At 33.2% G+C, this 109,923-nt stretch overlaps 2 protein-coding genes across 4 annotated transcripts; one reads left to right on the forward strand and one right to left on the reverse strand.

Annotated features, from left to right (window-relative positions):
- The first annotated feature begins 20,967 nt into the window (after positions 1-20,967).
- On the forward strand, positions 20,968-69,409 carry Cchl (Cytochrome c heme lyase). 3 transcript variants are annotated; one of them, XR_015041668.1, is made up of 6 exons: positions 20,968-21,224; positions 32,213-32,442; positions 37,294-37,565; positions 49,848-49,931; positions 67,557-67,840; positions 68,876-69,409. XR_015041668.1 is itself a non-coding variant. In XM_035358650.2 (6 exons), exons 3-6 carry the CDS (start codon positions 32,215-32,217, stop codon positions 67,774-67,776), a joined length of 804 nt encoding a protein of 267 aa, XP_035214541.1. In that variant the 5' UTR covers positions 20,969-21,224; positions 29,079-29,242; positions 32,213-32,214; the 3' UTR covers positions 67,777-67,964. The 3 variants fall into 3 exon arrangements, 2 of the variants coding, with proteins under 2 accessions (XP_035214541.1, XP_035214542.1); XM_035358650.2 differs by lacking the exon at positions 68,876-69,409 and adding an exon at positions 29,079-29,242 and having other exon boundaries at positions 20,969-21,224; positions 67,557-67,964; XM_035358651.2 differs by lacking the exon at positions 68,876-69,409 and having other exon boundaries at positions 20,969-21,224; positions 67,557-67,964.
- A 17,986-nt stretch (positions 69,410-87,395) lies between these two features.
- Positions 87,396-88,157, reverse strand: LOC146996784 (uncharacterized). Its single transcript, XM_085817899.1, is given in 1 exon segment — positions 87,396-88,157. A coding segment is annotated over 1 exon segment (762 nt).
- Between the last annotated feature and the right edge of the window lie 21,766 nt (positions 88,158-109,923).

Here is a 109,923-nt window from a genome sequence, read left to right on the forward strand (position 1 = left end):
TGAAAGACCCCGAAAGCTTTGAGCATACAGATATCGATGCGATAAGAAATAGAGCAAAAAACTATGAAATAATAGATAATTTATTATTCTATACGAAAACAACAAACGAAAATCTTGAGTACAAACCAGTCATCCCAGCCTCGCTTCGATTAAGCATTTTGAGGAATTACACGACGCGAAAACAGCGGGCTATTTAGGGGTCAGAAAGACTTTAAAAAGGGTACGCGAGGCGGTATATTTCCCGCAATTATACAAAATAGTAACGTCGTATGTCAGGTCCTGCAATCAATGTCAGTTAATAAATGATATTAATTACAGCCCGGCCGGGTACTTAAATAGCATTCGCGCTACATTTCCGAATGAAATTTTAGGCATAGATCTCCTTGGTCCCTTCCCCCAGAGCGAGTTAAATAAAAATCGTTTTCTTTTAGTAATAGATCATTTTTCAAAATGGATAGAAATTGTTCCACTTAAACGCGCGTCAGCCAAAACAGTCGCAGATGCATTCTTACACAGATACATTTTAAAATACGGTGCACCGATAAAAGTTATTAGCGATAACGGAAAACAATTCATTAGTCAAATATTTGAAAACATATGCAATGGACTTGGCATACGCCATATCAAAATGGTTCCGTATAGACCACAGGCTAACATAGCAGAAAGAGTTAATAAAAACATAGTAAAAATAATTTGCAGTTACGTGAGCACACATCACAAGCGCTGGGATGGCTACATAAATGAATTAACTTATGCTTTAAGAACGGCACATCATGATACTACGGGAAAAACTCCAGCAGAATTATTTTTAGGCAGAAAGTTAATTACGCCTTTAGATAAATTATTCTTTGTGCAACAAAGAGAGCAGGAGTTTAAACAAAAAGATGTGCAAAAGTTGATTGATCAGGCGCTTAAAACCTCGGATACGGCAAGAAATAGGCAGAAACTATATTACGATAGAAAACGCCGGGAAGCAGATTTTAAAGTTGGGGATAAAGTATTGAAGCGGAAATTTTCTTTATCTAGTGCCCCAGACAATTTTATGGCAAAGCTAGCTCCAATGTTTGAAGGCCCCTACGTAATTCAGGAAATCGAAGGAGTAGTCTTATATCTTAAGAACGAGAGAGGGGAAATCTGTAAAGCAAGTCCCGACCAGGTGAAAAAATAATATAATCCAAATGATTTTGAAATCCTTAAAAAGTTCTTGCAGGACTCAAGTCTAAACGAAATAGAAGGGCCAGAGACTACAACAACTATTCCACCACCCAAGAAACAGAGAACTGAAGAGAGACCTAGCACTTCTACAACCCGGACGTCGGTATCAAAAAGAAAAAATGATTTTCAAACTCCAGCGTTTAAGAAAAACAAAAATACAGATGAACCGGGTAAAGAAACCGTGGTAAAGAGAAAAACACCACCTACAAAGGATAGCAGGAGAAATTACACATCAAGGAGAACGCGCACACGGCCACAGAGTCAGGTGCCAGCAAGGCTGCCGTTCCGGAAACTGAAACGCCAACAGGAGGCACAAAAATACGAGGAACAGAAGAAATTCAAGAAGGACTCCAGACCGGAGGACGTCAAGACCAGCCGTCCCAGGCAGAAACGGAAAGGCCAACAACCAGACGATTACTCCGTCAAGAGGCCAGCATGTAGAGGACGCAAAAGAAAAAGCAACGTGGACGACACTCGGAGATCAATAAGGAGAAGATTGACATCCATGAAACCTCTAACTTGGGATCAATTTTGCCAAAAACGGATGACGGAGTTTCAAGCATCGAAAACTCAAAGATAAGTTAAAACCTTCTATAAATTTTTTTTTCTCTCTTTTGTTCCGAAATGTTATGCATAAGTACGAAGTTCTATGTTTTGACGAAAGTCAATATGTCTCGGTTGAGACTTAGTTTTGTTTTACTTTATTTAGCTAAGGCAAAAGTATTATTTTCTTTAAGTGTAAAAGCTAAAAACAAGCATTTTCTGTTGGTCGAAAGACTAATTCTGTTATGTTAAAGCCAAAATTTGGCCGGAGATAAAAATAACTTCGTATTCTTGTATTAATAAGAATTTTACTTTCAATGCCGCCAGCTTGGCGAAGAATGAGTAAAGTAAAAATTTATTTTCTCTTATTCATTTTATGGTAAATTGTAAAAAGCATATGTATTAAAAATTTGTAAATGTATGTAAATACTTGAAGGTTATGTAAAAGTAGAATTTAGTCTAGAAGCATAAAATTGTAGATGCTAAAAGTGAATGCTTAAAAGCAATGAAGTCAAAATTTAAGTATTAAACTGTAAAGTCATGCTTTAGAGCGAAAGCCTGCATGTTTAAAGATGAATGAGGGGGAAGTTAGAATGAATGTGTTTTGTAGGGTTCTCCACCTACATTTGAATTTTTAAGAATATTAAAGTAGCTCATTGAGTTGTAGAATGTCGAGTAAGGTGTGTCTATTTGGTTGTTGAATTCTAACAAATCATGGTGGTTAGGGGAAGTGTTGTAAGACTAAAACACGAATATTCCCGTTTGACACCACACACGGTGGAGAGCCAGGGTAAAGTTAAATTAATGCTTGAAAAATTGAATGAATGTGAAGTAAGCAATAACTAAGAAAAACGAATCGTTTAAAAACAAAAATTTATTGTGTCAAGAAAGTGTAAATTATAATGTATGTAGAAAGATACTGATACTTATTCCTTCCAGATGCTGGAAGGAAAGACCAAGATTGATTGATGAAGTTCAGGAAAAGTTGCTGTAAGAAGAAAGCTTTGTAACGATCAACAGAATTTTAGTATACAAATGGTTACATAAGATATTTTTTTTTGTGTGTAAACGAGGTTCTCGCCAATTAGTTCAGAATTAGAGAAACTTACAACAGGTCGTGTAGGACCTGCTTCCAAGTTTTCCAAATTCTGGCAGCGGCAAATGTAGGGTTTATATTTATTTTAACTAACATTTATTTTAAGTTTAAACTATCTTTCCTGTCAAGCCTTACTTTCCCCTGGAACTGCCAATGCCAGAATATGTAAATTTTAGTAGAACGCGCAAGGATTCAAATTATCAGCGGAAGTATTCTGATTTAAATAGAAGGAAACGAGTTCGGTGTGTGATATTCTTACATGCACGAGCGCGGAGGTAGTTAGCGAGAATTGAAGAACCCCGCGTTGCGGCCTATGTGCTTGGCGAGAAGTAGTGGTAATCGTTCCAGTGAGCTTCAAGTCTGCTGAATTAGCAGCGGTATTGTAAAACGCGGTGAGTTAGTTATTTTAGAGAGCCTCGTAGTTAGAATCTTGTCTTTACTTTCTTTTCAGGTTATTATTTTTATTTGACTGCCAAGTTGGCACAGTCTGTGAGCGTCAAGAGCACGCAATTGTAATTTATTACGTTGAATAAAAAGGGACTTAAACCCTTCACAAGGCTCTATCTTTTATACAAGTTTTCACAGTCACCTCTTGGTTGCGTGCAAGTTGGAGGCGCGCAACGTTATAAGCCAATTAGCATCACTGCAGTAGAGACTTGCTGAATAGCTTTTAAAGTATATGCCAATCACTTCTTTGTCACTGTGATGCATGTATTGCAGTTAGTAACAGTTCATCTGAACAATTCTGATAAATATCAAGCATTATTTCTTGTAAATATCTATGAAATGGCATTTTATTCTCTATGTTCTTTGCACTTAATATGTTTCTGTATTCATGTTTCACATTCCACAATACATTGTACATTGTGAAAATTATTACTCAAGCCATGCTATATTATACCTTAGAGGGTTGACTATAGAGGCAAATAAAAATTAAATTTTATGTATATTAGGAATAGTATTTATATGATAGTTGAATATTAGAGTTCATATCATAAGTCATATACATAACTACCTATCAAAATGTTTTGCAATAAAATTTATTATTCCCCTTTTTACCAAACAAAAACAAAATGAGGCATTTAACACCTGTAAGCTATGTAAATAAGAAGGCATAGAAAATCTGCAAGACATGTAAATAATGAAACATGTAAAATCTGTTACTCATGTAAGAGCAATACAGTTATTCAACTAATATGTTTAACAATAATATTGATTCTAGATTAGCTAATTGCCCCCTTCTTGAAAAAAACATATAATGCATAGGACATTTTACAGAATTACAGCTAAACTCAAATTACATACTTTTTAATTTACTTATTTAGTAATAGTTAGACTTATTTTATTGTGATTTTCATTTTTATTTTAATTTGAGTGAGTGAGTGAGTGAGAGATTATGGTGCAAAAACCAAAGATGATTATAGCGCGCCAAACACGAGATGGGATGATTACAATTGATGACTTAAAATTCAATAAATAAACAAGTAGACAAATGTACCAAATCCAGAGGATGATGTCATATAAAAACAAATTAAAAGCACATATTAAAATTCAAGACACAGTCTTCAAAACAAATTACATTTGGTAAAAAAAGCCAGTCTCTTTCAAATAATAAAACAAACCACAATTGACCTCTCTTCCGATTAAACGGTCGAGAGGCAAGTCACAGCTATTAAAATATTTCTGGCGAAGCCTATTAAAACATGGACACTCAATTAAAATATGACGAACAGATAAACAAACATTACAGTTAAAACAAACAGGCTCATTTTCAGCTTTTAAAAGGTAGCTATGTGTCACTCTAGTGTGACCAATTCTGAGGCGAGTCAAAAGAACTTCCTCCTTACGATTTTTGGTTAATTCCCAGTGCTCAATTCTAGGTTTTACATGTCTTAATTTATTTTGAAGCTGAACATCCCAAAGTTGCTGCCATTTTTTTCGGATCTTCTGTTTCACAACACAACAGATGTCTGCAAAAGGGATGAGACGACTGGACAGTTCAACAGCACATTTTGCTGTGATATCTGCCAGCTCATTCCCTTTTATTCCCACATGCCCGGGAACCCAGCAGTACAGGATTTCATATCCACGATTCATTAAGTTTGTATGTATTTTGAGAATATCCACTATTACTGGATTTTGACTATTAGGAAAAGCTTCTAATGATTTAAGAGCACTATACGAATCTGTATAAAGTATAAACTTTTTTTTAGCAGAGCCTTGAGATGTACAAAAGACTATAATATATCGCAGTTAGTTCGGATATTAAGACAGAGAAAGCATGGTGCAAGCGTCTGCCCTCCATGTGATCTTCAATTACAAATGCCATCCCGACATGATCTTTTGACTTGGATCCATCTTTATAAACTGGAAGATAACTGCTATATTTGTCCCTGTGCTCAGCGAAGAGTTGTCTGTAAATAATCTCGTTAGTGCTTGCCTTCACATGATACTTAAAAACATCAAGAAGCTGAATCCGTGCATTTTTCCAAGGTGGGATTTCAAAATTCTGTACTGCTTGGGGGTGCATATCAGAGAGGGAAAGTTCCTCAATGACAGGGCGAACTCTTAAAAGAAATGTAGGAACACAGGATGGACGTGTTTCAAATAACGCGTTACACACATCATCAAGTAAGCACAGCTTATTGGGATGTTCAGGTTGAGATAAAATATTAAAATATTGCGAAAGGGACAATTGCTCACGTCTCAGATAAAGTGATGGTTCGTTAGAGTCAACATATAGGCTCTGGACAGGAGAAGTCCTGAAAGCTCCTGAACAAATCCGCAGAGCTTGATGGTGAACAGAATCCAGTTTTAACAAAACAGATGAGCGAGCGAATCCATAAACAACTGAGCCATAATCCAGTCTAGAGCGGATAAGAGCTCTATAAATGCGAAGCATGGAGCAACGCTCTGCACCCCAGGAGGTGTTCGCCAACACTTTTAAAATATTTAGTGTTTTTAGACACTTCTTTCTCAGGTTCAAAACATGAGAAAGGAAAGTCAATTTTCGGTCGAACGTCACTCCTAAAAATTTTACTTCAGGCGCAACTGGAATAATTGTACCATTCAGATATAACTCAGGTTCAGGATGGAGACCACGCTTCCTACAAAAGTGCACGCACACAGTTTTCTGTTTTGAAAAAGTAAATCCCTGTTTATTTGACCATTCTTGGATCTTATTCAGAGCCATCTGCAATTGCCTCTCTATGTATCTCATGTCTGCCCCTCGACATCTGTAAATCATCTACATATAGAGATCCCAAGTTGGTGGGAGGAAGTTCTTTTAATACAGAGTTTATTTTTACACTGAACAGCGTTACACTAAGCACACAGCCCTGAGGCACACCCTCTTCCTGTTCAAAAACATTCGATAAAGCAGAGTCAATTCTTACTTGAAAAGTTCTAGCGTTCAAGAAATTCTGAATGAAAATTGGTAGGTTGCCGCGCAAGCCACTCTCGTGGAGATCGCGAAGTATACCGTATTTCCATGCCTTATCATAAGCTTTCTCAATGTCAAAGAATATTGTGACAAGGTGACTTCTTTTGAGAAAAGCTTTTCGAATAGATGTCTCTAAAAGAAGCATATTATCTACGGTCGTTCTTCCCTTTCGGAAACCGCTTTGATAAGGCGATATAATATTATTATTTTCCAAGAAGTAGACTAGGCGGCTGTTTACCATCTTTTCATACAGTTTGCATAGGCAACTCGTAAGGGCTATTGGCCGATAGGAGGGATTCCTTGGATCTTTCCCTGGCTTAGCAATAGGAATGACAACAGCTCTCCTCCATGCACTGGGAAAGGTAAGCTCCTTCCACACTCTATTGTAAAGCATGAGATGGGCATTCAGTGACTTATAGGACAGATGCTTTAGCATTTTGTAATTCACGCCATCAAGACCCGGAGCCGACCTATGTGTCTGCAATAAAGCACTCCTTAATTCAAGCACAGTAAAGTCTCTATTGTAAGGCTCAGATTTGAAAGAGTTGAATGCGATGGGATTTATTTCAGAGTTCTGCTTCATAGAGAGAAATGCAGGTGAATAGTTTCTGCTGGAAGAAACGGCAGCAAATGCCTCACCAATAGTATTCGCAATTTCTTCTATGGAGCTAATCACTCGGCCATCTTTTTCCAAAAAGGAAAGTGAGTGGTCTTTATATATGCCGCATGCTTTTCGAACTCTTTCCCAAACCCGCTTACTAGGCGTGGAGGATGTTATTGACGACACATATGAAATCCAGAAATCCCTCTGGCTCTGCCTTCTTACTTTTCCTGCATTTGCTTTCGCTCTTTTAAAGGCTATGAGGTTTCGCAGAGTAGGATATCTACGAAAAATACCTCATGCTTTTTTCTGTTTTTTCAGTGCTTCATGACAGTCGCGATTCCACCATGGTTTTGAATATTTTAGTAGTTTTCCTGATGTTCTAGGAATGAAGAGCATAGCTGCCTGAATAATAATATCAGTAACAGCTTCAACAGCGTCATCGATATGCCCATCTTCTACCATTTGATCTGTGAGCTCTGCAGTGGAAGAGAAGAGTTCCCAGTCTGCCCTGTCCAGTATAAACCGAGGGAGTCTCGACATGGGATTTGCTCCTCTTCGTGCAAGAGACACAAAAATGGGATAATGATCACTGTTGTAAAGATCTTTTCCCACATTAAAAGTGCAAAAAGGCAACAGAGATGGTGAACAGATGGCAAGGTCGAGAGCATGGAATGTCTTTGAAGGCTCATGGAAGTAAGTACAGTAAGACCCCGCTTAACGCGGGGTAAACGTTCCATCAAAGTAGAGCGTAATGCGAAACAGCGCTAAACGAGGCTATCTTTACATGTAAATATTGGAGTTAGGGGAAGATGGCTAGGAAATTGGTTAGGTATTAAATTTAAAAAGTATGTTTTTTTAATAAAAATAAAACCAAACATTTCTTAAAGCCCAAATTAATACCACATTATTATTTCTTGCAAAAATAAAAACAAAATATAAATAACAAAACGAATATTCTTAAAAAAAACAAATAAAATTCTAAGTCAGTCATATTTAGTTAGCCTTCCGCGTTTTCAGTGTTCTGCCTTTTTGTGACAAAAGCATCTAATGTTTAAATCTATTAAACCATCCTCGACTAGCAATGAAAGTTTCACTTTTGTCAATTGTCTCAGCCTGAATGTAATTAAAAATTCTTCTAGCTTTTTCCATTATGATAGATTGGCTTAATGGCATATTGCGGTCAATTTCGTCGTCAATCCATATAGACAGTCGTTTTTCCATTTCCTCTATGATATTATTTCTAGAACGGGTAATTCTAGTTGCAGAGCTTGACGTAGTTGCAGTTGCCGATGACAGTATTTTTTCTTTATTCCTTATTGTTGAAGTTGGCAAATTCAATGAAGCACTAATTAGAGTTTGACGTTCACCAGAATCTAATCTTCTAATCACTTCCATTTTAGTTTTGAGTGAAATGCTTTTTCTGGTTGCTTTCTTTTCTTTTTCATTATCACCCATAGTAAAAAACTAAAGATCAAAATATTTGACACTGTAATATAGAATTAAGTATGTAAATTAATACCTACTTACAATAATGTCAACAAATGTTTCCAATAATAAAAATATGTCTGTATAATACCGCACCAAACAAGAAATACAAGTACACTCTTTCGGATATGTATTTGAAACCTATCGGTGCATAATATTTCGGGGAATCCCCGTATGCTGCGAGCGATTTCGTGGAATCCCCGGGTTGAAATAAAAGAGCGCTAAACCGAAACAGCGTTAAGCGGGGTCTTACTGTATCCTGCCCATTATTCAGGAGACAAAGGCTATGATCTTCGATCATCTGCTCAATTTGTCTTCCTCGGCAATTTGTATCTTTACTACCCCAGAGCGGACTATGGCCGTTAAAATCTACTATTATGATGAAAGGCTCAGGCAGCTGCTCTAAAAGACCATTTAAATCTTGCTGATCAATATGCTCATTTGGAGGCAAATACAGAGAAATGACTGTAACAACAATATCAAAATTTGTTTGAGTAGCGACAACTTGGAGGGATGTAGTCAAAGAAAGCACATTTGAGGGAGAATCCAGTGAGGTGAGGAGACCTACACCTCCACTGGCACGCTCACCTGCAAGGTTGTCTTTCCTGACGAAGGAAAACCTCCGAAGTTTTGCCTGTTGTTCTGGTTTTAGATTTGCTTCCTGTATTGCGAAGCATACAGGATGATAAGCATTAATTATGGCTTTGATGTCGAGCAAATTTCGGTGGAAACCGCGACAGTTCCATGAGACGAGGGTGGCCATTATGACTGGTTTTTGTTCTTTCTGTGCTCTTGTTTGGTTTTTCGTGGAAGTAGATGCCTGGGAACTTCTAGACCCTCCTCTACTTCCATAGTGTCTGAATCCGCAGATTCAGAAATCACTTCATCAAAAGAGCTATTGCTGAAACTTCTATTTTTATTTGATACTTTTTTAGTGGCAGTTTTGGGTTTACTTTGAATGACTGTTTCTTTATTTTGTATTAAATGAGTTGAATTTTCCGTTTTCTTGTTGGATGTGGTCGGTTGGGTTTTATTTGGTGCAGTCTGCGTGCCTATTGATGTTTGGGTGGCAATGCTACGTGTTGTTTTAACGGCACTGGCATATGATTTGTTTTGTTGGAACTGTGTGCTTTGAACTAGTTTTCTGGCTTCAGCATACGAGATGTTCCTGGTAACTTTTACAGTCTGCACTTCTTTTTCGGTTTTCCATGTTGGGCACAGGCGTGAAAATGCTGGGTGCTGACCCTTGCAATTTATACACAAAGGCGCAGCGGTACAATTTTCAGAATCGTGGCCAATCTGTGAGCATCGGGCGCATGTGAGGCTGCCACGACAAGACATCTTAAAATGGCCGAAATGCTGGCATTGGAAACATCGCATAGGGTTAGGAATATAAGGTCTTACAGGACAATTTAAGTATCCGGCCTTAATATTCTTAGGCAGAACAGGCGTGTTGAAGGTAAGGATCACGTGTTTCGTGACAATCAACTTACCTTCCTTTCGCATCTTGATCCGCCTAGCACCCCAGACATTTTGGTCAGCTAACTCGGAGACGAACTCTTCTTCTGAAACACACAGAAGGTCGATCTCCGAGATCACACCTCTACAAGAATTAAGTGTTTTGTGTGCTGACACAGTTATAGATATTTCTCAAGTTTGGTTTGTCGAGAAAGAGAAGCAGACTGGGTGGCCGATTTGGTATCAATAAGCAGGTCTCCAGAACGGAGACGCTTTATGCTCTTTGGCTCACCTATGCATGATTGAATGTATTTGCTTACGAGAAAAGGAGACATCTTTTGCATTTCACCAGATGGACTAGAGACAACAAGGAAGCGCGGACAAACAGTAGATTCTTTGGCATTTGCATCGGTACGGATCTTCTTGTTAATGGATTTGTCGACAATTTCGATTTCTTGGTTGGTTTCATTAGACTCGGGTTTTTTAAGGATAAAAGATTCGGGTCCGACGGCCCCGCCCACCACGGAGCCCAACAAGGGAACACAGATTCCTGTGTTAGGGCTAGCCGGACCTATACGCAAACTGAAGCCCCACAGTCGGCTTTCCCGAAAGCAGGTACTCCCGAGAGCTTGACCCCAAGCCACTGACACAAGGACTAGTGACCAGCCGATTGACACCCTTGAGGACGACTAAGGTGCCTCCCGTTTAGCTGAAGCAGAGGCCAAAGTACTGTGTTGGGGACAGTACCTCGCCCCTCAACTACTAGGACCCTCATTTCCAGCGATACGGGTCTCCACGTACGGCAAACACGTGGGCAGTTTTCTCGCCACTCGAAAACTAGAGACAAGGTCTGTTCCAGTCTCTCGTAACGAGCCCCAAACTCCGTAGAGAGAAACCACAAGGGAGAATGGAAGGGGAAAAGTTCCAGCCAAGAGGAGAGGAGACGGAAAAGAGCACTGGGGCTCCAGGATCGTGACACCCGTCTCACCAAGAAGATGATCCCCTGAAGGGCTAGGGTACCTCGGGATTGCCACACCCGTACTCACAAAAGTGAGCCCCCTGAGGGATATTTTAATTTGATTTGGCTTGGTCTGCATGATTTGTTTATATAAAAGTATGTGAGAGCTATTTGCATAAGCAGAAGCATGCTTTCATAGAGGACTTTCTAAAAGACACTCACTCGTATCCTCATTGCACATGCAAGCCACTCTGTTTACCTAGAATTGCAGTCATGTCAAACTACCAGCTTTGAGCAGCTTTAGTGCTCAGCACTAAAGCTGCTCAAAGCTGGTAATTTTTGGTGGGCACATTTTTGTTATGATGGAATAAATTTTTGCATTGTATTTTTACATTTTTCTTTGAAACAGTTATGGACTTATTTTCTGTTTTTAAGCTGTGATATTGAGACTATTGTGGTGTCATTTTGCAAATGACTTGTATTCATATATGTGGCCCCAATAATACTTGTGTAATTGAAAACTTTATCAATGCTTATTATGCAAAGTATTCAATTTAAAAGTGTACCCTTCATAAAAATCATAATTGTACACATTCATAAGACATACCTTGTGTATATCATACATTCAGGTTTCAGCCTTAGAAGGCCAGCGAGTAATGTTGTTCCATTTGTAAAGATTGATTGGAATGAGCCTGTGCGTGAATACTTCATAACAAGATAGATACTTCATTTACTGAAGAATATAGATATTGAAACTATCAAAGTGGTAGTACAAGAATTGGATCAGAGTATGGAATCATTAATCAAGGGATACTATGTATGGCTCAACAAATCTACTCCATAGATTGATCTTTGCATAAATTAACCTTTGAAAACTGCCAAAAATATTTAACAAAAAAAAAAAAAAAAAAAAAAAAAAAGGGGGCGGAGAACTCTTAATGTTATGCGATAAAAGAAATGGGGTTTTATTTCTATAGCAGGTTACACTTCCTGACAATAGATAAATTAAGTACACAAAGTAATGAAATCTTAAAAGGAAACCAGATACTTTTTCTGGTAGTAATGAAGAAAATCTAAAGGTTTTCTAAAATTGCCAGAAGAAAACTTCCAAAAAATGCTACTAAATATGTAACTAGTAAAAAAAGGTTGTCATCTTGATTCATCTAAACCCCAAGATAACAGTCAGCCTTCTACAAGTAACTCAGATAATCCTAATAGTCAAACAGAATTTGTCACCTCAACCTAGTTCAGTTTCATGTATCAAATCTCAGAGAAGGCGTGAATGTCATACTCTTTCTGGCATGTAGGCATTTGAATTCTGCTGAAGCAAAAGTTTCCGAGAGCAGCCAATGATAGAAAAAATAAATACAAGACCATTGGCTAATGAGTTGCACTTTATTTTGCATACACAATCTTATGCTTTCAAATATAGTTTCATTTCAGAGCACGTTTGCCAAAATGGGACCATCATTTATTACTAAATTATCATTCATTATTTTAAAAAATTGTATTTATACAGAATTTCAAAATTTTAGTGATCAGTTTATTAATTAAACTTACTTGATTTTTTACAAAAGTAATTATTGAGATATCTCAGGCTATTATAAATCTCAGTATATCATAAATTTTAAGGTATGTATATATCTGAAACTGTTAATAAGAAATTAGGCACATTCACATTATGTAAGTAAATTCGTTTCATAAACTTGGTATATTTTTAATATATTATAGGTATTTTGAACTGTGAGTCATAATTGGTTTGGATTAGTTGATTATTGCAAAGCAAACTAGGGTTCTTTTTCTAAGGGTAGGATGCTTTCGTGGAGGACTTTCTCGGGAAAACTAGCTCATATACATGGTACAGGTAGGGAAAACCATGAAAACACCCATGCAGCCAACCCAATTCTTCTGAAATCGAATAGGAACTGCCCGTATTCAGTGATTTTTTTATGATCACTGGTTACCTGTGAGTTATAAGACGTGCTGTCATTTACACTGAGTAAAATAAATTCTGCTTTATCATAATTGATGACACTTTTGTATGTCTTGCATTAAACTCTCATTTAAAATTCTTTTACCCTAAATGCAAAATTCAAGGAGGGGAAAAAACTATCTCTTTCAAAAACATTGAGATTAATAGTTTTAGAAATTTTTATAATACCAAGGGTAATTTCTTGTAAATAATTATTCAGAATACCAAGAGTAGTAAATTACAAATTACAATGTTATATAGAGAAGGGAATGAAATTCTAAAATAAAATGCGTTATAGATAGAACCATTGTATAGTATAGATTATCTTGTATAAATAAAGCAACAAGAAGAAGAAAGTTCACAAGGCTTTCAACTTTACATTGTCAGTCTTGAAAAACATTCTACAAAAGGATGAAAAGTTTTACACTGAATTTTGACCATCTGGTTTAATGTTTTATTAATCATAAGCATATGCATTTCAAGTGCTATCTGACTAGAACAAGATGCTTTTTAGCACCAAAACCATGGCAGCAGTTCTATTGAAAGCATCCTTAAATCTTCCATAGATTTAAACATGAAATTATATAACTTTTTCTAAAATTACTTACATGCACAGTATGTAAAATTTCAAACAATTTAATGCCTTACTTTCAGCTTTATAGGCATCTTTATCAAGAACTGCAAAAGAGGTTAATTTGATTGTCCTATCAATGCAAAACTGAAGTGTTATAGCAAATAAGAAAAATATTGTAAATAATCTTTATTACAAAAAGAAGATAGAATTTATATAGCTAAAGTATTTTTCATAAACAGCTGAAGGACACTGAAAAAAGATCTGTCTTAATATGGGAGAAATTGCACTTGTGTCCCTGGTATTTAATGAATAATAAGAGGAAAGTTAAGCTTAGGTAGTGAAGGAATTGTTTAATGTAGGAAAAACCAATTCATTAAGCATAATTCTAACATTATTTTGATAACATTTATGAAATCAGCCTGTGAAAATGCTCTATTCTAGCTATAAGATTTATAGCAGTCTATGTAAGATTTTATTAGAAAGACACACAAATAAAGGCCATTATTGGTTTTCGTGGTTTCCCCATGCGTAACGTAAATGTGAGCCAGTTTATCTTAATAAGTCCTCCACGAAAGCATCGTTCCTTGTAAGATACCCCTTGTAAACATCGCCATATTCAATTAATTTAACCTGCAATTTCAGTTGCATTTCTGTAACATATAAAACGACACACCAAAAAGAAGTTATCTGAATGAGATGAAAATCTGTAGATGGATTGAAAATGAAACTAGTATGATAGGAATTTAATTTTTTATTTAGGAAATACAGCTATAAAAGCAAAATAAATAATGCCATGGCCCAACTTTAGCCCTAATGCAAGCTCTAATCCGGTTAGGCATGGACTCGTAGAGTTGGCGGATATGCTCTTGGAGGATTCCTTGGCATATACTTTCAAACCGGCAAGTTAGATCGGCGCTATCCAGGGAGGGTCGGACATGGCTCCACAGAGCCCAAACGTGCTCAGTTGGGGAGAGATCTGGCGATCGTGCCGGCCAGAGAAGTGTTGGAGACGCACGAAAACAATTAGTAGAAAGGCATGCCGTGTGCGTCCGAGCATTACCCTGCTGAAATGACTTTCTAGAGGAAACTGGTTTGTATTTATGTTTCATATGAAAAGCAATCCAAACACTCATGCAGTCAGCCTGCTCATTGGGATTTGAACACGAGTCAAACTAACAATATTCAGCTTTCTTATTCACTTGGTCGCTGGTGGGCTACTTAGAAAAACTACAAGAAGTAGGTATGAAATGTCAAAATTTGTATTTCAGCTTTTTATCAAAATTTGTATTTTTTTCTCGTACTCTTGCAGGGCAGTGATATTTTTGAATAAAGACTAATCAAAACTATATCAATGTCCCTTTTTCAACTGACCATTTCTGTTAAAATATTTTACTTACTTACGCATTTTTTTAAATTTTAATTGATGACTATTTAATTATAGAGATATAAAATATAAAAAGAACTGCCATCTTATTCATTTAAACTTTTATATAATAAATTATGAAAAGCAAAATAACATGATTTCTTAAACAATTCAAAATTAATTTTTAAGATGGTTTAATATATAAATACCAAAGGAAGATTCATTAGACAAAATTATTTCTTTCACAGTTGAAAAAAAAGTTTTTAATTTTATATTTTATTCATAGACTTCATTGTTGAATTGATAAACAATTTAATTGCATCAAACTGTCACATATCTGTAACTTTATAAAAGTTTAGCACAAATTCAGTATGTATTTTAAAGTACTTCACATTTCCTGTTTCTTTCAGATTTAAAAAAAAAAAAAAAAAAAAAAAAAAACCTGTGTTAAAAATGTGTAAGTTTATATTTAATACAGTAGATAATAAACTGAAACCATAAAAACAAAACATTCAAAAAGTGACATATTTTTTTTTAAATAACAACAAATTAAAATTGTTAAATAATAGTATATGTTAAGTACTACAGTCAAAAGTCGTTAATTCGGACACCCATAATCCGGAATGATCTATAATCCGGACCTCAAAGCTACAAACTTTCTGCGCATGCGTCACGTTGACGCATGCACGTAAGACCTTTACGGCTGCGAATATGCGTGCATGCGCAAAATATGTTCACGAATGCGCGTTTAATGTATAACGGACGGTATACGCTAAGCTAAAATTATCTAATTCAGTTAATGTTGCAGATTGCATTGTTCCTTAATCTTCGAATTGGATCCAGCTTATTATTTTTTGCAGACTGTTAGAGCAATTTTATAAAAGTAAGCTTGAACTTTCGATTATATCAAATAGAATTTCTGATATATATTTACTAATATGTAAAGGATCTATAAAGCGAAAGTATGTTTCGAAGTCCATTAAACAAAAAGTGGAATTGCTGCAAAAAATGGATAAAGGATAATGGATTTGTTTATCTAACCATTCCGAAATCTGTTTATCAATTTCACGCTGTTCTGCGTGTGTGTGTATGGGGGGGGGAACATCGCGACACGCAAGGAACTGGAAGTTGATCTGTCAGCACTATCCTTATCTTCAGGGCAGATGTTTTTATTTTATTTGGCTTATAATTCCTTACTAAATGTAGTATTTCATCTCGATGTACTCCGTCTTTGATATAATTTGAATCAAATTCCTCGTCATTATAATTCGCTTCCGATAGGTGTCACTTTCTTCGAAAACAAAAGAATTTCGACTGACAAATTAGTCGGTATTCTCGACACAGCAATTATAGGACTTGAACAGCGGAACTTTGTAACTAAACAAGAAATTATGTCTGTTTATAGAATTAAAGAGAAAGTATTATCACATAAAAAATGAAGCAACTTAAACAACTTACATTGAAAGAAATATTTAATAAAAAAAAAAACAAATATTAAGCTTTTTTTTTTTTTTTTTGTAAATTTTGATACCCTTTAGATCATAATTGTTCTTTATTTCATAAATTACGGTTTCATATTTTTAATTTCAGCATGCCATCTTACCAGATTTAAACTGATTATCTATAATCCGGAATCCCCGAAGTCCCAACGAGTCCGGATTAACGACTTTTGACTGTATTTAGTTTTAGTTGATGAATATCAAAATCTACTTTTGTTCAAGTTTTGGCACTTATCAACATTTTCTACACTTTTGTTGTTTAATTTATAAAACAAGTTGAAACACAGTCTGAATCTATTGGGTTGTTCGGAAAGTAATTTTGTTTTTTCCCGTCAGAGGACTTAATTACATTTTTTCGAAACCAACTTCACACTTAAGCCGCATAACCATTATATGTCTTGAGAGCTGATATTACAAGGCTTGTGTGTGAAAAAGTTCTATTAATTCTACGCAGTAGTTTTTGGTTGGTGCCCTTTTAAATATGGAGAGCAATAAGCAGCATTTTCGTCATATTTTACTTTTTTACTTCAGAAAAGGTAAAAATGCTGTCCAAGCGAGGAAAAAATTGACGGATGTGTATGGAGAAGGCGTGTTAACAGTACACCAGTGCCAGAACTGGTTTGCAAAGTTTCGATCCGGCAATTTTGATGTCAAAGATGCACCACGGTCTGGAAGGCCGGTCGAAGCTGACAAAGATGCGATAAAGGCATTAGTTGATGCAAATCGGCGAATAACTACACGAGAGATCGGTGAGAGGTTAAATTTGTCGAATTAGACTGTTTATGGCCACTTGAAAGGCCTGGGCTTAACCTCAAAGCTCGATGTGTGGGTGCCCCATGTTCTTACGGAGCGAAATTTGTGTCGTTGCGTTGACGTGTGTGATTCGCTCCTCAAACGTCAGGAAAATGATCCATTTTTGAAGCGGATTATTACTGGGGACGAAAAATAGGTCGTATACAACAATGTGAAATGCAAGAGGTCATGGAGCAGAAAAGATGAAAAACATTCACCAAAAAAAGGGTGATGCTGTCCGTTTGGTGGGATTTCAAAGGAATCTTTTTTTTTTTTTTTTAGCTTTTACCGGACAATACAATTATTAATTCGGAAGTCTATTGTCATCAGCTGGACAAATTGAATGATGCACTTAAACAGAAGAGGCCAGAATTAACCAACAGGAAGAGTGTAGTGTTCCACCAGGATAATGCGAGACCTCATACAAGTTTGATCACTCGTAAAAAGCTTTTACAGCTTGAATGGGACATACTGCAACACCCACCATATTCTCCAGATCTGGCGCCTTCCGATTATTATTTGTTCCGGTCCCTGCAAAATTTTTTAGATGGTAAAACCTTTACCTCAAATGAAAATGTCAAAAACCACCTGAATCAGTTTTCAAAACTTTTATGAGCGGGGAATCATGTTACTGCCAGAAAGATGGCAAAAGGTGTTGGACCAGAATGGCCAATATATAATTTAATAAAATATTTATTCATTATACGAAAATTGTCTTTCATGTTCCCCAAAAAAAACAAAATTACTTTCCGAACAACCCAATAAATAAATGTATATGCATTTTTCAAGAGTTGGAGAGGGGGAAGGATTTTCTAGGAATGGTGAAAGAGATGCATGGGGCAGAATAGGTTGTTTTATTATTTTTAATACATCTATGTCATAGTATTTATTATAATTAAAGCCATGCCTTTCAGATACTTTTATAATTGATGAATCAAAGTAATATCCTTTTAATCTTCATTCAAAAACACATTACCATCATAAATATTCATCTAAAAATGTGTATGTAGGAAGTATTTTTGTGTTTTTTGTGAAAGGGAAGGCCATAAAGTACTGTACTTCCTTTGTATTTTCAAATTAGTCATGCCAGTGTAACATTTATGTTCTCAAAACCTGTGCACTGTATTATCATTTTCCAGGTTATAACTTTAGTTTGACTAAAAAGAAAAATAAATTCACAAATGTTTTATTGTGCAGAACTTATAAGTTCACAAAATGTTGAGTAGATACTAAAATTTAAGAAGAGTTGAAAACAGTAAAAATCATATTATGCAACCAACTCCAGAAACCACCTGTTGGTTCATAAAGACTGGGCAAGTTTCACAAAGATTTAAGAATATTTGCATAGGCAGTTATATTCCTGTATTAGCTAATTCTGTTTCAAAGTCATCAGACATCATGTCAGTAAAAACTGCATGTTATAATTCAGAAATATTTAAGAAACACAATTAGGTGTTTATCATGTTTCAAAATTAGCAAAGCTTTTCAATAAAAAAGAAATATTTTAAGTAAACTGCCAAGGGTTTCTTATTTCAACAATAATACTTACTTACATGAATAAAGAAATAGCGGTACTGTTCTGTTATCGGGATCGAGTTCAGAAATGTATGTATGCGTTTATGTATGCATGTATGTGTTCATTGTATGCATAAGTACAAATAAATATATGTGTGCATACAAATACACATATAAGCACATACATACATTTCTGAATCCAGTCCTTTGATAATAGAACAGTACCAAAATAACTGTTACTGCTTTTGCTCAGTATCCGAGGGAGCATATTCCTTATATGTACGAATTGTAAACTTTTCTATACTTTACTTTTTATAGCTAATAAATAAAGCTTTTCCTTCAGATTTTCAATTTTTCTTTTTCAGTTATAATTAAAAACAGATTTTAATAGCAGTAAACTGAAAATAAGAGAAGCGACGTACTGCTGTTTACAATAATGTAAAAATAAAGCAATAATTTGAAAATACACAACTATGGATTTTTACTTAACTCTTAATCTATAGAACTGAAAATAAGAGAAGCGACGTACTGCTGTTTACAATAATGTAAAAATAAAGCAGTAATTTGAAAATACACAACTATGGATTTTTACTTGACTCTTAATCTATACAATCTCCTCATGGTAATGGTAAAAAGCATGGAAAAAAACGAAATGAATGAGACCGTAAGCTGTCAAACTATTGGGGTTATAGAAAAGTATAGTTAGTTTTTTGTTATTGTGTGGGCCTTCAGCCCACTTCAGGATCAATATAGGGATCAAACCTCACTACTGCATCACATAACAACTAATTCATTGGAAATTTGGATCATTAGATATGTTTTGTATTTCCTAATGCAAATCACAGTACAGATATTTATAGGGCATTCAGTACGATTTCAGGTACATTATGAATGCAGGTGTTACCAGGATAAAAAACATTTATCTTTTCTGCTACGCTGATGATCACTACACATTTCAAGAGTGATATCAACATGGTAGTTACAGATATGGCACTGTTTGACTTTTGTTTTTACTTATCAGAGGTCAGCAAATAAGGCATAGTTTGAAATTATTATACACACAATGCAATTTCAAAAAATTAAATTAGTAATTATCAAAAAAACACACAAATTCTGTTTCAAATGACAATTATGTTTCAAAAGCAAAACAACATGAGTTGCTTATTACGCGAGTAAATTACAACGTGAGTAAATTGTGAATTCTGATTCTCAGTTTGGCCATGCTTGATCTGTACATAAAGTATATGGCATATAATTATAAAAAAATAACTTCTAAGAAACAGTATATTCTTAATTTGTTATAAGAATATGTTCTGAAAATTACTCAGATTTTTGAAGTTTTCAAAAAACAACACTTTTTTTTTTTCACTTTCATACAATATATAAATTGCTATTTCAGTGTCGATGAAGTATCAGACTTTCAATACTCAGCTACATAAATTTCTATCCATAAAAATTGTTTTCTTACTTTTTCATCAGCAACTAATAACAGATTTTATTTTAGATATAAAAAATGCACTCAGATATATATGTTCTGCTTTACCACTCAGGAATAATACTTAAGTGAATTTTATGGCATGGGCTATACTTTAACATCATTTTGAGTTTATTAACTTTCTTAAGAATATGGTCACTTTTATCTGGTTGCATGTGTAGTCTCCCTTTTATTTTTTGTTTATTATCTCTGTCTTTAAAATATATTGAACTCGCATTCTCTACATTGATTATATATTCTTTATGAAAATGAATATTTAGACAAAATAATGCATAAGACAATTAACATTATATAACATTACAGAACTAATTCTAGAATGGCTACTATGTGGAAGGCTATCAAATACTGCATTTTTAAAGTAAATAATAGAAGCATATTTCTATCGTAGTTATATGAGAACTGAATAATATGAGATTATAGTATAGTTATACGAGAATATCTAAAATAATATTTTCACAAGCCTACACATAATGTTTCAATACTTGGGTTTTTCAAAGCAGAAAAAGTTGTAAAATAATACACATCCAGAAATAAGTGTCAACAGTAGCTAGTTATCTGATACATATGTAGATCATATGAGCAGGAATGTGATATATTAATACATATATAAAATCGGATCGAAAAGTAATTGCCCTGCGTTTTCGCAATAGACGCACATTACTCGACTTTCAATGCAACATAACAGAACAAAATTAGGAATGAGATACCAAACAAATATAAACACATCTTAATCCCGTTTTTCCCCATATATTTTCTTTTTCTCTATTTCCCACATGATATTTACTTCCGTTGGCATAATGAAATGTCGCCCATATGCTTATAGGAGCCAAATTGGCGCAACCAAGGCTGTTCTCCGAACCTTATCCGAATTTATGTATTCGCGCGTTTTGAAAATGTACTTTGCGCACCAAATCCTTCAGTGTTTTTACCTTTTTTCACTGTGGAAGGCAGCTTACCTTTTGCTGTTTTGTCAATTCGACACTAAATTTTACCTCTTTGTCGAACCCTCGTTTTGATAATAATTATTTAATCTTTGATGATGTGAGGATAAAGGCTAGATAATAAAGACACTGCTATTTGCATTTTCTTCGGACTTCAGCTTGATTTTTCTCCCTGTGCGCAAAAAGACTAGAGCGGACGCAAATCTACTTTGTCTATCTTCAGTAATCTTCAGCACATGCCTTATTATGTAAACAGTACTGTATAGTGTGAGGTAAGAATAGAGAATTAATTTCCTTTTATGTCAGTATTTTGGTTACCATAGTGATTAATTAAATATTTATTGCATTAAATTCTGCTTTTGCATTTAAATCCATTTTCGTATTAAGTATGGAGACGCCTCAGAATCGTACTTCCATTTCATATCTCGTGATGATATATTTAATGTCAGAATTAATTAAATTTACGTATTGATGTAATAGTTAGTAAAACTGGATACAGAATCCAGAAATCCGCAAAGCTTGGGACCAGCGGTTGTGCGGATTTCCGGACAGAAAAGATAAATCATAATATTCAGACTCAAAGTGCAAAATAAATAAGGCGTATTAGATACATTTAATTAAATTATTATATACATTATTGCTACAACTTATTACATGCGTTAAATTATTACTACATATATAAATTGATTATATTATTCATTGTATTATATATACACAGCATGGAGGTTTGCCGATTTCGCCTCATGCAAAGATTTGCGGTTTCGGATTCCGGTGTTAGAATCACTGTTGCTGTAAAATTTCAACAGCTTTTCTTTATTTTTCCGTATATCATACACAATCGTATCGCAATTCCATACGATTCTGCTATAAAATGCACCTATCTCCATCTTTTGCAGAATTTGCACTTTTTGCATTACCGTTAATGCAACGTGCTAACGTTTTTCAATGTTGCAAGCAGTAAAATCATGAGTGCGTTTGTAATTGTATTAAAAAGGGATGAAGCACTAAATAATTTCGTGAAATAACAAAGCTTAGAAAATACAACAACATGAATCGTGAACTTGAAGGAAGAGTTGAGTGAATCGTCTGCTTTCTTACCTCGATGCAAAGGTTAGAGGAGAAAAAACGGCTAATCTTTGGAATATGGTAACAGGTAGTTTGGCGACATTTTGGTAGGGCGATAAAGGTTACTAGCTAGGACTTTAGCAGTTTACATGGATTAAGTCAAGAGTGTGCGCAATGCCATTTTTGTGCAATTCTGGGATGTTTTTTTAAGTGAAAATAGGTCGACGTGTACATGGATATCGTGCATGTGAAATTCTTAAAAACGCGGCAAGCAATTTGCGATTCTGCACTTTGTCCCAATTTCGCACCTAATCTTCGTCATGATTAAACACTTTTGTTCCATAAAAGTTCTAGCATAAGCGTAATTCGGCTAGCAGATTGTTGGGAAAAAAAATGCTGAGTTAAAAAAAAAAAAAAGCCTTTACTTTGTGAAAATAAAATGGCGTCCAAACAAAAACTAGCAGTTGCTGTAGCAGGGTTGGATGCCAAAAAATCGCCAAGTTACCATAATCCAAAGATTAACTGAAAAAATTTTTATCATGATGTCAATAATTGGGTATTTTCGTTAAGACTCATTATTATTCGGTAATTATGACGTCATTATTCGGTAAGTATTTTTTCTTTGATATTTCGTACGCAATGTTGCAGTTTCTGGAACCTATAAACTGAATGTTTATATTTTGAGGCAATGTGAATTTCAGGTCGGCAGATTTTTGGTATTTGACTGTATTACGATCTAGTTTGGCGTATTTTTAAACAATCAGTTATTTTCGCGCGTTTTAGAAAATCGCTAACTCATCCTATTGCCATATTAGATGGTTGCAAATTTGAATTAATTCTGTAAACATGCAAAACTATCTAAAACAGAACTTGAAGTAAAAGAACGAAAAAGGGGGAAGTGCAAAATCCCCCATTGCTTGGCACGTTTTTAAGAATTGCACATACTCGGTATTTGTGTACACACCGAACTATTTTCACTTAAAAAAAAAATATCCCAGAGTTGCACAAAAATGGCAATGTTCACTCCCTTGATTTTGTTCATGTACACATCGACTTATTTTCACTTAAAAAGTTAAAGAAAATTGACAAAAATCCAACTGCCCAAAAAGTGCCAAACAAATAAGCGGGCGATTCTGCACTGTAATCACAGTATTTGAAAGTTAATAACTATGTATTTTATAGGATCAACAATATTAAAAGTTTTCATAATATCATACCAATTTTAAGGCAGTAGCTAAATGAAATAAAGCGTTTTGTCACGAAATTTAAGAAATTGTAATAAGCAGTAAATGAGCAATAAAGGATCGGAAAGCATTGATTCCTATTTAAGTTAAGAGGTTACTGGATTTGGGCCATATTACCTAATATTTAATAATTTCTTTCTTGCTTTGTATTTTAGCGTGTAATATATTGAATCTTTTAGATTGTGGTATCCACTATTTGACTTGTGAAAGTAGTAAATAATAGGATTTATATCTAAAGAAGAAATCACACTGCACTGTTAAAATTTTATGCTTAATGTTTGTTTTGGAAAGAACTTACGCAGAGAACATGGTGAACGTAAACACCGCCAACAGTGATGATAACACTTCAAGTATAGTAACCTTTGCATGTTCCAAGGTAGTAACTATTTGTGGTACATTGTGTCAAAGAATAAGACGTTCTTTGTATATGTTTGGTTCCTTACATTGCTGTTCGTAATTTTCCACGTTGTAACATTCTCATTTTCTATTTGCATTTTCCATTTTCTATCCAACATTTTCCATGTTGTAGTATTCATTATTCACTTTCCACGTGTAATGTATTCTTCACTTATTGACTATAGTACAAGTCTCTAATCCGGACGTCCATTATCTGGAATGATCTATAATCCGAATCTCAAAGCCACAAACTTTTTTTTTTTTGTATGCTTTACACTTGCGCGTTTAATGTATAATGGATGGTATAAGCTAGGCTAAAATTATCTTTACTGATTCTAAGGCATTTCAGTTAATGTTGCAGATTGCACTGTTCCTTAATCTTCTAATTGGATCCGGCTTATTATTTTTTGCAGACTGATTGAGCAATTTTATAAAAATTAAGCTTGAACTCTTGATTATGTCAAAAAGAGTTTCCAATTATGGAGCTGTCAAACAATCTACAAAGCAAAAGCACATTTCGATGTCCATCAAACAAAAAGTGGAATTGCTGCAAAAAATGGATAAAGGCATATCTGTCTCAAAATTATGCGAGGAGTACTACATTGGAAAGTCAACTGTATATGACAGTTGCAAGCAAAAAGAAAAAGGAGCTTTTTGAATTTTTTGTGAATTCCGACACCCCACTTGCAATGAATACCAGAAAAAGGGTTCTGTTATGCTAAAAGTGACGATCATGACAAATTGATGATTGAATGAGTCAGAGATCGCTGCAGCGAGGGCGTGCCATTTATGGGTCCAATGCTAATGGCTCAGGCCAAAATATTTCATAAAAAAATGAACTTAAACACTGAATGCACATTTTCGACAGGTTGGTTAACCAAATTTAAAAATTGCCATGGTGTAAGACAATTAAAAATATCAAGTGAAAAAGCTTCAGCTGATACTGAAGCTGCTGAACAATTTGCTGATGAATTCATTGAACTCATTACTAGTGAACAATTATCTCCAGAACAAATTAAAAACGCTGATGAAACTGTTTTCTTCTGGCAATATGTACCGCAAAATACGTAGCGTATTCGGAAACTAAGTACTGTTTCATTCTAGCGCCATCGCAGCACTGTGGTAGGCGTCCCGCGCATGTGCACTAGTTTTTCTTGTTTACTGACTTTCAATTGTCGCCATTTTGGTTGCTCTATGTTGTGTTTTCAGTTTGCTGTGCACATTCAAAATGTTTAAGACAATTAGTTCTCCCGCTGAGTGTGAGATTCGTGCCATGATTAAATTTTTGAACGCGAGGAATGTTAAACCGGTCGAAATTTATCGTCAAGTGACAGAAGTTTACGGTGAATACGCGGTAAGTGATGGAATGGTGAGAAAGTGGGTAAGAATGTTTAATGCAGGTCGAACAAATGTCCACGCCGAGGCTCGGATTGGTCGGCCTTCTGTTGTCACCGATGATTTGGTAAGGAAAGTTGATGAAGCAATTCATGAGAACAGACGCTTCACAATGACAACTCTTTCAGAGGCATTTCCACAAATTTCACGTACTTTCACGTTCGCACATGAAGCGCGAGCTTGGTGGCAAGCGCTTTGGATCTGACGATGACACGAAAAATGATGTGGAGTCGTGGTTATCGAAACTGGCGGGAAGTTTCTTTGACGATGGTATACAAAAACTGGTCACCCGCTATGACAAGTGTTTGATCATTGGCGGAAACTATGTTGAAAAATAGTTTAAGACATGTATTTTCATGTAAAAATAAAATTGGATTCGAAAAAATTGTTTTACTATTTTTTTTTTTCAAAATGGTACTTAGTTTCCGAATACGCCTCGTACCTTGGCAACCTCTACAGAAAAGGCTCCAACTGGTGTCACAGATTCCAAAGCGAGACTAACAATTTTAGCGTGCACAATTGCTGCAGGAACGCACAAGTGCAAACCTTTCATAATCAGAAAACATGCATGACCTCGAGCATTTAAAGGAGTAACGATTTTGGTTGATCTTTACATTATGGTAAATTTGCGTTTTTTTGCCGAAAATTTGGCGACCAACTCTCCTACAGCCACCCTCTATTTTTTTTCCCCGCTGCCATTTTGTCTTCACGAAGTAAAGACATGTTTCTTTTCTTTTTATCTACTGAACACTTCTTCCAACAATCTACTAGCCGAATTACACTTATGCTAGAAATTTTATCTAACAAAACTGCTTAATCATGACAAATATTCACTGCAAAATTGGGAAAAAGTGCACAATACCATACTCCTTACGCGTTTTTCAAAATAACACATACACATAAACCATGTACACGCTGACTTATTTTTACTTAAAAAAACATCCCAGAATTGCACAAAAATGGCATTGCGCACACTCTTCACTATATCCATGTACACTGCTTTTTTCTCATAAATTAGAAAAATTTCACGAAAATACATGACAATTTTCTCAATCTTTAAACCCGGTAAAAAGAACATATATGAAATTACCTGATCGTGAAAAAGTATTTACCCTTTCCAAATATGAACATTTCCACATATAAAATAAATAAAATATCCAAAAGCTTTTACCTCTAAATCACCTATTACATTATACACGTCACCAACGAATTCATACCGCAAGCATTACAAATACTTAGTATCAAATATTTAAATTATTTCCATGCACGTTTACTTCAACTTAAACGTGTACCAAATTCCTACGAACATAAAATTCACAAAATAACTATCATTTAATTAAAATATCACTAAACCATGTACACATCAACTTATTTTTACTTAAAAAAACATCCCAGAATTGCACAAAAATGGCATTGCGCACACACTTCACTATATCCATGTACACTGCTTTTTTCTCATAAATTAGAAAAATTTCACGAAAATACATGACAATTTTCTCAATCTTTAAACCCGGTAAAAAGAACATATATGAAATTACCTGATCGCGAAAAAGTATTTACCTTTTCCAAATATGAACATTTCCACATATAAAATAAATAAAACATCCAAAAACTTTTACCTCTAAATCATCTATTACATTATACACGTCACCAACGAATTCATACCGCAAGCATTACAAATACTTAGTATCAAATATTTAAATTATTTCCATGCACGTTTACTTCAACTTAAACATATACCAAATTCCTACAAACATAAAATTCACAAAATAACTATCATTTAATTAAAATATCACTAAACCATGTACACGCCGACTTATTTTTACTTAAAAAAACATCCCAGAATTGCACAAAAATGGCATTGTGCACACTCTTCACTATATCCATGTACACTGCTTTTTTCTCATAAATTAGAAAAATTTCACGAAAATACATGACAATTTTCTCAATCTTTAAACCCGGTAAAAAGAACTTGTATGAAATTACCTTATCGCGAAAAGTAATGAACATTTCAACATATAAAATAAATAAAATATCCAAAAACTTTTACCTCTAAATCATCTATTACATTATACACGTCACCAACGAATTCATACCGCAACCATTACAAATACTTAGTGTCAGATATTTAAATTATTTCCATGCACGTTTACTTCAACTAAAACGTATACCAAATTCCTACAAACATAAAATTCACAAAATAACTATCATTTAATTAAAATATAATTAAATTCAAAAACACTACTTAAAATATAAATGAACACATACATTAAATTAATACATACATAAATACCCATTTCGAATTCACTTTAGTTACGGCCATGGGATCCAAAAATTCACGAACACTGTTTCACACAACACAGAATAAAGCCAAATACAAAATTTCCAGATTTTTTCCCGATTTCCCCCCTTTTCAGATTAAAGAACCGTAATTCATCCATTAATATCACATGACATATCCCATGATCTCTCATTTCCCTCACACAAAATAATGCGTAATCGGAACTGAGTACTGCTCACATTATTACCAAAGTCCCAGGTAGTAACCTTTATCGCCTCCAAAATGTCGCCAAACTACCAGTTACCATATTGTGAAGATCAACCACGATTTTCCCCTTTATATATCGCACAAATAAAAGAGCATGGATGACACAAGCGTTGATGAATAATTGGTTTGAAAATCATTTTATACCCGAGGCTCAACGACATTTGAATTTGGTTGGTTTACCTGATGACTCAAAAATAGTCCTGATTGTTGACAACTGTTTGGCGCATACTTCACTTAAAGTTTTAGTGAAATATGTTGGAAAATATGACTTATTGTAACCCTTTTTCTGCATCATCTCTCCTCCTTGAAATGTTTATCTAGTTTAGTTCTTAATTTAAAGGGATATAGTAGTTACTTCTACTTTTTTTTTCACTGCCACTGTTTGTGTTGAGAACGGACTGTTTCAGCTTAATTGAGATGCAAAAACGAAACGTGATGTTATGTCATCTGGAAAGCCGAGTCGTGCCGATAGCTGATTGGTTGCCGTGAGGTGACGTCATGCCTACTTCTGGTATAAGTATCTCGCGTCGCTCTGGCTCATTCCTTCTAGTTCCTGCTTTCTTGGCTCTTGGGTGTGCGGTTTCCAGCCCCTATTGAAAGACGTTTTGCAATGCGTGCAGTCCGGGCATAAGTTCCGAGGTTCCAGTCTACAAGATGGTTTTTCCCGGATAAGTTCCGAGGTTCCAGTCTACAAGATGGTTTTTCCCAAATAAGTTCCTTGGTTCCAGTCTACAAGTTGACTTTTCCGGAATAAGTTCCTTAGTTCCTGTCTACAAGATGAGTGACTGCCATAGGCGACATCCATGTTCTTCATGAAGGCGGCATTTAACATAAGTTAGTGGCGATGTTTTACTGGGCTATGATTCCTCGTGTTCAACTACAGTAAGCGAAGTTAGGCCGGATTTAAGTGCCCTTTTCAGGTGCTTTTTGATCATTAAACGTGGATCTATTGACAGTGTAACTAATTTCATTTAAAACCGTATAATTTCTGTTTAGGATACGTTTTTCACGTATTGAATGCCAGTATTTTGGAGACCAGGTAAAATACTATTTAATATATGAAATTTTGATAATGATGGTTATATTATAATTTTCTAAGTTACTGATATTGTTTAAATTTATTCATTGTGTTTTTTTTTTTTTTTTTTTTTTATATATATATATATATATATTGTTAATAAATTGGTTAAGTTTGAAACCTTTTATTGTCTTCAATGTCTGCACAACATATAATCTTAGGGAGCTTCTATTGCTACTGCTGCTAAGTGTTTAATTTTATAAACTTTAAACTTTGCTTTTCCATCAAAATATAATGTATCCATATTATTCTTCCCTCCAAATTGTATGTTTATCATTCAGCCTATGGATATGGGAATAGTGCACACGCTGAAATGGAAATATAAAGTAGCGTTTTTAAAATGTATGTTAAATTTCTTGAACAATGGCAAGACTATTCAAAATTTTTTGAAATTTTTTAGCATAAAATCTGCTTTGTGGAGCATCGTAATATCGTGGGAGGATGTGTCTCCAGATGCAATAAAAAAATACTTGGCATAATTTAGGCCAGCTACCATATTTCATGATGAGGATGATAAAGATGATACCCGCGAATTTGAAGGTTTTTGGACATCACAAACTAAAGGTGAAATTTTCCAGTTTATGGATTTTCTAAAGAACTTTGGTTAAGTGGTAATAAATAAAAATGATATAACAGATGTTTTCCATTGCAACGACAATGCCCCCAATCATCAATCAATTAACGGATGGCAAAATCTGTAGTATGGTTCTAGATCCAGAAAATACCGCTTCCGATAGTAAAGAAAGTGACAGAGAGGTTATTGAAAACGAAAATATTTCTATTGATAAGTTAGTATTCTTGGCACAGCAGTTACAGGACTTGAACAGTGGAACTTTGTAACTGAACAAGAAATTATGTCTGTTTATAGAATTAAAGAGAAAATAAAAACAAAGTAACTTAAACAACTTACATTGAAAGAAATGTTTAATAAAGTAAACAAATAAATATTAATATTTTTAGGTAAATTTTGATACCTTTCACATCATAATTGTTCTTTATTTCATAAATTACGATTTCATATTTTTCATTGTATAATTTCTGCATGCCATCTTACCAGATTTAAATTGATGATCTATAATCCGGAAAAACATCTAATCCAGAATCGCCAAAGTCCTAACGTGTCCGGATTACAGACTTTGTACTGTATTACTTTTTCTGAATTTTTTTAACTATGAATAGATGGAATTATTTTCGTTTAGTTAAGAAAGTTGTACAAGACAGGTGTTTGGCTGCAGTGGTGCATATAAGAAGGATTATTCCCTTCCTGAAAAGTATGTGCACTGCAGACAACAAATCAGCAGAGATTCTGATGCCACTTATTAAGCAGCATGAGGCAGATGTAAAGGCAATCACTATTGTGGCTGATGAATGGTGGATACTTTCATTCTTATGCAGATATGTGTATTATATGCATCAGATTGTTGATCATTCCACAAATTTCATTAATCTGGCAACTGGTAGACATACCTAATATAAAGAATGAAACAGGCAGCCTGTAAAGGTAACACTAAGAAGAAAAAAAAAAAAAGTGATAAAGAAAATCTGACTGATCACATACTCAATTACCTATTTCATTGTGAAGTTAAAATGTAGCGGCATAAACCATTCATGGAAAATTTAAATGCAATTAAAGATTATATCCTTTCAGTGTAATACACCACGAGTAATATGTTTTTAAAGGCAAAGGTTTTTAAAAAAGGAGGGGGACCGTTTTCAGGGCCATAAAAATCTAAAAAAAGAAATGAAGTACAGTCAAAAGTCATTAATTTGGACACCCATAATCTGGAACAATCTATAATCCAGACTTTGAACCTACAAACTTTCTGCGCATGCATCAATGCGCGTTAGACCTTACAGGTGCGAATATGCATGTGCGCATGCGCAAAATATGTTAACGAATGCGCGTTTAATGTATAATGACGGTATAAGCTAAGCTAAAATTATCTAATTCAGTTAATGTTGCAGATTGCGTTGTTCCTTAATCTTCGAATTGAATCCGGCTTATTATTTTTTGCAGACTGTTAGAGCAATTTTATAAAAGTAAGCTTGAACTTTCGATTATGTCAAATAAAATTTCCGATATATATTTACCAATACGTAAAGGATCTAAAAAGCGAAAGTATATTTCAAAGTCCATTAAACAGAAAGTGGAATTGCTGCAAAAAATGGATATAGGCATATTCTTTGATTATCTAATCATTCTGAAATATGTTTATCAATTTCACGCTGCTCTGAGGTGGGAGGGAAACGACGCTGCGTGCAATGAATTGGAAGTTCATCTGTCAGCACTATTCTTATCTTCAGGGCAGATGTTTTTATTTTATTTGGCTTGTAATTCCTTACTAAATGTAGTATTTCATCTCGATGTACTCCGTCTTTGATATGATTTAAATCAAGTTCCTCGTCATTATAATTCGCTTCCGATAGTGAAGAAAGTGACGCAGAGGTTATTGAAAATGAAAACATTTTGATTGACTAATTAGTCAGTATTCTCGACTCGGCAATTATAGGACTTGAACAGCAGAACTTTGTAATTAACAAGAAATTATGTCTGTTTAATAAAATTAAAGAGAAAGAATTATCACATGAAACGAAGCAACTTAAACAACTTACATTGAAAGAAATGTTTAATAAAGTAAACAAATAAATATTAAGTCTTTTTCTTTTTGTAAATTTTGATACCCTTTAGGTCATAATTGTTCTTTATTTCATTAATTACGGTTTCACATTTTTAATTTTATAATTTCTGCATGCCATCTTACCAGATTTAAACTGATGATTTATAATCCGGAAAAATCGATAATCCGGAATAGCCGAAGTTGGGGTCCAGGGTTGGTGTTAGACATTTAGTCCAATGCTATCTCTAAATTCTGCTGCCTTCCTAAACTCTGAATTCTTGCTTTCCTAAACTCTGAAAATTTAATTGCCCCTCAATTTTGAATTTCAGTGCGATCCCTAGTTTCTAAAGATTTTGCCATTTCTTAATTTTGTTGATATAATTTACTTTTTTTTTTTCCCATATAGAAATTTCTATTAAATTTCTCCTCATCAACATGCTCAATACTTTGCAATGGTGTTAGCTGAAGTCTATAAGCATCACCAAGCCTAATGTCAACAGGTTGCCATCCTCTTTGGAATTAAATTACTTAAAAAAAAAAAAAAAAAAAGTGTTTCGACATTGCTATACGAGTTATTTCTCAAGCTGTAGTGTGTTGATGTTGTGATAATGAAAGCAAAAAATAAAAAATAATGGTTCCCCAGGTAAACTAAGAATTGCAATTCTGTACTATTATGAAAAAATATGAAATGCCCCAACCTAAAGCATAAACAGAATTTTTTAGTTTTCTGCCAGTTAGGAAATCCAGATATTGAACATCTGGATTTCAGACTTTGTACTCTATTTGCAAAAATGGATTTATAAAATTTTTTATATGTATGTGCTTACTTCTGTTTTAATTTAATAGCTTGTGTTATATGAAAATTTTTCATAAGCAACATTATCGTCTTTCCTTATTTTTTTACTTACTTTAAAAGCAATGGGTAATATATCCTCATCTGTGAATGCAACAACTACAGTGCCTCCACTAACACAAACTTTAAATAAAGATATGGAAAGTAAAGGTCACATACCAGAAAACATAGGAGGTGCTGCTGATAAATTAGGTTCCTGTCCTTATAAACATAATGAGAAGGAAATGCCACAAGCAAAGAGTGAATGTCCTGTTACTGGAACTTCTGATGATGATGTCAACCCCTACAATATGGTAAATATTATAAGTATTGTTTATTAATTGTGAGTGAAAAAAGTTTTAAAATTATTTTAATGTTTCCTATTAAATTTGTAATATGCTTTATGATTATAATATTCTTAACAATTATTCTGATAGTTTGCCTTTTACATACTTACAGTTAATTACAGAAATTGAATAATTTAAAGGAGTAAAAAGTGTTCTGTTATTGATATGCGAATGTCTGTAAAAATGTTTTGTGTATAATAAAAATATTGCATGTATTTAACAAAATTTTATTAGCAAGCCATTCATTTGCTGATTGAAAGTAGTTCACTATTGAATTCAGATTTACTGTTGGGTGACAATTTAGCACTAGAAAAAAGAAACTGGAAACAAGTTAATATTAAATGTTTAACTTAACATATTGATTTTAAGCAAAATAGAAAAAGGGAGGGAAAAAAGGAGAAGAAAAAGGAAGTAAAAGTTTATGTATACAACAGGTGCATACATTGGAATAAAGGTCAAATCAACAAGCTGTCTCTGTATTGTTCTTTGTTGGCCTATTCATAAAATACCTTTTTGAAGCCCAAAGCTGTCCTATATACTTAAATATTAAAAAAATATATATTAAGTAATTTATCACTTATTTTTTAATTTTTGCATTGAAAAAATTTGGATACTTTCTGACTATCTGCAGCCTCATTGAAATGTTGCAAACTTTTTGTCAGCTTTGGAGAGCATTTGTAAACTTGCTGGTGATTAATATTTTGCCAAGCTAATTCACAAAGGGGAACAGCCATTTTTAAAATTCCAACCCCCTAAGCATTCCATACAAGAGCAATCAATCACTAAAATTTTTTAAAAAGTTAGGAACATCGGTAATAAAACACTTATCTTTTTCGAGAAATCCTGTTTTCGTATCAAAAAGTCAGAGAATTGCACAGATTCAACATTCATACAACTTCATTATTGTGCGCCAGCCAAAATAGGCGTGCTACGCATACTAGGATTGCTGCTTAAATACTTTTTGGTTGTTGTTGTGGTTTGCCACAAAGCTATTTTGGCAACATGTTACTTTGGCTCGCAGACCTTTTTTCATGACTTTTTAATGAGGATGTGAATAACCAGACTGTACAAAATTTAATTTTATTTTAAAATATGACATTTAAGCCATTTAATTATCTTTTTTTATTATATACTTTTAACATAGTTCTTAATTTGTATATGCCATCTTACTAACCAGTGGTGTGATATCAGTGGGTTAGAGGAACTAAGCTAGTCTTTTAACTTTTTATGCATTTCATATGAAAGTTTACTTTTCTCCTGATTCTTGTAAGCGAAATTAATTTAATTCTTAGCTCTTTATTTTAGTTTGCTTCCATGAAAGCAACTCTCATGGTATGTGGAAGAATTCAAAGTAAAATACAAGTTGTGCCCATGAAGTAACTGAACAATTTCTTATAAATGAGAAAAAAAAGTGCTACTCTTTAAATAAATTTATCACCTTCAAAATAATTAACAGAGGAGTCTATACAATTTTTCAATGTTTCTTCAGGTCATTGAAATGCTGTTTATAGGCACCGGAACTAACTGTTTGCAAAATGCAAGACTTGAAATGCACCCTATCTTTACTTCCTCTCCAGTGCTTTTGTGCCTCATTTAAAGAGGTTGTATGACTCATGCACTTGTGTTCTTGGTAATGATGCATCACCTTATACTGTTCGAATCACCTGTAACACTTCAGTAGTAGGTTTAACTAATTTGTAACAAAATTTAATGTTAAACGTTATTCTATCTCAAAGCAAGTTTTTTTGTAGTATGCCTTATCAGTAAATGAAAACAACTCAAGCATTCTGATATGAAAATGACTAATTTAAACTGCCTTTTGTTAGAGTTGAAATGTCACTGTATCTAAACATATATTCTTTCACTTTTTATGTTATCATTTGGTCTTTTAATTTGTCGAGTTACTTTATGAATGCGTCTCATATATTGATGCAGTAATTTCAAGTTTAAACTAAGGAGAGAGAAGCAGTATGTAGAGCTATTCCTGAGGTAAGATATCATCGCCGAGCATGCACAATCAACCTTCAAAGCTGTTTTATTACAATAAGCTCATCAGCTGCCAGTGTTGCAATGGTCTTAATCACTTATCTATCATATACTTTGAGATAATATATTTTCAAAAGACACATAAATAATGATAATTGGTAGATCTATAAGGTATTTCTCCCGCCTTGTTAGCATGCCTTTGTTGTGTAGTGGTCAGCATGCTCGGCGCGTATTCCAGAGGTCCATGGTTCGAGTCCCGGCAAGGGCATTGCTCATTTTACATCCCTTCTGCTTCAAAATAATGACTCTACAGATCTACTCCACAGGTTCTCATTATTTGTGCAAGCATGAAATATTATCATTATTTGTGCAAGCATGAAATAATATTAAAGTATAATATATAATTTCAAAATGATTAATAGCAAAACAAAGAAATCTATCTTGGTGACCTTTTGCTCATTTTGAGAAATAATATTTTGAACTAATCATGACATCCATTAAATTAAAAACATATTTATTATGGCTTCCCCTCTCTATCCGATTTTTATAAATTTTTCAGAGGGTATTAACTACTATTGAACTTAATAGTCTTCAAATTATGTGAGTAGTCTTCATATTCAAAATATGGTAATACCCTGTTGTGATGACCATCTGATCACTTCTGAATGTCACCAGTGTTTGCAAGACTTTAAATAATACTGAAATCAACCTTTTTGAAATGACAATCACCACCATCCATATGTAGTTTGTTAAAGAGAATCATAATTTTTCTTCATTCGTAGTCTCCTTTAATAAAAACCATTGCATGCCACTGTTTCTAACCTTTGTGTGTGTGAGTGTTTGTTTTATTTTGTAAAATATTGTAAAAGGATAGAGTCATCTTACATGCATCATCATCTTTTAGTTGTACAAATATGGTAATAATCAGAGTTTAAAATTATTTATTGAGTTAGAACTGTTTTATATTTCTTCAGAGTAACTTTTTCTTTCTAGAATAAGAAAGAAACAACTGTTACCCCATGTAATGAAGACTATATTTGTAAAAATTCACTTTACATTTGAAGGGGAGGATTGGAATTTAAAAGTAATTAAAAGTGCATTATAGGAATATGAAACTAATTTAATTTCAAATTGATCAAAAATGCTATATGCCAGAGGTTCCTGAATTTCTGAACTTCAATACGCTGTATACTTGTAGTTTTGTTATTTTTTCACTGCACCCATGTTGCAATATTTCTACTACAGTGTTAATCAGGCACAGAAATGAAGAGACATTTTAGTGAAAAACTATAATTTTAATTGATAAGAAAACATACAAATTAAATACAAATAAAAGAAATCTCCAGTGACAGATTAATAAGTCAATTTGATAGGTGAGCTTGTTGATCCCCACACCATTTTTCAAATTTCAGAAGTAGGCTTGATACCGCTATTCTCAATTCTTGCTCCACAATGATTTTCGAGTGGTATTTGGTCCTTAATACAGCGTCAAATTAAAATCCAGCCTCGCATAGATAGGATATGGCAAAGGAAATGAGGATCCTTAGAGCTTTAGAATTTAAAGTTGAATACTCAATTTTGATTGAGATTCAAAACTCCATTAAATCTCAGCAAGCAAATTTTGTTTTCAGAATGTTATCACAAAAGAGTTCATTAAAACTCTATTTGCCTAATGAATCTAATCTTATATCAACATAAATTTCTCTATGTTATCTTCCGCACAATATTTTGCAAATCAGTGAGTGAGCTTTGAGAGGTATTTCATGAAAAGGTGCAGAAATTTCTGTAGAACAGTGCCTTTTTTAGAACCTGTGTATTGGTACAATGTAGAAAAACAGCTTTGAGCAGCCCAGTCAGTCAGTTTTCTTATGCACAAATGCAGCTTTTTCTAAACTCTGAAATCTTTTCTACAAGTTTTAAAATGTGCATACATTGCCCTTTAGAGACAAATTCAAGACATTTAGTTTCTCAAAAATGTTGTACTAATATGCTAGTTTTAGCAAAATGTCTGGTTCAGCAAAATACTTAGCGATTGAAGAGCTTCCTCTTGCAGAAAAGTGTGAATTTCTTGACGCAGCTCAAATGCTTTGCCATGCAAATGCCATTTTGAACTGCAATTGTACAGCAAGGCTGTGTGTTCATGTCCTAACACAGCTTTTTTTTTTAATTCTTGCTTTCAGCAGGCTAGTTTTTATGTAGTTTACAATGTATGTGGTACGTTGCCAAATTCAAGTGAGGAATGAGCAATTTCAATGCAAGTGCTTCTCTGTAGTCCACACAGCACATGGTGTTTTGATGTAAATAAGTGCCTGCAGTCCTTCTTGCCACATAAACAGTATAAAACAGCATAGTAAGTTTTATGTACAAATGTAAACATAGGTTTGAGAATGAGTTTACTACTTTGGTGGCTGATGTAAAAAAATAAGGATCATAAGTCATTCAGATATATAAGGCCAATCAGTGCAGCTAAAGTTCCATGCAATATCATCTAAAATAACCTTTCTGTGCTTGCACTGAGGTTTAGCATTTAGAGGGTTCCCTCCTTTCCCCATCCTTTGCATAAATGAAAAATTTTATCAAGCAAACTTGTAGTTCTGTGAATGGTCAATAATAAAATTCTGTCTTGCAGTCTGTAGTAAAGCTTTGCTGCTATCTTGAGAGAGGGAACAAAAATTCATTTTCCCCCATTTAATATAATTTAATGTAATTTGAACTCGGAATATGTTTAAAAATTGCATATAAGTCAGTTATTTATACTCTTTTTCTATTTGCTGATGTAAGTATTTGTATTCAATTACTTAATTGTTTCATTTATAGATCATTTACTTTTAGATGCCGCCTATGAATCAGAATCCAGCTCCTGATCAACCATTTCCTTTATCCAAAGATCGTGAAGCATCAACTATTCCTAAAGCTGGATCTGAAAATGAGGTTTGGGTGTATCCATCTCAGCAGATGTTTTGGAATGCAATGCTTCGAAAAGGCTGGAGGTGGAAGGAATCTGATATTTTCCCTAATGATATGGCTCACATTATCCGAATTCATAATGTAAATAATGAAGCCGCATGGCAAGAAGTTCTTAAATGGGAAGCATTACATGCTAAGTAAGAATATAAAAATATTTTGCATCATATTTTGGGTATTGCAGTTAGGTTTTATACATGCCATGCTCTATCTGTATATGTATATAAGCATCTTCTTGGAGATTTAAATTAAAAGTTCTTTTACTGATTATTTACTGTTCTTTTACTGAAAACTGTTACTGATTGTTAACTTCCTTTTGTAGTTAAATTAATCACTCATAAAATGGTTGTAAAAGACAAACAAACATTTATTTAAAGATAAATCTTAATAACCTACATGTAACGTTTTCATAAACGTACATAACATAACAAACGTACTTACTGCATCGTACCGTTAAACATTTTTTTAAGCATACATCATCTGAAATTCTTTTTTTTAAATTATAAATAGAACGACATCCAGAAATTAGCTGTTGCCATTTTTTCAATAGATATTTTGTCTAATAACAATTAAATAATTTACAATCGTGCTTACATGATTTTTTTTCTGTATAAATTTTTTAAGATCTTCAATGGCATTAAGAATTGCCACATTATGAATTCCAGTGCAAAATGTTGAATGAATTGAAATATGCAATCCTTGAGGTAACATATTGTCTTATTCAATGATATGCAACTTTTTATTAAATATCACACTGCTAGGTAATTAGTTTATTACGCTCTTGTGAAAAATGTGAATAAAAAGTAAGATTGAAAATTATAATTAAATGTATAATTTAGATGGGCTTTCATTTTATATTTTGCAGCATTTATAATATTGTAAGGAATGAAATGAACACTAGTTTCCCAGGGGTTCTTTTGTGAGGGCAATCTTTTGCACAAAACACATTTTCATGAATGAAACATACATTAATATTAATAGATATACATAGTTATATGAGATGTTAAGAACATCTGAGTGAAATTTTTAAATAACCAAGCACAATTTAGTATGTGAATCTCTATGCTCTTTCTGTGATCTCAAGCCATCTGCCCCATGAACGTTTTCAACAAATGTTTTCTCTTTACAAAGAGTCTGAATGCAAACAAGAATTTTTATGTTGACAAGTCTGCCATCAGCTCTAAATTCTCTAAATTCACTGCTTTAGTTACAGCACAAGTAAGTAGAATATTACGTCTTATGTAATTCTCTTCCAATGGTACAGTGGGCTGGTGTAGTCTGTCTGTTTTCGGATGGGATTGCTTCTTGGCATCTGTCTTCTGGGAAGGGTGCCATATCTTGCAGGATCAGTTTTTTTTAACACATTTTACAAATATTTTATAGACATTACAGTAGTACATAACAGTTTTAATCCTCTTATAAGCATTCAGTAACCAAAATTAGTCTCTTTGATTTTGAGTGTTTTATTTTCCTCCTCTCAGTACAATCTGGTAGTTGTGCAGAATAATTCGATCACTCAAATGATCTTTATCAGGCAACATGATGAATGCTTTCGTTTGTAGTCCAAATTTTAATTTTATAACCATCTACCCATATGGATTAACCATCTTTGTCTACAAAAGGATAGAGGAACTTCAGTTTTGATTCTGAACTTGATTGTTGTCCTTTAATGCACATATTTCATCTAGCAAATTTCACTCTTAAATACATTTGATGGAATAAGTTTTTGCCATTTCAATTTCGGTAGCCATCAAACATCCAAATAACTTTGAGGTAATGAACCTTAAGCCCCATGCAATAATTTTGTAAATTTGATATAAATTGCTGTAATTTTAAGTAATAAGTTTTCAGAAGTTTCTGCAACACATGAATTTACAGATACTTGTTTTTGTGTTTTCCTCAGTTCCTTGTTGGAATCTTCAGTGTTCTTCATGAAGCAACCATTCAGTTTTGGCCAATCTTCCATTTCTTCTCTTAAGCATGTTGGCCCTTTCCATCATACACTATTCTGTTTCAGATTTTTGACATTTTTGCCTCTAATTAGCAAGTTAGCTGGATTATCTTTACCGGAGAATATACCTCCAGTTCAGTACATCTCATTCTTCTGTATTTCTATCACTCTATTTTGTACAAATGGCTCCCATTTTTTAACATTGCTTCAAATCCAGTCTAATGTTCTATTAGCATCAATCCATAAACATACAATTTAGTCAGTGTCCTGAAGTTTCCTTGGAATGTATTTTGACAAGCAGGAGCCTATCAAAGCACCCATCAGTTCTAATCTGGGAAGTGATAATTCTTTCAAAGGTGATTTTGATGTAATGAAGCTTGTGTGGATGATTTAATTCTTTGAATAATGAAAACACAGAGCAGCTCCATACACCTTTTCATAGCTTCTTTATTTTCTGTTATAGCAGCTTGATATGGCATAAAATACGCTTTTGGTGTTATTTCAGTGTTAGTCTCTTTGGCAATTCCTTCTTTTAAATGTTTATCAATTACTTTATTAACTCTTAGATCTAATTTTAGCAATCTCAAAATTATCTCCTAGTTCTTTTAAATTATGATTCCAGGGAAAGGGAACAGTATAACAATTGTTTTCATATTTCACAAATCTTTCAAAATTCTCATATTAAATTATTTTCTAAATCAAATTCCTTATTAGAATCATAATTTACCCTCCATGGATTTGAGCTCCTAGAGATTCTTAAGTAAATTAGATGGTGATTTGTTCTATGTCTCTTCATTATCATGAACCATTACTTTCATAGCATTCACACTAGTTGGTGAAATTCCATGAGTTCTTTTTGTCCCACAAACTGCCCAGCCTAATTTTGTTGTGAGTGCTACTAAGGAACAGTTTGTGAACCTTGCTCGTAACTATTTTAGAATAAAAATCTGTTCCTAATAGCAAAAAAATTTTTTATGCTTTTTTTCATTATCCCATTCATCAGAAAATTGTATTCCTGGATTTTTAATAAAGTTAGCTATTTTGTTTTTGGGGGAATGAATATATAATCCGTTAATAAGAGAGGTAATTAATGCTTTTATTTTAATTTCATCGATTCTTTGAAAGGAGACTGGTTCTTTTTCACTTCAATTTTCTTATTCTCATTTGGATGCATGATGCCTGAAGCACAGGCATCATGCATCCAAATGAGAATATTTTTACTTTTTCCTCTTCTGTAATTGACGTCCAAGGTTTGAATCCTGTGAATGGGCCAGCCGTATATGCATTTTCATGTTTTTCCCCATGTGTAACATGTATGTGAGCCAGTTTCTCTTAGAGAGTCCTCCACAAAGGTATCTCTCCCTTTAGGCAGATATTCCTCGAGTGCTTTGCCATAATCAAATAGATGAAACTGGCAGTTTTAATTTCCTACAGATGTCCTGTGATTCTAAATCTAACAGTATATGAATGCAATGCAGGCACAGATTGTCTGTGTTTATAATTTGAACTCTAAGTGAACTAAAACAGAGTTATTAAATGTTCACTGTGATCTTAAATCTAATTGTATATCAGAGCTATGACAGCAGTGATTGTCTGTGTTATAATTTAATCTCAAAGTGTCTGAAGTGAAATAGAGTTATTTTCTGATGCACAATTTGAAACAGAAGCCATGACCAACCCTTGACTGGACCTCTTGATTGACACTTTTGCTTCTTCATTGTATGTCAGTGTATGATGCCAAATTTGACAGCTTAGTTTCAATTTGCAGTCTTAAGATAAATGATACTTTTTAAGACATATGAAACAATTTCTGCTTCATTTTAACACCTTTTTTTTTTTTTTTTCTGGTCCATTTCTTTAAGGTGATTCAGAATACGATTTTCAAATCAGAATAAATAGCGATTAGAAAGAGAAGTGTTCAATTTGGCTGCTGAAGGAATTCTTCTACCCTCATAATAATCCTGATTTCTTTCATTGTCTTGAAAGTGTTCTCAAAACTGTCACTTGTTTTCAAAATGTGATTTTCTTTCTTAGAATCTGCTGGCTTGATAAAAATCTTGTGCCCTCTGTACTTACTTTTTCCTTTCTTAGGAAATTTAGAAAATTAGTAATTTTAGTCTGGTTTTCATTTGTATATTTTCTATTAAATTCTAAGGCTAAATCATTAAGGATCACATTTATTAGTATTGGATAAAATAAGGTACTGTATGAATCTGCAAAATGTTTCGGAAATTAGAATTGACTTTAAATTTATCTTGTGCTTGTAGACTTTTGTTTTGCCCCCCACCCTTTTTTTTTTTTTTTTTTTTTTTGTCTTTTATTGAAAAAGTTCTCAAGGCCAGTTTTTGGGAGTTAATTTTGTTTTGCAATTCAGTAACAATTTCGCATGAAGTAGAATCACTATGTGGCTTAGCATCTAAATCATGTGCATTATTTCCAAACAATATTTTTTTCTTTAAACTCTTCTCTAGAAATTATTTCTTCTTTTTAACTTTTTTTATCAATTAAATTTTCAATACCTTTGTCAGCTCAGTTCTTCTTGACTAGTTAACTGCACAAACATTTCTTATCACAGTTTACAACTTTTTATCTTTCTTTTAACTTTTTGTCATCCTCATTAGCAATTTCTGTGTCTAGCTTATTTGTCAGTTTTGTAAGTAATGCTGTTAATGCAGCTTGTTACTTTTTCTAAATCCATTTTTGCTTGTTGCTTTTTTAAATCTCAGTTCAAATTCAACCTAGTGGGCTCACATTATGATGCCACTTAAAATTGTGGTACTTAAAATTAAATCAAGAGTGAAATATAAAACAAATGCCTACCTAGTTTTCTGTGGGTTCTTTTATAAGGGCGACTAGGTGATCTTCCTTTTTAATGTAATCTTACGTCTTTTGCATCAAACACTCTTTAATGAATGAAACATATATTATTATTAACAAACAAACATAGATAATTATGTAAGGTGTTAAGAAAAATCTTTTTAAATACTCAAACATGATGCACTGTGCGCATCTCCTTCCGCAGTCTCAAGCCATTTGCCCCATGAGTTCATGGTTCATGTATTACTCTGTCATAATGAGGTCACAGATGAGGCGTCTTGAATCGCAACAGAATTCACCCCTCATATACATACTTCCCTCATACTGTCATGTATTCCTCATGTATACACACTGTCCAACATTTTTATCTAACTATTGCAAGATTCGTTTCATGGCAAAGGTACTGTATATTGTTCAAGATTGCTACTGTAAAATAAAACGAAGTATTTATTGTGCAGTGCTGTTTGAACTAAAATGTAGCTGATGATAATTTGTCATCTGAGTTTGCCCAAATGGGACTTTTCTGTGTGGGAGGATGTAAGGAGCTAAAGGCATTCTTCCTCACACTGTTATTATGTTGCAGTCATCACATCCAACTAGCAGCTAGAAAGTTTGAGGTTCAAATCCTGGCAAAAGCACCTCAAACTCAAAGACTTAAAACCATAATTTTTAGATTTATGCTGAGACTCAACATATTCTACTATTTGTAATTTAGTTAGTTTCTATGTTTATTAAAAGAAATTAAAGTACTTTTCTGTTTGCATTGCACCATGTGCCAGAAATGAGGGTTGATGTAAAAAAACTAACTAGATGATGTCGATCCTAATGAAACGTAAAGCTTCATAAAAAAAAAAAAAAAAAAAAAAAAAATCAACTCGTTGTAATAGTAATGTATCATATGATGTAATATATATATATAGTTTAATGTGCACAATGCCAAAGCTGTACATCAAATACAGTATGTAAAACACTGCATGGTTATTCATGACACAATGTAAGCTGGCCACAACATTGTCAAGAACTACTGTCACCTTATTAAGAGGGGGGGGGGAATTAAGGTCTAGATACTTTTTCCCGCCTACCAATTAAGGTTTCTTCCTGTAAGCAGCAAGTCAGAAGTAACTTCTAGTAAGACCTATCAGTCACCAACTAGTCTAACTTTTTCTTTGTTCTTACTAGAACAAAGGAAAAGTTTTTTCTAGTAAGATATTATAAAACATAAACAAAATTGACAAAAAAATTTAAGAGACATATAAAATATGACACAAAGGGATACATAGCATTAGACTGACTGTCATATGAATTTTTCTTTAAACAAAAGGTTTTCTGAAAATGTATAATTAAAAATTCTAAAAATAAGTACAGAAATACTACTATTAACATTTTAACAAACTTTTTTATTTGTAGATAAAGTTGTTTCCTTTAATTAAATAATCCATATGAAATTTTATTTTATTACAAAAATGTTCACGAAAAAACTTGAGGTTATGCGAATTTTAAATTTAAAAATTTTGATAAATTTTGTACCTGCATTTTTGTAATTTTATCAGGCTTTACAGCATCACACCAGTTTTTGATCAACAAAAAATCTGCGAGAAGTATCAGGATGTTGCTTAAATATTGATAAGCTGTACTGTGACCTTCGAGAGGGAGAAGGCCATGACACTTAATAAACATGGCGGAGCTTTCCGTCCGATGTTATCGTCGGAAAATCATCTGGATTTTTAAATTTTCATCGAAAATAAAACTTTATCATGTTGCTTAGTTAATTAAAATAACTGAAAGAAAGGAGGCTTTATTTACATACACACTTTTTAAGCTTTTTACAAATATTTTAATTAACTTTGGGCATAAATATAAGAGAAAGAACCAAAAAACAAACGAACATTTAAAAAAAATTTAAACACTGATTGAAAATTGCCACTGTCATAATAAATTCTGGAGGGGTTCTTAAGATAATAATTAATATTTTACCTAAGCTCATGTATTAATTTATTTGCGTTTCAGAGCAAAATATATAACCATCAACTTCTATATCTCCAGCGTATGTAAATGAAATGCTATACAGTCAAAAGTCGTTAATCTGGACTCGTCGGGACTTCGGCGATTCTGGATTATAGATCATCAGTTTAAATCTCATAAGATGGCATGCAGAAATTCTAAAATTAAAAATATGAAACCGTAATTTATGAAATAAAGAACAATTATGATCTAAAGGGTATCAAAATTTACAAAAAAAAAAAAAAAAAAAAAAAGCTTAATATTTATTTGTTTACTTTATTAAACATTTCTCTCAATGTAAGTTGTTTAAGTTGCTTCATTTTATGTGATAATACTTTCTCTTTAATTCTATAAAAAGACATAATTTCTTGTTCAGCTACAAAGTTCCGCTGTTCAAGTCCCGTTAATTGCTGTGCCGAGAATACCAACTAACTTTTCAATCGAAATTTTTTCGTTTTCACTAACCTCTCTGTCACATTCTTCATGTCTTTATCCATTTTTTGCAGCAATTCCACTTTTTGTTTGTTGGACATTGAAACATACTTTCGTTTTGTAGATCCTTTGGAAGTTCCAGCATCGGAAATTCTATTTGACATAATCGAAAGTTCAAGTTTACTTTTATAAAATTGCTCTTACAGTCTGCAAAAAATAATAAGCGGGATCCAATTCAAAGATTAAGGAACAACGCAATCATTAACATTAACTGAAATAGATAATTAGATAATTTTAGCTTACACCGTCCATTATACATTAAACGCGCAGGCGAAAACGTATTCTGCACTTGCGCACACGCATATGCGCAGTAGTCAAGGTCTTACGCGCACGCGTAAAACGGCTGTGCGCATGTGCCGACGCGGCGCATGCGCAGAAAGTTTTTAGCTTTGAGGTCCGGATTATGGGTGTCCGAATTAACGACTTTTGACTGTATAACTTGGCTAATAAATGTGATAAAAAATATTACATACCTAAATCTTATAGAAAAAAAGCCTTCCAACATTCATATTTGAAATGAGATAACCTAACAAACAACACACACTATCTTAAAATATTTTAAAATAGTGTATGTTGACATATTTAGTGTATGTGGCAATATTTTAAAAAACACATAAACTATGCAGTGTTTGAAAGTTACCAGAAAAAAGTAACAGAACTGCTATTTCCAATTAATAAAAAATCATTTAATGTTTTTTAAATAGCAAGCTGTTAAAAGTACAATAAGTAGTAGCAATGCTGATGATTTTTAACATCATTTCTTTCGATCATATGTAAATATATTTATATACATTTATTTTAGACAATGGCAGGTTCTCACGGCTAGTTTATTCATTTTTTCAAATCAATAACATTCCTTTGGGTACTTTCCCTTGGCTACTGCACAGAAATGATTTGAATAATATACACAATAGTAAGAACTGCACATTTAAATCTGCTATTCATTAAATAGCTCACAATAAAAAGTTTTTCCCCATTTTTCTTGAATTTTATTGCTATCACAAGCATGTACAAAAATTAGCAATGAAAATGGAATGTATTCAAATGTAATAATTAAAAAACATAACTTGCAACGTTCGTATTCATACAAGAGATATACTACAAATTCCAAGAGAAAAATAACAGAACTGCAATTTGCACTTAATGTAAAATTTAATATTTTTTAAATATATGATTTAAAAATGCAATAATTATGGATTAGAATATTTAGTAGTAATGCTGATGTTTCTTGGCATATGATGTTTTCTTTCAATCATATGCAGGTGTATATACATATTTTTAGTTTCTAAATTTTAGGATAATGGGAATTACGATTATCATTTATATGCTTATTATTATTTTTATAGCCAGTTGTGCATGTTGTTTGTTAGGTTATTTCATTTCAAATATGAATGTTGGAAGGCCTTTTTTGTTATAAGATTTAGGTATGTTTCTTGTAGGAAATATTTTTTGTCACATTTATTAGCTAATTTATATAGTATTTCATTTACATAGGCTGGAGATATAGAAGATGATGGTTATATATTTTGCTCTGAAATGCAAATAAATTAATACTTGAGCCTAGGTAAAATATTATCTTAAGAAACCCTTCCCAATTTATCATGACAATGGCAATTTTCAATCAGCGTTTAAATTTTTGTAAAGTGTTCGTTTGTTTTTCAGTTCTTTCAATTATATTTATGCACAAAGTTAATTAAAATATTAATTAAAAAATTAATTAACAATAATAATTTAATATAATAAAGCTTAGAAAGTGTTTATGTATATAAAGCCTCCTTTCTTTCAACTATTTTAATTAACTAAGCAACATGATAAAGTTATATTTCCGACGAAAATTTAAAAATCCAGATGAATTTCCGACGATAACATCGAATGGAAAGCTCCGCCATGTTTATTAAGTGTCATGGCCTTCTCCCTCTCAAAGATCACGGCTGTACTTAGGATTTCAGTGACCTTAGCATTTCTAATTTTTACATAGTCCATTTAGGTTTCTTCTTTATCCTCAACAAAACTCGTTACATCATTAAATTTTTTATTTTTCTCAGGATCTAGAGTGTGAATGATTTCTTCATTAGATAAAACTTGATTTGTTGTTTTCTGTGTTAATTATTTTGAAATGTCTTTTTAAGCAATATCATAGCAGCCTTTTATCTCCTTTGAAATAAGTGTATGACTACATTGTCGGTGTCTGACTGCTAATGATGCTTTTTCCTTTTCCATTTCTTTCTAAACTTTTAGCAAAAAAATGGCAGATTGCCTAGTCTTCTGTATTTAGTCTGAGGCTTTAGCGCATGCATAAAAATTATTTTATATCATATATGTTTCAGTGCTTTGCTAATAACATGTTGGTTTTTAAATATGAGAAATTAATCCCACCTCCTGTGATAGCTTTGTGGCTTCAATGACACTTTCTTCTATCGATTTTATGACAGAGGGGGCATTAGTAGATATATAAATCCCTTTTTCTTATCCTGACAACAATATTTCTACATTCGAATGACACAAGGTGCTTTTATGATTAATGTGACTTTTTGCAACTGATTTAATTTATTTGAATATTGTTTTATATGTGGAACTCATGTTGAGTAACCACATTATAAAATCTTTTCACTTATCCTTGCGGATGTCTTATTTGTGTAGTGGATTGGCAAAAAAATGCCAGTAATATTCTGGAATGTGCTGGGCTTAACATATTTCCTGATTAAAAGCAATATCAGTGTTTCACTGCCACCAGCATCACTGCAAAACAATTTTGAGGCCTGAGCCTTTTTTTTTTTTTTTTTACTTTTCTTATATTCTTTGCCCATTTTTGTATCCTTATAAGCATGCATAGCACAATAGGAAGACCATTTAAAGACCCATCTGGTGACCAAACAACCAATCACTTATGGCAAAACTCAATGGTATGCATTTTCAATACATCCTTTCTTAAACCGTGTTATATTTTTCCAATGATTTCTTCAACCTGTTTGTCAGCGTAATTAACAGAAACCTCAACTGATAGAAGGCCTAAATGAAAGAGGTTCTACTGTATTATTAATAGCAAATTTTAAATTATAAAATGATACTGTATTTTTTGATGCATGAAAAATTTAACTAACTTGAATTATTTTTTAAATATAATAAATAATATGATAAATTTAAAAATACACTGATTAATAAAAATTTAATTTTGTTTATCAGTTTTATTGAGAAAACGTACAAAGTAATAGTAATAAAGAATATTTTGAACTATTGTATTTTAGGGTATCATAAAATATTTATTAATGCACACATATATAAACATAAGATATATATATATAAGATTAAAAATATGTAAATCAAAATTATGATTTAAACTAATGGTAACCCTTTAATTCTCCCTCTCTGTTCTTAAAAAACATAATAATTTCTCTGTGTCATTTCTAGGTTATTCCATTTTGCATGGCCTGTGCAGTGCTGGTGACATAATAATTGAGAACTGAAACTTAAACCAAAACCTTACTCTTCGTGTGCTTCCATATTCCATATTGCACTTTAGCTTGAACTTTAGCTGTGGTGCTTCATCACTGTTTCACTGTGTTCGCTTCGTGTCTCTAAAGTATCAAAAATGTAAATATTCTGTGATTAGGCATGACTAGAGTGCCAAATGATTGTGGCCACAACTGTCAACTGGAAATAAAAATGGAATTAAACTGCCTCAACTGCCAAGTTTCTTTGATATTACTAAGTTAACATATTAGCATACAACACAATCAGAATTCTTCCTCTTCAGTGGGGATCGACGATCTATCCTATCTGGGTATTACGCATCAAAAGCTCTCTGTCTTTTTCTTGCTATTATTACATATATGTATATGAATCTTTAAAAGGTTAGGATTAAAATACCTAGAAAAGTAAAAAACCTAGGTAAAAAACCACACACACATATACGTGTTTGGGTGCCTATTTGAAATTGAATCAAATAGGATGACTAGTATTTAAATAGCTGTGCCATGTGGTAGTATATCATATGCAGGCAGCTGAATGAGCCGATTGCATGAGGTTTTCATGATTTTTCTCATGTACACATGAGTGAAGGTTTTTTTTTTTTAAAACGAAAATCTTTCACAAATGCCTCCTTCAAAAAATCTTTTTAGTATGAATTGTCAAGTGTAATCAAAATAAAAATCATCCAAAAATTAAATTCTGCTTTCTATATAAAATATTTTCATTATTATTAGTTAGTATACTATTTGTTTTGGGAATTTGTGATACACTGAAAAACCTAAAACTGGCCTTTTCTCATTAACTTGCATCATGTATACATCATGACTAATTAGTGTATAAAATTATTCATAGTTGAATTTCACTCTGTTATGTATTTATTAAATTAATTTCTAATAGCATTCCTTTTTCAAAATGAAACAAGACCTAGCTACATTTATTCATATATTTTCTCTCTTGTTTTTACTTATTCTGCCCTTTAAAAATCAATAGGGAAAAATTATGCAGTGTGTTTCATTTGTGAAGGGAAAAATTAAAAGGGCAACTTGTAAGATGAAAAACTGTTGTATTCTGTATTCTGTGTATCATAGAAGTCAGTGACAATTAATATTTTCAATTCTGCTGTTTGTATATACAATGCACTGTCTAGGCCTTCTACTTTGCTGTTATAAAACAGAAGTTTCAAAATTATATACTGTGAAAGTTTAGATGAAATATGTGAGCAAACATTACTTAATGACTCGAAAGATAGTTTGCAGTTTGTCAATTTGATTTTTTTTAAATCTACTGAATATCTTTTTTAGTATTGAGTTGCTGTTACAATTTCATATCTGAATAGAATTAAAATTAACATAATTGTATAATGAAGATTATTACAAATATTGTGTTTTTTATTTAATTCATACATTATACCTATTCCTCAATTTACAGGTAAGATAGTTTCCACACAAAACCGTATAAATTGAAATCTTGGATTTTGCTATGTAAAACCATGTAAAATGAAAAGCACACTAAATGTGCATAATTTAGTTATTTATTTACATGAAACAAAAGTAAGACATCTTAAAATAAATATATTTCAAGTTTTTTAAATCCATTAATTTTTAAATCGTGTAAAATGATTACTGTGTAAATCGAGGGGTAGGTGTATTCCTAGTTTGTATTGTATTAAAAGTTCTTTTTCTTTTTAATTTAGAGAGTGCTGTAATCCTAAATTAAAAAAGTTTGGTGGAAAAGCTAAAGATTATTCACCTAGAGCTAGAATACGAAGTTTTCTTGGGTAAATGAGTTTATCTTATTATATTATGTGTTATGCAATATTTATGGTATATTTATAATAATCTGTTTTAAAAGGTATTAATTTGTGGAAATAAAGCAACAAATAGTTAAAACTTATTGTAAAAAATTTACATGGCGATAAATTTTACATATTAAGGATATACTTCATTTTGAGAATATTTTACTCACAATTATTTTGTTTCTTTTTTAAAAAATTATGATTTAATAGTCCATTCTCTCGTCATTTTAGCAATTCAGAACTTAATTTATTGTATTTAGTTATAGAAAGTAATTTTTATTATCTTTTTGTGTTTTTATTTCTGAAAGTCGCTACTAAAACAATAAAAGTGTTCTGTAAGAGTTTTTCCCTCAATCATGCAGATGTCAAATAAATTGATATTTATCAAACAAAAGTCAGAATTTTGCATTGTAAAATAATCAATAAGATTGATGCATTAGCCCTCAAGCATTCATGTTTAATTTTGTACAGTCAAAAGTCGTTAATCCGGACTCGTAGGGACTTCGGCGATTCCGGATTATAGATCATCAGTTTAAATCTAGTAAGATGGCATGCAGAAATTACAAAATTAAAAATATGAAACCATAATTTATGAAATAAAGAACAATTATGATCTAAAGGGCATCAAAATTTACAAAAAGAAAAAGCTTAATATTTATTGCTTTGTTTCATGTGATAATACTTTCTCTTTAATTCTATTAAACAGACATAATTTCTTGTTTAGTTACAAAGTTCCGCTGTTTAAGTCCTATAATTGTTGTGTCGAGAATACCAACTAATTTGTCAATCGAAATGTTTTTGTTTTCAATAACCTTTCTGTCACTTTCTTCACTATCGGAAGCGAATTATAATGACGAGGAACTTGATTTAAATCATATCAAAGACGGAGTACATCGAGATGAAATACTACATTTAGTAAGGAATTATAAGCCAAATAAAATAAAAAAACATCTGCCCTGAAGATAAGGATAGTGCTGACAGATTAACTTCCAATTCATTGCGCACCGCGGCTTCTCTCCCCCCCCCCCTGCCGCAGAGCAGCATGAAATTGATAAACAGAATTCGGATTTCAAAACATACTTTCGCTTTGTAGATCCTTTACATATTAGTAAATATATATCGGAAATTCTATTTGACATAGTCGAAAGTTCAAGCTTACTTTTATAAAATTGCTCTAACAGTCTGCAAAAAATAATAAGCCGGATCCAATTCGAAGATTAAGGAACAACACAATCTGCAACATTAACTGAATTAGATAATTTTAGCTTAGCTTATACCGTCCATTATACATTAAACATGCATGCGTAAACGTATTATGCGCTTGCGCACACGCATATTCGCAGCCGTAAAGGTCTTACGCGCACGCGTAAATGCCTATGCGCATGTGTCAAAGCGACGCATGCGCAGAAAGTTTGTAGCTTTGAGGTCTGGATTATGGGTGTCTGAATTAACGACTTTTGACTGTACATATTTCTTATCCCCCCCCAAGAAAAATCTGGAAGCTTTCAGATTTTATATTACGCCCAAAGGGGCATTTTGTAAATGTTTTGTGTGTTACCTTTATTTATTAAGTATCATGTTCTTCACACTTAAACCACACAAAATTCACTTCAACAGTAATATCACAAAATATTTAAAAACAGAATTAGAATTTCTGATAGACAGTCTCGCACGGAGGATAAAAATGTTTCTTTCCCATACAGTGTTGTTACCAATTGCTCTATTTGAAATCAATGAGTTTGTTAATAAAAATTCTTTAAAGTTTTATAAAATATGAAATAGACAATAAAACAAATTTGAAATAAAAGATTCGGCCTTCCAGGTGCGCATGTTCAGGTGGAGGATTATGATATTCAAAATTTGATGGCTGTACATATCGTTGTTTTTCCACAGTGTGAGAAACATGCGCACAATCATGGAGTTTCTTCATTATTTGATTTCTTTAAATATATTACAGGGCAATAATATTTGGTGGCAACAATATGAAAACTGATACGCCATTTATAGGGAACCGACGCAAATGCGATTTCGAGACTAATAGCCCTTATGAGCTAATGCTCCTTTGGGTTAAAAACTAAAAATGAAGCTACAGTGAACTTTTGGTTATTTGTGCCCAGATTATCTGTGCATCATCCACTTCCCCCGAACATGTAAAAATAAATAAAATATTAAATTATCCTAAGTTACATTACTTTTTCTCTTCTTTCTGCTTAACTAGGAATCTCCAGGACAGTTTTACATAAAGATATTACTGTTGGAGTTTATTATGCAGTAAGAAGTCTGATGGAATGTTTTGAATTTTGTTGGTTGAGGATTAAATCCTACATTTAATCTGAGAGTGATTGATTCTTCATTTAGAGCTTGATGAGAGCTCTTAATGACTGTTGCATTTTAAAATTTGCTTCATATAGAAATCTATCAATTTTATTTTATTAAACTCTCTTTTACACAGTATGTTATGTTCCATACAATAAATTAAGTTCTGAATTGCTAAAATGACAAAAGAATAGACTGTTAAATCATAACTTTTTTAAGTAGAAACTGAAAATAATTGTAAGTAAAAAAAATCTTACGCATATGCTTAATATGCAAGATTCATCACCATGGAAATTTATTTAGTTCTTCACTCTTGAAAAGTACCTCACAGTTGCCATTCTATATACTGCACAAATTAAGTAGCACCTGAATTGTTGAGAGGTGACCTTAAAAATAATTTTGCTTAGTGTTATGCTGTTAAATTTTTAATTGCTAATTAAATTGAATTTGAGGGAAAATATAAAACAAAATCTTAGTATATCTGATAAATTAATTAGCATTAGCTGTTTAAAATTACTAGTCCTAATTTAAATTTTTACAAAACTTTTGACATAATTTGAGATGTAGAATAGAATCATGTTCTAAGGAAAAATCGGTATTTGATTTTAGAAAAGATCCAATTTTGTATCAAAATTCAAATGTTAGAACAGTGCCATGTATAAATTTAATATATATTTTTTAAGTCATGCTTTCAAGGGATGAAAAATTACAAGTTGAATTTTTTGGGTCAGCCAGCTAGATCGGGAAATTGAGAACTGCAGGTGTGCTTTCTTTTTGTTTTTTAACTTGTCAAACGTGCTTCTTCATGGTCCAATTTCAATAAACTTTTGAAAATTGGAGCCTAATCATTTATTGCCATTCAATCAGCATTAAAACATGGACTGGATGTTAATTGCCATGATCTGCTTTCAGCATAAGATTGTAAATAATCATTTTTCCTAGTTTAATAGATGGGACCTTGCTAAAATCTGATTGCCGTTCTATAAGGTAACTGCTCAGTTCCTTGTAACAGAGCATAAAAATCTCTTACAACCTTGATAATTAATGGCATACTATATGGCTACATTACACAGTCTAAAGAGAAAGGCTGGCAGTAGTTTTAGGTGCTTCCCACACTAAAAAAAAAAAAAAAAAAAAAAAAAAATGTCCTCCAATATCATTTTTTTTTTTTTTTCATTTTCTGTTAATAATAGAAGAGAATATAGAAGATATAAAGCATCAAACCCACATTTTAAACATTTAAATTGTATTTTAATCAAAAATGCACAACTTAAAAATTAATTAAGCATGTATGTATAAAAATATAGTTAATATTGTATTTTAATCAGAAATACATAACTTAAAAATTAATTAAACATGTATGTATAAAAATATAGTTAATTTTTTTTTTTACATCTAAATTTGTATTTTTGTATACTTAAGTTCCCCCCCTCCCAGTTCGACATACTTATAATTTTCAACTGCTATTAATGTAAGTCTCAAAAATCTTTCTTGCCATGTACTGCTACATAAATAAGGTTTAATTAATTTTTGCTTGGAAAATAATCTTTTATCCATTTCAGCACCAAAAGGCAAAGTCAATAGTATTCATAATGAAATGGACAAATTAGGAAAAATAAATCTTTAAAAGAAGTCAACTACAAAATCTGAAATGGATTTTGAGTTCTATATTTTTAAATATCTTTAAATTTATTCCCAAAATTGTTAATCTCCTCTTTATTGATTTGAATAAATTGTATTGGAAATTAATTCAGTTGACTAATTAATAGATTTTAATAAATTATATTGGAAACTAAAATTACCATTGTGTGATTTTAATAGATTAAATAAATTATCATGTAAGGAATCCCCTTGCAATATTAAAACTGTATAAAATAAATAATTCTAAATTTGTGTTCAGGCTTTTGCAGTAAGATATTTATGTACTGAAACTGACGTGTGTTTTGCTTTCATTAAAGTTTAGCTGCAGATTTAAGTTCAAATTCCTGATATATGTCTTCACTAAGTTTTTTGGCAATTTTAAGCCTATTGCTGTGATTAGAATTTGATATACAAGTATATTGTAAGAAAAATGTTTGTTTCCTCAGTGAATTCTAAAGCAAGTTTAATAGTTATGGTTTTATTTTGAAGTCGTTTCCCGATAAGATTTATTCGCTTAAGAATTTGTACCAAATTATCAGAGAGGAAATAAATTTTTGACCCTCAAATTTTGTGCTTCATGTCATAATTAAATGTTAAAATGTGGCACTCATTACTTCATAAAATAAAGATTAAAGTTTCTTGTAGATGATATCTTTGAATTTGTATCCCAACCAAATATCTGATAACTTCTTTGGCATTAAATTGAATTCAAAGAATTACTTAACTGTTTGCTGATGAAGTCAAAAATAAATATTTGGTTGAAGATATAAATGAAATATTCTTAAACTGAAAACAGCAGAGTGAAATAAAATTACAATTTTTAAATTTGAGATGGGGGAAAAAAAAAAACAGCACATGTAGATATAAGTGAAATTAGAGTCCTTTTTTTTTTTTTTTTTTTTTTTTTTAGAGTGAATGGACAGAATATTAGTTTATTTAATGGTAGTTTTAATTTTACGAGTCAGAAGCTGAAGAATCTTTTAGGGTACGAACCTTCTATTGCAAATTTTCCAGTTCTGTCATTGCAAGCATTTTTGCTCATAACAACTTAACCAATATCAACTGTGGGGATAATAACAGTATTTTGATCACAGTAAAGGCCATTTTCGATTTTACATTGACATAAAGTTAGCTTTAGTAACATTAATAGTATTGCCATCCGGGTGGTTTTTTTTTTTTTTTTTTTTAACTGGATAATGCAATTTTTCAAATATTCTGCCAACTGCTGTTTTGATAAAGTGTTTATCCAGTTTTTCAAAAACTCCTGTGAGAAATTTAATTCCATAACTTAAGATAAAATTAACTATCAGATTTTTATATTATTTTGTATATTATTCATAAATAAATATCTTCATAAATAATTTGAATCTTAACAACATTTTATATTTAGGTAGTTACTCATATATCAAGAATTGCAATAAAATGCCACTTAGTCGAAATCCAGTCCATCCTAGCAGGAATAGTAGGGGAAAATAAGATTGACAGTTGTGTCCAACATTTTTTTTTTTTTTTAACTTTCTCAAAACCTTTGCTGGATATGTGTACATTGAACTGTAGAGGCATTAAGTAATTTGGAAGCAGGAAAGATGAAAAATGAGCAAACGTTTTCGACGAGAATCGAACCACAGACCTCTGAAATACCGACTTAGTGTGCTGACTACTACACCCCGAAGGCACGCTAGGAAAGCTGGAGAAATACCGTATAAAACTATGAAGTAAATCTTTTCAGGAGATACTTTTAAGTGTCTTTGATAGATTGTCTCTTCGAATGTACCTTGTATTAAATAATCTAGAACAGTGATTCTCAACCCTTTCACTACTGCATACCATCTAACATTGACTACTGCATACCAAAAAAAAAAAAATTGAAAAACCTTACTACCACCGTTACATTTTACAATGGTCATTTTTCAGTTTCTCAATAGAAATATTTTTAAAAAAGTATATTTTGCCATTTTCACAACATATTGGCTATTTGTGTTAAATATGTACCCATAAAAATATTAGATTAAAAATTGATTACCATTTTAATTATCAAAATTTAAGTTATAATACTTTAATTCTAAAATTTAGTGTGAAATTTACACCTGTTTAAAAGAGATCAATTTCTCTATCTCTGGTCTTATTTCACTTAGTTTTAACCATAAATTAGGATCCACTTTTAATTTTGTGCTGTATTTATTTTTCAAATATAACATGGAAGAAAGTCCTTGCTCACATAAATTGGTTGTACAAAAAGACAATAAAAATTTAATAGCTTTATTGCAAATGCAGGGGAGGGGGTTTCTGCTAAAAGTTAACAAGTGTGTTATTTTTTAAATCTCCAGTTAGAGTTTGATCACAGAAAATTTCTATCAATTGTTCTTTTTCTTCAACAGGTAAAATTTCAGGCATATATGAACAAAATGGATTTCTGATCCAATTTTCTTTTTCATATCCTCGGGAAAATACGTTGAATTATTTATCAATGAAAAACAGTTATTTTTAATGTTGAATGTTAATTCTTTTATTTTTCAAATTATTTTCGATTAGAAAACTTTTTAAAAGTGGTAAAAAGTTTAAAATAGTATTATTCAGTTCTCTGAGTATTAACTCGAGTTTATCATTGCATTTATTTTATCTCTAAAGGTAAACAAATTAACACTTTGTCCTTGTAATCCTAAATTTAATTCATTTAATTTCTTAAAAATATCAGCTAAATATACTAAATGCATCAACCATAATTCACTAAATAAACAATTTAGCAATTCAAATTTTGAATCAAGGACAAGGTTTGTATGGTTCTAAGAGTTCTTAGGTTTTTTGGAATTGATTTTTGTTGAATGTTTGATTGATTAATTTAAAGTCCTTAATTTCGACCAAATCCAGCAAGAGATCCTTAATTTTAATCGTTTGAAATTTCTGTCTCTTTTTACAACTACCATTTTGAATGTAAATTATCATTTTGGACAAATACTTTTGGCAATTCATTGACAAATATAATTATTTTTTGAATGTGTTACAATTTGTTCCTATTTCTAATATAAACGGTGTTGTACTCCAAGTTTCTGTGCAAGAAGTAAAACATAAGCATTTCGAAATTATTTCATTTTTTCTAATGACGAGATTTTAAACAGCTTTTTGTTTTTCGGAATATGAAGTCTTTATTAAATGGTTCCAAATTTGGCGATTTTAAGATCAGTTTCTACAAAAAAAACTTTTTATTTGGAAATCTTGGAATTTTTCAACGATATTTTTAAAACGTTATCACATTGATACATTTCATTAAAATAATGCTAACATGTTGAAATTGTATTCAAGAAATAACATTGAAACATTTTTATTTTTCTCTTTCATGTTATAAAGTGACATGACTTTCCATTTTGGCGAGTTATTATACCTAAACTCTTTATAAAAAAATTCTTAGCAAAGACTTAAGACTTAAAAACTCTTTATATTACAAACTTAAAGAGTATTTGCTAGCAAAAAAATTCGGCACAGGTTTTTTACATAATTAAATGCTACTTCATCTTCTGAAGAATCCAATAATATACGTTTGTTTAATATGTAACGTTTGTTTGTGAAGTCAGTTCCTAACTGCAACAGAATTTGGAAAGCCTGGAATTAGCATTTAAGCTTTAGCAGAATAGCTGAATTCTAGAAATCAGAAAGTAAGTATGAGTACTTTTCCACTTTGTGCAGTTCTTGAAGGATATCACTATTACGGAGCAATTAACACCGTTGGGGGTGTTCTGCATTCTTTGTTGTGAAGGGATGTTTCCCTTGTAGGGGGATACAAAGAACGGAAATCTGCCACGTTAACAAAAGAGAAATCTTCTTGGGGCATCGGCTACAGATAAAGTGCTTAGAGGTGTCACATTCTGAGCAGAGCTCGGTTTCTCAAAAGCAAAGCAAAGTTGCGCCGCAGTTTTATGAACATTGATAATGATGGAAACAAAGATTTAAGATTTTCAACTTCATTTGTTATTCATAGTATAAAATAAAGTAATAAAACTGCTGAGTTACTGAATGTGTTTAATTTAAAAATTAAATCTTTTAAATTTAAAGTTTGAACATATATTTAATCTGTTATCTAATTTTTAGTTTTCATAACAACATTTAACTTTGTGCTATTTACCTTGGAGAAACGTGTTTAATGCATTTTCTGGATGTTACAAATAAATTAATAAAATTGTAATTATTGTTAAATTATGAGGGGTCATGTAGCATAAGATTGAATTTAGAGTAAATCGCCTATTTGTAGATCTCTGGGTGGTCCATTGTCGCTGCTCAGAATAGCGGCTGCTTACACATTGTTTCCCTCTTCTTATCAGCTTGGCTACATTTTGCCAAAAACTGCAGGTTTCATCTCGTGCCAATATACTTGAAAATCAAATAGAAGCCATCTCTTTCTCAAACGTTAGAGCACTGTCTCATAATTTCAGTGATAACTTTTGCTTTGATTACAACGTCAGCGATTTTGCATGCTGTTTAAGCTTACCAGATTTAATACTTCTTAATCATAGCAAATAAGGTTAGATTAATATTTTAGATTTAATGCCCTTCTAGAAAATAAGTAAAACCGCTTTTATCGTTTAGTTCCTTTTTATACTTATGAATAATAAGATGTTATTTTGACCCCTTTTTTTGGTGTGCATAAAACCCTTAAGAACTGTTAACTCTTTCAAAGTGCTTCTATTATGTAGGTAATTTTGTCTGATTTATCAGGAGATAAATAAAAAACAATTGCATGCATAATAGTTTTTGTGATTTTCATTCATTCAATAATTGATTTCATTCAATGATTGATTTCAGTGATTTCCATTCCTTGTAAATTAAATAAAACCAAATAATCTTTACACCTCTTTTAGGATGACATCTGCCAAAAAGTATTTAAATATCATTAAAGCTTACGTAACTTCTAAATTGAATCAAAACACCAGTTACTTTGCATAAAGTTTCGGCCAGTTTTATTTGCTGAAATTCTTATATTCATGAAGAGATAAAGGGAATTCAGACAAGTTAATAAAAAATTTATCTTTAAAAAAGGAATGTTATTTTGTCTGTAATAAGGTATATGTCAACTTACTATTAAATATATGAGAATTAGGATTAGATTACGGAAAAGCACACGAATGCTATCTGGGATGGATGCTTTCATGTAAAACTTTTTAAGAGAAAATTGCTCGCAATTACATTCCTGATGGAAAACTCCACATGTAATTAACCCGTTCTTTGGGTTTGATTGGATTAATTTTGTCCGCTTACTTTACTTCGAAGCGCACAACAATTACCTGTATAAGGGGAGGCATGCCTTCGTGAAGGACTTTCTAAGGGAAGCTGGCTTGTATTTACGTTACGTAAAAACCATGAATCCAACCCTTTAGCCGGGATTCAAACCCGAGCGAGCTACAAGTGTTCAGCACCTTTATGGCTCTACTGAAAGCCCCGTAAAAAAATTGTTCTTTCAAAGAGAAAATTTCACACTTTAAATAAAAAAATACACAAGAAGATACTTTATGCAAAATTTGTCGTAAACAGTTTTCTTAATTTTTCTTTGAAAATATTCCAGGGTAATCATTTTCATTACTGGAAGAAATATGAAAAACAGATTTACTACATTGTAAGTGTCAACACCCAGTATGCCCTTATTCTTTTGAAAACGTGAAAGATTACTCTTTCTAAAATAAATTAGAAAATATATTATGTGCAAATAGAATATTTGTTGAAAATGAAATAGACTTCAACCTTAGGATATAACGATGGTTTTAGAAAAAATTTCTGCCTATGAAAGGAAATTGACGTATAATTCTTCATAAACATTTAAAACTGTTTTGAAAAATACATTTGATGATTGCATGTATAGGTCACAGATCTTTTTTCTCTGCTAACATAAACAAAAGCTAATTTTACAAAGAAAAATTCTTGTTAAAGATATACCTCCTTTGCCTGGTAGTCCAATGTAATATTTGTTAAAGTTAAATGATGAAACGCAACCAATGTATCTCTGATTTTCTTTTTTTTTATACATATTATTAATGAATTTATTATTATTATTTCTTTAAATTAGTCATTGCCATTATTTTGTTAATGAAAATATGTTATTAAAAATCGCATTCCAACCTGCAGACTTACAAAGGTAGTTCGTATTTATTATATTTTGTAAAATTTTTTCCTTGTTTTTTAATTTCTAATACGAAAATATGTGAATATAAATGAAATGTGAAAACAAAGTTATAAAATTCACAAATTATTGTCAAGACTGATCAGAAATAGTAAATGAAATATAAACATTGCATACATTTTCTTCTAAGTAAATAGTGCACTAGATGCATTTCCAGCGCACTATTTATTTAGAACTTCATTTAAATGAAGGCAAAATAATCATCGAAAAAATCGCAAATCTAGCAACCCATCTACTATGGAACAGTGTCCAACTTTACTGCATCCATGGAGGGGACTAACGACAGTGGCGTAGCGAGGGGAAGCAAGTGGGTGTATGATGTTCCAGGCGCCGCTCGCAGAGGGGCACCAAAAGGTGGTCTCCAAACAAGATTTTCATCATATCACTGTGTTTTTTTTTGGGGGGGGGGCGCAGAAAAGGTATTTTGCTCCGGGCGCCAGTTATGCTCGCTACCCCAGTGACTAACGACTCTTCTCATTAGGAAAATGTCAAAGAGGGGGCAAAAGTGTGTTGGATCATGCCGGTCTGAAGGCTATATTATGAGAATTTTGGCCAGGTTTTAGAAGGTAAAGGAACTCTCTGAGGTAGCAAAGGGAGATTTGAGAAAAGTAAGAACTTAATATTACTTCTTCCCATTCTTAAACCTCATTTTTCTATTACAGAGAGGTAAAAAACAAGTTATTTCTTACCTCAGTCGCTTTGAAAGACTAATTCTCATTAGAACTTACCAGAAAATGAACGAAGAAACTTCAATGAATTTTTTAGGCAATAAAATTATTCTTCTATTTATAAATTCAAATTAAAGTAAGTTAAACCTCGTACAGACTAGTTTTTAACTGCATTTGTAAACTAAATTTTCGTGGGTTAAATAAAATTCTTGATACTTATTACTGCACAGCAATAAACATCATTCATTACTAATATAATAGTGTAAGAGATCAAAATGTATTTTTTTCTTTTGCAGTTTCAAAGTATAGTTATTTCTATGTTAAGAACTAGCTAATGGAACTATTTTTGGATCTAAATCCTTTCAGTAATAAGTTTTGCTCTAAAATCTTTGATGAAAGAGTACTTTTAAAACTTGATCAGTAAGTGCATGATTCACCATGCCTTAATATCCTGCATTGCGCCGTATTCCCAAGCAACTTAATGCTACATTATTTCTTTATTAGTGCTGCAGAGACAGGAAAGTAGTTAATGAATGATTGCCGTACTGAAGGGCCCAAGTTCAAATGCTGGAGAAGGCATGGATATAAATTGTCTGTTCCCTCATGGGAGGCAACGATGGCCCATCTGTTATCCTCATAATAAAGTGAACACTGCTTCCTGTGCCGTACTGAAGGGCCCAAGTTCAAATGCTGGAGAAGGCATGGATATAAATTGTCTATTCCCTCATAGGAGGCAACGATGGCCCATCTGTTATCCTCATAATAAAGTGAACACCGCTTCCTGTTTTAGTAGTGGCCTTTGCCTCTAACAGCTAGTGCCAGCCATTGGAAATTTAAAAAAAAAATCGATTAGCCTGATTTAAGGATCTGTGGCAAAGCACTCGAGGGCAGTCTAACAAAGGAAAGGAATGTCTTTACTAGCGACTTTGCCTTTTTAAGAGAGATTGGCTCGTTTATATGCTGTACATAAAAAATGGGAAAAACATGAAAAATCTCATGCAGCCTGTTCGTTCCCCAGGGTCTGAATCCTGTCCAACTACCAGAGTTTAGCGGTTTAATTCTCTGCAGCCTGAAGGATTATTTACTTTAAAGCATAGTACATCATGCCCATCTGTTCATGGGATAAATGTCTTTGTGGAAGATTTTCTGAGCGAACCTGTAACATAAATAATATTTGGGTTCAAAAATATTAGCAAAATATCTAAAATAATATTTACAAAATATATTATGTAGCAATTAGAATTGAATCTTAAACACACTTTCAATATGAAAACCTATAATTTGTAAGAAAGTGCTCTTATCACTAGGTGAAACAACAACAAAAATTTGCAAATATTTTGAGTTTTACTTACAGCCAACATATACAAGACAAAAATAAATGTAAGTATAACAATTAAATTTTTATATGCAGAATATCTATAGAGCAAGATTTCGATTCTTATAAACTGACTTGTATGTGATACAAAGTTACTTTACTTTAATATTTTCAGATATCAGCTTCCATAAAAAGTAAGTGCTGAAGATATCTGAGAAACAACATCCCCAGGAGATCTTCATATATCCCGGGACATTATGATTTGAACAGGACATCCTTAAGATGTTGATTTATGAAGTCCTCAGGATATGTGAAAATCAACATCCTGAGGAAATCTTCATATATCCCGGGGCATTGAGACTTGAATAGGATATCCTCAGGATGTTGACTTGAGAAGTCCTCAGGATATCAGAGAATCAACATCCTCAGGATATCCTGTTTCCTGGGACATTGCCACTTAAATAGGATATCCTGAGGATGTCTTGTGTTATGGGGGACAGTTATTATGTACAGTTATTACAATTATTATGTAAATTAAGCAGTTGTTTATAATTTCAGCCTTTGCTATAATTTTCCCTCTCCGTTTTCTCACCAGAATGAAAATCACTCAGATAGTTTTTTAATTAAGGTTTTGGTGTTATAAGATAGACTTTGTCTACTTGCATATTGCATTAGTTTGTACCAGCTCTGGTAATTTGTGATTATTTGTCTTTGCATTGTTGCTGCGGATATTTGAATTTGTTATGCAATAACTATGTTTCAACGAGTTACAAGTTTGTTGGAACGTGTTACTGACCAAGCTTAGATTAAAATTAAATTTTTTAGTCTTTGACTACATTTTTAGCCCACATATTTAATTTGAATTTGACTTTTCCTGTTAAATTAGATCTCTATAAGCTGTAGTTGATTTTGCGAGCATAAGAACGTACTTTTATATTCTAAGGTTTTTTTTTTTAAAAATAGGTTTATTTAAACCTTTATGTGACTTTGTAGCTACTTTCAGGCATAGTGATGATTTGCTTCACATCTGTCAGGGTTTTGGACTATTTAACTTTTATCAGATCAGGTAAAACCTCATACATACATAGTCAAAAGATTGACAAGTTAGGAGATAAAACATGCGGAAACTAGTAGAAACATTGGTTTGCATATTGAAACGAATTTTTGATTGTTAGAAAATATGCTTAAGGAGAAGGAAATTGATATAAATAAGCCAGAATGTCTGGAAAGGCTTCAAATTTAAAAGATGCACAAGTATTTTGTTGAGTATCGTTGCTACAAAACGTAATTGTTTTGTTGCTTTTAATGGGTAGTTATCTTTGTATTGTTTCAAAATCGATTTCATAAATTACATGTATTTTAAACTGTGACATGTTAATAGATTGTGATCTTAATAATTCTTTTTAATACATATTTTTTTTAAATAAATTTACTAGTAGGCCATGTAAATCTATGATGACTAAGGGTATCTAAATAGCTAATTTAATTATTTGTAACTAACTAATAACCCTTTAAAGTTACCTTTGCATATTAAAGTGGGTTATTGTCTTTCATTAATCTTTACTATTGTCACAAGATATAGCACAAAAATGTAAAACTTAATTCTTTGTATCTAGTGGCACTTGAAATAATACAACTTATCACCTCTGGTGCTTTAGTGGCTTATTGGAACCTTAAAATATATTAACTGGGTTACAACCAGACAGGCAAAGCACAATGAACTTTCAAAACTTGCCATTCGTGCCTACATCAGGCTTTTAGGTTTGTTCTAATCAGCAGGCCTCTCTCTAGGCAAGCAGCAGCAATGAAACAGCCAGTCTTCTGTAAAGAATCCTGCTGATTATGATTTTATTTCTCGTTTTAACCTATGCCGTTTGACATAAAATCTACCTGCTATTTACTAAACCTCTAAACTGAGCAAGTACATGACAATATGAAAATAAAATAAAAAGACGAATGAAATGACAAATAAAAGAAAAAATCAACAATTTTTTTTATTAATGGTCCTTTAAAGTCCTTATATGTGCTTAATTCCTATGTGCAGGAATGTGTACGAACCCTGCACAGAGGAAAATTTGAATTTCTGATCAAAGTTCAAGAAAACAATTTTAAACTTTGCTCCTGGATAACCCACTTTACTGCAGAAAATAACAAAAGTGTTTCTTATTCAATGCCCATCTCTTGGCATAAATTGTCTTGAATTTAAAGCTCGGTTTTAATAAAATTGACAATTTTCCCAGCTTGATTCAAAAAGATTTTCAGGTTTTCGCAGATTGTTTTGGCTACTAAAGCTTCATGATGAATGGGAGCAGTGAGTAAATTTAGTTTAAGGTGCGACTTTTATTTGAGAAATAAAACCAAAATGTTTTCCTGTTAAAGCCTGAGTTCTATCGCTCCATATGGCAATGCACTACCAAGGAACATCATTCTCGGACATAAAATTATCAACTACTTTAAAAATTTCATTTGCAGTTGCTCTATCATGAAGAAATTCACAAAATAAATACTCTTCCACAGTTTGTTTATCCTCTTTGAAACATAAACTATTAATTGAATAAAGTTTGTTTTATTTGTACTTTCATCCATTTCCAATGCGGAATACTAATTGTGTTTTATTTATTTATTTTGAATGTCCCTTTTGTGGAATTTGCCATTTTATGAATCTGTTGATGTCCTGTATCATTTGATAATGGAATGTTATTAAGTTTGTTAGTCTCTTTCTCATTGAATAACATTAAAACGATAGCTTAGCTGCTGGTAATATAAGGTTTTCCAGTAGTGTGAGCCTACTCAGTCTTGGTAATTCTTAGGCTTACTAGGTAACAAGCTTCCAAAGCTTTTTCACTCGAAGTAACAAAATATTGTAATTACTTGCTTCCTATTTGTTAACTCCAATAATTTCCTCTTAAAATATTCTTCAGATTTATCCTTTAAACTGGCATGCTTAGATTCAAGATGTCTTAAGAAACAATAGTTTCATAATTTGATTGGATAAGAGTTCACCACAAACAACACAGTTCAGGGTCCATTTCATCTTCGTTCCAGGTACACCAAAATGATAAATAACTTTCATTATATTTTCAATAAACAATTTTTCTTTTCAATATTCTTAGTGCTAGTAGATTGTACTGGATCTATCACCTGTGAATCACCACTTTTCCACGTAGTGAATCCTAGCCATTTTTCCATTTTGAAAATCTAGGTTTGTTTTATTATTTTTTCACAAATATTTAAATGCACAACATATTAGGAGTCCTTCAAAAACAAATAACCTGATTCTCAAATTGAGTAGAAAAGTAAGGAATACAAAGCAACCAGAAGGCAAAATTCCTGCTGTTAGAGACAGCAAATTTGCATTAAAAAAAAATTGATTAAGTGAAAATAGAGCATGGAAAAGGTAGCCACATAAAGTGTAGACATGCTAATAAATTGATCAACTTGGAAAAAATTTATGAGATACTATTATCTTTTTATAGGAACTTATTTTTATTTTGTATTAAATGCAACATCCATTTCTATTGCTCCTTTTAAAAACATTATTTATGACAAAAAAATTATGTTTTTATTTTATTTTGTTCATTTTATTTGTTCACAGAAGAGTATTTGTGAAAATAAAAACAGATTATTATTATTAAAAATGGATTATTAAGTCTATGAGCAGATATTAACCTTAAACAAAGCGAAGATCGCATAAATTTATGAGTGTTAGAGAAAAAAACTTAAACGGAATGTTAGGGTATTTAATTTTTTAATTTAATAGTTGAAAATACTCTATTTTATTTAATACCACCTATTTTTCTCTTGCGTACCACTGGTGGTAGAAGTTACTAAGTTTCTAAATCAGAAACAAAGGCTCTGTATGTTAAATAGATTTTGGTATTCCATATGAAAATTTACTGTGTTGAGTAACTGAATATAATGAACTTCCAATGAATTATTACATATATGAATTACCTCTGTTGTGGTCTATCTATGCTTTGTTGCATTGAAATTTCTTTAGCTTGTCCATGGGGTTGGAACACATTTGACGTTTTGCAAGAAACTTGCACCTGCTCTGTTAATCTCACTGCTAAGCTTGGAATGAATTGAATTTAATGTTAATGTATAGCTATTTGCTATCATAAAATAGGAATGGACTTCCGACATTGAATGAAAAATATCAAGCCTCTGAAATTACTTCTGGTGTTCAAAAGTTTGAAAACATGAATGAAGGAAACAGAAGTGAGATGGGGGAAGGAGGAATACAAAGGATAAGGATTATAGGATTTTATAAGGCTAAAATTGTTTAGTAGTAGTCAGTGGAAGCCCAGTGAAGATGTAAATATAAAATAACAGGTAACCATGATGATGCACTAAAATTTATATAGGAGTTCTTAGACTACGTGGATGAATAAACTGAGCTTAAATTTAATTCTTTGATGGAGCTGTTATATTGATTCATATGACAGACATTTTCACAAAGAAGTATTGAAAATATAAGTAGGTTAGGTCCAGCTTTGTGCTTTCTGCCATCCAGGATCTATAAAATTCTCCCACTTCTTAATTTTGCCACCCAGTACCATTGCAACAATCTGGTGCCATGCCAACCCTAAGTATATGCAAGTGTTATGGTTTAATTTCATTCTAAAGTTATTTCGAAGTTACATATTTGTATTAAATGAAGTTTCTGTCGTTACATAGTCTTATATTTTAATTATTTTCTGAATATTCATTTATAAACACATAATTATTAATAAAAATTGTGATTGATTATTGTCAGAGAAGTTTCTTTTGGCACCCACCTGCAGTGCAGGTCCTGTTTCTGCTGGTCCTGAGGCATGTATGATAGTGTAATTTAAAAAATAATTTAATTCAGCATTTGCATAGAAGGGAAATTGTCTTTTGTAGTAGTTACAATCTATTTACCATTAAAAACTTGCACATTTTGCTCTTTATCCTTCATTATATTGATAGGGCTATTTTCCTTATACGTGGAAGTTTATTACATTTATTGCAATATCATTTTCAGATGTGTGATATGATATTGCTAATTTGCTTATTACCATCAAAATGTAAGTAATTTTGATGGTAATGAGAATATATTCTTTATTTGTGGGTAAAAAATATTTTTATTCTATGTAAATAGTTCTGAAAGCATTATTAGTTACGGCAAACTATTGAAAGATGCTAGTAATCACTGTTAAATAATTAAATGACATATATCGGTAATAAACAATGGGATTATGATGAATAAATAACAGCTGTTTTCAAATGTACATGATGTTAGAATTAGCTAGGCTTTTCTGTCTGAAAGGGTTCCGGTATTAAAATAATGTATCTAAGATGAAAATATGGTTCTAATAAGCAAAGCAATTGATTTGAATACCATCAGTTATCTTTTTTCAATTAACAATTGAAAATGGTAATTTTTTATTGTTTTTGCAAGTTGATATATATTGTCATTCTTTTATCATTTAATTTATATTAAAACAATTATACTTCAAATGCTCGTTTTTATTTTTCAGGTATGAATTACCATTTGATCGTCATGACTGGATTGTAGACAGATGTGGCAAAGAAGTCCGTTATGTTATTGACTATTATGATAGTGGTGAAGTAAATGTACAAAATGGAAGGTTTGCGATACTGGATGTTCGACCTGCTTTAGATTCATTTGGTGCTGTATGGGATCGTATGAAAGTGGCATGGTGGCGCTGGACAGCTACAGAATCTGCAGAGTCTTAGGATATTTATAATTGAAATAGGAGCAAATTTAGTCATTTGTAAATGATTCAAATTTTAGTTTTAGGTAAATTATTGAAAGACATGAAGTTTTCTGTTTAAAAATATAGAAAATTCTAGAAATATATAGAAATATATTTAAATATTTGATAAAATTTTAAACTTAAGTTTTTTTTTTTTTTTTTTTTTTTTTTTTTTTTTTTTTTTAAATAAAGCAAAAGGAATGTAGATAAAAATTAATCCGTTTTCATCTGGAAGAAAGTTTTGGTAATAAAAGTAGTGGGAGGCTCATATATCAGCTGTTGTATTTTTTTATGAATGAAATTTATTTTCATGTTTTACAGGCAGTCTGAGAACATGCATTTTAATACATCCTTTCAATAGTATGTATGAGTATTTATCCTGCATATGAATCTGTTACATAAGTTAAAATTTTGTGGCACATTACTTTTTTTTTCCATTTAGTTTTAGTTATGAATTTTTTCTGTGTGTTTGTTTTTATAACAAATAAATTCTAGATGTATGATAATAGTAGTATGTAAATTAAAAATTTCTTGTCATCCATTAAATCCATTGTCAGAAACAATTTATTTGTTGAAATTCTGATTTATTGTAGCTTCTTAATGAATGGATATTATTTTAATTTCCACATTGATCATAAATGCATGTTGTATTAAACTTCAGTCTGTCTTATATGGTATTCACAATTAAATATCAAATTTTAATTTATGCTGTACAATTTATCTCTTGTTCTTAAGCAATTAAGAAAAATCAATGGCTAAGCTTTTGCTTACGGATATATAAGATATTTTTTAATTAATTTGTTATATTTATTTATTTTCTGAATAGTTTTTAAAAAAATATGTGCAAGTTACTTAGAAATGAAATTTTGTAATTATCTTTAAAAAGGGGGGGAATAAGATTTTAAAATTGAGACAGTTTTAGTTATGCTTAAGAACTCATAGTTTTTAATATACATTGTTTTTGAAATAAAAGGCTGTCTTTATAAAATATAGTAGTATTTTATAGTAGTATTTGTTATGAATTATTATTGCTGTAATGAAGTATAAATTTTCTAGGATAACTATTTCTTTTTTTATAGATGAACTTTGTGTAGTCAACCTCCTTTCACTGTTGAATCATTGTACATGTATGGTTTGTATTTTTTAGCAGTGAATGAAACAAGCAAAGTGGTTCAGTTCTTAGTTTATTTGCATAGAATTCTTAAATAAATGTTTTATAATATCATATAATTGGAAACACTGGGTATAATTTCTTAATATCTACACAATAACTGAAATCTGTTAAAATAACATGCCAAATAATAATTATGAGAGGTGTTAAGGCAACAAGAATCAACATAATATCCATAAATTTTGCAGCACTAGTTGCAAAGGTAATCTAGAACTTTCTTTTTCAGCTGCAGAAGTGCAAGTGATGAAAGATATAACATTCTATATTTAAAGCTAGTCCTATAAATTTATGAATACGATGCTGATTCTTGATGTCATAACGCTTCCAATAATAGTTAACATACTAAAAAAAAGTTTAAAATTTTGCTTGTAATACATATTAAAATGTAAATTTTGTAATACAATTTAAAAAAAAGTTAATAAAATTAGTCATTACTATATAAGTGTACTTTGTGACAGTGATTGAAACATACAAAGTAACACATTTACTTTTTTTCAACAAAATTCTTCTTAGGAAAACATTTAGTATAAGTTTATAATTTTATTAATAAGCAATCTTTATGCGAAATTGAAACGTACAAAGTAATGAATGCAATTTTATTATTCTTCAGCAAAATTATTCCTAAGAAAGCACTTCTGTGAAAGTAATTTATTTTATTATAGTTAACAGTAACAAATAATTATTATAATTAGTTATAGTAACTTAATAAAATGCACTATTCATAAAAGTAATTTTAAGATAATGAATCTGTAGGTATTATGATCAGAACTATTATCACAATGATAATCAAATAGTCATACCCTACCATAAAGTCCATGTTAAGGAGTTAAAATGGTGATTCACAAACTTTTATTGAAATATTATACTATAAAAAATTCACTGCGATTTTTGTTTTAACAAACCTACTACTAACAAAATTCCTACTGTTTATTTTGCAAAATATATTACTTCTTTGTAAGAACTACTACTGCAAAATATATATACTTTGTAAGAAGACAAAAATTGCCTAATTTGCAAATTTCCAATGGTAAAATTACTTTGAATATAATAGTATAAATTCAGAAAGCTCTGATTTGGAAGATTAGGTTCTTGGCAACAGAATTTTTTTGTAATGTCATATGTTGTTTCATCATTGCACTTACACATGTTTTTGTTTGCAGAAAATAATTTTGTTGTGAGGAAAATTATATGTGTAGCAATACAAATTTTAAAAAAGTGAGAACAGATCTTTTACATTTTTATTTGAAAAAAAGAAAGATTTTATTTACAGAAGTGAATTTGGAACAGCTTCTTTTTGGTGGATTGTTGATTAGATATATAGGGTACTGCTTTGTGTAGAATTAACTCAAAGTTTTCCTAACCTTATTAGGCTAACAAGCAAGTTATTCCTTCATCTGAAATATTATTGCAGAGTCCTGAGATAGTTGTAAATAACTCTTTTAAATGAACGAAAAGCACTTGTACATACAAATAAAATCTCTCACTTCCGGGTATCTAAAAATAACAAAAATGTTGAAATTAAAAGTAACATAGTTGGAGACCACACCTGTTGGCTTATTTAAGCTGGCTCAGTATTTTAATAGCACACTTTGAACATCGGCTGGCAGAATGGCTAAAGGCAGGATATTCACTGATAGAGCTGAGTGATGGAATGTAAATTTGCAGACGATACTGCCAAAAGCTCTCTATCTAAAATATTCAAACTTAAATGCTCTACCAATTAATTTGCATCCTGCTGAGAACTACTGAAAAGGACAAGTTATAGTAAATGTGTAATCATAAAAACTGGTTAATTAGCATACTGCATTTGTAGAGTATCTTAATTAACCAATTATTATTATTTAAACTTTACTATAATTTCTGTTTTCCATATACCTCACCAGAATGCAAATTAGTTGTGTGTGTATTTAAGGACTGAATGGTGTTTGCATGAAATTTGTATAAGGAAAAATCCAACTTTTGTAACAACAGAGCTCTAGTTTTATACATGTAATTTTATAATTGTAAAAATGTTTAGTCCTTACTAAAACTTCTCCTTTCCATATTTCTCACCGCATGTGTTCAGTGCATATAAACTTTAAGATTTTGCACCAGAAAAGCCACTACTATCATATTTGTCACCAGAGTGTATATTACTTATGTGTATACTGAAGTTGAGGTTTTTGGATCTTGAGGTTAGATTCTTTCAGATCTATGTGGTTAGATTCTTTCAGCTCTAGTTATATGTAATTATTTAGCTTTAGATCTAAATAATTACATTTCTCACCACCAGTTCTTTAATCTGTCATGTTGGTAAATTATTGAGCCAGCTTCTAGCCTAGTATTTAATTGTGTGGTCTTTGACTACTGATCAAATTTAATTTGAATCGACTGTTTTTATAAATTTGCTTTTCCAAAAGTTGTGGCAATTTGTGGTACAAAGTTGTGCCCTTATGTTCAAATTTCTGTTTAAACAAAAAGGTGAGTTTATAATCTATGTCATTTTACCGTAGACATGGTTATAACTCGTTTCACTTATGTTTGGGTTATAAGAAGAGGTTTTATTCGATCTAGTAGCACTAGATCGAGTAAAACCGTACAAGAAGTGGCCTAATAAATTACGGATCATGATGTGAAACATTCTGCCTGCCCGCCACCTCCAGGATTGCAAGTTCCAGCGATACCAGGAAGTCTGATGGAAGGCTTTCGGTTCACATTAGACAATATGCGAGCATTGATGAAACCAGTCATTACTTTTGATGATAGAAAGCTCAGTAATGATCTTTTTTGGAACATTTAGAGATGCACTTTTTACATTACTCTGTTGCAGATTTACAGATCACCACCCCATATAGCACACTTGATGCTTGTTGCTGTGATGTTACAGTGACATACCAATATTATATTTTAGTCACATTGCATTTGTGATGATGGTGCAACATCACAGAAATGTCACATTGTGATCTGATTGTGGCATGGATGTCACATAAAATGTCACAGCATTTAATGTGACCACAAGAAATTTATAAGTCCCCCTTTCCTGACCTTTTTTGATCTTGCTCATGTAATTCTTCTTTAATGGGAAGTACTCTTGCAGGCTGACCTTACCTCCCTGATTTATTGTTAAATGTTTCAATAAACGTTTTGAAATAAATTGTTTTTTATGTAATAGCTTGAGAGTTTAGTTATTTCTTTTTTATTAAAAATGCTGATAGTTTAAAATGAGTTTTTGCTTTGTGTGACATCAAGAAATTGTGGAACTACATTCTGTGATGATTGAAGACACATTGTACCATATCTAGTGTTATCAAGAGAGGCTGACCAAAGAGTTAATGTAATTTATTTTTATTTAATTTTATTTTTTATTTTATTTTTATTTATTATTATTATTATTATTATTATTATTATTATTTGTGTGTGTGTGTGTTTATTTAAATGCTATGAACAATTAATGGACAATTGTTTAACTTTTGTTTGTATTACCAAGCGTGTGGAAGTAAGGGCATTATAAAAAATTTATTAAAATCTCTCAGTGCTTAGAAATTTTAATTTAGGGAGTCAGTTTTATTTGGTAACTATAATTTATTTTTTCTTGTTTTTAATATTAAATGATAATGTGAAAAACAAATTTATTTTATGCATTTTCTTTAAGTGCTTTCATTGTGCTCTGCTATTTTTCAAAATTATTTTCACAAAATAATTACTTCTTTGCATGGTGCTTAGCCACACATTATAAATGATGCCATATTCCATAACCAGGTTCTAGTTATATATAATAAGTTTTTTAATTATTATAATTTTACAAACAGCATATTGCTTTATAATGCTGAAATAGCATTTCCTTTATGAAAATTTTTGAGATCTTTTTAAAATTTATTACATTAGATCTTTTTTTCCCATAAATTATGTCGTGCGTTTACATATTTAAGTTGTGTTGTTAAAGTAACTCAGTTTCCTTATTAAGAGATTTAGTTAGAGAAAAATATTTCTTAGCCTAGGTTAGGTTATTTGAATATGGCAAAACACATAAGTGTTGTCTACCTAAGAGGAGGGATTAAGTAAAACTGTGTGACATTCACTTAACATATTAAGAAAAATGTGAAAACCACCTATGCGAAAATATTTCTTACTTGTGTCAGTACCTACATATGAACGAAGTTAAAATCTCACTGTGACAAAAGAGTGTAAGTTGATATTAATTTGTTTCCAAAAGTACAAGTGACTTCATTTTATAAAGAAACTGAATTTTAAATTGTATTTTAAAAAAAATTAACCTATTGTAAAAAATTTTGTAAATCTGCTGAAAATTACTATAAATCGAAATGTATATTTAAGCCACACCGATCCAAAGTAATTTTTTTTTAAATTTAATATATTTCACTTCTGAAAACAAGGTACTTTATCTTATTATTAGCAGCTTCGCTGCCAGCCTTCGTCTGGCTTTTAAATGTACCAAACTTTAAATTTAAAAACTGCATAGAATTTTACTCTGCAGAACAACTTCATCAAAAAAAAGTTATTACGTATAACAAAATTACAATGAAATAAGCAATATCCCTTAATACAAATATTAATTATCCTAATAAATAAATTAACCAACTTCCCTTTGCAAAATCTTAAGAATTCAAATGGTATAAAGGAGGTTAAAAACTTTGTTTCCTAAAAAAGTCACTCAAAACTTTTCAATATCTTAAAAAGAGTGAAATGAGCTATAAAATGACAACAAAGTATCGGTTACCATAAATAACTTATCCAGCAATGGGTTTACCATAAGTTGTATTACTCGCCAAAAGAAAAATTGCCAAAATCCGTGCAACCGTCTACCAAAGTAGCACCAAAAATTACAATAAAATAAGCTATATCCCTTAATATAAATATTAATTAGGTAAAAGCGCAGAATAGGCTGTATCAACAAAGTTCAGTAGGAGAAGCTGTGTGACGTCCATAAATGGGTGGGACTTAGCTTATGACGTCACAATGTAGTCTCGCATTTACACTACGTGAACTTTCTATTTTCTCTTAAAAATAACAATAATAAATTGTTTATTATTGTAAATTAATATCAAATTCTTTACTTTTAATTTACATTTATAACATTTAAGCTTAGACATTACTGATAATAAGTATAATAAATTGTTTATATTTAAAATTACCATGATACAGTGAGCAAATTCTACCAATTATTAAAACGATAAACAACGTTGCAGTCTCTAATACTTGTTGAGCTTCAATATTTTCAAAGATTTTTATTAAATTATTATTATTATTTTTTTATTAATTTTTTTTTATTTATACAAATAAAATAATATTTTTTTTAAATTTAAATTCATATTGTATAACATTTCAATTTTATCATTTTTACAAATTACCTTCTTGCTACGTAACGACATAATTCCTTGCATACCAATAATTAGACAATTTTCATTATTTTTAAAAATTTTAAACTTTAAATTAATAAAAAAAGGAATATTTTTTATTGCATATGAACATCATTACACAGCTTTCATATCAGTTTCTAAAATTCCTAAATCACGCCATATTCTGTGTAGTCATGCTAGAATTCTACGCATTAATAAATAAAAAAATCTAATTTCTGAGAACGAAAGAAAATAATATAATAAAATAAATACTACGAACTTGGAACACTAAGCAATGCTTCACATACACACACACATATTATCAAGTGCAATTAGGATACCAAATACTACGTATTAAAATATGAGGTAAACGTTACTTCAAGAGTTAAAGTTAACAATTTTGCTACTGTTGAGTAGATCGTCGGGCTATCAATATATGTCGTAAGTCGGAAAGCGTTATAAACATATCACAGACAAAAAATTAAAAATATAATTTAAATGAAAAATGACGTCTTAAATATAATTCACAATTAAAACAACAATACAAATTTTAAGTACACTAATGATATGTTAAACATTGCACATAAATAAAGTTACATTACTGCTCGGCATAACACACAACCTCATTTTCTCTTCTACACAGCGATCAGTATTCGCTCGAAAAACATCAAAGAACTCCACAAACTCGGTGTCCATGTGCTCATCCATCTATTTTCACTTAAAGAAAAATCAGAGAATTCCTCAAACTCGGCATTGCGCACAACGTTGACTTTGACCATGTGCACATCGATCTATTTTCACTTAAAAAAACATCCCAGAATTGCACAAACCCTGCATCGCGCACAACCTCTGCATTGCGCACCACATTGGCTTGCCCATATGCGCATAGATCTATTTTCACTTAAAAAAACATCCCAGAATTGCACAAAGTCGGCATTGCGCACCACATTTACTGATTTTTGGTTTTTTTCTTTCTTGTTGTGTCGTTAATCCAGCCATTTAAAAAATAATAATAAATATAAAAATATATAGTTGTATGGCAACCTTACTGGATGCTGTTTTCTTTAGTTCATTATACTAACATTTTTAGTTACTCGGAATACCGGGCTTGGAGCTTTGAATTTTGAGTTAAATGCTAAGGTTGCTTCGTGTATAATATCTTTTTTACTGATCTGGCGTTTTGACTTTTGTTGAGGGACTCTCCGGGTCTCTGGCCTTCACTTGTGGTGTGAATGGGACACCCCTTTTTGGACCATAAGATCACTTTGTGATCAGGCGGGTTGGGGCGTTCTAGCAAAAACAAAACAAAACCACATTGGCTTTGCCCATCTACACATCGAACTATTTTCACTTAAAAAATCCCAGAATTGCACAAACTCGGCATTGTGCACCACACTGGCTTTGCCCATGTGCACTTCGATCTATTTTCACTTAAAAAACATCCCATAATTGCGCAAACTCGGCATCGCGCACGGCATTGGCTTTGCCCATGTGCACATCGATCAATTTTCACTTAAAAAACATCCCAGAATTGCACAAACTCAGCATCGCGCACAACCTCGGCATTGCGCACCACATTGGCTTGCCCATGTGCACATCGATCTATTTTCACTTCAAAAAACATCCCACAATTGCACAAACTCGGCATAGCGCACCACATTGGCTTTGCCCATGTGCACATCGATCTATTTTCACTTAAAACAACATCCCAGAATAGCACAAACTCGGCATTGCGCACCACATTGGCTTTGCCCATGTGCACATCGATCTATTTTCACTTAAAAAAATCCCAGAATTGCACAAACTCGGCATCACGCACAACCTCGGCATTGCGCACCACATTGGGTTAAAATGTGGTTTAGCCCACTGCTTGGCGATTGTTTTTGAATGGGCAATAAACGCGCCAACATGGCTAACCCGATGTTTTTAAATGTGTTGTTATTCTGTTGCCACTAAATGTTATCGCCCTGCGTTATATTTAAAGAAATTAAATATTGAAAAATCTGCATAAATGTTTCTCGCATTGTGATAAAACAACGGTACCTAGAGCCATCAAATTTTGAATAACATATGTTTCCAACCTAATATGGGTATCTGGAAGCCCAAACTTGGAATTTTTTTTATTATCTGATTGATATTTTGTAAAACTTAAACGAAATTTTGATTAGCAAACTCAAAGATTTCAAAGCGAGCAACGGCAACACAGTACGGGGAAAAAAAAAAAAAAAAAAATACGTGCAGAGTGCAAAACTGTGTATCGGAAATTCTAAAGATATGCTCATTTTAAAATTATAGTGGGATATTGCTGTTGAACTGAATTTTATGGTTTAAGTGTAAAGAACATTATATTTGATAAAGAAAGGTAACACACAAAACGTTAAAAAAAAAAAAAAAAAAAAAAAGCCCTTTTGGGCGTAATGTAAAATCTAAAAGCTTTCATTTTTTTAAATTTATTTATTTTTATTTTTTACTTGTTAATTCTGTTGCGGTTTGAATATTCTTATGCGGTGGTTCTTTTTTTAATCGAGTGTTTTCCCCGTCTGTGGGTTTTAGCCTTTTTTCTGCATATATTACGGAAACGGCGTATAAAACGTTAGTAAATTTATTTAAAGATGAGGCGGGATCTAAAAGGGTTTCTCCCTGAGATAAATTCATATATAAAACCCCTCAAGTGTGTGAAAATAGATCGATGTGCACATGGGCAAAGCCAATGTGGTGCGCAATGCCGAGGTTGTGCGCGATGCCGAGTTTGTGCAATTCTGAGATTTTTCGTTAAGTGAAAATAGATCGATGTGCACATGGGCAAAGCCAATGTAGTGCGCAATGCCGAGGTTGTGCGCGATGCCGAGTTTGTGCAATTCTGGGATTTTTTTTAAGTGAAAATAGATCGACGTGCACTTGGGCAAAGCCAATGTGGTGTGCGATGCGGAGTTTGTGCAATTCTGGGATGTTTTTTTAAGTGAAAATAGATCGATGTGCACATGGGCAAAGCCAATCTGGTCCGTGATGCCGAGTTTGTGCAATTCTGGGATGTTTTTTTAAGTGAAAATAGATCGATGTGCACATGGGCAAGGCCAGTGTGGTGCGCGATGCCGAGTTTGTGCAATTCTGGGATGTTTTTTTAAGTGAAAATAGATCGATGTACACATGGGCAAAGCCAATGTAGTGCGCGATGCCGAGTTTGTGCAATTCTGGGATGTTTTTTTAAGTGAAAATAGATCGATGTGTACATGGGAAAAGCCAATGTAGCGCGCAATGCCGAGTTTGTGAAATTCTCTAATGTTTTCTAAGTAAAAATAGATCGACTTGCACATGGACAAAGCCAAGGCAGTGCGCAATGCCAAGTTTGTGTAATTATCTGAATTTTTTAACCTTATTTAATTGACTTCAATTTGTATAGCAGGCTTTTCTATACACTGTTTCTGGTATGCATAGTGACTGATATTTCTTTAAGAAAATATGTATGCAGCAAATAAATTTTAACAAATGAATCCTTCGCATGAATCATGCATTTTGCGAGAAATAAACTTCCATGTTTGAATGAAAATGTTGTAAATTTCTACGAGGTTTAAACCTCTCGCATTTGTTGTGAATTACGCGTAGCGTTTAAGCGAAACTAATGGTATTTTGTGTTTTAAACTTAAATTTCAGATTTTATTTTGTTTTTTAATTTCATTATATTTGTTGTCTTTTTTTAATTTCCTATCGTTGACAATATTACTTATCGTAGCTTTAGATATCGAAAAGCCATGGCTTTCACAGCGTTTTTTAATAACTAGATACGAATAAATTTCTTCGGAGAGAGCACAAATGTCCGAAGACAAATTGTCAAGTAGCAGACGATAATTTATGATTTCAAAAATATATACTTGCAGTTAAAAAGAATTTCCAAGCAGACAATTTCTTTTGGAATTTTTACTTCGTAATTTGAGCAGTTAATTCAGTTGTCGTTTGAATGTTCTTATTTGGTAGTTATCAATCGAGTGGTTTTATCTGTGTGTTTTTGCCATTTTTCTGCATATATTTCGTTAAATAACAGTCGCTATGGATTTATTTGTGATGCTGAGAGAGGTGAGTGATTTTACATGTAAATTTATTACTTTGTTGGAAGTGCAAGGGAAACGTGCCGTCATTGAATAGTGTATAAAAGTTGGTTTGATTGCTAGTTTTTTTTTTTTTTTTTTTTTTGTTCGAAATGTGATGAAAATATGCGTTTTTGTGAGAGAAAGGGAAGTATAGATGGATTTGAATGGCGATGTAGAAAGCAAGGAAAAGTGAATGCGCGTGATGTTTGTAGAAGTATAAGGAAAGGTTCATGGTTTATTCATAGCCATTTGAGTATATGTGATATTTTGAGAATTACGAGGTGAAGGTTTTTGAAAATGGGAAATGAATCTGTGATTCAAGAAGTGAAAGTGCATGAACATGCTGTTGTTGATTGGTTTATGTTTTGCCGAGAAGTGTGTATGACGACTGTGATAAATGATAGTGTTTCAATTGGTGGCGAAGGAGTAATAGTTGAAGTGGATGAGAGCAAATTGGGGAAAATGAAGTATGGAAGAGGAAAGCCTGTGGACGGTCATTGGGTAATTGGTGGTATAGAGAGAGGAACCAACAAATGTTTTTTTAGAGAGGTTGAGAATAGATCAAAGGAGAGTTTTGAGAGAGTGATAGTTGAATGGGTGTTGCCGGGATCAACTGTGGTTTCAGACTGCTGGAAGGCATATGGTGGACTAAAAAATTTAGGTTATGGCCATCTGACTGTCAACCACAGTCTGTACTTCCGTGATCCCGAGTCGGGTGCGCACACTAATTCCATAGAAGGTACCTGGTCTGGAATCAAACGTCATTTACGTCGAAATACAAACCATGTAGATGGCGAATTTGATTCATATTTAGCGGAATATATGTGGCGAAAATGGCACAACCACTCACTAAGTGATGAACATTATCGTGCCTTTTTAGCGGCCATCATAAAGATTTATCCGCCGGAAACGGCCGATAAAACTGAGTAAATTTTCTTAAAGACGGGGTTTAGGGAGGTATTCCCCCCGACATAAATAAAAAAAAAATAAAAAAAAAAAAAAAAACCCTCAAAAAGACTTTTTATTTTCCTGAAAAGGGTAAGTGAAAATATTTTTTCTTTTTAAAATTGCTTATTTTTAATATTTTCTTATTTTCTTTCACTGTGAGAAATTAGATTTTTTAAATTTATTAATGTGTAGAATTCTAATACGAGAGTATAGAACGTGGTTTAGGAATTTAAGAAACAGGGAAATGAAAGCTGTGTATGATGTTGATATTCAATCATAAATATTTTTCTTTTTTTATTAATGTAAAGCTTAAAAATTTTTAGAAAATAATGAAGCTTGTTTACTTACTAGTATGTAAGAGATGGTGTCGTTACGTTGCAATAAGGTAATTTTGTAAAGATGATAAGTTAAAATGTTCCGCAATATGAAATCAAAATTTAAAAAAAATCTGTTTTTATTTGTATAAATACTAAAGCTTAAAAATATTCACCCTGTATGAGAGACTGCGACGTTGTTTACAGTTTTAATAATTGTTACAATTTTATTACCGTATTATAGTAGTTTGAAATACAAAAAATTTAGTATACTTATTTCTACATCTGCAGAGAATACATTGTGACGTCACAATCTTAGTCCCACCCATTTATGAACGTCACATAGCTCCGCCTTCGCAACTTTGTTTATGCAACGTATTCTGCTATTTTACTGGCGATTTTCATAAAATCGCTGCTGCTGAAAATCGCCAAGCAGGGGCCTAAAGCACATTTTCACCCCACATTGGCTTTGTACATCCCATGTACACATCGATCTATTTTCACTTAAAAAAATCCCAGAATTGCACAAACTCGGCATTGCGCACTACATTGGTTTTGCCCATGTGCACATCGATCTATTTTCACTTAAAAAAAACATCTCAGAATTGCACAAACTCGGCATCGCGCACAGCATTGGCTTTGCCCATGTGCACATCGATCAATTTTCACTCACTCTCTACTAGTTTCATATTTGTTCCACAAATTGGGCACTTACTATACGATATTGCAATCAAACTTTTCTCCATACACCACTCAATAACGCTCTTTTTGCCTCTTCGCTCCAACTGATTAAAAAAATCCAGATTCAGATACTCATCCATTCTGCAGTAAGCACCGATTTTGACACACTCATCAATAATCAAAACATTCTTTAAGCAAAAGAATTCTTTTCTGTATTTTGAGAAGATAAGTTATAATTTTTAACTCATGCATTCAATATTTTCAATCGTTTGGTAATGATCGTTTTCAATCGTTTGGTATCTTAATAATACATTTGTCAGAGAATCGTTTGATATCTTATTAATACATTTGTCAGAGATAATTCGTTGAGTTAAATGCTAACATTACCACACACCACACAAAAGTAGATTTATAATTAAAAAAATCTCGCGCAGAACATTATAAACCTACCATTTCAACTCAGTTAAAACTTCATTTAAGTTTTCTTTAAATACGCAGCTATAGCATACTTATAACTTGTTTTTAAGGAGAGGCGTAACCAATATTACGTCATAAAAAGGCGTGTCCAAGCATAAGAGAAGTAAACACAGCATCGACTGATGCAGCCTATTCTGCGATTTAGCCATTAATTATCCTAATAAAAAAAATTACCAACTTTCCGTTGAAGAAAAAATAAATCATACAAAACTTTTCAATGTCTTACAAACAGTGAAATAAGCAAAAAAATAACATGAAAGAAACTCAAAAAACAAAAAAATTGAGCGCACAATTTTACTTTGCAGAACAACTTTATAAAAAACATCAATAAAAATGTATTATATATATAAAAAATCTGATGTGTACACCACATGACTTTCTTGTACGGAATATTAAATTATACGCATTTTTTCTTGCATTTCATTTAAACTTATTGGATTGAATTAAATCTACTTCGCCGACAGCGCATAAACCACAACAGAATAAAAGCATTCTTTTAAAATTCACTTTGTTTACCATAGCGACACTCTGGCGCTAGGTTCACTCAACAGTATTATATTTCGTTCATATTATAACTCAGAACGCACAAAATTTATATCATTTAAAGAATTATCTAATCGTTGCCACATGTTCTATTCAAATACTAGAATGATGTATAAAAGAAATTAAGCAAACAAAACAAAAAAGAAACAGTTTTTCACAGACGATTGAGTATTTCTCATTCAATTAATTCAGTTTTCACTTCGCGACAAGGCAAAAATACATAAACTCAAAATATCTGCATTAAAAATTACGAAGTAAATCTTAAACACTTATTTCCTCGAAAAAATTCCAGAAAGGATTAAGCATGATTTAATTGGCAATAATAAATGAAGGCGTTATCTTTGTTGTTGCCAAGCTAAGTTTCTCTAGATTGGCAACAAATCCACTATCCTGCTGTTTCAAATGTAAACAAATAATGGCCGCCATTAAGAGAAGTATTAGGCTTAGCGGCACTTAAACAACTTTAAAATTGTTGATAATTCTAAAAATATTGCATAGAGATTTACTAAAGGCATAAAAACCTTAACCGGTAGATAAGAACAACATAATTCAATCATTTTTAAAGCAAAAAATGTGCAATTTACAAACATATAAGCGTAAAGAAACTGAGATCACTGAGCCGGGTAACAGAGTGGATATTTATATAAATATATTTATATACGTTTGGTGCGGCCGATTGCAACCAAAATAAGAGGTGCACATCTGCATGTTATAGCGGTCCTATATACAAAATTTCAACGTTCTGAGGCTACTCGTTTTTGAGTTATGCGAGATACGTACGTTCGTACAAACGCCACGAAAAATTCTCTTCAGAATTCATTTTAAAGCAGTTTTATAATTTTTTTGAAGGAAAAGAGTATTTTATTCTGTCCTTACGTACAGATATCGCGAAAAAACATCGTTAACTTGCATTCGATTGTAGTCAAAATTGATATTTTCGTTGAAATATGCTGCCTGAAACTTTTCGCGATTACAGTACTTCCTTTTTACTTCGTACAAGGAAGTAAAAAATGGCAATGAAATATGCCAATCTCTTAAAAACAGTGACATAAGAAACACAATGAAAAATTGTTGCCAAACCCATATTTCTAAAAGAATGAAACTATTCAAAATGATGCGATTTCATCAAAAATCTATCAACGACAATAAGAAAGGAAAATTGTTGCCAAAATCACATTTGAAAGGGTTCTGCGCATGCTCGCGCCATTGCTGTGTGTGTTTTCTTGAGCTCTGATTTTCAGCTTTATTTTGCGGTAATTAATGTGAGTAAACTATTTATTGTGTATAATTTTATTTGTGTAAGTGCTCTGCTTTATATTTGTGCAATTTATTTCAAGTTGAAAGAAGTATTGTTAATATTATGGCTCTTGCAAGATTTCGGCATAGTTAAGCCTAGCTTGACGATTTGTTTACTTCTTTGAGTAGTGCTACGAAGTAAAGGAATGCCAGGATGGACGAAGAAGACGATGATGCGTTTTATAGTGCGCTTAAATGTTGCTATGATAAACTTGAAACGGCTATTGAGTCAAAGTGTAATATGAACCAGAATATTCATGAAGAGGCAAGGCATGCAATGTGTGAGTTAAAGTGTTTGATTACTAAGAATTTTGAACGTATTAAGTCGTTGGGTTACCGTGAAGCTTGTAGGGAAAGTCTTAAAGATATTTTCGTAAAACCAACATATGCTAGTGCTGTGCTGCCACCTCCTGTGAACAATGTGAAACAAAGACCTAGTTATGCTAGTGTGATGGCGCCATCTGATGTTACAAGGATTAATGAAAAGTCCTTGATTTCTTCGGATTGTTGTTTAATTGTAGACTCTGAAAACTGCTCTTCTGACGATGTTAAGAAAGTTATTAAACTAAAAATTAATCCATTAGAAGCTAAGTTAGGTGTATATACTTTAAAAAATATTGGAAAAGATAAAGTCGTGGTTAAGTGTTTGACAGAAAATGATCGGAATCGACTTCAAGCCGAGATTAATGAAAAGTCTCCGGAACTGAACACGTCCTTGTCAAAAAAGAGGAATCCTGTTTTACTTGTAAAAAATGTGCCAAATGAAATACCTAATGAAGATCTTCTGAAAGTGATTTTTGAACAAAATCCCGAAGTTGTTGAATCTGATGAAAACAGAAGTATATGTAGTGTTCGTTTTACTTTAAAAACCTTCCAGTTCACGAGGCACGTTGTGATTGAAACGCACCCCATGGTTCGTAAACGTATTTTGAATCAAGCCAGGTTGAAAATTAATTGGAGTATATGTGAAATTGACGATTTTATTATCATCAATAGATGTTTTAAGTGTCTTGGGTACAACCATCGTGCTGATGAATGTCGTGAGCGAACAGCCTGTTTTAACTGTTCTGGAGAACACAAGGCAAAGGATTGTTCGAATAGGAATGCTGTAGCTTGTATAAATTGCATCCGCTTCAATCATAAAACAAATGAAAGCTATAAAAAAGTGAATGTTAATCACAAGCCCTTTTCAGAATGCTGTCCTAGTCATGAATTTATGAGAAAGAACTGTAGGAGTTCCATGGTGAGGCAAGACACAAGTATAAAATATATAATCTTTATTTTACACATCAATAATAACATTCCGATGAGAAGGGAAATTCCCGCTCCATACACACCGCTCTCTCCTTACCATCTGCCGCTCATCCGAGGCGGGCATGCGCAGAACTCACAAAACTTCGTACGGTGTTTCCATGGCAACACCACAGAATATCCCCCAGTGAAGGAGACCGAACGATACACACACAAAAAAAAAAATGATACAGCATTTATATTATACAATGATAATGTTGAAGGTAAAAGGTACAACATAAAACACATAATAAATTAAACTACATAATAAAATACTGATTATATATAGTAGGTGGTAGACAGATGTTGAGAGAAATTGACATGTCGTCCAGATTTTGTGACAGTTTTAGGAACATGTGACATGGTAGGTTTCAGTGTGTCTGTCTTATTGGAAGGTTTAGTGTTAAGGACAAAGGTTTTATCACTAATGAAAAATGCAGGTTTGAGTCGATCAATTGAAACAGTTTGATTTTTACCGTGCACGGAGATGATAAAGGTTTTATCACATCGCTCAATGACTGGATGAGGACCTGAGTATGGTTGTTGAAGAGGAGGCTTGACTGAGTCAATTTTCAAATAAACATGAGAGCACGATTTTAAAGATGGATGAATGTGAATAGGCTCTGAACAGTGTTTTGATGTTGCGATGGGAATCAGAGATTGCATGATAGATCGTAAACGATTTACATATGTTGATGTCGGGGATGGCGGAGAAAGCTAATCTGAGCACAAAATGTCCGAAGGCAGTCTTAAGGTAGTACCATAGACTAACTCAGAACAAGTTGCTTGGATGTCGTCTTTGACGGAAGATCTAATACCCAAAAGTATAAGAGGTAACGATTCTGTCCAGCGAGGATTCTCTTGCGATTTTATGCTGTTTTTCAGTTGGCGATGAAAACGTTCAATGATTCCATTTGATTGAGGTCTATAGGCAGTGGTACGAATACGATGAGTGCCCAGCAGGTTCGTGAACTCCCTGAAAAGATGCGATTTAAAGTTCCGACACTGGTCAGTAGTGATAGTGGAAGGGCATCCAAAACGAGCTATCCATCCACTAATGAGAGCTTTACAAGTTGTTTCAGCCGACATATCAGATGTAGGAAGTTCTTCCGGCCATCGCGTGAAACGATCGATTATGGTCAAGCAATACTGTTACGATCGATTACGATGAAACGATCGATTATGGTCAAGCAATACTGTTAACCTTCAGAAATTGGTAATGGGCCAATAAAATCTATGTGAATATGAGAAAATCTGGCATCAGGAAGTAAAAATGTCGAAATGGGTGATTTTGTATGCTTGTTTATCTTGGAACGTTGACATTTCTCACAAGCGTTCACAGAATTTTTGATAAAAGTGTGCATGTTAGGCCAAATGTAACGTCTGCGGATCAATTTTGAAGTGACAGATATACCTGGATGCGAAAGGTTGTGAATACTTTGGAAGATGCTAGGTCTAAATGAAAAGGGAATGAAAGGACGAGGGACATTGGTTGTGAAGTCACAATAGAGATAAATATCTTCAAGCGGAAATTACTGTTTGGAGAGCTTCAAAGAAGAAGATTTAGAAGTTAGTAATTGTTGTAGTCCATGGTCTGTAAGTTGTGCTGAGGCTAACTGTTTGAAATCCAGAATAGGTGAGCGAGAAACAGAATCTACTTCTATTCGGGAGAATGTGTCAGCAATAACATTTTCCCTACCTTTAACATATTGTATATATGTAGAAAACTGAGAGATATAGTCAAGGTGTCTCAATTGTCGAGGAGAGCACTTTTCTGCTTTTTGTCTGAAAGCGAATGTTAGTGGTTTTGGGTCGGTAAATATGATGAAGTTGCGACCTTCCAACATGTGCCGAAATTTCCTGATAGAATTATATATTGCCAGAAGTTCGCGGTCATATGTAGACCATTTCCGTTGACTGTTATTCAGTTTTAAAGAAAGGAATGCTATTGGCTCCCATTAACCATTTTGGAGTTGCATGAGAGAACTGCCAATAGCAACATCAGATGCATCGGTCCAAAGACTGAGTTGAGCACCAGGAATTGGATGTCTTAAGAGGGTAGCTTGTGTAAGAGCTTCTTTAGCTGCTAAAAATGCCTTTTCGGCGTCCTCAGACCACGGAAGAGGATTTTCAGTCTTCTTAGTTAGACGGAATGATTTCTTTTTGTTAGAAAGACCTTCGAGAAGCTTAATTAAAGGGGACAAAATGTGCGCTGCATGTGGCACAAATCTGCGATAAAAACTGAATAGGCCAAGAAATCTGCGAAGCTGTGTTAAGCTTGTTGGTTTAGGAAATTTAGAAATGGCATCAACTCGATCTGGAATGGGAGAAATACCTTCTTTAGAGACTTTATATCCTAAGAAATCTAAGGTAGGAACTCCAAATGTACACTTTGAGGGTTTGATTGCTAAACCATAATGATCTAACCTTTGAAAGAGAGCTCGTAGATTGTTAATATGCTCTTTGTGGCTTTTAGAGGCAATCAAAATATCATCAATAAATGCATATACACCGGTTAAACCTCTCGTCACTTCATCGATAAACCTTTGAAAAGTACTTGATGCATTGCACAAACCAAATTGCATCTGAGTACTCTCGAAAAGTCCAAATGGTGTGCAGATAGCAGTTTTATGGACATTCTCGGGAGCAATCGGAATTTGATGAAATGCTTTGACTAAATCTACATGGGAGAATATGTTGCACCCATGGAGTTCACTTGTGAAATCAATAATACTAGGGATTGGATATTTCTCCTTTTTAGTCTGAGCATTAAGGGTCCTAAAATCACCGACAGGACGCCAATCATTCATATCTTTTTTAGGAACCATATGCAAGGGCGAAGCATAATTGCTGTTGGATGGGCGAATGTGGCCTAAATCTAACAGATGTTGAAATTCCATTTTTGCAATTTTCAAACGATCGGGTGCAAGTCGACATAGTTTGGCAAAAACGGGAGGGCCAAAAATGCCTTTCAATATGATGCTGAACTGAATGTTTGACAATTTGGTTTGCACAGGGAGCTTGAACAATACGAGGAAATTCATTTAACAACTTAGCATAATGATCACTACAAATTACAGATTTCACTGAATATATACTAGCAACATATAAAGTATTGGTGCAAGTATCGTTTAAGCGACGATTTCTAAGATCTGGTTGTAGGTTAAAATAATGTAAGAAATCTGCACCAATTATAGCAGTTTGAACATTGCATACATAAAAAGGATAAACAAACCGTTTTCTTAAACCTAAATCTAAAGATAATAACTTTTGTTTATATACATTTATCTGAGTACCATTTGCAGTCAGAAAAGTTTGAATAGGAGTAGTCAGTTTATCAGATCTTGAGGCTGGAATTAAGGAGCAATCACTACCGGTATCAATTAAAAAATTAATATTGGTTTTGCGATCACGAACAAATAGGCGACGAGAACTAGAAGGCGAGGCGTATGTCACCGCTACTCCTTGCCCTGGAAATTTCCCTGAAAATTGCAGGGTGGGGTACACTTTTTTGCTCTAGAAGCAAATTTTTGGTGTACCAACATAGATCACTTTTTTCAGATTTCTCACGATTTGATTGCATGCCGAAAATTACGATTACGAGACTGACTTCTTGAACGTCGTAGAAATGCAACTTCCTTGCGAAGCGATTTTATCTCTTTAAGGAGTTCAGAGTTCGGTGTAACACTAGATGATGCACAAGAATCAGAAACTACGCTTACCTGAGCAGATGACACTTCCATTATTTTATCTGCTATTTCAGCAGCCTTTTGTGTGGTTAGAGGGGTGATCGATGCTAAAATAGATTGCACATGTGTAGGTAGTTGCTGCAGAAATAATTCCAAAACAAAAGTATCCGTCACGTTATGATTTTCTGCACGCCGCTGCATAACGCGTAAGAGTTCAGACGGCTTTCGATCCCCTAGTTGCTCACCGGCAGGTAAGCGACGTATTTCCTGCGATTTGCTTTCACCACAGCGAGAAATGACTTCATTTTTCAGTTTCCCATATGGATCCGTGTTGTCAGGAGAAATGATGATATCCCTCACGGTCATAGCGATGTCAGGAGGTAAATGCGCCACACAGTGGTTATACTTGGTTCTGGATTCTGTTATAGCCTTTGGAACCGCTAATTCAAAAGTAGATTCCACCATCGTGAACCAAAGAGATGGATCAGAAGGAATGAAAGGAGGTATTTTCACTGCAGATATTTCATCCATTGTTTATGATGTTTGGATAGTTTCGTTTTCGTATTTTGTCCAGATTTCAAGAAACGATCAACACGTGCGTTGTCCAACGTCAGTCACCAATGTAGGAGTTCCATGGTGAGGCAAGACACAAGTATAAAATATATAATCTTTATTTTACACATCAATAATAACATTCCGATGAGAAGGGAAATTCCCGCTCCATACACACCGCTCTCTCCTTACCATCTGCCGCTCATCCGAGGCGGGCATGCGCAGAACTCACAAAACTTCGTACGGTGTTTCCATGGCAACACCACAGAACATTCAATCTCGAATTGATTATGGCTAGATTGGCTAGACGTGTTCTAAAGTGTGTGCAGTTAAATCTTCATAAATCCAAATCTGCGACACAACAGCTAATTTTAAATATGGAAGCTGATGATATTGACTGTGCTTTGGTTCAGGAACCTCATTATTACAAGAATGTTTTTCCAGGATATCCTGGCACTTATAGACTTTATTGTGATCCTAATTATGACAATGTAAAGGCGGCAATCATCATTCGATCACGTGATTTATCAACATTTCTTGATTATAAAAATACGGATTATAATATGGTCACCTTGGATATTACTGTTGGCTCAACTGTGCTCACTCTTTTTTCATACTATTTTGAACCCTGAAGAAACATTGACTTAGATCTTCATAAAATTAGTCAAGTCTTTTTGTCCAGAAATCTTAATCGACTGATTTGGTGTATGGACTCTAACGGCAAATCTGAATTATGGTTTAGTCCCTATTCAGACTCTCGTGGAGATAAACTGAGTGAATTTACTTCTGCCAACAACCTATTTGTTATTAATGAAGATTATGGACCTACGTTTCAGGCAACTCAAGGTTCTAGTTATATTGATGTTACTGTTATTGGTTCAGATCTTCTCCAGGATGTTTCGAGTTGGCGGCTGTCTGAAAAAGAATCCTTTTCTGATCACATGATGATTGAATTTGAATTTTGTCTCTCTACGTTCTTACGAAACACCTCAAATGTTCCTTTTAAAATCTTCAATACAGGGAAAGCAAATTGGGATCGTTTTCGAAAATTTTGTTCTTCTCGCATCACCCGTTTCATTGATATTCTTAACGACTGTACTGACGGTTCTCGCCTAAATACTCTTGTTGAGAATTTTAGTTTTGTTCTTCTACAGGCATCTCAAATTTCCATACCTGTTAGGAATTATGGTAAGCACAATGTTCCTTGGTGGTCTGCCGAAATTTTTTGTATGAGAAAGAGGCTTAATGCCTCTAGGAGTAGATTTCAGCGCTGTAATAATCCGCCTCTTAGAGAACTTTATAAAAGTATATATCTTGAATATAGAAAAGTTTACAATCTAAAGCTTGCCGATGCTAAATCTCAGTCTTGGAAAACATTTCTTTCGACCATTGATGTTCACAGTGTATGGAAAAAGATTTACACGTATGGAGTTAAAAGAGATTTCATGAAAAAAATTGAAATAATTGGTATTTGTCTTTCCACTGGAGAGACAACCAACTCTTTAGAAGAGACAATTACTGCTGTGCTTCAGAAATCTTTCCGCTCGGATCTAGAGGAAAATGATGATGATTTGCATAAGGAATACCGTCAAGCTGCGCGTACTGCTTATTTTTCTTTTGTAGATCCTATGTTTTCTTGTGATGAAGTTAATACAGTTATTTCTATGCTGGAACCAAATAAATCACCTGGTCCTGACTCTATTTCGAATGAGATTATTAAACAGTTTCATTTAATGTTTCCTAAATTTCTCCATAAACTTTTTAACGTTTGCCTAAATGTTGGCATTTTCCCACGTATTTGGAAACATGCTCAAGTAATTCTTATTCCTAAAGGAAATGAGTCTAGGATTCCTCACCTAGATAACCTTATATGTATAAGCTTACTTCCTGTTTTAAGGTAAGTGCTTGGAAAAACTTTTTATTAACAGAATTTGCTGGTATCTCCGCCATGGAGATCTTCTTTCTGGTAATCAGTATGGTTTTACACCTCAAAAAAGTTCTGAAGACGCTCTTTTACGCTTAAATGAAATTGTTCAGAGAGGAAAAAAGAAAAACTTGCACACTATTTTGGTCTTTTTGGATATTAAGGGCGCCTTCGACTATGCGTGGTGGCCTTGTATTCTCAATCTTCTCAAAAAAGTGGAACTTCCAATGAATATTTTTTCACTTGCTGCTGATTTTTTAAATGATCGGGCGGCTAAACTGCAACTGGGCTCGGCTTCTGCAATCCGTCACCTTGAAAGGGGTTGCCCTCAGGGCTCTGTTTCAGGACCTACGTTTTGGAATATTATTATTAATGATCTCCTATTAAAACTGGAAAATCTTGCTTGTTGTGATACTATAGCCTTTGCGGATGATGTTTTGTTTTGCTTCCAGAGTAGGGACTTTCTGGTACTTTTTTACAGGCACAAGAGACTTTAAATTTCGCCTCAAATTGGTCAAAAGGTTTTAAATTAGATTTTAATCCTGATAAAACCAGGGTTATGATTATTGAAAAGCGAAACATCTGTTATGATGCATTTCAGTTATCTCTCGATGGCACCTCTTTGACTGTGGTAAAGCAAATGAAATATCTTGGGGTTTTTCTTGACTGTAAATTTTCTTGGAAACAACACTTAACTTATGTATCAGAGAAATGTGATAAATTACAGCGTGTATTAAGTCGTATTGCACGCAACACATACGGTATTAATTACAGCGTTCATTCGCTCATTTACAAACAAGGAATTCTACCCTTCATTATGTATGGCTCTAGAGTCTGGGGTATATCGCTCAAGAAGAAGATAAATTATAGATATTTACGACGTGTTCAAAGACGGATACTTCTGCGGGTCATATGTGGATATCGTACCGTAAGCTATGAGTCTGTTTATGCAATTTCTGGCTTTCCTCCAATTGACATTGCCATTCTTCATTCTATTGCTTATAAGGAAAATATTTCTGCTTCTACTGTCTCTCAGTATGATTGTATTTTACCTCTATCTGATCTCCCTCATCCTTCAGAAAGAAATGCTGTTAATTTTATTCAGTTTAGCAATAAAATCGTAGATGATTCGCCTGTAACTTGCTATACTGATGGCAGCAAAATTGATGGCAAGGTTGGTATCGCATTTGTTGTCTTCAAAAATGGTCTTGAATTTGGGAACTTTCAATTTAGAATCAGAGATGAATGTACCGTTTTCATAGCTGAACTTTTGTGCTTAAACTTCGCCGTCAAATGGATCTCTAAACAAAACAGTGCAGTTTCAGACTATCTCATTTGTACAGATTCCCTTTCATCCTTGGAGATCTTAAAATGCATTTCTTCTTCTAATAATACCATTATCGAGATTCAAAAAGAACTGAAAAATCTAAAGGATAAAAATATTTCGGTTTCATTTTCATTTGTTCGTGGTCATACAGGTGTTGTTGGAAACGAACGAGCCGATTTCCTTGCTAAGACTGCGACTAAGCGGGAAATTGACACTTTTGTCAATATCCCTAATTCCTTTTATAAGAAGGTCATGTATGAAAGCATTGTGGAGTCGTGGAATCACGAATTCATTAATTCAAATAAAGGGAGTCTAACTAGGAGATTTTTCCCTTCTATTAAAATGAGATTGTCATGTCATCATTTCTTCACAAATTACAAATTAACCCAGTTTCTTACTGGACATGGGAATTTTAAAAGTTATTTGAACAGATTTAAATTGAGTCCTGAGTCTGTATGTGAGTGTGGCCTCGGCGGCGAGGAGAATGTGCTTCTTCTGTGTCCTAAATATGAGAGTGAAAGAAAAGTCTTGAAACTGGGACTGGAAAATTTTAATATTAACTCTCCTCCAGAGTTTTACCAATTTATTTCCGAGAGAGGTGCTTATGACACTTTTTGTCAATTCATTGTAAAACTTTGTAATCATCCTTAATTTTATTTCAGTTTTCTCTTCTGTTTATTTTGTATTGTGTTTCATACTTACTTCTCTAATCCCCATGTGATACTATGTGGTACATGGGGAACTTGTTGTGTTTTTTTAATAAAAATAAATAAATAAATAAATAATAAAAAAAATCGCATTTGTAAAGATGTAAGATGTGAGAAGTGTACTCGGAAGCTTCATTTAAAAAATCTCTTAAAAATGCAAAATATTATCATTTTTCCAAAATTCTTTTTGTACAAGCAGTCGCAAGGATGAAAGTTTAACGTGCCCGAAAATCAAAGAAAAATAAAATGTACATTTTTAAACATAAACTTTTTTAGAAAAAATCCCATTGAAAAGGTGTTAAGCTCACTTTGTTAAATAAATTCGTATTTAATCGATTTATTGAAACACAAAATTTATTTTAAGTTCGTAAAAGAGCTAAGTGCCTACGTTTCATGACGATGTGAAAATGGAGTGCGTAGACTAAAATCTCGCTTTCCTATAGCCCATTATGTCTGAAAATGACGCGATTTTGTCACAAAACATAAAATAAAAAAAAATTCGAATTCGAATTTTGAAAAAATCGCTTCGAGGTGCACTGGCTCTTGTCTAGATGCACCTATGTACCAAATTTCGTAGCCGTGGGTCTATTAGCTTACGCGCAGCGCGAACGAAAGACACACACACACACGCACACACACAGACAGACACTTTATTTTATTATATGTAGAGATTAGAAATTTCAAAATTACATCTAAACCTCTAATTGTGTCTAGTTTAATTATCTAACTTAATCATATCTAATTTCTCTTTAATGTATCACTTGCAGAAATAGTCAATGAAAAGACATTAATTTCTGCAATCGCATTTAAAAAGCTTAAAAAAAATTAAGAAGGGAATTTAAAAATTTCACTGATAATTTGGAAATTTTCATATCATAAAACATTGATTCATGTAAGTGAAATCTTTGCTAACATTCCGGGGAAGAAAAACTGATTTTAAGAGAAAATGTAATTTCATGGAATTCTTTTCATTGGGACAGACCTCATGTTCTTTGCCGCGTTTAAATAAACAAATAAATTTCTATTGGAAATTTGCCGATTCTTGGAGCAATAATGTGGGTTGGCATCGTTCATTATAATCGGATGACGCGACAAGCTGTGAGAGTAAATCTTTTACTTTTTTGATGACGAAGGCAGACGATTCTGCCATTAGGACGATGACGCGATTCAAAGATGTTTGCTTGTAAAATGCGATTCCTTCTCTTCGTGTGTAAATAATCTCATCTATTTCCTTCTACGTATGTAATTACTTTGTAGTTTGTAGCAACTATTCATGTTTCATTAAATATTCAAGTTATTTGTAAATTGGACTAGTTTATTAGCCCCTAGACAGCCACATCGGAAGTAAGTTTACGAACATCATATTCCTAGACAGTAAGTACCGATTCTACAGATTTGGCCGCTCAGGCCGGTATGAGCCTAGGAAGAAGCATTATGAATATTACAAAATAAGAGAAGTAAGTTTTGTTTCGATTATTTCTACATTGTTACTTCTAAGAATAGTGTTCTATGATACTGTGAATTAAGATGACTACCTTAAATTCTATTCCTAGAATTTCAAATTCTTTAAAGACTGGGCCTACTAAGTCAATTAAACTTTTACATCAAATTGTGTTTGGAACTTTGGGTGATCGAAAAAATAGAGCTAGATTGCGTAACTTTTGCGGTTTTCCATCTGATTTTAATATTGATGAAACAAAACAAAAATTACTTAAAACTTTTACTGCAAATGATTTTATTTCTGTGTGTAATTTGTTACATCTTAATTATGACTCAAATCTTGATAAAAACTGTGATTTAATATTGAATAGTCTTTGTGATTTTAAGCTTTTAAAATCCGAAAGTGATGACGATGATGAGTTATCTGAAAACGAAAGTGTTTATGATTCTGATAAAAATGATGATATTAATTCTGTTCGGTCAGAATCACCTCCCATAAATAACTCAGTGAATGAAAACATTATAATGCCTAGCAATATTTCCCTACATTTTCGTGATATCTTAGAAACTGTTTCTGAATTTAATGGCACTGATACATATTCAGTTGAATCCTTCATTGGTGATTTAGAAGAATCTTTTAAATTATTTAAGTTATCGGAATTACAGAAAATTGTGTTTGCTAAAAAATTGTTTACTGGTTCTGCTAAAGTATTTATTAGGTCTTTGAAAGGTATAATATCATGGAAAAAATTAAAAGAAAATCTTTTATCTGAATTTGGTTCTAAAATAAACAGTGCACAATATCACATCTAAACTCCGAACTATCAGCGCCTCCACATCTAAACTCCGAACTATCAGCACTATTACATCTAAACTCGAGAATAATCCTACGTAAGAATGTAGTTAGAACTCTGAACCTGAACTTGAATGACTGTTAGATGGAGAGCGCGTAATTTCATGTAACCTAATAATTGTATATAAAATGTATAAATGTATCTACATATAATATCTTTATTTATACAGAAGTGTCAGTCTTTATGCAAAAGCTTGGAATTATTTAGATATTTCATCGTCTGAAGAGATTTTAAATAAATTAAAAAAGAAGCGCGCAGCTCTCCGAACATCAGTAACGAAATCGCTTAAAGATTTGGAATCGCAGCTTTCGGAAATTGATCCGAAAATTCATGATTTGGAAGAAAATTTAGAAATATTAAAGAATAATTTCGAATCGCTTAAAAGTGTCGATACATAATTAGAACCTCTTCTCAAGTCGAAGAATTTGATGCTGAATTCCAAAAATCTGAAGAATATCGCCAAAAGGTCGTTAAATGCAGTTTCCGTACCTCCAAAAGAATTGACGAATTAAAACGCAAATCTACTGAAACGGTAGTAAATAACCAGTTTAGTACTGCCAGTCAAAGCGAACCAAAACATAACGAGTCTGTTCGAATTAAATTATCTAAGTCAACTTTAACGAAATTCTACGGAGATATAAACAACTGGCTAACCTTTTGGAACAGTTTCGAGTCTGTCATTCATAAAAATGATTCATTAGATAAAACAGACAAATTTAATTATTTGAAAGCTCATTTAGGTGGTTCTGCTTTAAATACAGTCGAAGGATTACCGATTACTGCTGCTAATTACGATTCCGCAATTGATCTTCTAAAAGAAAGATTTGCGAAAACAGATGTGCTCATTTACACTCACATAAATAACATTTTGAACACTAAACCGTTGAAAATCTCGAATGATGTTCGCGCCTTTAGAAAATTTTATGATAATATTTCTATCGAATTAAGATGTTTAGAAAATTTGGGTCAGTCTCTCGAGAATTTATCAAGTGTGTTATGTCCAATAATTCTGAAATCACTTCCCCAAGATATTTTGCTTGAGATTAACAGAATGAGTAATGGAAGTGCGTATTGTAATATTAAAAGCCTCTGCTTGATTATAGCTCAATGTTTAGATTCACGCGAAAGGGCGGAAGTCATAAATAAGAATTCAGAGCATTCGACAGCGAATAGTGGGCGCCGTCAGTCTGCGTATGCAGTCCAGAAAATAAACACTCGTCATTTCAGCGATGGAAAGAGCAATAAATTAGAAATGAAAGCTTCTGATTTAGTGTCCACGGGTATTAAAGAAAAATTGATTAAGGCATGCGTTTTTTGCGGAGATTTTTCCCATTCAAGCCATAAATGTCCTATTGCCCAGAAACTAACGAATGACGAAAAGGTTGAAATACTACGCAAAAATGGCACTTGTTTTAGGTGTTTACAAAATAAGGGTCACATCAGCAAATTTTGTGATTCTAACATTTTTTGCTCCCATTGTCACTCTAAGCATTCTACGATTATGTGTAATAGAATTAATTCCGAGAGTAAAAAGGGAACGATCAAAACTGTCCAGGAAGTTGAAAATAAAGTACTTTCGAATCAAAGCAACCGTTCTGAAGTTTATTTACAAACTTTGGTCGTAGGGGTAGCTGGGAAAACCTTAAAGGGTTATTTAAGATTGCTAATAGACACCGGAAGTCAGAACACGTACATAAGTCAATATGCTGCTAAAACGTTGAAATTAGAAAAGATAGGAACTGAAAGAATTAAACATGGGTTATTTGGGGGTGTAGAAGTCTCGGAAGATCATAATCGTTATCAAATAGATTTAACTAGTTTAGATGGAAAATAAGGTGTAAAATCGAAGCACTAGACCAGAGGAAAATTTGTTCGTCACTACCTAAGATCAAAGACGAAAAGTTAATTAAAGTAATGGAAAAAGGGGAATCCTTATCAACGACAATCATGCGAATGGAAATCTCTGTCTGTTTCAAGAAAATCCGGAAGAGATTCATATGCTGTTAGGAGCGAACACCGCAGCACAATTGTTCACTGAAAGAATTGAACATTTTGCGGGGGATTACGTAGCCTTTGAGACCAAGTTTGGCTGGACTTTATTGGGCAAGATTAAAGAGAATGCGAATACGTCGAGTTCCCTGTCCGTTCTTTCTTTATCCTTACATGTTTCCGATGCAAATTTGTCCAATCTTTGGCGTTTAGACACCTTGGGGATTTCAAGCGAGGAAAACAAAACGAAAAGTGTCTTGGAAGAAGAAACTCGAAAACATTTCTTAAAAAGTGTAAAACGGGATAGCTCAGGGAGATATGGAGTAACCTTACCCTTTATTTTAGATAAATCCATCTTATCCAGTAACCGTACTGTGGCAGAAAGACACCTCGTCAAAACCGAAAGTAAACTAATTAACACACGCAGAAGAAAAGATTACGAAGAAATATTTGATGAGTGGGAAGCGAAGGACATTATTGAGGTAGTAACTGAGGAAAAGGAGGAAGGAGTGCACTACTTGTCACACAGACCTGTAATAAAGGAGTCTAGTGAAACTACAAAGATACTGCCTGTTTTCAATGCATCTGCACGTTCTAAGAATTCACCCTCTCTCAATGATTGTTTGAGTAAAGGACCAAATTTATTAGAAATTATTCCAAGTATATTGAATCGTTTTCGAAAATATCGCATAGGAGTGTCATCGGATATCGAAAAGGCCTTTTGTCAAATCAAAATAGCAGAAAAGGATAGAGATTTTTTAAGGTTTCTATGGTTCGATAATCAACATAAGTTTAAAATTTACAGACATAACCGAGTTGTTTTTGGACTCACATCAAGTCCGTTTCTGCTAGCCGCTACACTTAGTCACCTTTTGACTACAGTCCCATAAAAGTTAGTAGAAACTTCTAATATTATGAAGAATTATATACTATATTATGTGACTGTGAACAAGTGATTAATTCGCGACCTATCACATACGTATCAGAGGATAATCAAGATCCATCACCACTGACCCCTATGATGTTTCTGCAAGAATTGCCGTCATCTGAAGTTCCTGATATGGACTGCGTAGATTCCAAAGAACTAAACCGTCGAGCCAAATACCGACAAAGAATAAGACATGATCTACGAAACAGATTTCGTAATGAGTATCTTGGTCAGTTGAGACAACAGGCAATAAAGAAGGGAAAATTTCAACAGTTGCAAGTAGGCGATGTCGTTCTGTTGGAAGACAGCCAGAAACAACGCATACATTGGCCTTAAGCCAAGATAGTCGAGCTTTTCCCCAGTAAAGACGGAATAGTTAGACTAGCGAGGGTCAAGACAAGAAATGGAATTCTGCTTCGTCCAGTGCCCCGGCTTTTCCCGTTGGAGATCTCTACTTCTGAATCCGTTGGCCCTCCGTTCCTCGACAGAGCACCTCAAGATAGAAACGACCATGCAACTGGTCAGGCTGATCAGGCTGCTAGTATTCCAGAACCAGGCTGCTAGTATTCCAGAACCAGGCTGCTAGTATTCCAGAACCCTGAAGTCCTCGAGTGATGACCAGAGCTGGACGAGTTGTTCGGCCTCCTCATCGACTGGACCTGTGTGTATTGAGTTCCTCCGTATCGTCGGATCTCAATGGTGGGAGGTGATGTTACATCTAAACTCCGAACTATCAGCGCCTCCACATCTAAACTCCGAACTATCAGCACCATTACATCTAAACTCGAGAATAATCCTACGTAAGAACGTAGTTAGAACTCTGAACCTGAACTTGAATGACTGTTAGATGGAGAGCGCGTAATTTCATGTAACCTAATAATTGTATATAAAATGTATAAATGTATCTAAATATAATATCTTTATTTATACAGAAGTGTCAGTCTTTATGCAAAAGCTTGGAATTATTTAGATATTTCATCGAATAAGAATTGGAATGGATAAAGCTCGGCTCCCGGCTGACAAAAAAGGTAAGAGATCTCTTTTTACCTTTTTAGAATTCTATTGAGAGATACAAAAACACACAACTTCATAATTTGTTACAGAAACGACACTTAAAACCTGGTGAATCACTTTCCGAATATTTAATTGCCATGCGTGAAATAGCCAGTCGCTGTTCTGCTGATGATTCATCAATTCTTGATTATGTAATCAATGGGATATACCAGATCAGAGTAGTAACAAAATTGTTTTGTACGGGTGTAAAACTATTTCTGAATTCAAAGAGAAATAAAAATTTATGAGAAGATTCGCTTTCCAGATACGAAAAATAAGGATTATTCAAGTACTAACACACAAAATAAAGCACGCGCTATACTTAATAAGAGTAAAGAACCAAGGTGTTATAATTGTGGAAATTTAGGCCATAAATCGAATTTCTGTAACAATAAGGGTAAAGGATTTGAGTGTTTTAAATGAGATTTGTTTGGACTCAAAGCCGTAGATTGTTCCAAAACATCTTCTAAAAATATCCAAGTTGCCAAAACGGTAACACCAATAACTCAGATTTGTCAGAAAGAAATGCATAAAACTGTTAATTTGGGTAATTTGCAAATTGATGCTTTAATAGATACTGGTAGTCAAGTAACGCTAATCCGAGAAGATATACATAAGAAGATAGGTTCTCCTGAACTTAAGTCGGCAGATCTACAGTTAACGGAATTTGGCAACAAACCTATAGAGAGATTTGAAGGTGAATTCCAAATTGATGGTTCTTCATTTAGATCAAATATTTGTTTTATCGCAGAAAACAAGAAATCTGAGAATGATTCTAAAGAGCAAAAAAATGCTTATTGCAATGGAAATGGTTCTGGAGAAGGATTTGAAAAAGTTGTTAATTATGTTTTTTTGCTTCCAAAACCAGAAACTGATCCTGTTAGTATAGTTCCTGTTACAGCACAGAATGTGGTCAAACTGGATACTTCATCTACAGTTAAAGCAAGTGACATTGATTCCTTGATTGTGAATTCTGATGATGTCCCGAGTGATGCAGATTCTGTTGTAAATGAAAATGATGCTATTAAAGATGAATTAGTGCAAAAGAGGAACTCAAGCGCAATAGAATTAGCTCTGAAGCCAACAAGGAGAAACGTCACTGCAGAAGGAGATTCTGAAGAGAAGCATTTTTCCGAAGAAGAGTCAGTTGCTAAATATAATGAATCAAATGTGAATTCCGCTAGAACAATTTCAATAAAATACCTTGCAATAGAGAAGCAAAAGAAGCCACTGGAGTCGAAGAAACTACAGAGACCACCGAAGAAAAAGAGAAGATTGAAAAGCAGAAGTCAGGCAGAAAACCTGATTACAACGACGCTGATATGGAAAGCAGAAACGAAACAAAAGAAATTAAAGAAGGTGAGAAAAAAGAAGCGAAAAAGCAGATTCAGAAGATCCAGGAAGAAAACTGAAAATCTTTGATAATGAAATAACGATTTTGATGATTCCTGATTTAGACGTTTTTCCCGACTAGACAAGTTTCTGCCGATTTGACTAATGGACTATTATTTTAAAGACGTGAACTAATTTAAGAGGACTGAAGATGATGTCTAAGGATGAAATGTATGAAGGAAGACGGCTTAAAGAAGATGATTTTGAGAAGATGCATTCGAATGACGGATCTTGAAGATATCTAAGACGCATTCAGAAGACGTATCCAGACGGTATCTAAAAAGACGCATTCAGAAGACGTATTCAGATGATGTTTAAGAAGACGTAAATACGAAGATGAATTGTTCCAGACAACATCAAAAGAAGACGTGTTTGTAAAATACATGTATTCAGATAGACTGTTAAAGATGAACGAACACTGAAAGAGCATTTAAGAAGAGCTAACGCCGTTATTTCTGAGGATGTTAAGATGATGAGAAAAGATGGCTGAAATAAACCATTTATTTCCATCAATAGTAACTAAAAATCTCTCTTTTTTTGTTTTTTAATTTTATTTTTCAGATCCCTAGATGTAGAGAGTGGTGCTGCGAGAATGCGAGGCCGCATTACATCAGGATGGACGAGCAGTTGTGGGTTGGCATCGTTCATTATAATCGGATGACGCGACAAGCTGTGAGAGTAAATCTTTTACTTTTTTGATGACGAAGGCAGACGATTCCGCCATTAGGACGATGACGCGATTCAAAGATGTTTGCTTGTAAAATGCGATTCCTTCTCTTCGTGTGTAAATAATCTCATCTATTTCCTTCTACGTATGTAATTACTTTTTAGTTTGTAGCAACTATTCATGTTTCATTAAATATTCAAGTTATTTGTAAATTGGACTAGTTTATTAGCCCCTAGACAGCCACATCGGAAGTAAGTTTACGAACATCATATTCCTAGACAGTAAGTACCGATTCTACAGTAATAATTATATTAAGAGAATTATAGTTGAAAGTCATTTCCTGGAGAGTCAATCGAAGGATATGAAAACTTCGGATAATTCAGCTGCTTCTACTGTTGAACAAACAAATATTCTTTTAATATAATACGAGGAGTTTTATATTTTCGTTATTTTTTAATTTTAACAAAAGTTATAAATTTTTCTATTTGAAAACTGCTTCCCCCGTAACACAATATAAAATGCGCCTTTTTATTCCGACAAAATTAAGTAGTGGAATTACTTTTATTTTCATAAATACAGCCAATTTCCATTTGAACTAAAATAAATAAATGAAAATCAGTTTTAATTACGTAGATTCTAAAATAAAAGGCATAAACGCATTTTTATATTTACTGTGCTAAAAGTAAATAAAATATTTTTTATATTAATGAAATCGTATATTTCTCTTCAATTAAAAGCATATTAAGGAAATTTTCTTGAATTAAAAAAAATAATAATAATGAATACTAAAATACGTACTTGATGCCTTTTTGACCCTTTTGTGATAGTGATAAGGAAGTCTCCTTGTGCCCCCCGCGTGTCTGCCGATAATACGATAACTCTAGGTAGAAGCGCAGAGGGAGAAGAGAGACCGACTTTTCGAGTAGGAATATGCATATTTTGAAGTCTTGAAATAAAGATAAATTTTTACTGTGTAATATATCTGCTGAAGGTTCTTGATGAATACAGTGAGAACATATAACGTAATATGGACAACTAGAATCTTGTAGGATCCACAACCATTCCACTTTGGAGACCCGGACGTGATCCTTATACAAACCTCAGAACTGAGTTAATGATCGAGAGAATCATCTCAGCAAGACATTAGAAAAAATTATGCATGTTTATGGCCAAAAACACTTTCTTTTGGATTGCAAATTAAGACGACAGTTTTCTTGGACTTTTCTTATTGCAAATGTTTGTACACCCATTCTTGGAACAGATTTCCTCCATTTCTTTGAATTGGTGCCTGACCTTAGAAATAAATGTCTCACAGATTTAAAAACAAAGTTTCAGACTGTAGGCTGCGTGAAAAATGCAGATATTTATTCAGTAAAAACTGTCTTCAATGATACACCTTATCACAAAATTGTAAAAATTTCCTTCCATTACTAAATTGCCAGATCCTAATCAAACTGTTAAACACGACACTCATTACGTCATAATTAAAGGTCCACCTGTGGTTTCAGAACCTCGTCCATTAGCACAAAATCGCCTAAAACTAGTAAGACCAGAATTTCAAACTATAATGCGACTAGGGCATTTAAGGCAGTCGAGAAGCAATTATGCATCCCAATTCACATGGTTCCAAAAAAGGGAACTTTAGAATGGAGACCTGTTGCAGATTATTGTGCGTTGAACGCACAAACAATAAAGATAAATACCCTATTCCATGCTTAATGTTTTTTTTGCCGCACTGCAGGGTACTAAAATTTTTAGTCATGTTGACTTGATCAAGGCATATCATCAGATACCAATCAACCCCATCGACATTCACAAAACCACCATATGTACACCGTTTCAGTTTATTCGAAAATACCCGTATACAGTTCGGTTTATGCAACGTATCCGCAACGTTTCATAGACGAAGTCACGCGAGATGTAGAATGTGTTTATGCTTTCGTAGACGACTTGCTCATAGCCCCTAAAGATTCTGAGGAATAATGCAGGCATTTGAAAGCTTTATTTTCAAAACTTCAGGAATATGGCATAAAAGTTTCAAAATACACCTTTGGTCAAACATATATTTATTTCTTAGGTTTTTCACCTTAGTGAAAACGAAATTGAACCACTTCCTGACAAAATCAAATGCATTTTAGATTTTCTTCAATGTACGACCCACACTCAACTTCGCCGATTTTTAGGCATGTTCAATTTTTACAGATGTTTCATACTTAAAGCAGCACATATTCTTTCTCCTTTAATAAAATTGTTAGAAGGAGATATCAATAAAAAGAAATCTCATTCTTTTTATTGATATCTCCTTTCATGTTCAGGATTCATCCTCACCGTTAAATTGGAACGAAAATGCTGAATGAGCCTTGATTGCTGCGAAAAATGTGATTGCTCAGGTTACCCTTTTGACACATCCTATTCCCGGATCCCAGTTAAGCATTTGGGTAGATGCTTCAGACGTCGGAATAGGCGGTATTCTTATGCAGTTGGTGTCAACGAACATGGGAACCTATAGCATTTTTCTCTATAAAACTGAACAAAAGACTGCGGAACTGGTCCGCGTACGATAAGGAATATTTTCAATTTATTCTGCGATTAAGAAGTTCCGACTCATTTTAGAGGGCAGAAATTTTCAAATTTATACGGATCAGAAACCGTTAATATACGCTTTTAAGCAGAATCCTTGGCAATTACGCCATTTGGATTTTATTTCTCGGTATTCTACTGATAGGCATGTGCAAGGTTCTAGAAACGTGGTTGCTGACGCTCTTTCGAGAATCGAAATTGATTGCATAACAAAATCTTCATTTTTGGATTTTAAAACATTTTCCGCTTTGGTGGTGGAATTCAAGCCGTGCTAATAGTCTGATGGTAACATTCTGTGTGACATCTCTGCTGACGTTCCTCGTCAATTTGTTCCAAACTCCTTTTGCAGACCCATCTTTAATCATCTGCACAATATATCACATCCAGGAATTGCAGCTACTACGAAACTCAGTTATTCTCTTTATGTATGTCCCGTTATGAAACGTCAATTAAAAATTGGGTGAAATTCTGTGATTCTTCACAGCGATCGAAAATAACCAGACATTACTAAAGCACCATTGGATACATTCTCTCTTACTGGTTGTAAGGATCGTTAATTGCAAATAAAAGAAAGTTGTGCTTTTCTGGAATGGTAACATCAGAAGAAAGGATCGTCAATTATAAATTAAAGAAAGTTGTGCTTTTCCGGAATGGCAACATCAGTAGAAAAGGACCATTTAAAAAAATAATGGAGAGACGGCGTAGTATCAAGGAACGGAAGTAGAAATGAACGCTGCTTACCGTATCTTCTTCGCTCAATCTCCTTCTATCATTTTTAATTCTTTGTAAATAGTAATAAATTATATTATTATGCTAAAGGCGTTTGCTCAAAGCCAAATGACTGGATTTATAAGAGCAGGTGATAGAATCCTTCCATAAGCGGTACTTTGCGAAGAAGAAAGTTCTACTCTGATGCATATTTTCCACAAATCCACATGGATATTGTAGGTCCGCTACCCGCTATCAGAAGGCAACATGCACCTTTTGACCCTAATAGTTAGATTTTACAGATGGCCTGAAGCCATATCTATCCCCGATATGAAAACGGAAACTATTTGCCGAGCTATTTTCAACTCATGGATATCTCGCTTTGGCTGCCCGTCGATTATAACAACTGACCAAGATTCTCAAACGAGATCAGCAATATTTGCAGAGTTTACCCGCATTTTGGGAACAAACAGAATCACAACGACAGCCTATCATCCAATGTCAAATAACATTTTTGAATGATTTCCCCCGCATTTAAAATCCTCTCTCAAGGCTCGTGACAAGGAAGTTAGAAATCTGTTCTAACCTCTTTAGTTCATGAGACTAATAACTGAACTGAACACTCCCAGTTCTTCTGCTTGGTATCCAGACAGCCATTAAGGAGGATCTGCAAACATCTTCTGCAGAACTGGTGTACGGCACAACTCTCAGGCTGCCTAGTGATATGATAACGACATCTAAGATATCTCTATGTGACACTCAACCAATCTCCGGCATAGAATGCAACAATTAAACCCAATAGCGATATCTGCACATTGTCAAGATAAGTATTACGTAAGTTCTAACCTGAAATCGTATACACATTTATACTTACGTATCGATCCAGTAAAGCCACCGCTGTGCCAGCCATACTCAGATCCCCACAAAGTCCTTACCAGAAAAGACAAAACTTTCACAATTGAAATGAACAGCCTTAAATCTATTGTGTCTATAAACCGCATAAAACCGCCCTATTTGCTTTCAAACTCTGATTCGCCTGAACTCGAACCAGACCGAGACTTAAACAGAGTTCAACAAAATAAATCTGATCCTGCCAACTCTAACATATGAACTGTCACAAGATCGGGAAGGCATGTTCACTTCCCAAAGAAACTTGCTTCTTACATTACAATTAAAAAAAATTGAGATGTGATTTTTCTATTTTTATATCCTAATTCTGTTGTTAAGCAAATTTATATACATCGGATCCTCTTAAATATTTCGTCATCAGATCTCGTTCCTTTGAACTGGCATATTCAAAAAGCCTAGAGACCGTTTCTACTACGGTTTGCTCCGATTAATTAAAACAGGAAACGTAGGGTTATAGAATCTTATGTATGGCAACTTTCGCTTCATCGCCATTCGTATTTGTGTATGAGCGTGGCGTATTAAAAAGCGTTAATATAGAAATAGCGCATACTGGAATAAAATATAATACTTACTCATAATTTAAGTAAAAATAAGTATCCGACGCCCTTAAATGTTTATTCAATGTTTTCATTTGGTTTATTTTTCGTTTTATTTTACTATATTTCCCCGCGATGTTCAGAAATGGTTTAGTTTAGACCTAGCATAACACTTGTTTATGTGCTTTGGAAGTTATATATTTTCCTTTCGTTATACAGTTTTCAATGATGCCTAAATTACCGTAGCCATATTCAATTCATACAATGTAAATGCATTGCTAACCCGGCTATCTAAGCGACAAATATATAATACGAGATACCATCATAAGCCTAAGCGCATGATGGTACGATTAAGCGATTAAACATTTCAACTACTAAAATATTTCAGTTATGAGGTGACTGGCTTCCCAAGATATATAAAATACATTGTAATATTACGTACAGGATTACTAAACGTTTATCAGACATTTCTTCTGTACATTTTCTGATAACATGATACCCATCTTTTTACACTTCTGAGTACTTTCATAATATATTATGGTACAATAATCTGAATTGAAATGATAGTGGCAAACCATGAAGAAGAGCTACACAACTCGCTTATGGAGTGACAGTGTTACTTTGCAATTCGTAGAGATATCTGGATTAAGCAATGTTGAGTTTTAAAATAAACGTACTAATCAGTATATTTGAAACTCTAACATAAGTTAATGCATATTTAATTTATTTATTATTTATTTATTTATTGATTGATTTTTAAGAATTTGCTATTCTGAAATAGGCATAATAATAGATTTTAGAAATACATATGCGGTAAAGTTGTATGCCGTCTGACATGTTTAATGCTTCCAACTGTTCTGCTTGTTCAAATTCTATAAAATACAATGTTATATTTCATTTTCTACATAAATAAAAATTTAGTTAAATATTCTAAAAGAATATATATTCTGCAGTATAAACACAATTTTAATAATATAGAATGGAAGGAACAATTTGTCATTAAAAATTTAAACTTTCTATTTATAGTATCTCACATCTATATTGCATACTGAACTGAGAAGCAGCAATAAACTTTGTTTTATGTTTCAAATTAATGTTTCCATATATACAATAAGTAAAATGCTGTATGCAAAAATGTAAAGTAACCGAGCTCAATGCGTACCATCTTTCCAGATGGCTTTCCATTTCCTCCAGATATTTTTGTCAGTCTGACTGCAGATTTTGATCCCTCCTATAGGAATTTCAGCATTTTAGCATAGCAGTGAAGCACATCCTGCAGTTTTTGCCATTTTCAGCAAAACCTCAGACTTAAATTTCTGCACACATGCAGCACTACATGCCTCGCTTGAAGGCTAAGTGGGCCTCTTTTTGACTTTTCATTTTAGGATTTTGGTGCTGAGGTTGTATGCAATGCCAAATTTGTGTAGTTCTGTGATGCTTTTTTAACTAACCAGTTGCTGTATACACAGGGAGAGCAAAAGCACAAAACAAAACAAAACAAAAACAAAAACAAAAACAAAAAAACAAGACTTGTGCATGTCTCATATGGGAAAAGAAGAATGTAAATAAAATAGACAGCGTTGGATGCGTCACTGAGATACACTCATGTCCATAAATTAAGGATAATGGAAAATCAGGCAAAGGAAGAGTTAGAAGCAAAACAAATTTGGCTTAATTGTAAAGCTTATTTATTAAACAAAAGGTAAAGAGCAAAAAAAAAGATGCTATATGTTTGATATTATTAAAACCATTAGCGATTTTTCCCCCTGGAGCAAATTACAAAAAAAAAAAAAAAAAAAAAAAAAAAAACCTATTTACAAAAAACCAATAATACATGGTTGGTATGATTGTTAATAATACATTGTATGTCTCCCAGACGATGCAATACAGTCCGTACAACGCCTAGGCATACTGAGTATTAAATTATCGATCTGATCTTGGGGGATATTACACCACTCAAAAAGCAATGCTCTCCGAAGTTCGGTAGACATGTAGGAGGAGGTTAACGGGCTGAAACTCGTCAGCCAAGCATGTCCCATACGTGATCTACTGGATTCAAGTCCGGTGAGAATGCTGGCCAGTCCATACGGGTGATATCCTCCGATTGAAGGCATTCGCTTACGATGTTTTCACGGTGAGGACGGGCGTTGTCATTTATAAACACAAATTGTGCGCCCATGGCACCCCGAAACAAACGTACATGTTGTTCCAAAATGACGTCCCGATAGATTTGGCTTGTCATGGTTCCAATTTGAACATGCAGGTCAGTTCTGGAACCCAGAATAATTCCACCCCAAACGAGCACTCCTGCACCACCGTAACAGTGTCATTCAATGATGTTTTCTTGGTGGTAACGGGTACCTGGAGCTCTCCATATGAAAGTCCGGCGAGAATCAGACTGCAAGCTAAACCTGGACTCGTCGGAAAACATCACACAAGCCCACTGTTGCGATGTCCACAGTGCATGCTCTCTACTGCAGGCTAACCGCAGGCGACAGTGAGTTGCTGTATGTGAAACGCATCTGACAGGTCTACGAGCATATAGACCAATCTGCCCTAGGCGTCTGTACACGGTCTGCCTTGAAATTGTCGTACCAGTGGCTGAAGAGAGCTGAAGAGATAAGTCTGAGGATGTGCTCCGCCTGTTTCTTTTGGCAGTAATTGCCAAATACCGGTCCTCATTCGGCGTCGTAACTCTGGGGCGACCTGTGCTGTAACGTCTTCTCACATTACCATCATCTTGGAATCGTTGCCAAAGGCTGAAACTCTGGGCAATGCCAAGTTCGTCTGATACTTCCAGTTGGGTACGCCCTCATTCCAGACGGCCGATAATTCTACCATGTAAAAAATCATCCAAATGCATCCTTTGTGTCATAACTATTCGGTTATTGCACTGAAATGCTTATAAAGCGCCTGCGAACAATTTTACTTCTTTGCCTGTATTCCTTATATATCACTCTCTTACACTCTCGTCATTGTGACGTACCATTGGTGTCATCTGGTTACTTCCTGAAATTTGCATATGATTCTTGAAGATGTGTGTAGTGATTTTACAGGTGATATATTTATTTTAGAGTTCGATTTCCGCGTGATTCCGAATTATCCTTAATTTATGGACATGAGTGTAAATGCAAGCATTCCCAACCAATCCTTTCTTTCTACTTAAGGGGGATGAGTTTGCACATTTTGATGGGGATGAGGATAGTCAGGATGTACTGAGCAAACTTATGTGCTTTAATAATAAACTTAATATAGTTTCATTTTGCTATTTTAACCCTTTGCAATCATATATCTACTCTCAACCACTAAAACATTTTCACCATTCCAGTCGTATGTCTGCTCTCAGCCACCACAGCAAAGAATCATATTGATCTCATATCATATTAATTGGACAAGCTTCATTATGTGTTACTGTTCGTTCAAGGAAAATTAATTCTGAGCATAAATCATTTTTAACTTACAATGTGTGAAACAACTTAACAACTATGTGGAAATATAAATTCTTCCGTATTTTATTTTATATGATTTAATTTATTTAAATTGGCTGAAATTCTTGGTAGTTGGTTATGGTTACAGCAAAATATATGAGAACTACTGTTCCTGGGAAGATTGTTGATAGAGAGAGCTTTTTAAAGCCGTTATCACATTAGCTGTTTGTTGCCGGGACAAAACGTTTGTAGCAACAGTTCTGAGAAACGGCCTTTGGCGAAATAGGGTTACCATCTTCACTTGGCAAACAGGCTGAAAGCCAAACAAGAATCAGTTATCGCTCAGATTGGCGAAAGTGACGTTTCCTTTCAAGTGACATTCGCTTCTTGTGTTGTTTTGTATCGCTCACACGCTTTTCATTTTAAACTTTATTGTTAGTAATGGAAGGTAATAGAAAGGTGATTACTATCAAGTTAATCACTTTGATCTCCACTCTGGCACTTCATGTAACAGATAAACACACTTCTGGTTATAGCAATCAATTACATCAGTAATAGCCAAATTCTGTATACACTCTAAGAATAGTTTAAAAACATGTGCTGGATAAGTCTATTTATCACACATCGCTTATGTGTATTTTCTGTTGTCTGCATTTCAATGAAAATTTGATGGATCACTGGAAAATTTGTGACCTGGTGAAAGCATTTTCTGACTAACTTTATGGCTCATAATTACTGTTCTGTCCATTCAAATGACAAAAATCTATATGGCTGATATTTACCTCCTCACAGCCAGCAGATACTATTCAGCAAAAAAGATCAAATAAAGCATATGAATACATGAGCAATCAAAACATGTGCGAGTTTTTTACTGTCCCATAGAACACTCGGTAATATACCTAAAACACATTAATTATACCAACTCTAGAAATTAGGTGTTCACATCATGAGTTTGTTTTATGGTTTGATTTATTGAGATTACAGCAAAGCACACTAGGGCTATCTGCCTAAGGGAAGGGATGCCTTCGGGGAGGACTTTCTAAGGGAAACTGGCTCGTATACACGTTACACATGGGGAAAACCACGAAAGCTTCCATGCAGCCTGCCCTTTCGCGGGATTCGAACCTCGGACCGAACTACCAGTGTTCAGCGACTTTACCGCTCGGCCGCTGGTGGACTCAATTGGGTTTATGTGATTACCGCAAAGCCTCGAGGGATAACAACAGGAGGGATCCCTTTGTAGAAGATTTTTTAAAACTGGCTCGTATACCAGTTACAAATGGGGCATACCAAGGAAACGTCA

Source organism: Stegodyphus dumicola, chromosome 6 (genome assembly GCF_044657685.1).
Source record: "Stegodyphus dumicola isolate Sdum_Otavi_A_Nest chromosome 6, ASM4465768v1".
Taxonomy (NCBI): Eukaryota; Metazoa; Arthropoda; class Arachnida; order Araneae; family Eresidae; genus Stegodyphus; species Stegodyphus dumicola.

Coding starts and splice junctions, on each gene's coding strand:
- Cchl (XM_035358650.2), top strand. CDS start 32,215: ATGGGTAATATATCCTCATCTGTGAATGCAACAACTACAGTGCCTCCA. Junction 32,443..37,293: donor ATGTCAACCCCTACAATATG/GTAAATATTATA, acceptor ATTTACTTTTAG/ATGCCGCCTATGAATCAGAA. Junction 49,932..67,556: donor AGAATACGAAGTTTTCTTGG/GTAAATGAGTTT, acceptor TTTATTTTTCAG/GTATGAATTACCATTTGATC.